Genomic DNA, 137,694 nt, shown 5'->3' with positions numbered 1-137,694 from the left:
AAGCTGAAGACATTTGAGAGTCAACAGATGCAAAAAAAAAAAAAGGAAATAAAGAAAAAAAGCTTTCTCAGAGCTTCCCTTTTCTGACTAAAAGCAGGACTTCCTGGGAAATAAGGCTGCCATAAATTCTTCCCCTAAAATACCTTTTCTCACCCCCTCCCTTTCTCCTACTAAATTAGCTAAGTCAGTCTTTAGCCATTCAATGAGCCAGTTACTTCCTTTGTGGGCTCCCATATGCACACAAAATAAACCTTTTTCTCCTAGTCACCTTTCTTTTGTCAGTTTAATTCACAGGTCTCAGTAAAGGAACATAAGAGGGTAGAGGAAAAGGTTTTTTCCCCTCCCTACCAGGCTCTGGTGCTAGGAGCTGGTCAGAAAAATGGTGAACAAGCAGATAGACTTAGAGAGTCGATATGTTCGTCAAATAATCTCACAAATATACACGGGGTTATAGCATCTTATTTAGGAGCTGTGTCCCTGAAGGCCTAACATACTTGAAAACTCAAATAATTCCAGGGCAGTGAGCCGCAGGAATACAAATTGAAGGCCAGGGTCACTCTTATTTGCCCTAATGTGCTTTTTAAATATTTTTTGACTCCATTCCTTCCTGACATTTAGAATTTCATTCACCAGTTCTGCGAACTGGCCTTCGGAGCACAGTACCAGCCAAGGTTTCCAGCCCTACCCTCAGCCTCAGCAGTACTACTGGAGAAAATCATTAGAGCTTCTAGAAAAATTTAAGGTATAATAACAAAGGGGAGGGGAAAAACAAGCTTTACCCTCCTCAGTCTGTGGCTGGGACGCTGGAAATTAAACTGACAAAGACAGATTAACAAGAGGAAAACAAGAATTTATTAACACATGCAGTACAAATACAGGCAGAGGAAACTCATTGCCGGGTAGCTCAAAGGGGCGGTTAGGACTTGGGCTTACCTAGTGTCTAACAAGAAAATAAATTTTAGAGAAGTGACAGGAAAAGGAAAAGGAGTTGAGGCTTCTGGGGTGGCCACCTGTGGGAAGGTGAGTACATGGGTGAGACTAATGGAAGGTAAGTGTTGTGTTGATAAGCTTTGTTTGTGTTGATTCTGATAAAAGTCTCCAGTATTAAGATCCCTTTGCCCTTCATGGTACGAAAGAGTGGAGAGTGGAGAGTTTGGTGTCTGCTGTTTCTCACTCATCTTCAACTTAAAATAATGCATATGCCAAAGTGGAATATTTTAGGGTGGCATGTTCTGATTCCCCACAAGTGCCATAACAACTACGCATACATAATGATCAAAAGCACTGTCAGCAATTCCACCGCAAATGCGCGGTCTCCTCGGGGTATTCCTATCTACCAGTTACTGAGAGGTTCCCCCAGGGCAAGAGTGGAAACACTACTAACAAGTCACTGGAAATGCAGCTCAAACTGTGTGGTCCTGACGGATTATTTTCTTTCTTTTTTTTTTTTAATTTGGGAGCTTTGCATTATTTCAAAGTTTGAACATAAAGAGAGATTTTACTAATATTTTTAGCCTGTGCTATTTTAAAATTGTAAAATTCAAATTTACATAAAACATATTCACACTGTAATTCCTATTGCAGTAAAATCTCTGAAGGAACTCTGATGAAGGTTGGGGTGAGGAGGGAGTTTCCCTGAGGAAACTGGGTTTGAGCTCAGATTGGAGTGGGAGGATGTCAGTAGTGAATTGGGCAGGAAGGTGGAGGGCTCAGAGGACCACTCCTGAGGCAGAGGGAACAATGTGCATCTGGGCAGCAGGATGGATGGCAGGAGACTTGGTACCCTGAGGATGTTAAAGAGGCTCATGGGACCTGAATGCAGTTAGCTGGGGAGCCAGGGGGACCTCGGATGAGCCCAGAGGGGAGGCAGGGTCCAGACCAAGGGTTCAGACAAGAGGTTGGTCTTGACCTTCTAATATAGAAAGAAACATCAGGAAAACTGATGAAAACTTTGAAATGGGAAAAAAAGATTCTGGGGTTATCTGATTTAGTAGGACCTGAGCTGCCTCTGAGGTATTGAAAACTCTCTTAAGTTTGGGATGGTAGATTTTATGTGTCAACTTGACAGGCCATGGAGCACCCAGATAGCTGGTTAAACATTATTTCTGGGTGTGTTTATGAAGGCATCTCCAGAAGAGGTTGGCATTTGAATCCGTAGACTGAGTAAAGCAGATTCCTTGCCAATGTGAGTGGGCCTTATCTAATCTACTGAGTGTCTGAAAAGAACAGAAAGTGGAGGACGGGTGAATTTGCTCTCTGCCTGACTGTTCAGCTGGGACATTGGTCATCTCCTGCCCTCAGACACTGGCATTCCTGGTTCTCAGATCTTTGGAGTCAAACTGGAACTTAGGCCATCGGTCCTTCAGTTCTCAGGGCTTCAGACTTGGACTGAACTACACCACCAGCTCTCCTGGGCCTCCGCCCTGCAGACAGAGGATCATGGGATTCTTCAGCCTCCATAACCACATGGGCCAATTTCTCATAATTAATTAACAAATAAATAAATAAATAACCTATTGGTTCTATTTCTGCCTAACACTGACTAATACAAAGTTGTAAGAAACTGACAGTAATATAAATGATTCTAGTCCGTAGAAATGTCGATGACCTTTGGCAAAAATGCAGTTGACTTTTGCCCTACAGATATTGACTAGTTTTGCATCTATTTGTAAAATTTTTAACACTCTTGATGGTACATAGATACGTGTCCCTTGAATTGTCCATTCAGTCTGTTGTAACGTCTTGCTGGTTCCCTCATTAATTAGTGAGTTAAATAAAATCTGGGACACATGTTTCTTTTAGATTTGTATGAGAGCCGTGATTTTAGAGCTTTTAAAAGGAGCCCTCTGCAGAATTTAAGTGAATGAGTGGCATGATCTCTATGGAATATTTTTTAAATATTAAAAGTAATAGGTTGAATCATGAAAGGGTTACCAAGTCCAGGCTCATACCACTCACCACACAACAGGCCAATAAATCAAGGGATGAGGTGTTGGGGCAAGAATAGCGACTTTATTCAGAAAGGCAGCAGACTGAGATGAAGGTGGACTAGCATCCCAAAGAACCATCTTCCCCGAGTTAGAACTCAGGCTGCTTTTGTACTAAAAGGGGGTGGGAGGTGGGGATGGTTGCTGCAGACTTCTTGAGAATCCTTTGTTCTTGCAGCTGTCCACATGGGTCTGGTCACAATGTTCCTATAAAGCTCCCACAAGACAAATGCTCTTCTCTGTTCTGCAATTTTTATCTCTATATGAATGGGAAAGGGTTATACCTTTAAAGGTCAGAGCCTTGAGAATGGACTACCCTATATATTTCAGGCTATAGGCAACATTCTTTTAGTGATTAACTTGTAACAAAAGCAATAGAATACAAAGGTTAAAGAAACATATCCAATACGCAGTCAGATACATTCTTCCTTGTTAGAAAAGTGCCCACATTTAACTGTTTTTCACTTACATAGACAGCAATTTCATATTAGGCTCAATCTACTATAAAGAAGAAAATAAAACCCATGTGAAAGTATCACCCCTAGATAAGCATTAGGAATTTTTAATGCATAGCTTCTGTTGTTTTCCTCATTATAAGTGATACATATTAACTATGGAAAAATTAGAAGATTCAGGTAAGCAGAAAAGGAGGAAAATTTTAAAAGATTCTCTTAAGCCCAACATGCAAAGACAAGCAGTTAGTAGCATGGCATATATCTGTTTAAAAAATATTCTTATTTTATCTACTGTTTAGGAACCAGATTTTATTTACTTAATATATTGTAAGCCTCTGCCCCCAGTCAGTAAACACTCACATTATTTTTAATGGCTAAGCAAAATTCCATCAAAGGAAGGTGCATCACTTATCTAAGCATATTCCTGCTGTTGGGTGTCACATGACTGGCACATTTTATCACAGTGGTGAACATCATCATGGCTGGATCAGAGCATAAACACCTAGTGATTTCCCTAGGATCAGGTCTGAAAAATGCAATTTTTACTACGGAGACAGTAAAAAGTTCAGTGACTGCTAGGGGTGGGAGGATAAATAGGCAGAGAAGAGAGTATATTTAGGTCAGTGAAAATACTATGCATGATACTGGTAGGGGAAATGCACGTCATTATACGTTTGCCAAAACCCATAGAATGTACACCACCAAGAGTGAACTCTAAAGTCAGCTATGGACTCTGAATGTTGTGATGTTTCAATGCAGATTCACCAGTTGCCACAAATGTTCCCCTGGTGAGGGATTGATAGCGGGGAGGCTCTACACAGAGGCTGGGGAGAGTGCTGGGCAGGGGATATACCCTCTGAATCTGCTGCTTAAGTCTGCTCTGAACCCAAAACTGCTCTAAAAGATAAAGTGGGTTTTTTTCTCTCTTTTTTTTTTTTTTTTTAATGCAATCCCTGGGTCAGAAGACATGCACATCTCAGGAAGTCTGAAACATTCCGGATTAGCAAGAGGCTCTCCAAGATAATTATATTGCCCCTAGCAGCTAATGTCCAATGCAATCAACACTATCAGCTATTTTAATTTTTGTCAATTTGAATGGCAAAACAAATACTTAAATAATTGTTGTTTTAATTACAAAAACAACAAAAGACCTCTTTATTACTTTGTTTGTTTATTTTGTGTATTCTCCCAGCCAGGACCTGTTGGCTGATCTTACTTGGATATCTACTCTCTCCATTTGTTGTCTTCTTCCCATTCCATGGACCACATTGGCTGTGTCTACCTGCTAGCAAAACTCTACCTTTGTGGTCTCCCTCTTCTGGATTTAGGAAACACGATGTGTTCACCTTTCTGTTCCCCGCAAGGCTTGATACAGTGCCAAGCCCAAAGGGTGCCCCACGCACAGCTACTGGCAAGGCCCAACATCCACGGCAGAGAGAGTAGGTAGAAGGAATCTGAGCCCTCGGGGACTCTGAAGAGCCGGACTGCCTCATACGTAGAGAAATAAATGTCTACCATGTTGAAACCACTGCTATTTTGGTCTCTATAGCAGCCAAACTTATACACCAACTAATACAAGAGGATTCATAGATAAAAGCTAGAGACCATAAGGAAAATTCAAGATTTACTGGCCAAGGTTTTGGTCCTAGATGGTTAGAAAGACCAATGATTTGCGGTCATAAATGGTGCAAGTTACTTAACCTTACCAGACTCAGTTTTTCTTCTGTAAAATAGTGATACTAATATCTAGCACATGGGCTTGCATTGGATTAAATTTGATATGTCTGTAAAGTGCCAGGCACATAATAGATGGCCAGCAATGGGCAAGTATCATTATAATTAAATATTTCAAAAAAAAAAGGAAAAAAGGAGTTTATGCATAAACTTAACTCTATTAGACACTAGTGTAACCTTCTTTACACAGCATAGGGGTTTCTTGGCCTGGGTTTCTAAAAAAGAAGATCCTGAGAAAAAAAGCATTTGTGAGCAGGTAGTTTATTTGGAAGGTGATTCCAGGGCAAAAGAGAGGAAATGAAAAGAACCAGCGTGTTAGTTTTCTAGGGCTGCTGTAACCACACACTGGGGGCTTGGAACAGTGGAAATCTATTCTCTCCCAGTTCTGGAGCCGGAAGTCTGAGATCAAGTTGTCGTCAGGGCGGTGCAACCACTGAAACCCATAGAAGAGACTCGATTCTTCCTCCTGGTTTCTGGTGTTTGCTGTCAATCCTTGGTGCTCCTGTGCTTGTGGCGGCATCACTCCAATCCCTGCCTCTGTTGTCACATGGCCTTCTCTCCCCACATCTTCATTTCATCTTCTGATAAAGACACCAGACATGTTAGGTTGGACCCACCCCAATCTAGTATGACTTGTCTTAACTTGATTACATCTGCAAAGACCCTATTTCCAAATAAAGCCACATTCACAGGTACCATAGGTTGAGCCTTAAGCATTCTTTTTGATGGGGACACAATTCCACAATTCAACCTGCAACAGGGAGATGGAGAAGGAGGAAGCCACAGTCTTTTCTTTTAACATCTTTATTGGAGTATAATTGCTTTACAATGGTGTGTTAGTTTCTGCTTTATAACAAAGTGAATCAGCTATACATATACATATGTCCCCATATCTCCTCCCTCTTGCGTCTCCCTCCCACCCTCCCTATCCCACCCCTCAGTGTGGTCACAAAGCACCGAGCTGATCTCCCTGTGCTATGTGGCTGCTTCCCACTAGCTATTTTACATTTGGTAGTGTATATATGTCCATGCCACTCTCTCATTCCATCCCAGCTTACCCTTCCCCCTCCCCGTGGCCTCAAGTTCACTCTCTACATTTCCATCTTTATTCCTGTCCTGCCCCTAAGTTCTTCAGAACAGTTTTTCTTTTGTTTTTTTTTGTTTTTTATTTTAGATTCCATATATATGTGTTAACATACGGTATTTGTTTTTCTCTTTCTGACTTACTTAACTCCGTATGACAGTCTCTAGGTCCATCCACCTCACTACAAATAACTCAATTTCATTTCTTTTTATGGCTGAGTAATATTCCATTGTATGTATGTGCCAAATCTCCTTTATCCATTCATCTTTTGATGGACACTTAGGTTGCTCCCCTGTCCTGGCTATTGTAAATAGAGCTGCAGTGAACATTGTGCTACATGACTATTTTTGCGTTATGGTTTTCTCAGGGTATATGTCCAGTAGTGGGATTCCTGGGTTATATGGTAGTTCTATTTTTAGTTTTTTAAGGAACCTCCATACTGTTCTACATATTGGCTGCATCAATTTGCATTCCCACCAACAGTACGAGAGGGTTCCCTTTTCTCCATACCCTCTCCAGCATTAATTGTAGATTTTTTGATGATGGCCATTCTGACTGGTGTGAGATGATACCTCATTGTAGTTTTGATTTGCATTTCTCTAATGATTAGTGATGTTGAACATCCTTTCATGTGTTTGTTGGCAATCTCCATATCTTTTTTGGAGAAATATCTATTTAGGTCTTCTGCCCATTTTTGGATTGGCTTCTTTGTTTTTTTGATATTGAGCTGCATGAGCTGCTTGTAAATTTTGGAGATTAATCCTTTGTCAGTTGCTTCATTTGCAAATATGTTCTCCCATTCTGAGGGCTGTCTTTTCATCTTGTTTATGGTTTCCTTTGCTGTGCAAAAGCTTTGAAGTTTCATTAGGTCCCATTTGTTAATTTTTGTTTCTATTTCCATTTCTCTAGGAGGTGGGTCAAAAAGGATCTTGCTGTGTTTATGTCATAGAGTATTCTGCCTAACTTTTCCTCTAACTATAAAACTTTTCAGTTTTATAGTGTCTGTCCTTACGTTTAGGTCTTTAATCCACTTTGAGTTTATATTTATGTATGGAGTTAGGGAGTGTTCTAATTTCATTCTTTCACATGTAGCTGTCCAGTTTTCCCAGCACCACTTGTGGAAGAGGCTATCTTTTCTCAATTGTATATTCTTACCTCCTTTATCAAAGATAAGGTGACCATATGTGTGTGGGTTTATCTCTGGGCTTTCTATCCTGTTCCATTGATCTATATTTCTGTTTTTGTGCCAGTACCATACTGTCTTGATTACTGTAGCTTTGTAGTATAGTCTGAAGTCTGGGAGCCTGATTCCTCCAGCTCTGTTTTTCTTTCTCAAGTTTGCTTTGGCTATTCGGGGTCTTTTGTGTTTCCATACAAATTGTGAAATTTTTTTGTTCTAGTTCTGTGAAAAATGCCATTGGTAGTTTGATATGGATTACATTGAATCTGCAGATTGCTGTGGGTAGTATAGTCATTTTCACATGTTGATTCTTCCAATCCAAGAACATAGTATATCTCTCCATCTGTTTGTATCATCTTTAATTTCTTTCATCAGTATCTTATAGTTTTCTGCATACAGGTCTTTTGTTTCTTTAAGTAGGTTTATTTCTAGGTATTTTATTTTTTTGTTGCAATGGTAAATGGGAGTGTTTCCTTAATTTCCCTTTCAGATTTTTCATCATTACTGTATAGGAATGCCAGAGATTTCTGTGCATTAATTTTGTATCCTGCTACTTTACCAAATTCATTGATTAGCTCTAGTAGTAGTCTGGTAGCATCTTTAGGATTCTCTATATGTAGTATCATGTCATCTGCAAACAGCGACAGCTTTACTTCTTCTTTTCCAATTTGGATTCCCTTTATTTCTTTTTCTTCTCTAATTGCTGTGACTAAAAGTTCCAAAACTATATTGAATAATAGTGCAGAGGGTGGACAACCTTGTCTTGTTCCTGATCTTAGAGGAAAAGGTTTTAGTTTTTCACCATTGAGAATGATGTTGGCTGTGGGTTTGTCATATATCGCCTTTATTATGTTGAGGTAAGTTCCTCTATGCCTACTTTCTGGAGGGCTTTTATCATAAATGGGTGTTGAACTTTGTCGTAAGCTTTTTCTGCATCTATTGAGATGGTCATGTGGTTTTTCTCCTTCAATTTGTTAATATGGTTTATCACATTAATTCATTTGCATATACTGAAGAATCCTTGCATTCCTAGGATAAACCCCACTTGATCATGGTGTATCACTCTTTTAATGTACTGTTGAATTCTGTTTGCTAGTATTTTGTTGAGGATTTTTGCATCTATGATCATCAGTGATATTGGCCTATAGTTTTCTTTCTTTGTGACATCTTTGTCTGGTTTTGGTATCAGGGTGATGGTGGCCTCATAGAGTGAGTTTGGGAGTGTTCCTCCCTCTGCTATATTTTGGAAGAGTCTGAGAAGGATAGGTTTTAGCTCTTCTCTAAATGTTTGATAGAATTCGCCTGTGAAGCCATCTGGTCCTGGGCTTCTGTTTGTTGGAAGATTTTTAATGACAATCTCAATTTCAGTGCCTGTGATAGGTCAGTTTATATTTTCTATTTCTTCCTGGTTCAGTCTTGGAAGGTTGTGCTTTTCTAAAAATTTGTCCATTTCTTCCAGATTCTCCGTTTCATTGGCATATAGTAGCTTGTAGTAATCTCTCATGATCCTTCATATTTCTTCAGTGTCAGTTGTTACTTCTCCTTTTCATTTCTAATTCTATTAATTTGAGTCTTCTCCCTTTTTTTCTTGATGAGTCTGGCTAATGGTTTATCAATTTTGTTTATCTTCTCAAAGAACCAGCTTTTAGTTTTATTGATCTTTGCTATTGTTTCCTTCATTTCTTTTTCATTTATTTCTGATCTGATCTTTATGATTTCTTTCCTTCTGCTAACTTTGGGGTTTTTTTGTTCTTCTTTCTCTAATTGCTTTAGGTGTAAGGTTAGGTTGTTTATTTGAGATGTTGCTTGTTTCTTGAGGTAGGATTGTAATGCTATAAACTTCCCTCTTAGAACTGCTTTTGCTGCGTCACATGGGTTTTGGGTCGTCGTGTTTTCATTGTCATTTTTTTCTAGGTATATTTTGATTTCCTCTTTGATTTCTTCAGTGATCTCATGGTTATTAAGTAGTGTATTGTTTAGCCTCCATGTGTTTGTATTTTTTACAGATTTTTTCCTGTAATTGATACCTAGTCTCATAGCATTGTGGTCGGAAAAGATACTTGATATGATTTCAATTTTCTTAAATTTGCCAAGGCTTGATTTGTGACCTAAGATATGATCTAGCCTGGAGAATGTTCCATGAGCACTTGAGAAGAATGTGTATTCTGTTGTTTTGGGATGGAATGTCCTATAAATATCAATTAAGCCCATCTTTCTTAATGTATAATTTAAAGCTGGTGTTTCCTTATTTAATTTCATTTGGGATGATCTGTCCATTGGTGAAAGTGGGGTGTTAAAGTCCCCCAATATGATTTTGTTACTGTCGATTTCCCCTTTTATGGCTGTTAGCATTTATCTTATGTATTGAGGTGCTCTTATGTTGGGTGCATAAATATTTACAATTGTTATATCTTCTTCTTGGATTGATCCCTTGATCATTATGTAGTGTCCTTCTTTTTCTCTTGTAATAGTCTTTATTTGAAAGTCTATTTTGTCTGATATGAGAATTGCTACTCCAGCTTTCTTTTGATTTCCATTTGCATGGAATATCTTTTTCCATCCCCTCACTTTCAGTCTGTATGTGTCCCTAGGTCTGAAGTGGGTCTCTTGTAGACAGCATATATATGGGTCTTGTTTTTGTATCCATTCAGTCAGTCTATGTCTTTTGGTGGGAGCATTTACTCCAGTTACATTTAAGGTAATTATTGATGTGTATGTTCCTATTCCCATTTTCTTAATTGTTTTGGGTTTGTTATTGTAGGTCTTTTCCTTCTTTTGCGTTTCCTGCCTAGAGAAGTTCCTTTAGCATTTGTTATAAAGCTGGTTTTGTGGTGCTGAAGTCTCTTAGCTTTTGCTTGTCTGTAAATGTTTTAATTTCTCTGTCAAATCTGAATGAGATCGTTGCTGGGTAAAGTAATCTTAGTAGTAGGTTTTTCCCTTTCATCACTTTAAATATGTCCTGCCACTCTGTTCTGGCTTGCAGAGTTTCTGCTGAAAGATCAGCTATTAACCTTATGGGGATTCCCTCATATGTTATTTGTTGTTTTTCCCTTGCTGCTTTTAATATTTTTCCTTTGTATTTAATTTTTGATAGTTTGATTAATATGTGTCTTGGTGTGTTTCTCTTTGCATTTACCCTGTATGGGACTCTCTGCACTTCCTGGACTTGAGTGACTATTTCCTTTCCCACATTAGGGAAGTTTTCAACTCTAATCTCTTCAAATATTTTCTCAGTCCCTTTCTTTTTCTCTTCTTCTGGACCCCTATAATTCAAATGTTGGTGTGTTTCATGTTGTCCCAGAGGTCTCTGAGACTGTCCTCAATTCTTTTCATTCTTTATTCTTTATTCTGTTCTGCAGTAGTTATTTCCATTATTTTATCTTCCAGGTCACTTATCCGTTCTTCTCCCTCAGTTATTTTGCTATTGATTCTTTCTAGAGAATTTTAAATTTCATTTATTGTGTTATTCATCATTGTTTGTTTGCTCTTTAGTTCTTCTAGGTCCTTGTTAAACGTTTCTTGTATTTTCTCCATTCTATTTCCAAGATTTTGGATCATATTTACTATCATTTTTCTGAATTCTTTTTCAGGTAGACTGCCTATTTCCTCTTCATTTGTTTGGTCTGGTGGGTTTTTACCTTGCTCCTTCATCTGCTGCGTGTTTCTCTGTCTTCTCATATTTCTTACCTTACTGTGTTTAGGGTCTCCTTTTCGCAGGCTGCAGGTTCGTAATTCCCGTTGTTTTTGGTGTCTGCCCCTAGTGTCTAAGGTTAGTTCAGTGGGTTGTGTAGGCTTCCTGGTGGGGGAAACTAGTGCCTGTGTTCTGGTTGATGAAGCTGGATCTTGTCTTTCTGGTGGGCAGGACCACGTCCGGTGGTGTGTTTTACAGTGTCTGTGACCTTATTATGATTTTAAGCAGCCTCTTTACTAATGGTTGGAGTTTGTGTTCCTGTCTTAGTAGTTGTTTGGCATAGGGTGTCCAGCACTGTAGCTTGCTGGTCGTTGAGTGGAGCTGGGTCTTAGCGTTGAGGTGGAGATCTCTGGGAGAGCTTTCACCTTTTGATATTACATGGCACTGGGAGATTTCTGGTGGACCAATGTCCTGAACTCGGCTCTCCCACCTCAGAGGCACAGGCCTGACACCCGGCTGGAGCACCAAGACCCTGTCAGCAACACGGCCAGGTACGCAGGGAGTTTCTTGCCTTTTGGGAAGTCTGAGGTCTTCTGCCAGTGTTCAGTAGGTGTTCTTGGAAGAAACAGTCTTATCAAGGAGACCACTGTGGATCATAGTACTCCATCACATTTGGACCTCCTGAGAAGTGTACACACTGCCTCCAGAACCATTCACCTAAGGACAGGAGGAGTGAGCACTTCCTGCCAGCCTCTGCCCCCGCAGGTAGAGTATCTTCTCCAAGGACATAACTCCCCACGTTGAGCTCCCCCAAGTCACAGCATCCAAGGAGCCCCGGAGTAGAAAGTAAAAACCTGAAAGACATGCTTAATGTAAGCCGTTATCAGCATGAAGTGACTTGAACACAGAGTAGGAATGCAGTCCTGGCCCCTGCTGAAATCAGAGGCCAGGCCAAGAGGACACGAGTCAGAGCATCACATGTCTGCTGGACACCCCTCGCACCTCTCAGATTGCTCTTTTTCTATGTTAATTCCACTCAATCTTCAAGTCTGTGACAAGCCACAATCTCTATAGATGACTCCATAGAGAAGGTGTGGGTGAGTAAGCAACCTGCAGCTAACCAGGGACCGTGATTGAAATGTGTCATCCCCACTCTTCCACCGCTTGCTCTCCATTTCCCTCATGCTCCATCAGCTCTTCCACTGGTCCAGGCTGCTTGCCTAAGTGCTGTCCAGTCATCGTTATCACCAGATGGGGGAGCACCAAGAGAAGCCCAGACAACCTCCAAGTCCCAGGCATCCTCCCCTGTTTCAGTTGCATGGCAGCAACCATAGCCCCAGTGGTAACCGAGGTTAATGATCCTAGCTGGAAGAGTATATTTTTTCTTTGCCTACTAGTCCATCCACAGGGGAGGCCCAAAAGATGGGGTGATGTCATATTCAGGTGCAATGGAATCTTTACTGTGAACCTGAGTGGAAGCCCCCAAACTCTAACCCCAGGAACCAGAATCTCTAATCCTATAGAATGTAATTTTTCTGGCAAAATCTACTGGGAGTGACAGTGAGGGCAGCTGATCCCACTTCCAAGATTTGCTTTCCAGACCTGCAGATTCTGACCATTAGAAGCCAAGCACCAGATGTTAGCTGCTGGTTCAGCATCACGTTGGCTATTGTTGCAGCACCATATGTTTGCCACCCCAGAGGACGTGTCCGACTCCAGGGGACATCAGCTCTGAGCTGGCACAGTTGCTGAGCCTTTAATGGCCTTTTTTTGTTGTTGATTTAGGCTGATTGCTTCCAGGCTATGTAGTACATGGTAGAGATAATGGATTACATGGTCATGTACTCATGACACACTTCTTTGTCCATAAAATGGGTCCTTGGTTTGAGCTGATGTCATGCAGATCCAATTTGATAAATCATTCATCCTGAGGCCCTCTGATGGTGGTGCTGGCAGGACAGGAGCAGGAAAGGCAAACTTATATTAGGAGCAGATGTCAATTCCAGTAAGGATAAATTCCTCCTGCTGTAACTGAAGGACTCTGATGTTATCAACTTGCTAACAAATGACTGGTGGCTTCCTTGACAAGTACATCCTTGTCAAGCAGCCTAGACCTCAGGTGTCAGGTGTCCTCCACGTGACAAGAAGCTCTGTGAGGTCAACCTGGCTTTGTCACTGGGCAGAGTAGTGCTTGTTGATGGATGAGTGGGCTTTAAAAATGTGCAAAATCTTTTAAAAGAAGTCATTAAATTGGAGGGCTTCTACTGGCACCCTGGCCCCAAGCCAGGAGTTCCCCTCTTAGGTACCATCGTGTTCACACACTGATACAGTTCACACACTAATGATTGTATGCAAAGCAAAATAAAAGTGGTCCTTGAAAGTGAACTTAGATTTTCAAAGACAAATAAATTATTTTTTTAAATGAATTCCAGAGCATGGGAAAGCATAAATTGCCTTTGGAACATCATCATCTAAGTTCTTCTATTCTATTTTTATGGCGGAATTCTCATTTTAGGCATGTCAAAATGGCTTGACACATCACAGGTGCACGTGTCTGGGAAACGATCACATCGCCTTTTTTTGGCAATCAGTGCTTGCACAGGGGCTCAGAGCTGCCTGGGAAATGATACTCCCTGGATGCTAACATGGGCTTTGGTAGTGGGATCTATCTTGCTCCTGAGGGTGAGAGTTAAATTGACTTTGACTTCCGATAATGTACATGGTCACCTTCTGCTGTGTCCTCACATAACAAAGAAAGAGAGAGAGCTCCCTGGTCTCTTCTTGTGAGGACACTAATCTCATCATGAAGATCCAATTGTCATGGCCTCATCTAACCCCAGTTATCTCCCACAAGGCCCATCTCCAAATACCATCACATTGCAGGTTAGGGCTTCAACATATAAATTTTGGAAGGGGGAGGGGGTGGAGACACAATTCAGTCCATAGCATCCAGTCTCTGATCTACGACCCTACTTCTTATAGGTCTCCACCAGAGGTCTCCATTCAATTTCTGAATTTCCAGTTAATTTTTTAAAATAATTCCAACCCACAGACTAAATGAGGGGGAAATCTCTCAAAGTCCATATCTATGGATAGAGGCCTTTCCTCATCATCTCTCCTACTCTAGCCCCCTTTCTTCACATTCCCCACCCCCCATCACTGGAGTTGAAGGCACACACATGCACCTGCACACACACTCATATGGTTAAAAATTAGTATAATGAGAGGGAGTTAGGAAGCAGACTGCATTCAGTGAAGGAAAATCACAACCCTCATGTCATTCTCATATCAATCTCACATCAATCATATCAATGTGAATTTCATATTAAACATTTCAATCTCATTTCATTCACATAGACTGATGGAATGTAAAGCATCAACCAGCCCCTGGGGCCTCCTTATCTGCACTCCCTCTGGGATCCTGCAGGTTACCTGAGCCCATGGTCTCTTACCATCTCGACCAATTTCACCCTCCATGGAGTCCAGAATTCCGAAACAGCAGCTGTCACCCGCAGCCAATATTCACTTCACATTTTACTTTAATTTGCACAATTACCTACTTTAGTCTCATCCTAAATCATAATATCCATGGAATTAAGGCCATGATTTTTTCTTGTAATGTTTTTTCCTGATTGACACTAAAATAAAAGTCATAATTATGAAAATTAAAATTGTGTTTGTGCTATCTAGAATCATCTAATGGACCACTTGTAGGAAAAATGGTCATCTGGCCCAAAGTCAGATTTTATATATTTAGTCCTTTTTTTACTCTAGAAGAGGAAACTTGTCTTCTTTTGGGTCTGTTAAAGTGTTTAAAACTTGGACTTGGGGTTCACATGTTGGGACTGTTAGAAGCTCTTTTATTGTAACCACAGCAGAGAAGAAAGAGGAACCATTTTCAAATGCCGAAAATCATTTGGGGGTTTCTATGTCAGGGGAACAAAGGGGCTTGATTTTACACAATGGAAGAAAAAATATCCTGGTTCCATTTTGAGTAAACGCAGTGACATTTGAAGTGATTAACACCACGTAGTATTTATGAGCTGTTACCATTTCCCATGTTTAATGACTGCAAAAATATCTAAAACATGTTTAAGCATGTTGGCACTTATACAAAAGCAGAGTTTTACATTCCAGATGGGTACAGCAGGATCTGCAATAAAGCCACCAGGCGAGGGAGTCATGATCTCTTGATTTGGAAGAGCAGAAAGTCACAACGGATCAATCAGGCACATTTAGCAGAAAACACAATACAGTCCACCTGAGTCTTACTGAGCACCTCGCCTCACTGCTAACTTGATGAGATGGCAAATTGTTCTTTATGACACATCCTTAGGTTGTAAATATCCCCTATGTGTCAGGATTAGTTGCAGCCACATATGCTTCAGATATATAGGAGAGAAACCCCAGAAAACAGGGGCTCATTCATGTAGGCATTTTCTCTTGCAGAAAAACGTCCAGAGGTAAAAGTCCTGGACCAGTTCCCGGAGTCCTTCCTTCTCTCTGCTCTGCAGCCTCAGCTGGTGGCTGGAGCAGGATAAAGGAAAGCTCCAGAGGATGCACTGACCAGCTGAGTCACCCAGTGGTAAGGCACCTTTCCAGGAGGTACACATAACACAGTGGCTAGAATTTAGTCAAATATCCACTGTACCTGCAAAGGAGGATGAGAAATGTACTCTTTTGGGCCCAAATAAAAGGACTTAGGATAAAGGTTTGAATAGAAATAGTTCCACTGACTTCTGTTATCAGTGTAGAGAGAAGAATTTATTACATTTTCTGAAGAAGCAAAGTACTCTTAGATCCAAGCAATTAGTTTCATAATTTCATGCCATCAAAAACCAATCTCTTTCTTAAAGTGAGTCTAAATTTCCTGATTTCATTTTTTTTAAAGGATGTGTATTATTCAGGGACCTGATTCTGACCCTAATGGGAATAAAATTAATATTTGAGTCTTGCTTAGTGAACGCAAACTACTTTTTGATCTGTAATCACATATAGTTCTAATAATGCCTCCGTGAGGTAGGTTCTGGGGAGCATGGTCCTTACCACTTACCTGCTATGTGGCCTTGTATAAGTGATGTCCCTTATCTGAACATATAGCTCCTTGTGGCGGGCAAACTCCAAGATGGTCTCAATAACTCCTCCCTCCTGGTATTCACGCCCTTGTGTAATGTCCCCCCTTTGAGTGTGAGGGTACCTTCTAACCAACAGATACGGCCAAAGTGATGGGGTGTCCCTTCTGTGGTTGCAAAAGGTGGTAACTTCCACCTTGCTAGCCAATGCTCTCCATTGCCTTCTCAGCAGGCACAGTTTGAGGAAGTAAGCAGTTGTGTTGGAGAGGTCCATGGCAAGGGACTGAGACTGTGGGAAGACTTCAGTCAACAGCCTGCAAGAAACTGAACGCTGCTGGCAACAACATGAGCTTGGAAGTGTATCCTTCCCCAGTCAAGCCATCAGATGAGATCTGAGTCCTAGCCAAACCTGATTGCAGTCTTGTGGAAACCCTAAATAAAACCACAAGCTAACTATCTGGACTCCTGACCCACAGCAACTAGGAAATAATAAGTATGTGTGGTTCTAAGCTATTTTGTGGTAATTTGCTACACAGAAAAAGCTAACAAATACATTTCTCATAAGTAAAATGAGAATAATTCACCTATAAGGAAAAATAAGGACAACAATACTATCTACCTCATACACCATCGTGAGCTCCAAATGAGATACTGCATATAAACTCCTTGGAGAATACCCCACACTTAGAAGGTGCTCATTTATAGTGTGGATGCTTTCAGTGATGTTGATTAATTCACATAATAAATAATACTGAGCTTTGACAGCAGTGAGCACAATAGAAATCTCTGCTTTGGGGAACCTCATACTCCAGAGGGGAAAACAGACAACTAATAAATGAACAGACAAATGTATGTTGTGTGGTGGTAAATGTTATAAAGACAAATAAGGTAGGGTACAAAAGATAAATAGTAACAAGGGATACAATTTTAGTTAACGGTTGCTATTGTTAAGTATATCAGTCAGGATAAGATAGGCTCTGTCATGGTACCAAATAATCCCCAAATCATGGTGGCTGCACACAGTCTAAGTTTATATCTCACTCAGGAGAATTCTGCTCATCTTGCTTCCTCAGACACCCAGGTTTGTGGAAGTTTCATCTTAAAAATTTTTCCTTCATTGAGACAGAAATGTGACAAATCCTGTGCTTGCTCTTAAAGTCCCCCACCCCCACCCCCTGCCACTACCTGCATAAGTAACAGGTTATTTCTGCTTATATTGCACTGTCCAAATCAAACCACATGGCAACATCTAACATCAAAGCGCTTGGAAGGAGGGAAACCCCCATGTAGTGAACGGCACTGCTAACGTCACACGGAGCTCAGCTGTGTCACTGTTTTTACACAGTCATCACCACAAGTCTCCTGTCCTTGCTCTAAGCACGAATGAGATGCCCCTCCTTCTCTCTGCCTTTGGCAGGGTCTCTTGCTATCTTCCTTTTCCATTTATAGTGTTTTCTAAAAGCACCCCTTTATAATTTGTCATACTGCAAAGTCCAACTCAGCATGTGTTTTTGTAAATAAAGTTTTATTAAAATATAGCCATGCTCATTTACTTACATATGGTCTATGGCTGTTGAAAGCAAGTCTAAGTAGTCATAGCAGGTATATGGACCACAAAGCCAAAAGTATTTATTATCTTCCTTTACAGAGAAAGTTTTCTGACCCCTGATCTACATCTATACTCAGAATTTTAAGAAATGAGCATGACCTTTCATTCAGTAATTCCCCTTTCTGAGGAAACAACAAGGAAGGTGCACATAGTTTATATAAAAGAAGGTATAGTAGGGTAGTATTTATGATAAATGACAGATGGATGCATGAATGCATAGATAGATAATAAATGGTTTTATGTGTCAACGTGGATAAGTCACAGTCCCCAACTATTCAATTAAATGCTAACCTAGGTGCTGCAGAGAAGGTATTTTGTAGATGTGATTAATGTCTATAATTGATTTGAAGTAAAAGAGATTATTGTAGATAATCTTGGTGGGCTTGATTCAATCAATTTAAAGGCTTTAAGAGCAGAACTGAGGCTTCTCAAAAGAAGAAATTCCACCTGTGGACTTCATCTTTAGCTTGTACTGAGTTCCAGCTGCACTTTCTGATGGTCTATACTGTGAATTTCAGACCTGCCTATCTGGATATACATATATCATCTCCTAGTGGTTCTGTTTCTCTGGTAGGACTCTCATTGATATAGATAGGTAAATAAATGGTATAATACTGTGATTTATAATAAGACATACATGTGTCTGCTCTTCATCCCCATTCCTAGCACAGAGTTCCTAAAACCCTTGGAACTTCCTAAGTGATAAGAGATAAAGATGGCTTTCTTATTCACAGAAGGCTTCCTTCAACCAAGGCTGCGTTTGTGAATGCAGTGATGTTTAGAAAGCCCCTAAGGATGGGGGGGCTTGTTGCCAGGGGAATCACCCTTGTGATTAGAGGGTTGGAACTTTCAGCTCCATGCCCTGCATCTACCTAGGGAGGGGAGAGGGCTGGAGGTTGAATTAATCACCAATGGCCAACGATTTAATCAATCGTGCCTATATAATGATGCCTCCATAAAAACCCAAAAGAATGGGTTCAGAGAGCTTCCAGGTCAATGAACAAGAATACATCCATTGCTAGGAGGGTGGTTCACCCCAGACTCCACAGAGGCAGCAGATCCTGTGCTTGGGACCCTTGCACAGCTCCCCCTATGTTTCTCTTCATCTGGCTGTTCATTCTGTCCTTTACTTTCCTTTGTAATAAACCAGTAATCTAGGAAGTAAACTGTTTTCCTGAGCTCTGAGAGCCACTCTACCAAATTGATCAAACCCAAGGAATGGGTCCATGGAAATCTTCCATGTATAGCAGTTGGTTGGAAGCACAGGTAACAATCTGGACTTGAGATTCGTGTCTGAAGTGGGGGGAAGTGGCAGTCTTATAGGAGGACCGCATTCTTAACATGTGGAATCTGATACTCTCTCCAGGTAGGTAGTGTCAGAATTGAATTAAATTGTAGGGCACCCAAGTGGTGTCACAGAATTGCTTGGCGGGGAGTAAACACACCTCCCCACATATCTGGCCACAGAAGTGTTCAGTGTGAATATTGAAAGTAGAGTAGAAACACAGCAGTGTTTTTCCTACCTCAATTAAATAACCTCGGGAGACCAGAAGGGGGAGCTCTCACACCATGCCATGATTGCAGAGCCCAACAGGAAGAAAAGGAGACTCCTCTCCTTTCCTGGAAAGGACTCAGCCAGTGCAACACCGCGGACTCTTTGTTTACTAGAGCCCTACCAACTTCCTTTACCCCTATATAAAAACGTTCTCCTTCCCTACCTGTGCAGGGAATTTGAAGGTAGCTCACCATGGTTGCAGACCCTAAATTGCAATTCTCTGCTGATCCCAAATAAACCCATCTTTGCTGCAGAAATATCTGGCAGTCTATTTGTTTTAGATCAACAGTACGTACATATATACATACGTACATACAACGGAAGCAACTGAACGAGAAATTTGTTAAATATAGTATGGTTGAGCACTGGTGGCGTGAACATAGCCTGAAGGGGTTAGTGCACCACGGATGGCCGGGAGGGAGTCTGGGGAAAAGTCTGGACCTGCCAAAGAGGCAAGAGACTTTTTCTTCCCTCTTTGTTTCCTGGTGCGCGAGGAGAGGGGATTCAGAGCGCTGCTTAAAGGAGCTCCAGAGACGGGCGCGAGCCGCGGCTAGAAGCGCGGACCCCAGAGACAGGCATGAGATGCTAAGGCTCCTGCTGCCACCACCAAGAAGCCTGTGTGCGAGCACAGGTCACTCTCCACACCTCCCTTCCGGGGAGCCTGTGCAGCCCGCCACGGCCAGGGTCCCGGGATCCAGGGACAACTTCCCCAGGAGAACGCACGTCGCGCCTCAGGCTGGTGCAACGTCACGCCGGCCTCTGCAGCCGCAGGCTCGCCCCGCACTCTGTACCCCTCCCTCCCCTCAGCCTGAGTGAGCCGGAGCCCCCGAATCAGCGGCTCCTTTAACCCCGTCCTGTCTGAGCAAAGAACAGACGCCCTCCTGCGACCTACATGCAGAGGTGGGGCCAAATCCAAAGCTGAACCCCGGGAGCTGTGCGAACAAAGAAGAGAAAGGGAAATCTCTCCCAGCAGCCTCAGGAGCAGTGGATTAAATCTCCACAATTAATTTGATGTACCCTGCAACTGTGGAATACCTGAATAGACAACGAATCATCCCAAATTGAGGAGGTGGACTTTGAGAGCAAGATTTATTATTTTTTCCCCTTTTCCTCTTCTTCTGAGTGTGTATGTGTATGCTTCTGTGAGAGATTTTGTCTGTATAGCTTTGCTTTCACCATTTGTCCTAGGGTTCTATCTGTCCGTGTTTTTTTTGTTTTGTTTTGTTTTACTTTTTAAAAAAATTTTTTCTTAATAATTTTTTTAATTTTAATAACTTTATTTTATTTTACTTTATTTTAATTTCTTTTATCTTCTTTCTTTCTTTCTTTCTTTCTACTTTTTCTCCCTTTTATTCTGAGCTGTGTGGATGAAAGGTTCTTGGTGCTACAGCCAGGAGTCAGTGCTGTGCCTCTGAGGTGGGAGAGCCAACTTCAGGACACTGGTCCACAAGAGACCTCCCAGCTCCACATAATATCAAATGGTGAAAATCTCCCAGAGATCTCCATCTCAACACCAAGACCCAGCTTCACTCAACGACCAGCAAGCTAAAGAGCTGGATATCCTATGCCAAACAACTAGCAAGACAGGAACACAGCCCCACTCATTAGCAGAGAAGCTGCCTAAAATCATAATAAGTCCACAGACACCCCAAAACACACCACCAGCCATGAACCTGCCCACCAGAAAGACAGAATCCAGCCTCACCCACCAGAACACAGGCACTAGTCCCCTCCACCAGGAAGCCTACACAACCCACTGAACCAACTTTAGCCACTGGGGCCAGACACCAAAAGCAATGGGAACTATGAACCTGCAGCCTGCGAAAAAGAGACCCTAAACACAGTAAGTTAAGCAAAATGAGAAGACAGAAAAACACACAGCAGATGAAGGAGCAAGATAAAAACCCACCAGACCTAACAAATTAAGGGGAAATGGGCAGTCTACCTGAAAAAGAATTCAGAATAATGATAGTAAAGATGATCCAAAATCTTGGAAATAGAATAGAGAAAATGCAAGAAACATTTAACAAGGACCTAGAAGAACTAAAGATGAAACAAGCAATGATGAACAACACAATAAATGAAATTTAAAATATTCTAGAAGGGATCAATAGCAGAATAACTGAGGCAGAACAGATAAATGACCTGGGAAATAAAATAGTGGAAATAACTGCTGCAGAGCAGAATAAAGAAAAAAGAATGATAAGAACTGAGGACAGTCTCAGAGGCCTCTGGGACAACAATAAATGCACAAATATTTGAATTATAGGGGTTCCAGAAGAAGAAGAGAAAAAGAAAGGGACTGAGAAAATATTTGAAGGGATTAGAGTTGAAAACTTCCCTTATATGGGAAAGGAAATAGTTAATCAAGTCAGGAAGCACAGAGAGTCCCATACAGGATAAATCCAAGGAGAAACATGCCAAGACACATATTAATCAAACTGTCAAAAATTAAATACAAAGAAAACATATTAAAAGCAGCAAGGGAAAAACAACAAATAACACACAAGGGAATCCCCATAAGGTTAACAGCTGATCTTTCAGCAGAAACTCTGCAAGCCAGAAGGGACTGGCAAGACATATTTAAAGTGATGAAGGAGAAAAACCTACAACCAAGATTACTCTACCCAGCAAGGATCTCATTCAGATTTGATGGAGAAATTAAAACATTTACAGACAAGCAAAAGCGGAGAGAGTTCAGTATCACCAAACCAGCTTTACAACAACTGCTAAAGGATCTTCTCTAGGCAAGAAACACAAGAGAAGGAAAAGACCTACAATAACAAACCCAAAACAATTAAGAAAACGGGAATAGGAACATACATATCGATAATTACCTTAAAGTAAATGGATTAAACACTCCCACCAAAAGACACAGACTGGCTGAATGGATACAAAAACAAACCCATATATATACTGTCTACAAGAGACCCACTTCAGACCAGAGACACATACAGACTGAAAGTGAGGGGATGGAAAAAGATATTCCATGCAAATGGAAACCAAAAGAAAGCTGGAGTAGCAATTCTCATATCAGACAAAACAGACTTTAAAATAAAGACTATAGAATAGAAAAAGAAGGACACTACATAATGATCAAGGGATCGATCCAAGAAGAAGATATAAAAATTGTAAATATTTATGCTCCCAACATAGGAGCACCTTAATACATAAGGCAAATACTAACAGCCATAAAAGGGGAAATCGACAGTAACACATTCATAGTAGGGGACTTTAACACCCCACTTTCACCAATGGGCAGATCATCCAAAATGAAAATAAATAAGGAAACACAAGACTTAAATGATACACTAAATAAGATGGACTTAATTGATATTTATAGGACATTCCATCCAAAATCAACAGAATACACATTTTTCTCAAGTGCTCATGGAACATTCTCCAGGATAGATCATATCTTGGGTCACAAATCAAGCCTTGGTAAATTTAAGAAAATTGTATCAAGTATCTTTTCCTACCACAATGCTATGAGACTAGATATCAATTACAGGAAAAGATCTGTAAAAAATACAAACACATGAAGGCTAAACAATACACTACTTGATAACGAAGTGATCACTGAAGAAATCAAAGAGGAAATCAAAAAATACCTAGAAACAAATGACAATGGAGACACGACAACCCAAAACCTATGGGATGCAGCAAAAGCTGTTCTAAGAGGGAAGTTTATAGCAATAAAATCCTACCTTAAGAAAGAGGAAACATCTCGAATAAACAACCTAACCTTCCACCTAAAGCAATTAGAGAAAGAAGAACAAAAAAAAACCCAAAGTTAGCAGAAGGAAAGAAATCATATAGATCAGATCAGAAATAAATGAAAAAGAAATGAAGGAAACAATAGCAAAGATCAATAAAACTAAAAGCTGGCTCTTTGAGAAGATAAACAAAATTGATAAACCATTAGCCAGAAACATCAAGAAAAAAAGGGAGAAGAATCAAATCATCAGAATTAGAAATGAAAAAGGAGAAGTAACAACTGACACTGCGGAAATACAAAAGATCATGAGAGATTACTAAAAGCAACTCTATGCCAAAAAAATGGACAACCTGGAGGAAATGGACAAATTCTTAGAAATGCACAACCTGCCAAGACTGAACCAGGAAGAAATAGAAAATATGAACAGACCAATCACAAGCACTGAAATTGAAACTGTGATTAAAAATCTTCCAAAAAACAAAAACCCAGGACCAGATGGCTTCACAGGCGAACTCTATCAAACATTTAGAGAAGAGCTAACATCTATCCTTCTCAAACTCTTCCAAAATATAACAGAGGGAGGAACACTCCCAAACTCATTCTACGATGCCACCATCACCCTGATACAAAAACCAGACCAGGATGTCACAAAGAAAGATAACTTACAGGCCAATATCACTGATGAACATAGATGCAAAAATCCTCGACAAAATACTAGCAAACCTAATCCAAAATGATCATACACCATGATCAAGTGGGGTTTATTCCAGGAATGCAAGGATTCTTCAATATACGCAAATCAATCAATGTGATACACCATATTAACAGATTGAAGGAGAAAAACCATATGGTCATCTCAATAGATGCAGAGAAAGCTTTCGAGAAAATTCAACACCCAATTACGATAAAAACCCTCCAGAAAGTAAGCATAGAGACAACTTTCCTCAACATAATAAAGGTCGTATATGACAAACCCACAGCCAACATCGTCCTCAATGGTGAAAAACTGAAAGCATTTCCACTAAGATCAGGAACAAAACAAGGTTGCCAACTCTCACCACTCTTATTCAACATAGTTTTGGAAATTTTAGCCACAGCAATCAGAGAAGAAAAGGAAATAAAAGGAATCCAAATCGGAAAAGAAGAAGTAGAGCTGTCACTGTTTGCAGATGACATGATACTATACATAGAGAATCCTAAGGATGCTACCAGAAAACTACTAGAGCTAATCAGTGAATTTGGTAAAGTAGCAGGATACAAAATTAATGCACAGAAATCTCTGGCATTCCTATACACTAATGATGAAAAATCTGAAAGTGAAATCAAGAAAACACTCCCATTTACCATTGCAACAAAAAAAATAAAATACCTAGGAATAAACCTACCTATGGAGACAAAAGACCTGTACGCAGAAAATTATAAGACACTGATGAAAGAAATTAAAGATGATACAAATAGATGGAGAGATATACCATGTTCTTGGACTGGAAGAATCAACATTGTGAAATTGACTCTACTACCCAAAGCAATCTACAGATTCAATGTAATCCATATCAAACTACCACTGGCATTTTTCACAGAACTAGAACAAAAAATTTCACAATGTGTATGGAAACACAAAAGACCCCGAATAGCCAAAGCAATCTTGAGAACGAAAAACGGAGCTGGAGGAATCAGGCTCCCTGACTTCAGACTATACTACAAAGCTACAGTAATCAAGACAGTATGATACTGGCACAAAAACAGAAAGATAGATCAATGGAACAGGATAGAAAGCCCAGAGATAAACCCACGCACATATGGTCACCTTATCTTTGATAAAGGAGGCAGGAATGTACAGTGGAGAAAGGACAGCCTCTTCAATAAGTGGTGCTGGGAAAACTAGACAGGTACATGTAAAAGTATGAGATTAGAACACTCCCTAACACCATACACAAAAATAAGCTCAAAATGGATTAAAGACCTAAATGTAAGGCCAGAAACTATCAAACTCTTAGAGGAAAACATAGGCAGAACGCTCTATGACATAAATCACAGCAAGATCCTTTTTGACCCACCTCCTAGAGAAATGGAAATAAAACCAAAAGTAAACAAATGGGACCTAATGAAACTTCAAAGCTTTTGCACAGCAAAGGAAACCATAAACAAGACGAAAAGACAACCCTCAGGATGGGAGAAAATATTTGCAAATGAAGCAACTGACAAAAGATTAATCTCCAAAATTTACAAGCAGCTCATGCAGCTCAATAACAAAAAAACAAACAACCCAATCCAAAAATGGGCAGTAGACCTAAATAGACATTTCTCCAAAGAAGATATACAGACTGCCAACAAACACATGAAAGAATGCTCAACATCATTAATCACTAGAGAAATGCAAATCAAAACTACAATGAGAGGGGCTTCCCTGGTGGCGCAGTGGTTGAGAGTCCGCCTGCTGATGCAGGGGACACGGGTTCGTGCCCCCGTCCGGGAAGATCCCACATGTCGCGGAGCGACTGGGCCCATGAGCCATGGCCGCTGAGCCTGCGCGTCCGGAGCCTGTGCTCTGCAATGGGAGAGGCCACAACAGTGAGAGGCCCATGTACCGCAAAAAAAAAAAAAAAAAAAACTACAATGAGATATCATCTCACACCAGTCAGAATGGCCATCATCAAAAAATCTAGAAACAATAAATGCTGGAGAGGGTGTGGAGAAAAGGGAAAACTCTTGCACTGCTGGTGGGAATGTGAATTGGTACAGCCACTATGGAGAACAGTATGGGGGTTCCTTAAAACATTACAAATAGAACTACCATATGACCCAGCAATCCCACTACTGGGCATATTCCCTGAGAAAACCATCATTCAAAAAGAGTCATGTACCAAAATATTCATTGCAGCTCTATTTACAATAGCCAGGAGATGGAAACAACCTAAGTGCCCATCATCGGATGAATGGATAAAGAAGATGTGGCACATATATACAATGGAATTTTACTCAGCCATTAAAAGAAACGAAATTGAGCTATTTGTAATGAGGTGGATGGACCTAGAGTCTGTCATACCGAGTGAAGTAAGTCAGAAAGAGAAAGACAAATACCATATGCTAACACATATATATGGAATTTAAGAAAAAAAAATGTCATGAAGAACCTAGGGGTAAGACAGGAATAAAGACACAGACCTACTAGAGAATGGACTTGAGGATATGGGGAGGGGGAAGGGTAAGCTGTGACAAAGTGAGAGAGTGGCATGGACATATATACACTACCAGACGTAAAATAGATAGCTAGTGGGAAGCAGCTGCATAGCACAGGGAGATCAGCTCGGTGCTTTGTGACAACCTGGAGGGGTGGGATAGGGAGGGGCAAGGGAGAGAGACACAAGAGGGAAGAGATATGGGAACATATGTATATGTATAACTGATTCACTTTGTTATAAAGCAGAAACTAACACACCATTGTAAAGAAATTATACTCCAATAAAGATATAAAAATATAAATAAATAAATAAAACCCTTAGAGGAAAGAAAATATAGTATGGTTATAATTTAACTGAAGAATGGGAAATCCTTTAATGGAATTCTATAAAATCGTTGAGAATCAAGTTGCAGAAGAATGTCATGTGACCATGTACACTCTATATTATTAAGTGATCAAAGAATGATAGAAAAAAATTTTGCAACATAATTGTAATTTTTTGTAAAATGTGTAAGTATGTGAGTGTTTACGGGTGTTTGTGTGTGTTAGAGAAATAGAGAGAGGCAGACCATCAATTGGGTGGCTTAAACAATAGACATTTATTTTTCACAGTTTTGGAGGTGGAAAGTCTGACCTGTTGTGGAGGTGTGGTGGGTGGAGGGATTGCCTCCCCTGGGCCCAGCGCTGTGTCGGGGGCAGTTTATACAGTCTCATTTAACCAGCCCTACAGTCCTGAGAGGCGGTATCATACACATTTTAGAGATTAAAACGGAGGCTCTAGATATTGCGTTGCCAAGAGCCATGCCATCGGTATGCCAGGAGCTCTGCTTCTGTCTCTGACACCAAAGTCTGCCCGTTCTTTTCCTGCTCTACTGAGTTGTCTTTTTATTAGGATATTTATGAGAAAGTTTATAAGGGGCTTTGCTCATCTAACCCCTCATTCAGAAAACTGCCCTTATCATGAAGGATGTCATTTCGGATGTCTGTCTCTACAGCGTACATTACTGCCTCTTGCAGTTCAATCCATCAGCCACTTTATACTAAGATTTCTCTCTGTTAGGGCAACTATTGTTGTTTGTTTTGTTTTGAAGCATCTTTTTTTAACAGATATAATTGACATATATTCGTTTCAGGTATATAACATAATGACTCAATATACGTATATATTATAAAACTATTACTACAATAAGCCTAGTTAACATCCATCACCTCACAGAGTTAACAAAAATTGTCCTTCTTGTGATGAGAACTCTTAAGATTTACCCTCTTAGCAACTTACAAATATGCAACATAGTACTATTAACTATAGTCCCCATGCTATAGTCCCCAGGACTTATTTATCTTATAGCTGAAATTTTGTACATTTTGACCCCCTTTCCCCATTGTACGCTTCCCCCAGCCCCACCTCAGACAACCACCAACCTCTTCTCTTTATCTATAGCTCAAGGGGGTTTTTTGTTTTGGTTTTTGGATTCCACATGGATTTTTTGTTGCTGTTGTTAAATAAACTTTTTATTTTAGAGTAGTTTTAGATCTACAGAAAAATCCCCAGGATAGTACAGGGAGTTCCCAGGTACCCCCTCCTCCAGCTTCCCTGCTTATTAACACCCTACAGGAGTAGGTACCCTTGTCACAATTAACAACTGAAGATTGATTTATTCTAATTAACTGAAGTCCATACTTCATTCAGATCTCCTGTTTTCCCTGAATTCTTTTTTTCCTTTCCTGAGCCCCACCCGGGATCCACCATGACACTCAGTCACCATGTCTCTTTGGGCCCCTCTTGGCTGTGACAGCTTCTCAGACTTTCTTTGTTTTTGATGACCTTGACAGTTGTGAGACCTACCGGACAGATACTCTGCAGAATGCCCTTCAGCTGCGATTTGTTTGATGTTCCTCATGTACCATACAGATGTAGGGTGTTAATTACAGGGGAAACTGAGTATGGCGTATATAGAAACCCTCTGGACTGTATTCAATTTTTCTGTAAATCTAAAACAATTCTAAAATTTAAAGTTCATTTTAAAAAGCCTAAGACAAGAGAATGGTCAGTTGAAAACTATATCATCAAGATACCATCTTCACAATGTCAAATGGCCGAAGATTGCGCTGTGATTATTAGTACAATGCTCAGCTCTGGGTGTTGGTGTGCTGGTGGGAACAATGCTTCCGTCGGCCTCACCGGCTCTCAAGGCCGGAGCACGCGAGGACTTACTGCGTGGCAGAAAAAAACACATTAATACCAAACCAGATGGGTAGTTCAGTGTAGTCTATATGCTATATTTGTAGGAAAATATTTTAGGGACTAATGACATTTATTGCGCAGCGCAGTATGCAGTGAGTCTGTGGGTATTATATACACAGGAGATGCATGTATATTTCCTGTCTGTTTCTTCTATCTCCCCGTATCAGTTAAGCTCATCAGTTAGCAGCCTGATCATGACCTGGAAGAGAATTAGGTCAGGCTGGCCCCCAGCCAAGCCAAACTGCAGGCAGGGAGAGCCTGGGGTCTCCTTCTGTGCCTACACTGGCCCAGGTGAAGTCTCGAAAAGGTGAAGTGACCTCAAGAATTTTGTCATTTACAGGTGGTCCCCATACCCATCCATTTACTCAACACATGTAGAGCACCTATGGCCTGTCAAGGCCTGTTTTTCGTGCAACAGGGACATAAAGCAAACATGGTTTCCTCCCTCATGGAGCTTACAGTCAGGTGGAGGAGAAAGGCATGCAATAAAAATAGATCTCACCAGTATAAGCCCGTGGTCTAACAGCGGTGAGGGGTGGAGAGTTACAGTTTGACCCTCCGCTGAGGTGTTTGTATCAGGGAAGGTCGGGAGGGAGGATGGTCAGGGAAGAGGATGTCCGGACCTGAATGATGCTTCCCCACTGGAAGAATCCCAGGCGTTGTGACAGGTACTAAGGGAAGATGTGTAGGCGGGAGGGGCATGTGGCCTTCCAATACCCCTCAGGTCACCCCCGCAGGCCTCGGCTCGTCTACCCACCCCACGGCTGGGCGGGGTCCCCATGAGCGTGTCCAGGGCCTCAGGGGGCTGTAGGTGCCTCGGCTCCCTGCGGACACAGCACTGGCTGATCCGACGGCACACACTGGGGGGCTGCCGATTGGCTTTGAACGTGCATTCATGCAACTTTGGTTCTGCTGTCAGTGTCAGAAATCCAAGGTGCATCATCTGAGCAAAAATGAGCGATTTATTATAAGGGCCCAGAGTGGCTCACAGACGGCATGGACAGAACCGGGTCTGAGCTTCAGGCCCAGTGGAGCCCGACACCTGTATCCCTTCCCGCTTCCCTTCCCCTCTCCTCCCCTTCCCCGTGTGTGGGTGAAGCTCAGCTCCTGCTGCTGCCCTTTCATCAAAAGCCACGGTCCATCGGCATTGCCCTCCAGCCCTGGAAAAAGACTGACTGTATCCTGCAGGTCTCACGTCCATAACTCCAGGTTGGAATGCTCATTGCTCCATCTTAGTTGGTGTCCAGCTCCAGGCCGGTCCACTGTGGCCCGATGAGCAAGGTCACAAGAGGAAATGGCACTCCACGTGGTCCATTGCAGGGCGGTGGGGCCGTGGGGGACCAAGCCAACGCTGTGTCCACTACCGCCAGCCTCCTATCCGCGGCAGGCTTGTCAGCCCACAGATGGAAGTCTCCTGTTCTCTGACTTACGTGGCTTCTGATTCTGCCCATCTCAGTGGTCCTCCAACTCTCCCCAGGGGCCCGCGGATGCTGCTGCTTTCCCCGGCCCAAGAGGACGTCATCTGCTCTGGGCACGATTTCGCCACTGGCCACACCTGGCCACTAGGTGGCGACAGACCTCCGCGTGCCGCACAGTCCCCTGGTCACCGCCTCCTCTGGGACACCAGACCCCCGAGTCCCACAGAGGGAACAGCCAGCAAGCCTGGAAGAGCGGGCCTGCCGCCCAGGCGGGAAGGTAACAGACCCCGTGGCTGCAGGGAAGGACTCAGGCAGGGAGCAGCCCCGGAGGCCAGAGCAGGAGCCCTCAGCTCGGGCTAGAGGGCGGCCTCCTTTGCGGTACTCTGACGCACCTCGTAGTGGACTCAGTATGGTCCTGAGGCCAAGATTCACTTATGGGGGAGAAGTCCCAGGGAATCGGATCCAAAGAAACCTGCCTCTGGGTAAATGGAGATAACGCAGTGTTTCTCTGTATCTAATATGAGGGGGACTCCATGGGTGAGGGCTGGGATTCTTGGACCACGTGCTGGATGTCATTAGGGATGACGGTGTTGACAGCATCACACAGACGGGGAGGCTGAGGGGCTGCCGGGGAGCGCACAGAGCTTCCAGAACTGGAATACGATGCTCGTTGGGCAGCAGGGCTCCAGAACTGGGGGCTGGGAGGCCACCAGAAAGCCAGGCCCGGGCTCCCGGCACTGTGGAGGCCTCAGGATCTCCCTCCCTCCCTCCTCTTCCCCTCCCCTTCCCTCCCCCTCCCTCGTCCCCTTTCTCCCTTCTCCCTCCCTCCCTTCTATCAGGGCCCTCCCAGCTCCAGGTTTCATCTCCTCCTCAGGGGACCACCAGAGACTAGTGTCTCAAGTCCATTCTCTAGGTTCCTGTGGGATGGACTCTGACCGTCAATCTTGCTCAGGTGTCCCCACTGCCACCTGCCGTCGTGGGCACACAGGGCTGGGCCACCAAGAACAGAAGTAGCTGCAAGGGCCTCATCAATTGTTGGAGGGTAGGTTTCCTAAGAAGGGTTCATGGATGAGAAGTTCCTCCCAACACACATTCTAGAAGTTGGTGACCCAGGCTTGGCCCTCCAGCCATGGCTGGGCTGCCCACCGACCTGGATCAGAGAAGCTGGCCCCTGCTGGAGGCCTTCGTGTGCCCCTCATAATGGTACCCTGCTGGGGAGTGAGCAGGGGCATTTCCTTTAAGAATTCTGCGTTCACAGCGCTGGACTCTGTACGTGACACTCCCACCCTCGCATCTGTGGCTTGGCACCCAAAGTTCCAAGCTGGCATCTCCGTTTGTCCACGTGGAAATCTTCTCCAATCCTCCGGCACCTTCCGGGGCCTGGGTCTAGTTCTTGCTATGGCCCAACAGCACTTTCTGCCCCCAAATTCTATGAAGGTCACTAAACTAAAACAAACTGTGGGGTTAATCATTATAGTCCATATCTTCATATACTACCCAGTCTGGACCTACATATATAACTGAAGAGGAAAGACAAATAACTCGGGATTCTGCCTCCCCACCCAGATGCGTCCTGCTTGGCCAGGAGTGGCTCGTGGTCACCAAAAGTAAGCCATGCAGTTAAGAGCCTGAGCTTCATTCTGAGCAACATTTGGTTTCAAATACCAGTTCATCCTCGCTGTCTACACTATCTTGAGTACGTTACTGCACCTCTCCAAGCTAGGGTTGCCAGATTTAGGGGAAAATCAACAGTAACAATAACAATAACAGACCGTCCAGCTAAATTTGAAATCTCAAATAAACAAAAAATAATATTTTAGTATAAATAGGCCTCCAATATTGCATGGGATATACTTATACTAAAAATTATTTGTTGCTTACCTGAATATCTGGACTTATACTAAAAAATGATTTGTTGATTGTCTGTAATTAAATGGACATCTTATATGTCATCTGGAAAATCTGCAAGCCCCATGCCTTCAACAGCAAAATGAGAATAATTGAACTTACCCTTCATGAGGTTACTATGTGGATTTTATTAAATAATGCATGTAAAGTAATGCCCAATATATTAAAATTATTATTCTTGTATCTAGCATAGGTTTGCCTTTGACAGTCTTAGTTTATGCCTGTTGCCCCTGGGAAATTATTAATAGTTTTCCTTTTTACATTCAAAACTGTCCCAGTTTGTATAAATTATATGTTCATCACAGGTACAGGGGCCAAATGTTTATACCACATTAAATCAGTGTTTGTTGGAATGTTTTCCTTCATTTCAACCACCAGATGGCACTGCAGGGTGATAAGCCGAATGAGAAAGATGTACATAAAATTTTACCTTAATAACATCCCTGGGTCCGTTCCCTGCCCACCCAGCACACGCGCGCACGCACACACACACATTTCATTTTATTCGGTGTTGTTGGGTGACTCAGTGATTCTCTGAATGCTCACCCTAAAGCTGGAACACAAAAAAAGAAAACTGTAAATAACACTACTCATAAAACTCATGAATGATTATCCTCCGGCCATATTTTGTTCTTGAATAGAATAAAGTAGTATTTCTAACTTTCATAATTCAGGCTAAAATTAGCCAGAACTTTCTTGGCATTCTACAAGAACATCTATTTTCTTATTTGCTTACAATGCATTGTTAGTATCTAGAACAGTACCAAGCATGATAAGTGCTCAATGGAGAATGAATGAATGAATGCCAGGGCTGATTGTTAAGAAGATAAATATATGGACCGCCATAATTTGGACTGAAACTTTCTGGAAGCTGGAGTGATGTGACCCAGTTGAAAACAGAAGCACATATTTATTTACATTTAGAGAGAGGGTTACGGTACCAGGGATTATCAGCTCTGTGTCTTAAGGGAGAATCAAATGCTCTTCTTGGAAAACAGAGGTCAACTAGAATAAAAAGCTAAAATTTTCCTCCGCTCGATTCTTTGCTTATTCTACCCTCAATAGGAAAATAAAGGGTTTTCTTTTCCCTTTATTGGAAAGGAAAGAAAGTCACATTCAAGAGAGATTTGAAGACCCAGCCTTCAGGTACCAGCATACACCAAGCAAGGAACTGGTCAGAGATAAAAATATTTTTCCAGGCCAGTGCACCAAGAAAAACATTAAATAATTTCTTTTTCAGTTCTATTAATAAATAAGACACACACACCCCAAAAGCACCTCAAAACATGTCTGTCAGCAAAACAGAAGAAAAGCAGCATTTCAAACACTGAGTCCTATTGGCCTTTTGAAATTTAACAAAAAGAAAATTTCACCTGAGAACCAAATATGTATATTGTTGGTACAAAATAAATTCATGATCATAATAAAACACTCCCACATCACAGGGATATCCACAAAAACCTCCCAGCAGCAGCTGAGAGACAGAAGACGTACATTTCTTTTTTTTATTGAAGTATAGTTGATTTACAATGTTGTATTAATCTCTGCTGTAGAGCAAAGTGACTCATATATATATTCTTTTTCATATTCTTTTGCATTATGGTTTGCCACAGGATATTGAATATAGTTCCCTGTGCTCTACAGTAGGACCTGTTGTTTATCCATTCCATATATACTAGTTTGCATCTGCTAATCCCCAAATCCCAATCCATCCCACCCCCACCTCTTGGCAACCACAAGTCTGTTCTCTATGTCTGTGAGTCTGTTTCTGTTTTGTAGATACGTTCATTTGTGTCGTATCTTAGATTCCACACATAAGTGATGTCGTATGGTGTTTGTCTTTCTCTTTCTGACTTACTTCACTTAGTATGATCATCTCTAGGTCCATCCGTGTTGCTGCAAATGGCATTATTTCATTCCTTTTAATGGCTGAGCAATAGTCCATTGTGTGTGTATATGTGTGTGTGTGTGTGTGTGTGTGTATACCACATCTTCTTTATCCATTTATCTGTCAATGGACATTTAAAAACATGGAACACTTCCCAAATTTGCATGTCATCCTTGCACAGGGTCCCCGATAATCTTCTCTGTATCATTACAATTTTAGTGTGTGTGCTGCCGAAGTGAGCATGGAAGACACACTTTCAACCGCAGTGTCAGCGTTGATGCTGTCCAGTCCCGACGATGCCTGAAGCACAGCTTTTACGAGAAAATGAATATCTAGGGTTATCATCAAGACAGAAAGTTCTTCATGAGAAAGGATTGTTTAGGGCTAATGACACCTTCCCCCACCTGAATCTGTCCTTTATAAGAAACCTTGCCTTACCCCATCCTCCCAGCTCTCAGCAATAACATTTCAACAAAACGATCTGGGGTCCAGATGAAAATGAACCCCATTGAAAGCCTACGTGGCAAATCCTGGAGGAAACAGGATGGGTTTCTTAGCCAACATGTCCATAGCTAGTGGTTATGAATGTGTGTCTGGGGACCAGACTGGGCTGCATCTTATCACATTCAAGGGTTTTGGCTGTAAACAGCATCTAACTCCGGGTCACAAGCAAAATTCAGGGGAAAGTTGGGCAGCTCAAGGAATAGATGGAGCTGAGAACAGTGTTTGGAAGCAGGACCAGATCCTGGGTGTCTACACAGCAGGACCTCTCAACCTCTCAGCCACTGATAGTTCAGGGCCCATCAGTGGGATGAATGTGCTCCCACCACCTTTTTCCATCTGGAGATGATTCCCCTCAAAATTCAAGTCCCAGAGAAAGTCTGCATGGCTGAGTTTGGGGCATGTGCCTACCCCTTGGCTGGAGCTGGCAGAACACCTTGACAGATGGACACCCCCAGGGCAACACACATCAGGGAGAAGTCCTTTTCCAAGAGGAGATGCGATGTTTTTAACAAGTAGGAATGGATGCTGTGTAGGCAAAATGTCCACAAATGCCCATTGTGCCGAATTGGAGGAACCACTTCCTCTCTCTCCCCAGAGGCCTGCCTGACCCCGGAGCAGACATTCCCAGCCTCTTGGAACCTCTGTGGCCAGGTCCACTATTCTGTCTGTGCCTCACACCTTGTTCCTGCAAGAAGAGGAGGGATTTAGGGAGAGAGGAGTGGGGACAGCTAGAGCCCTCCCGGCCCTGCCCCATCAGGACACGCTTGCAGATGCCCTGATCCAGGCACCCGCGTGCTCTACCTACCCCTGTCCTCCCTGTGGGAAGCTGGCCTGGTCGGGGCTCAGGCACACCTGGGGGCTCCTGAACTCTTTTCTGGGAAGTAGGTTCTGGGCTTTGTGACTTTCAGGATACAGGTGGACAGGCTCCTTTCTGAGACGGGCTGGGGACGTGTTGCCTGGCACACCTGAGCCTTCTCCAAAGCAGGCCTGTAGCAGATGCTGAGGGACACCCTCAGATGTCCCCCCGGCTTCCAGGAGTGTCACCTGCATGGCTCACACTTCACTGTGTCTCCAGGAATGGTCCCCAGCCAAAGCAAGCTTCCTTGCCCAAGGTTTCACTCCCCTCCCAAGGGCAACCTGTATCCAAAGGCCCACGGTGTGGGAAGACAACAGCCAGCCCAGCCCCAGGCCTCAGTTCGGAACACTGTAAAGGGCCGTCCCCTCTTCACAGAACCACGGGGCTGGCCGAGGTCTCTGTTACCATCACATTCCTGCTGCTCCGTTTCCTGCTTGACTCCCTGCCAGCACCCTGACAGCACCTCCCCACCCCAGTGAAGCTCCGCACACACGCCTCCATCTCTGTGTCCTGCTGAGGACAGTCTGGGCGATACTGGACCAAAGAAGCGGACTCTAAAATGGGAGTAGGTAGTTGGACCATCCACCCTCTGGATGGCCATGGACTTCAGGCTGATGATGGGCAACGATGGACAATTCCTGGAACAGTTCAATGTACTCAGATGGTTCAGCCCAAGTGCAATCATGACGCCCTCACAGACGATGGATGGGATAAAATCCCCTTGGAAGGGAGCACCAAGAGGTTCGGGATGGGGCAACATGAGGACTGTGGGCTCAGAGGCTGCGGCCGGGCACTGTCAGAGAGCTGGCAGAACACAGCGAAAGCCTGACGTGGCTCAGTCATCAACTCAAGGCAAAGGTGGATTGGGAGTTTGGGCCTAGCAGATGCAAGCTATTACATAGAGAATGGATCAACGACAAGGGCCTACTGTAGAGCACAGAGAGCTCTATTCAATATCCTGTGATAAAACATAATGGAAAAGAATATATATATGTATAGCTGAATCATTTTGCGGTACACCAGAAACTAACACAACGCTGTAAATCAACTATACTTGAATTTTTTTAAAAAGAGGAAATCAAAGACAAAGGTGAAAGCCATAGGACCTCCTTGGCCGTGTGTAGAGAGACTCATGGAGGGTTGAACCAGCTGAGGCTCCGGCCCAGGAATTAAGTGTAAGGATAACAAACCTGCAGGGGTGTTTGACTCCACCCCCGCAAGCCTGGTATAACAAAGTGAGGGCCCTGATGGGAAAGGACAGAGACTCAAACACTCCAGATGGCGACAGCTGAGTCAATACGCAAATCCTCAACCCTCTGGGTCTATATAAGTAGCCAACTCTTCTCTGATGAATGCATCTCCGCCCCAACCTTGCTTGACGACAGTGCAGAGGCCCCTGCCTTGTAAGAAAACATGCGTCCCCCACCCTTTCCCCAGGACCTACTCCAAACTCACCATCCCGCCAGCAACCTGGGTTTACTTGCAACATAACCCAGCCAGGGAAGGGTTGGGTCGGCCAGGGGAGAGAGGGGCTCTGCCCCACTGGAGCTGCAGGACCCAGCGGACATGCACCAGCCAGAGCTGGGGGAACATGTCGGGGGGCTTGTCCAGAGGAGTGACCATGCCACCTGTGTTCTTGGGAACCATCTGAAGACAATGGTTAGAAATCCTCAGGTGAGAAGCCACAAGCACTGTTGGGAAGCTAGGGGCTGGCTGACCACAGGATGCTGTGGCAGGACCAGGCTCCCTGATAGCAGTGGGAGGAGGGAATCCACAAAGTACAAAGGCCTGGGGGCAGCAGTTCCCCACCAGCAGCCACAAGGATGCGATTACTGTAATGGGAAGCATGACTGGAAGGGCAGCTGGAAGAGCTCACTCCTCAGAGAGCCCTGGACATGGAAACTAGGACAGAGTTCCGAGGAACAAGACAGAGGCAGCCAGTGGGGTATGGCCCCATCTCTACATTCAACCAAAATCAAGGATGGCTGGTGGGGATGCTGAGGGCAATAAGTCCCAACCCCTGCCCACTTTCTGTACCTGAGCCACTTCTCAGGGCTGAAGCCCATGGACTAAAGAAGACGCTGGATTCTCAGGAGGAAGGGCCCTCAGCACCACAGCAAATGCAACCGGTAATGATTCCCCAGTCGTTCCCCAAAGGGACCCACAGCCACTAACAGAAAGGAGACACACACAGTTTGAGGGCTGCTATACACGGTGGTTGACACTCAGGGATCTGAAGCACCACCAGGGTGCCCCTGTTGGAGTGGGGGCACATTGGGGCTGATAATAAGGCCAGACTTGGCCCAGGTCTGGCAGGTGCACAGACTCACCCAGTGGCCGTCTCCCCATTCTCCATGTATCAATATAACTGGAATGGACAGACTTGGTAGTTGGAAGAGCCCACATATGATGGGTTGAATTGTGTCCCCCAAAACTCACATTTTGAAGTCATAATCCCCAGTACCTCAGAATGTTCCCTGGTTAGGAAATGATGGTTGCACATGTAATCAGTTAAGGTCATTAGGACAGGCCCTAATCTAATATGACTGGTGTCCTTATAAAAAAGAGAAATTTGGACACAGAGACACACTTAGGGAGAACACCGTGGGAATATGGAAGCAGAAATTAGAGTGATGCTTCTGCAAGCCAAGGAAAGCCAAAGATTTCCACAGAACCACCAGAAGCTGAGAGGGAGGGGATAGATTCTCCCTCACATCCTCGGAAGGAACCAGCCCTGCCCACACCTTCATGATGGACTTCTGGCCTCCAGAGCTGTGAGAAAATCAATATCTGTTGTTTAAACTAACCCACTGGTGGTATTTTGTTGTGGTAGCCCTAGGACTCTGCTCTACCACGTATGGATTCCTTGGCCTAAGTGGTAAGAGCTATCACAGTGGGAAAGCCAGACAGAAACTCATGTAATTGGCTTCAGGACAAGAGACTAAATAAAAAACAATATTTCCCAGAGAAATGAAAGATCTTTAAATACCAGTGCAGGGGGTGAAGGCTTCTATCACCTCCTCTGTCTTGTTTACTAACTGGGCTCCTTCCAAGTCGTGGAGGTTCTGGAAGATAAACGTGAACTACTGCCAACTCAACCACACAGCAGCCTTGACAACAGCCATTGTGCCAGATGTGGTCTCTTTTCTAGAATCAATTCGCGTGGATGTGATATGCAGCCCTTGATTTGACGTATGCGTTATTTTTCATCTTTATCCGGGAAGAGGATTAGAAGCAGTTTACACATGAGATGGAGAACAGCATTTATTTATAGCTCTGCCCCAGGGTTGCATTAATTCTCCTTCCCCCTGTCATAATTTAATCCGAAAAGGCCTGGGCCATCTGGACTTTTCCCAGAACATCACGTTGGTCCACTCTATAGATGACATGGTAAGTAGACTGAATGAACAAAAGTGGCAAGTATGCTGGAGGTTTCTGAAAGATAGAAGTGCTCCAGAAGGTGGGAGAAATTGCTGTAAAAATTCAGGATATTCAGTAAATTTTTAAGAGCTTAATGGGCCGGGGCTTGCTGGGACATCCCCTCTAAAGTAAAGGATGAATTATTGCATTTTTATCTCCCACCTCTAAGAAGGAAGCACAGCTTGGTTCTCCGCTTTCTGGAAGTAACATATTTCAAACTTCAGAATATTACCGAACACATTTACATTTACTGTGTGGCATGGAAGGTGCCAGCTCTCAGGGACACTGAGAAAAGGAAAGGGCACCGCAGTAGGTCCAGGCTGTGGTGTAAGTGTGCCTGCTGCTTGGCCATGCAGCCTGGGAGACCCTGTGTGTCTGTGGTGGCCACTTAAGACAAACCCCATCAGGAGAATCACAATGTAGACCCCCAAGATTCTAGAGCAAGCCCATGCCAACTGCAGCAGAGAAATATACAGTATTTGAAAGGAAAAGCATTTGTCCTGCTGCTGGATCCTGATCGAGACTGATTACCTGACCATGAACACCAAGTGACCATGTAGCCATCACTGCCCATCTTGACCTACACACTCACAAGCAAATAATTCTTACAATGGAAGTGGAGCCTACAGATGAGGCACCAGCAGGGCCAGAAAGTAAGTTGCACCTGCAGGTGGCCTAGAGATCCATGTCATTTAGGACTGTTACACCAGTGGATCGAGACCTCTGGTGGAGACCTAGAAGAAGCAGGGTTGTAGATCAGAGACTGGATGCTATGGACTGAATTGTGTCTCCACCCCCTCCCCCTTCCAAAATTTATATGTTGAAGCCCTAACCTGCAATGTGATGGTATTTGGAGATGGGCCTTTGGGAGATAGCTGGGGTTAGATGAGGTCATGACAGTTGGATCTTCATGATGAGATTAGTGTCCTCACAGGAAGAGACCAGGGAGCACTCTCTCTTTCTTTGTTATGTGAGGACACAGCAGAAGGTGACCATGTACAAGCAAGAAAGAGAGCTCAGAACCCAACCATGCCTGCACCCTGATCTTGAACTTCCAGCCTTCAGAACTGTGAGAAATAGATGCCTGCTGCTTACGCTCCCTCCCTCCCCCAGGCTACGGTATTGCGTCTTATCAGCCCCAGCAGACAAAGACACTGGAGGCCCAGGGAAAAGGGATGTGGATGGGCTTTGGGGAGTGGGCAGGGGGCATACAGATGCCCATGTCCATGGCACTGTCCACTGAGGGCCTCTGTGCCTCTACAACCAGTCGGACAGGGTGACTGGTCTGGTGGTGTCCAATGGCCTCTGTCCTCAGTCACCCGTTGCGCCTGCAATGGCCCATGGGTGGAGTAGCCAAGATGGCAGGGGTGGAGGGAGGTTCTGCATGGCCCCTCACCAAGGCTGATCTAGCTCCCACCTCTGCTGAATGCCGGCTGCTGTTCACACCTGTGGCCACAGGATGAGGGCTGTACATTACTACCTGCTAAAGAGGAGATAATAGGCTAAGTTTTAGTTCATTGGTGAGTCAGCTTGCTACGTGGTACACCCTGAAAACAGACTATTGATTCACTACAGTCACTGAGTGCTCAGGGAGGGGGCCCTGAAAGTCATGGTGATGGAACTCCTCCCAATGGGAAGAGCTTCAAACCTCTGTCATCCATTTGGTGCAGAAGTGACTTGAGGTTAGAACATACATGGACTCGTGGGCAATGGTGAACTGCTTGGCTCACTGTTCAGTGGCTTGGAGGAAGGAAGTTTTGAAGGGACAAGGAGGTCTGTAGATGGTCCTGTGGGAATGAGCATTAGGTGTAAAGATCATTGTGTTCTATGTTAGCATCCACCAGAGAGTACTCACCATGCAACCAAGTAGATAAAATGGCTCAGCCAACTGAGGTCAGTCCTCTCATTCATTGACCACACCAGTGCTTACACAATGGATGCATGAATAGAATAGCCATGGTGGCAGGAAGGAGGCTATGCAAGAGCCCAGCAGCATGGGCTCCAACTCATCAAGGCTCATCTAGCTACTGCTATGGCTGAATGTCCAACCCTCAAACAATAGAGTGCCACCCTGAACTCTCAAAATGGTACCGTCATTCAGAGACCAACCAGCTGTCCTGGAAGGGAATGACTCACCTTGATAGGCATTAACTCATATGCCAATGTGTGTTTGCCTTTCCTGTCCACAGGGCTTCAGGCAGCACCACTAGCTGAAGGTTTACAGAATATTTGATCCACGAATATGGATCCCACGTAACATCTCATGGGCTCAGGGACTCACTTTACAGCAAAAAAGTTTGACAGTGGGCCAATGACCACAAAGTCACCGGTCCTATCACATACTGTACCACACCAAAGCTTCTGACCTGATAGCACAATGGAAGAATTCTTTGAAGACACAGGTAAAGCATCACCTTGGAGGTGGTACCCATCAAGGGTGGGCACTACCCTCCAGGATGTAGTAAGTCAACAACAAAACATGATCCTGCATCCCCAGTAGGTATTACATATAAGTGTGGAAATCAAGTGTGGAAGTAACATTGGCCCTACTTATCATCACTTCCAATGACTCACTTGGGGGATGATGCTTCCCATCATTGAAATTCTGGACTCCAATTCACGTATCCACTGATGGAGAGGAATTTTGCCCCAGGGTGATCATACCCAGGGTCTCACTGATACCTGCTTTCAGTGATTTAGATAATGAGATTTAGGACTTTTGATCTGATAAGACAGATGATAAGATTTTGGAGTTGAGTTGATGCTGTAATGATTTGAGAATCTGGGGGACTCTGGGACCGGCTGACTGTATTTTGCACGTAGGATGGGTACGAATCTTTGGGAGCCTGAGGCAGACTGTGGTAGACTGAACAGTGAATAGTCCCCCAAAGATGTCGATACTCTCAACCCCTGGCCGCCCAAGACAACCATTATTCTACTCTTGGTCATTGTAGGTGACTTTAGTCTTTTCTAAAATTCATATCAATGGAATCACACAGTATTAATGCTTTTGTGTCTGGTTCCCTTTTCTCAGCATCGTATTTTTGAGATTTATCCATGGTGCATGTATCTGTAGTCTGTTCTTTTTTTACTGTTGAGTACTGTTATGTTGTGTGAATATATCAACATTTATTTATCCATTTTCTTATTGGTGGACATTTGGGTTACTTCTAGTTTGGGCTACTCTAAATTAAAAACTACCATGAATATTCATGTCCAAGTCTTTGTATGGGCAGATAAATGCTATTTTTAAACTTGGGAAACTGAACAACAGAAGTGAATTAATTAGCAAGTGATCCACACTTAAGTTGGAATCACAGGGAAAGACTGTACATCTTGGACTTCCCTGGTGGTGCAGTGGTTAAGAATCTGCCTGCCAATGCAGGGGACACAGGTTCAAGCCCTGGTCTTGGAAGATCCCACATGCAGTGCAGCAACTAAGCCCACAAGCCATAACTACTGAAGCCTGCGTGCCTAGAGCCTGTGCTCCACAACAAAGAGAAGCCACCGCAGTGCGAAGCCTGCACACCGCAACGAAGAGTAGCCCTAGCTCACCGCAACTAGAGAAAGCCCGTGCGCAGCAAAGAAGACTCAAAGCAGCCAAAAATAAATAAATAAATATATATATGTGTGTGTGTGTGTGTATATATATATATATATATATATATATATATATATATATAAGACTGTACATATTGTTTACAGTTAAAAACTAATATAACGCATACAGGATATAATTAGTGGTTCTGTAACTATCCTTTGAAGTATACTCAAAGTTCTCATTTGCACAATTTGGGTGCAGTCACGTCAATCTGAATATTCTCAATTATAATAGAATAACATTTTTAAAAATCTTGCTTTTATGATTTCTAGGTGTATAAAATAACTAAATTATTTGCCTCCCAAGATGTTTCTAGGGAAAGACCCTGGGGTATTTATTTAAATAGTAATTATATTCTATTGTAATTTACCTTTGACGTTTAATCACTTAAACATTCTCCCTGGGATCTTGATTACACTGTTAATTTGCTTAGCAAACACTTGCTTCCAAGTATAACAGGAAACCTGAACTAAACAAATAGAGGTATAAATAATCCCTGGTTAATGAGACCCAATTAATGAAATTGTAACTTCAGGTGACATAATTGGGATCTCACCAGCTCAGCCCAAGAGGAAGGGCAAGTCGCTATAGTCTGAGTGAGTGGGTGTGGTTGGGGAAGGTGAGGACCCACGTAGGGGAGGCTCCCTCCCCAGCATCACTAACGGCCTTTGTCAATGCTGCGCGGCCAGCCTCTTTTAGTTCGGATACTTGCTAGTGGCAGAATCCTTTATGTGAACTTCAGCATAAGGAAATAGTATGTGAAATAACCAAAGGTAGAAATAATTCATAGCGATTTTGAACACATCAGATCAGCCTGGAATGCATGACTAAACATAACTGTCAGAAAAAACGGGTCTATTAAATTCCCTCCCCAGAGAAATTAGAGTGAAGATGGTGGGTTTCATAATCAGCATGACACAAAAGAAAGAAAATGGGAAGGTGGTGGAGCTCTTGACAAGACTTTTGGGGAATTCAGGGTAAAGGAAAGCCACTAGTCTAGGACCAAATCCACTCAGCCTCCCAGCCGTTCCCCTCGGGTTGGATCTAGTCATCAAAAGCCTTTTATCTGGAGAAATGTGTTTAAGGCTCACTCTTAAGACAATGAATTTTGCAAGAGCCCTGATGTTATCTTTGGGAGCACCGAGTTCCAGGGGTGTGCTGCAGGTGTGGCACTCAGGGCTCCCAGGGACCAGTTATGTGCATCTCTATTGGGAGCTTGAAATCACCTTGATGGTAGTACTTACACCATAGAAATGGGAAATGCACAAATGGAAATGCACAAATGGCATGGGGTCCCCCCACCCCTAAGCATTTACCAGCACACCACAGCCAGCGATGCTACGTGGCTGGTTGACCACTCCAGAGCCAGAGCACAGCTGATAGTAAGTTCTCAGAAATCACTTAGTAAGTGGAGGAGGCTTATAAGAGGTTAAAGGAAAAATGAACTGCAGAAAATAAATTACTTATTAATTACCTTATTGCTGTTGAATGTGCACACCCTGCGTTTAAAGCATTAGCTTAAAGCAGGAGAGTTGAAGAACCCTCTCTTTAATTAACCAGAAGCATGGGAGAGGAGGATTTTATGGAGATAAAGGGGAGCAGAATAAGCCACCCCCAGATATGATTGATTATTTTGAATTAAAGGTATTTGAGAAACAGCTGTTGCAAGAACACGCTGACCCTTCTCTGTGTCCCTGAAAGCAATTGATCAATCTCCAGGGTGAAAGGTGCCCTCCCTGTACCAGGAGAGTAGAAGGCATCCTTATCACCAGAGCCTGGGAATTCAGGGCCAAGCAGGCTGTGTAAACATACCTGGTTATTTTTTCACCCATTTGCTATGCCAAGCCTAAACCCCTTTGTCTTATCGATTCTTCACAAATTTATTTTCTTTGTCTAAAAGATATAAAAGCCTTCCTGCTTTGGTCACTTCTTTGAGTCTCATATTTTTATGGGACTCTCGTATATATGTATGTAATTAAATTTTCTCTTGTTACTTTGTGTTGTGCCAATTTCATTATTAAACCATCCAAAGAACCTAGAAGGGAAGAAAGGAATTTTTCCACCCCTACATTAGAGATATAAGGCGTGTGTGCGTGTGTGTGTGTGTGTGTGTGTGTGTGTGATAAACTTGACAAAGACTAGTTTAAAGAAGTAAAGAGTTTTATTTTTCTCATACAGTGTGAAGCTTAGTAGTAAACAGTCCAAGCCCGAGGCCACTACTCAAGGATGTCTGCAGTGAGAGTGCCTGACAACTAGCTTTTCTGAGCATAAGTGCTGACGTTAAGCTTTTGATCGCCAACAAATCCATCTCAAATAAACACATTGCCAACTACATAACGAGGTCAAGGGCCAGGCTGCCTCCCACCCATAAAGTTCTCCTTTTAGAAGGTTCTGGATGATAACTGACCACCGGACTGACCCTGTGTGTCCTTTCCTGTGCTTTAATTTCCACTCTTATGTTGTAAATTTGTCAGTAAAAAAATGAACCTGCAACACTAGACACCCCACCCTCAGTCCCAATAAAGGCAAAAACCCCAGATACATGCTCAGTCTCTCTTGCTCTCCCTCTCTACCTGCAACCTCACAGTATGGTCTTAAACCTGGCATGTACCCTCCAGAACCCAGAGTAATAAATCTGATTTTTGCAAAGTTCCCTAATCGTTGTTGCTGAGGTGCATCTTGCAATTATAATATGATCTGTCAGAGCCAGTCCAGCCTCAACATTGGCTCTGGTCAGGGAAATGTCTCTGAGGACTCACCAAAAGGTCCCAGGTGAACACCCCCAGGCATTCCTAGTGAATAGCATCATTATTAATAGGCTGAGACCAATCCAAAACAATGTCATCCTTGTGTCTTCTGGCTTCATCATAATTACCATGTGACTCTAAGTGTGAAAAAATGGCTGCTGCTCCTCCAGCTATTACATCTGCATTCCAGGTCGACAGAAGAGGGGAAGCACAAGAAAGGTCTCCCCCAGGGACTTCTGCCTGAACCAGAGTTCTGTAAAGAGCCACCCTAGCTACAAAGGAGCTTGCAAAATTAAATATTTTCATTTGATAGCCTCTAGAGTACAGAGCAGAGCAAGAAAAGGGCAAAAGTGTGTGGAGTGATTGTTCCAACACAGATTCAAATCCCACTGCCTCTGGAATTCAGATTCAGAATATATTATCTCATGAATTTTGCATTTACAGAGCATCCACTTTGAAGAATGTCTTTCTCAGCTGGGTTCGGAACCACAGAGCACAGAGAATGATTTGAGTGGCTATTTTTCAACTCTCCTTTGGATGGAATACTACTCACACCATCCTAGATGCAGAGGAGACCAGGTCACTTATTACCTGCAATGGAGGGGCTCCATCTCCTGGGATCTCTCGGCCTCATTGGAATAGAAAATCCTTACCTATATGGTACACAGGGCAGACTCTGTGTCTCCTGGGTATAAACAGTGTGCTGGGGGGAAGTGGAGAAGAAGCAGATGTGTTAACTGAAGGAAGGAAGGTTTCCAGAGGTATGGAGATCCAGCTGGGTGTTGAGAGAAGACAACTGTTACTGATCCCCAATGGGTGGGTGACCCCTTAATGGGTCCTTTGCCCAGAGCTGCAAATGCCAATCAAATGTCAGGTAGAGCAGAGCAGAAACTTGATTCGTTGATCAAAGAATGGAGAAAGGAGGGTTCATGCTCTAAAAGTACCTTCTCTCCAAAGGGAGGGGAGTAAAGGATTTGAAGGGGTAGGAGGCAGGCTCTAGGAAAGGGGCGGAGATTTCTGAGGGCAGCTGGGGGCAGCCAGGGCATGCGCAGTCTTCCAGGCTTCTTTGCACTCGGCGCAAATTGTGCCTAGCAGAGGGCAAGTCTCTCTAGCCCACCCCACCCCACCTCCTCCACCCCCTGTGGAGATCTTAGCATGGTGATGAAGCAAAGGGAACTTTTGGACACCTCCAGGTCTCATCTGTGCATCTGTGGTCAAGTCAGAGCCGGTTCAGGGCATAAACCACTGCATATCTCTTGAAGCACGACTGTAAAACATTCGACGAATATCGGGTGCTTTGAAATAAACACAGAGATAAATCAAGACCTGGATCCTTCAGGTCTCAGGGGCGGGTATGGGTGACACACCCTCAACAGGTACCAGGAAAATGCAGGCACATAGATGGATGGAACATACTCGGAAGTGCAGGGCACCGGTGGGTGGGGTAAGACAAGGTTAAAAAGTAGATAGGAGTTACTTAGGGCAGACTTTGAATGTCAGAGGTAGGATTTTAGGTTAGGATATCAAAAGGACAGCACATATGGATCAGAATAGTGAGGCCAGACATAGGCAAACCAGATAGGAGGCTGTCTCAATAGGGCAAAGAAAGATAGTGTCAGTGGGAGCAAGGGAAAACAGGACAGCAGTGAAGAGGAAGAGGCCAGATCTGGAGCTGAGGTTCTCCATCTGGGCTGCGTATCAGAGTCAGGAGGACTTCCAAAGTATAGATGCCCACGTTACACCCGCAGACCAGCTGAACCAGAACCTCGGGGTGAGAGCCAGGTATCTGTGCTTTAAAGCTCTCCAGGTGATTGCAGTGTTCACTAAGGATGAGAACCCCTCGTCCAGAGCTGAGGCAAGGGGCAAGCCATAGAGCTTGGTGACTCATTGGATAGGGGAGGCAGAGGAAGGAGCTGAAAATGCGCCCAGGGGTCAATTCCATGAACGTTGAGGAGGTGATGCCCTCAGACAAGGTCCTGAGGAAGGAGACAAGGCAGTGCAGGTCAGGATAGAGGGCCAGGTGGAGATGGATGCTGGGAAAAAGGCTGAGAAGTCCATCTCCTATCGGTCTGGTCTCCAGAAAGGACTGGCAACAGAGACCCTGCCGGGCAAGGAAGACCAGAAAACATCCCTTCCATCCTCCGTCCTGCAGGACCCGTTGATTTTGCACTTTAAGGAGGAGAAGACCCTCTCTGAAATATTGTCTTGGTGGCTCAGGTCTAAATAGATACCACTGTTTTGCACTGGAATTTTTTTAAATGGCATTTGGTGCCAGAACAGTGGCAAACCCAGTCCTGGATTCCTCCTCTGACCCAAGGCCCAGCTACCAGAGTAGTGCACACATTCCTGGAGGGTTAGACTTGGCTCTGATTTTCCTAGTTTATCTAAGTCATTTTGGAAATATGTACATATTTTGGCCTTTACGATTTCTGTACACCGTGAGGCACACTGGATCTTTGTTCCCTGACCGGGGATTGAACCCAAGTCCCCTGCAGTGGAAGCACAGAGTCTTAACCACTGGACCGCCAGGGAATTCCCTGCCCTTTTTTTTTTTATGTTTAGCAATACACTGAGTTACTTGGAAATCCTTCAAAGGACTTCAGTTTTGATTATAAAGCCCAAATTCCAATTACACACCTGTATCAAAGCTCCAAGGAGTCCAGAAAAAGAACTAATTCTATCACTTCCACTCAACTCTGACTCCACCCAACTTTCCTTTGCTTTTCCCTTGGCAAACTTCTGAGCAGTTCATGGGGAGCTTTTCCAAAGTGTCTACTGCCTTTGTTGTATTTTTTCCCTATTAGCATATTGGTATTATTTTAAATTTTTTATCCATGTCAGTCACGTGTAGAAAATTTCACAAGCTGTAAGTATAGAAATTGATGAATTCTTACAAAGTGATCACACCTGTGTAACCACCCAAGTCACACCAAAAACGAACGTTGTCAGCACCCCGGAGACCCCTCTCAGACCCCCCAAGTTACTGCTCCAACCCTTCTTCTCAGAGGTTACCACTGGCCAGACTTCCAACACCACTGATTAGTCTTGCCTGTCTGGGGACTTTTCGTAAATGCATTTTATTCTTTTGTGTTTGTGTAATTTTCATGCAAAATCACGTGTGTGAGATTCACCCACACTGTTGCATGTAGAGTTGGTTCATTCATTTTCTTTACCATGTAGGACCCCACTGTGCAAACACGTCACTATTGTCCATCACACCGTTTGGATTGTTTGGGGCTAGAATGGATAATGCTGCCATGAACTTATCTGTGCATGTCTTTCGTGAACATGTCGATTATCGAATCTTAATTGTGTTTCTTGTATTTAGGTTAAAAAGACAGCATTTTATTTGCAGACAGAGGGGCTGAGGGGAGGAACAAGTATTGGGGGAAGGAAAATAAGTAAAAGAGGAAAAAGAAAAAGGAAAACCTCAGTTTCCCACGCATTTCGCCTCTTTATTAACCTCACACACTTTATTACTCCTCACACTTGGGAGACAAGAGCCACGTTGTGGAGGGACTGAGTGGAAGAGAGTTGGGGACAGCAGGTGAGTAATCCCGGGGCCGTCCTGTTAACTGAAGGGGTTCGATGCCACGAAGTTGGTTGTTCCTCCAGGTCAGCATGGCACTACGTTTGGGATTTCTGAATACAGAGTGGCATTATTTTCTGTTCCCTCCAAGTTCTATTTAAAAATCCACATTGCTGGGCTTCCCTGGTGGCGCTGCGGCTGAGAGTCCGCCTGCCGATGCAGGGGACGCGGGTTCGTGCCCCGGTTCGGGAGGTTCCCACATGCCGCGTAGCAGCTGGGCCCGTGAGCCATGGCCGCTGAGCCTGCGCGTCCGGAGCCTGTGCTCCGCAACGGGAGAGGCCACAACAGTGAGAGGCCCGCGTACCGCAAAAAAAAAAAAAAAAAAAAAATCCACATTGCTGATTTTCTTCTCTTCCATTAATAACAGCTCATCTTGGATGATAAGAAAGCACATCTGGTCTTTGAATCTGAGGATGATGCCCATTAAAAACTATGAAAGAAACAGAGGAACAAAAGAATTGCACTCAAAGAAAATGGGTAGAAGTATGTTGACTTGCCCTACTTTATTTCAAACTGGTGTGAATTTTCTTTCCTCTGACCACACCCCTTTAAAAAAAATACAATTTAGTATAAAAGTGTCAGTTGGCAGCGGCAGAAACCCAATTCAGAATCATTGATGACAGAAGAGATACACCTTTCCTCCAGGTGGAAAGTTGCTCCGTGTGCACTTTTGTTTCTTTGCTTATTTTTTTATTTCTCTAGATAAATATTTCTATCTGTAGAATAATATAGAAATAACACACATATCTGTTTCTACAGGACTTGTGTGTCGTTGAGGGTGGCCTCAGGATGATAAGCTAACTATGGTTTATCACTTTAAAAGTTATACCTTTAGGGTTACAGAGGACCTACTCTTTTTCTCTCATCCACAAAGGGCTGGGAAGTCTATTGCCTTTGGTGCCAAATGGATCAGAAAGAGAAAACACAGAAGAAGAAAAGAAAATGAAAGGAGAGAAAAGAATCCACTGTGGACGGATGCTTCAGAGGCGTATGCTGTGGATACTCCCTTAGTCCACAACAAACTCATTGCTCAAGGTGCAGACAAAACCTTTGCAAAGCGCTAGCCTTGGGTTGCATTTTAAATATGCCCAAATCAATCCCAGCAGCTGACCAGACAAAATACATAATAAATAGATGATAGATAGGAAGATAGATCAATCAGTAGACAATGATATAGGGATAGATATAGATAGATGATAGCTAGATAGATAGATAGTAGATGGCAGATAGATAGACAGATAGAAGATGGATGATAGATAGATAGTAGATGATAGATAGATAGATAGATAGATGATAGATAGGTAGTAGATGATAGATGATAGATAGATAGAGAGATAGAGAGATAGATTGATTGATTGATGATAGAAATGATAGAGAGAGTGAGAGAGAGAGAGGAACAAGCCAAATGCAAACCTAGTAAAATTGTCACTGCTTCTCTCTCTCTACCCCTCACCACTGCCATTTATCCAAGATTCCATTCATGCCTGGCCCCCTCAAAAATTGTAAAGTTGTTTTACACCCTATCAGTTCCCTATTTAACTACAACTTACGTTAGATGACAGCCATTTTTGTGGGTAAAAAATGAACAATCTAATACTAGCAATTTTATATGGTTCTAGCTAATATTTATCTACTGGATTACACAATTCTTTCACACACATTATCTCACTTACTCTTCCCAGCATTTACTGAGTAGGGCCCCTATGATTGCAGACTCCTACTCACACCCTTGGGTCATCCCGTCCCCTTGAGTGTGGGCTGAACCTACATATTTTGCTTCTAACAAACAGAATACAACAGAAGTGGCAAGATGTCACTTCAGAGGTCAGGTTACAAAAGGCTGCAACTTCTGTCTTGCTCGGACATTCTCCCTGGCTCTTCTCACTCCCTTGCTCCGAGGAAGCCAGCTGCTGTGCTGTGAGCTGCCCTTTGGAGAGGCCCACAAGGCAAGGAAGTGAGGACACCCGTTGGCTGGCAGCTCTTGAGGAATTTGTGATGGTCAATTTTATGTGCCAACCTGGCCAGGCTACAATACCCAGCCATTAACTTAAACACACATCTTGGTGTTGCTGTGAAGATATTTTGTAGATGTGATTGACATCTAGAATCAGTTGACTTTTTGCAAAAGAGATTTTCCTAGATAATCTGGGTCTGATTCAATTCACTGAAAGCCCTTAAAAACAGAACCAAGGTTTCCCTGAGGATGTGGATTATAGCATCAGCTTCTGCCCAAAAGATTTCACCTGCCTTCCTCACAGCCTGCCGTATGGATTTCAGACTAACCTAGTCAGACCCCACAATTACATAAGCCAGGTCCTTGCAATATATAGATCTAGATAGATAGAGATGTGGGTGCAGGTGTGGATGTGAACATGGACTTGGACAAGGACATAGGCGTAGACACATCCTACTGGTTGTTTCCCTCTGGTGAAGCAATAACATATACAGACATGAATCCAGCCCTCAACCACTGAGTGAGCTTGGGCGTGGATCCACCCCCAATCAAGCCCTCAGATGAGACACAAACCACCACCTTGGCTGCAGCCTTATGAGAGACACTGAGCCAGAGACACTCAGCTAAGCTGTATCTGGATTCTTAGAGAAACTGTGAGATAATAAATGTTAGTGATATTGTGTTCCCAAGGGCACCTAGCTAAGAGGCCAGGAAGAAGGGGCAATTTTCTATTTTATGCAAAGGTAGTCTTATGGGATGGCAATAGCCCTGAGTTGAGGAAAAGGAAAGGGTGTTTATCTTCATCTTACTAATGAAAAATAAATTTCATGGAGACCTAGTCTCAGAGAGATTAAGCATCTTGCCCAAAGTCGAGAGCTAGAACTAAAAACAGGAGTCAAGTTCCAGTCTAGAGTTTTCTAGTAAGCCATTTGCCACCTGGATTGCTAGTCCTATATCCTTACTCTGCCCCATGGCGCCTACAACAGCCTCTTTGCTTTCTGACACAACAGGGTGAAAATCTTGCCCATTTTCTGCTTCAGACCATGAGTCAGTCTTTTTTTATTCCCCCCAAAAAAACCTCTGATTCCTTTCACAGGGAAGTTGTATTAGAAACCACAATCTGGATGTCATTGTTTCTTGGCCCTTTTGATGGACAGAACTAGGAAATACTTTTTAAGAGAAAAAAAATCATAAGACCATTCTGATATATCCCATTCAAATTTAATATTAGAAGGTTTTGATTTAACTTCTTTGATTTTATGCTGTATCTCTTTTATACTAGAAATCTTAATTTCTAATGACAGTCCAATAATTATGTATTTGTTTTACATTAATAACTTATAATAGTCTCATATTAGCAATATTAATATTACTACTGACAAGAAGAGTACTGAATGGAGTTTAAGAATTATTTGATCTGCTATTGATCCTTAGAAGAATTTTCCTAGAGATATGGATTCAAATCATTGTGTTGAAAGTCACACCAAGGAAGTATGTTTTCTGTGTGGTTCTTCTTTACCTTGATAGGGGTAGGGTCAATTGTTTTCAGTTTTTAGGAACTGCTTTTTATCTTACTTTTATTTCTTTTGTTAAACTATGTAAAACATGTGCATGGTTCCAAAATAAAACTATATACTAAATATATTCATGGAAATCTTCTACCTCGTGTCCTACACCGTTATCCTTGGATGACCACCACTATTAGTTTTGTGTATTCTTCTAGTCTTTCTTTTTGAAAACACAAGTAAATATGTATATCTACACAAGGAGTAGCATACCATAAACATCATTCTACACCTTGTGTTTCTCACCTGATGCCAAAACCTCGTCCTCTGTGCACTAGTGCTAAATCAAATCTCAGAGACAGAGTTTTGGGTGAAGTAGAAAAGAATAGCTTTATTGTTTTGCCAGGCAAAGGGGGACACAGTGGGCTCATGTCTCGCAAAACTGTGTGTCCCAACCTGGTGGAATTTGGTGAGGAGTTTCATAGCAATGGTTCAAGGGTGGGGTTGCTGATGAGGATCAGGGTGTGTGCAGGGCCTGCACTCCTTTAATCTGGCCTCAGGTGGTCTCCTGAGGAGCTCCTCAAGGTTATCAAACTGCGACCTTCTCTGGAATGAAGAATGCTAACATCTCCCATTTGTTGGGGGTTTCAGTTCTGGAGAAGAGCTCAAAGCTATTGTTCTGTGTATCCCTTGTGGTGGAACCAGGACCTGCCCCAAGGCTGCACTATTGTTTCTTGACTGTTCCTCCCCTGTCTCTGCATCCCCTTCCTTCCCTGATTAGCAACTGTTTGAATCTGCCCTTCAGGACTCAGGGAAGGTCATGGAGGCTGGAGTCTATTACCTACAAACAAGAAATGGGGGACACAGAAAAGCTTCCATGCCCAGGAGCCCCACAGGATCCTGTGTGGTTTCACACCTAACAATATATCCTAGAGAAGAACCTGTATCTGTATAAGAAAACTTCTCCATTCTTTTTCATGTCTTCAGAGTGATTTGTTATGTGGATGTACCCTGCTTCATGCAAGAGAGCCTTTTGAGGAACATCTTCTGTAATTCATAACTGATTCTCATCAGATAGGTCCAGGACAAATGAAGAGGAACTTCTCTCTCCACCCACCTCTCAGCACAGAGAATGAAACTAAACTTTAGCCAAGATGCCAAGTCTCTTGTTCATAACCAGTGAATCGTTGACCTCCCCTCCACACACACTTTTACCCAAATTGATTAAGAGAGAAAAGAAACGTCACTGCCCCACTGCCTTGCCTTTGGTGCATGCCATTTCTCCCTCCACGCAGGGTTCCTCTCCTCCTACACTGCTGAAAGGCCTCTTGCCAAGTGCCCAAGATGCCCCTGCTGCTTGACCTAGTTGACCAGACTCAGGTCATCTTCTCCATGAACTTCAGCCACATTCGTTCACTAGCCACATTCTCACTCCTTTTGCTCCCTCTCCTTGGGTTTTGGCACAAGACTCTGGTCTCCTCCCACCCCTCTGGACGTTCCTCTTTTCCTTCTTTCTTGCTCTGTCTGTTCCTCCGGGTTCTTAAACACACCCTCTTCTTATCTAATGACTGTTCTTGGTGATTTTCATTCATTCTTACTGCTTCTATTATGTTCTAGATTCCTAGATTTAGGTCTCCAGCCCAGATGTTTCTCCTGGGCTCTCAGACCTATACAACCAACTACCTCTCAGACAGCTCCACTTGGATGACCCCATCCATTACAAACTCTCTCTGTCCAAACTGATGAAATAAAATTTATCTGTTAAAACAGGACAAGAAAAAATTAAACATAAAATTCCCTCTGTGTCCATTTGGGCCTCCTCCCTCCCTAATGTGCAGCGGGCATCGGCATTACACATTAACCAGAGCTGCTCAAAGACAGGAGTGCCTGCTCGACAGAAAAGATCAATCTGTTTTCTTTTTTCTGACGTTAGCAACGTAACTTCTTAAACAATAGCATTCTTTCCCAGCTCTGTAGGGGGTGAGAATGACTTGCTGCTCGCTTTGTACATGCTTACCTGGACTATGAATCCTTGGGGAACTTTATGTGAAATATCAGTACATCATTTTGATGTACGATCCTTTGTCTCAAAAATGTAGCTGACTGGGCTTCCCTGGTGGCGCAGTGGTTGGGAGTCCGCCTGCCAATGCAGGGGACGCGGGTTCGTGCCCTGGTTCGGGAGGATCCCACATGCCGCGGAGCGGCTGGGCCCGTGATCCATGGCCGCTGAGCCTGCGCATACGGAGCCTGTGCTCCACGACGGGAGAGGCCACAGCAGTGAGAGGCCCGCGTACCGCCAAAAAAAAAAAATTGTAGCTGACTATGCCTTTGACTTCTATCAGGCAGAACAGTTCTCAGAGCTTCCTGAGAATCTGCTTCCTGAGTTAGCATCCTCAGTTTGGCTCCAATAAAACTCCCTCTTTTTCTTCTTGATACTTACTTGAATTTTCATCAACAAAACCTACATTCAATATCTTCTCTCCCAAATGCCAGTCCTCCTTTTGTGTTTTCTATCCCAGAAAATGGAACCACTATCTACCCAATTACCAGGCCTGAAACTCTTGGTATCATCCTGTTCTCTCCTTCTCTTACTCCCCATATTTAATTAATCACCAAGTCTGTACATCTCACTCCTTAAATATTTCCCTGCAATTATCCCCATGGCCTGGGTCATTTCCTCTTGCACAGATTACTATCATGGAACTCCTGTCTTCCAGTTTTACCTGCCTTTAACCCAACCTATACAGAAAAGCCAGAGCAAAATTTTGTTTATAGAAGTTTTTATAGAAGCTTTTTTAAATTCACAGCCTAGAGTTTATGTATTTGGCCCTTAGTTCTTCCATGTGATTTTTTTTAAATAAATCTATTTATTTATTTATTTATTATTGGCTGCATTGGGTCTTCGTTGCTGTGCGCGGGCTTTCTCTAGTTGCGGATGGCGGGGCTACTCTTCATTGCAGTGTGGGGGCTTCTCACTGCGGTGGCTTCTCTTTGTTGTGCAGCACGGGCTCTAGGCATGCGGGCTTCAGTAGTTGTGGCACGTGGGCTTCAGTAGTTGTGGCACATGGGCTTCAGTAGTTGTGGTATGTGGGCTCAGTAGTTGTGGCTTGCAGACTCTAGAGTGCGGGCTCAGTAGTTGTGGCACATGGGCTTAGTTGCTCCACGGCATATGGGATCTTCCCAGACTAGGGCTCGAACTCATGTCCCCTGCATTGGCAGGCGGATTCTTAACCACTGTGCCACCAGGGAAAGTCCCCTATATGATTTTTAAGGTCAGTTTGTTGACTTCTATTAAAAGCCTTGTTGGGATTTTTGCTGGAATTGCATTGAATGTACAGATGAATTTTAAAAGAAGTGACAACCTACAGCATTGGATTTTTCCAAACATGAATATGATATGTCTCTCCATTTATTTAATTCTTATTTTGTTCTTCAATGAAGATATATAATTTTCCTCACAAATTTCTTTCACATTTTGGTTAAATTAGTCTTAAATAGCTTACAGTTTTTGTTGCTGTTACTAAAGAAATTTTTGAAATTATCTTTTAAAACCTTTTTATTTTGAAATAATTATATATTCACAAGAAGTTGCAAAAATAACACAGAGAAGTAGTAGTATTACTTTTAAAGTGGTTGTTGTTAGTATGCTATTTGCTTATGTATATTGATCTTACATCCAGCAACCGTGATGAGTTATCTATGGTTTTACTAGTTTCTGAATATTATCTTCAGGTGTTCAGTCATATCATCTGCAAGAAGTAAACATTTTTTTCCATTCCAGTCCTTACATCTCTTTTTCTCTTGCTTTATTTTGCTTTTTACATTCTTCAATATAGCACTGAAGAGAAACAGTGAAAGCAAGCTTCCTTGTCTTGTTTCTTACTTTAGAGCAGAGTTTCTCAATCTCAGCACTATTGACTTCATAGGAGGGGTAGCAGCATCCCTGGCCTCTACCAGTAGATGCTGGATGCCATAGCACGGAGCCCTCACCCCCATCCACACCATACCCACTGCAGGTTGTGACAACCGAGAAGATCTCCAGACATTGCCAAATGTCCCTTGAGAGGCAATATTGCCTCTGTTCCAGTCGAGAAACACCACTTTAAAAGGTGTTCTCACATTTCACCATTAGGTTTGATTTTTGCTGTAACTTTTCTATATATACCAATTAGGGTTTAGGGTTACATACCTCAGAATCTGATTCAGGCTAAACTTATCACAAAAGGGACAACAAAAAAGAGATGGCAGGTTTCTAACAGAATCAATGAGAAGGCTGAAAAAAGCAGGCTTAGAGAATAGGCATGAACCAAGGAGGCTATGCAGGAACCCAGGGCCCAGGGAAATTTCCAGAAACAGCCTGGTGAGGGTACTGGCAGGATGCTTCTGCCCTTGCCACCAGGGACAGCCCCAAACCAGAGCTGCTTCTTTGTGAAACCCATTCCTTATCAAGGTCACTGGTAGAGCATCCAATCGGCTAGGTTTAAGTCACAGAGCAGCTGGGGGCGAGCAGGGACAGGATCAGACTTTGGGGCCTCTAGAATGGTAGATGGGGCTGGGCTGTCACTGACACTCACAGAAAAGTGGATTTCCCGAATGTAGGAAGGAGATTCAGATGCTGAGCAGACTAAAAATATACACGAATATTGAGAAGTAAAATATAATCGATATGGAATACAACTGCATTTATCAGGTTCAGGAAATATTTTCAAAGCCTAATTTGCTTTTTTTGTTTTTTCCTTTGGCTTGAGGATTAGTTTGATTTGTCAACTGAGCTAGGCTAGAGTCCCCAGTTATCCAATCAAACACTAATCAAGGTGTTGCAGTGCCAGTATCTTGTAAATGTGGTTAGGAAAGCAGGCTACTCGCCATTGAAGTAATCTCCAGTGGGATGAGGGTGGGCCTCATCCAATCAGTTGAAGGCCTCAAGAGTCTACTGAAGTTTCCTAGGGAAGAAGAAATTCTGCCTCAGGACTGCAACATCAGCTCTTGCATGAACGTCTCCAGCCTGCTGACCTGCCCTACAGATTTCAGATTTGCCAGCCCCTCAGTTACCTAAGCCAATTGCTTGCAATAAATGTATGTGTGTGTGTGTGTGTGTGTGTGTGTGTGTGTGTGTGTGTGTGTATGTATTCTGTCAATATATAGATTTGAGTAAAAATATATACTTTTTCTGTTTCTCTGGAGAACACTGACTGATAACAAACGGTGTTTCATTTTATTAAATGTTTTATTTGCATTTAATAAGAGAATCTTCTTTTTTCTCCTTGGGGCAGAGACAGCTAGTTTTCCCCTATTATCTGTTCTCTTTTTCTTCCATAGTAGTAAAATTTCAGGGGACACGTGGCCACTCAATACTTTCCTCAAATCCCTTGAAGCTAGATGTGTCCGTGTGACTAAGTTCTGGCTGCTGAGTTGTGATTTGAAGTATGTGCAGTTGCCATGTCTTTGTCTTGCCCTTGAAGTCACCCGGGAAGAGCAGGGGATGGATAGGAAGGCATGCCCGTTTCTCCCATTTCTTCCTTCCTACTGCCTGGGATATATCATGACGGCAGCTGGAGCAGCCATCTGGACCAGAAGATGGAAGCCATGTGTTGAAGGGGGCAAGGCAATGACTGAGTGTAAGTCACTATTGACCATGAGTCACCACACCAGCTTTAGACCATCTGTGCAGAGTTTTGTGTAAGACACAAAATTTTGTCTTGTTAAAATTGCTGTTATTTTAGATCTCTCTGCTCCAGGAGCCAAACTTACACCCTAATACATCCTGTTAATGTAAATTACACCGACTTTCGAATCTTAAACAATATTGTCATTTTGTTTGTTTGTTTGTTTTGCGGTACGCAGGCCTCTCACTGTTGTGGCTTCTCCCGTTGCGGAGCACAGGCTCCGGACGCGCACGCTCAGCGGCCATGGCTCACGGGCCCAGCCGCTCCGCGGCACGTGGGATCCTCCCGGACCGGGGCACGAACCCGTGTCCCCTGCATCGGCAGGCGGACTCTCAACCACTGCGCCACCAGGGAAGCCCCTGTCATATTTTTTAATGTACTACAGCATTCCATTTGGTAGTGGATTATTTCTGGTTTTTACATCTATTTTCTTTTTAACTTGGCTTGAGTATGAGCTTTCTATCGCTGTGTAGCAAATTGCCTCACGCTATTTATTCTCTCACAGCTCTGCAGGCGGGAAGTCTGGGTATGCTGGAGAGGGCTCCACTAAGGACCTCACACTGTCACAAAGTGTCAGTCAGGCTGGATCCTTATTTGAAAGTTTGGGGGAAGAATCCACTTCCAAGTTCATCCAGGTTGTTGGAACATTCTGTTCCTCGAATCTGTAGGACTGAAGTCCCACTTCTGTGCTGGTTGTCAGCTGAAGATGTGCACATTCCCTGACAATGGCCACCCCCATCCTTAAGCCAGCAACAGCATGTTGCAGTCTCAATTTTGGCATCACTGTGACTTCTTTCTGCCACTAGCCAGGAGAAACGCTCTGCTTTTAAAGGGCTCGTGTGATTAGAATAGACTCACCCAGATAATCTCCCTTTTCATTAACTCAAAGCCAACTGATTGGTAACCTTACTTACATCTGCAAAAATCCCTTTTTCCATGTAATGTAATGTAATCATGGCTGTGATGTCTCATCATATTCACAGTCCTTGAGATCAGGGTGGGAGATCTCAGGGGACCGTTTTAGAATTATGTCCCACCACATGCTGAGAAGCCATTCATTATCTGGTTCCAAATTATCTAGTCTTGTCTTGTCAGCTCAGGCTGCCATAACAAATACCATAGACTGGGTGGCTTAAAGAACAGAAATTTATTTCTCACAGTTCTGGAGGCTCAAAGTCTAAGACCAAGGCACCAGAAGACTCGGTTCCTGGTGAGACATCTCTTCCTGGTTTTCAGACAAATGTCTTCTTGGCCTTCTTGCTGTATCCTCACACAGAGGAGAGAGAAATTCTCTCTCTCATGTCTCTTCTTATAAGGGCACTAATCCCATCATGAGGACTCCATCCTCACAGTCTAATCACTTCCCAAGGATCCCACCTCCAAATACCATCACACTGGGGATTAGGGCTTCCACATATGAATTTGAGGGGGACACAGACATTGAGTCCATAGCATGTCTTATCCCTTGGTCCTGCCCCTATGGACTTGGCTTCTGCTTACTGAGCAGTATTTCCTTCCCCAACTCACCATTTTGTCCCTGAAGCCCTCCTGCGCCTCCCATGAGGCTGAGTCTTACACAGGTCTCAGGTTAGAGTTCACTTTTTCTGGAGAGCTTTCCTGGTCCCTCAAGAATACGTTAGATCCTTCTCTGTGTGCGCCCATCGCACCCAGCATGAAACTTACCAACACAGCCCTTATCACACTGCACTGTGAATGCCTGTCAACAAACCATTTCCTTTAATAGAAAATGAATTCCATGAGGGCAGGAGACCCGGCCCACAGAAAGTGTTCAACAAAAATTTGATGAATAAATGCATAGCAATTGGCTGTCAGTAAACTGTTGGAAAGCTAAGCACATAATTGCTTTATGATGTATACCTCTGGCTCTAAATTTGAATTCGAGGCTTTACTTCCATGCAGTTGGAGTTAGAACTCCAGGGCCAATTTCTAGATGTGCACCTTTGCTATGAACTAAATGTTTTTGTCCCCCTCCCTCCTCATGATGGGATTAAGAGACACCAGAGATATGAGCTTGCTTGCTCTCCTCCAAGTAAGGAAAATGAGGAAACACACCTCACCAGAAACCAGACTGTTGGCACCTTGATCTCGGACTTCTAGCCCCCAGATCTGTGAGAAATAAATTTCTGTTCTTTAAGCCACCCTGTCTGTGGTATTTTTGTTACAGAAGGCTGAGCTGACTCAGACAGACTTGGGCAAATTCTTTAAACTTTCCGAGTCTCTGAGTCGGATGGTTTTAACTTTGAGATCTTTGCTTACACTTTGCAAGATCAAATGCAGAATGGTGTATGTGTATATATATATATGTGCATATATATATATATATACACATAAATATGTATATATATACATATTTATGTGTATATATATATATATAAAATATCTTAAGTGCTATGATTTAATGTAGCATTCAAAATCCAAAAGGAGCTAAAATTACAGAGAAATGAATAAATGACCTTGTTTCTGGTGTTTTCTCCTGTAGATAAGTCCGATCTAACTTAGCTTCATCGTCTCTGCAATAAGGAGGTTGGACCCGTGGGTCTCCAAGGCCCCTCTCCTGTCTGATACTCTGGGTTTCTTACCTGAGATGAGCAGGCATCACTAAAAGCATTACCGCTAAAAGCACTAATTAAAAGACTGCCTTAATATAGACGCAGTCAGGTTCTCACGACTGAACAGGAATCTAACTGTTGAGTTCCAATCTTCATCTCTACTGATGAAGGACAGTGTCCCCCAGAAACCTTCAGGGCCACAGTGCTGTTCAAATAACAAGAGGATAAACAGAAGCATTGGTCAGCCCAGAGTCAGGATTGGCTGCAGGTGCATGATGGGAAGAATATTTTGTCATGGTTCATAGACATTGGCCATATGGCACGAACATGCAGAGCAGAACCACCTAGAACTCTAAAGACAGTACCAGTGGGCTTCCCTGGTGGCGCAGTGGTTGAGAGTCTGCCTGCCGATGCAGGGGACACGGGTTCGTGCCCCGGTCTGGGAAGATCCCACATGCCGCGGAGCAGCTGGGCCCGTGAGCCATGGCCGCTGAGCGTGCGCGTCCAGAGCCTGTGCTCCGCAATGGGAGAGGCCACAACAGTGAGAGGCCCGCGTACCACAAAAAAAAAAAAAAAAAAAAGACAGTACCAGATCTGTTATCTTTGTGGTTTCCTACCTAAGTGACTCTTTTCTAGACCTACCTTATAGCTCTGCGTCATGAGATAGTACACCTGAATAAGGATTTCATCAGTCATAGGACACTCCTGAGTTCAGTCGCTATTCCATGTGGGCAGAGGAACTCACCAGGCCAACGTGAAGGGAATTGTTGATGTCACAGTTTATTTCTCCTTTGGCTTCTTAATCATCTAACACAGGTCACTTTGTCTGTTGTAAGGTGGGGATAATTCTAGTGGCTATTCAAATAGGAATTAAATGAAATAATGTACATAAATCAATTGCTAATACCTAGTAAATGCTTATTGTTAGCTGACCATTGAAGCTATTTAGGACTAGTGGACTCATGGGCAGAAAAGGTAGACAGCTACTTAAGAAGTATGTTTCAAGAAGCATGAGAAAGGGACTTCCCTGGTTGTCCAGTGGGTAAGACTCCACGCTCCCAATACAGGTGGCCCAGGTTTGATCCCTGGCTGGGGAACTAGATTCTGCAAGGATACGCCGCAACTAAAGAAGCCCACATGCCACAACTAAAGATCCTGCAGGAGTGACTGATGGGAGATCAGGAAGATGGCGGAAAAGTAAGACGTGTAGATCACCTTCCTTCCCACAGATACACCAGAAATACACCTACACATGGAACAACTCCTACAGAACACCTACTGAACGCTGACAGAAGACCTCAGACCTCCCAATAAGGCGAGAAACTCCCCACATACCTGGGTAGGGCAAAAGAAAAAAGAAAAAAAGAGACAAAAGAATAGGGATGGGACCTGCACCAGTAGGAGGGAGCTGTGAAGGAGGAAAGGTTTCCACACACTAGGAGCCCCTTCGCAGGCGGAGACTGCGGGTGGCAGAGGGGGGGAAGCTTCGGAGCTGCGGAGGAGAGCACAGCAACAGAGGTGCGGAGGGCAAAGCGGAGAGATTCCCGCACAGAGGATCGGTGCCGACTGGCACTCACCAGCCCGAGACGCTTGTCTGCTCAGGTGGGCGGGGCTGGGAGCTGAGGCTCGGGCTTCGGTCGGAGCGCAGGGAGAGGACTGGGGCTGGCGGCGGAAACACAGCCTGCAGGGGGCTAGTGCACGACGGCTAGCCAGGAGGCAGTCCAGGGAAAAGTCTGGACCTGCCGAAGAGCCAAGAGACTTTTTCTTCCCTCTTTGTTTCCTGGTGCGGGAGGGGAGGGGATTAAGAGCGCCGCTTAAAGGAGCTCCAGAGACGGGCGCGAGCTGCGGCTAACAGTGCGGACACCAGAGACGGGCATGAGACACTAAGGCTGCTGCTGCCGCCACCAAGAAGCCTGTGTGTGAGCACAGGTCACTATACACAGCCCCCTTCCAGGGAGCCTGTGCAGCCTGCCACTGCCAGGGCCCCGGGATCCAGGGACAACTTCCCCAGGAGAACGCATGGTGCGCCTCAGGCTGGTGCAACATCCCGCCGGCTTCTGCCCCACAGGCTCGCCCAGCATCTGCACCCCTCCCTCCCCACGGCCTGAGGGAGCCAGAGCCCCCGAATCAGCTGCTCCTTTAACCCCGTCCTCTCTGAGGGAAGAACAGACGCCCTCAGGCGACCTACACACAGAGGCGGGGCCAAATCCAAGCTGAGCCCCGGGAGCTGTGCGAACAAAGAAGAGAAAGGAAAATCTCTCCCAGCAGCCTCAGGAGCAGCGGATTAAATCTCCACAATCAACTTGATGTACCCTGCATCTGTGGAATACATGAATAGACAACAAATCAGCCCAAATTGAGGAGGTGGACTTTGAGAGCAAGATTTAAGATTTTTTCCCCTTTTCCTCTTTTTGTGAGTGTGTATGTGTATGCTTCTGTGTGAGATTTTGTCTGTATAGCTTTGCTGTCACCATTTGTCCTAGGGTTCTATCCGTCCATTTTTTTGTTTTGTTGTTTTGTTTTGTTTTTGTTTTTTTCTTTTTAAAAAGCTTTTTCTTAATAATTGTTTTTTATTTTAATAACTTTATTTTATTTTATCCTCTTTCCTCTTTCTTTCTTTCTTTTCTTTCTTCCTTCCCTCCCTCCTTCCTTCCATCCTTCCTTCCTTCCTTCCTTTCCTTCTTCCTTCCTTTCTTTCTTTCTTTCTTTCTTTCTTTCTTTCTTTCTTTCTTTCTTTCTTTCTTTCTACTTTTTCTCCCTTTTATTCTGAGCCATGTGGATGAAAGCCTCTTGGTGCTGCAGCCAGGAGTCAGTGCTATGCATCAGAGGTGGGAGAGCCAACTTCAGGACACTGGTCCACAAGAGACCTCCCAGCTCCACATAATATCAAATGGCGAAAATCTCCCAGAGATCTACATCTCAACACCAGCACCCAGCTTCACTCAACAACCAGCAAGCTACAGTGTTGGACACCCTCTCCCAAACAACTAGCAAGACAGGAACACAACCCCACCCATTAGCAGAGAGGCTGCCTAAAATCATAATAAGGCCACAGACACCTCAAAACACACCACCAGATGTAGACCTGCCCACCAGAAAGACAAGATCCAGCCTCATCCACCAAACACAGGCACTAGTCCCCTCCATCAGGAAGACTACACAACCCACTGAACCAACTTTAGCCACTGGGGACAGACACCAAAAACAATGGGAACTACGAAACTTCAGCCTGCAAAAAGGACACCCCAAACACAGTAAGATAAGCAAAATGAGAAGACAGAAAAACACACAGCAGATGAAGGAGCAAGAAAAAACCCCACCAGACCTAACAAATGAAGAGGAAATAGGCAGTCTACCAGAAAAAGAATTCAGAATAATGATAGTAAAGATGATCCAAAATCTTGGAAATAGAATAGAGAAAATGCAAGAAACATTTAACAAGGACCTAGAAGAACTAAAGATAAAACAAGCAATGATGAACAACACAATAAATGAAATTAAAAATACTCTAGATGGGATCAATAGCAGAATAACTGAGGCAGAAGAATGGATAAGTGACCTAGAAGATAAAATAGTGGAAATAACTACTGCAGAGCAGAATAAAGAAAAAAGAATGAAAAGAATTGAGGACAGTCTCAGAGACCTCTGGGACAACATTAAACGCACAAACATTCGAGTTATAGGGGTCCCAGAAGAAGAAGAGAAAAAGAAAGGGACTGAGAAAATATTTGAAGAGATTAGAGTTGAAAACTTCCCTAATATGGGAAAGGAAATAGTTAATCAAGTCCACGAAGCACAGAGAGTCCCATACAGGATAAATCCTAGGAGAAACACACCAAGACACATATTAATCAAACTTTCAAAAATTAAATACAAAGAAAACATATTAAAAGCAGCAAGGGAAAAACAACAAATAACACACAAGGGAATCCCCATAAGGTTAACAGCTGATCTTTCAGCAGAAACTCTGCAAGCCAGAAGGGACTGGCAAGACATATTTAAAGTGATGAAGGAGAAAAACCTACAACCAAGATTACTCTACCCAGCAAGGATCTCATTCAAATTTGATGGAGAAATTAAAAATTTTACAGACAAGCAAAAGCGGAGAGAGTTCAGCACCACCAAACCAACTTTACAACAAATGCTAAAGGACATTCTCTAGCCAAGAAACACAAGAGAAGGAAAAGACCTACAATAACAAACCCAAAACAATTAAGAAAACGGGAATAGGAACATACATATCGATAATTACCTTAAATGTAAATGGATTAAATGCTCCCACCAAAAGACACAGACTAGCTGAATGGATATAAAAACAAGGCCCATATATATGCTGTCTACAAGAGCCCCACTTCAGACATAGAGACACATACAGACTGAAAGTGAGGGGATGGAAAAAGATATTCCATGCAAATGGAAACCAAAAGAAAGCTGGAGTAGCAATTCTCATATCAGACAAAATAGACATTAAAATAAAGACTATTAGAGGAGACAAAGAAGGACACTACATAATCATCAAGGGATCGATCCAAGAAGAAGATGTAACAATTGTAAATATTTATGCTCCCAACATAGAAGCACTTCAATACATAAGTCAAATACTAACAGCCATAAAAGGGGAAATCGACAGTAACACATTCATAGTAGGGGACTTTAACACACCACTTTCACCAATGGGCAGATCATCCAAAATGAAAATAAATAAGGAAACACAAGCCTTAAATGATACATTAAACAAGATGGACTTAATTGATATTTATAGGAAATTCCATCCAAAACCAACAGAATATACACATTTTTCTCAAGTGCTCATGGAACATTCTCCAGGATAGATCATATCTTGGGTCACAAATCAAGCCTTGGTAAATTTAAGAAAATTGAAATTTTATCAAGTATCTTTTCCGACCACAATGCTATGAGACTAGATATCAATTACAGGAAAATATCTGTAAAAAATACAAACACATGGAGGCTAAACAGTACACTACTTGATAACGAAGTGATCACTGAAGAAATCAAAGAGGAAGTCAAAAAATACCTAGAAACAAATAACAATGGAGACACGATGACCCAAAACCTATGGGATGCAGCAAAAGCAGTTCTAAGTGGGAAGTTTATAGCAATACAATCCTACCTTAAGAAACAGGAAACATCTCCAATAAACAACCTAACCTTGCACCTAAAGCAATTAGAGAAAGAAGAACAAAAAACCCCAAAATTAGCAGAAGGAAAGAAAACATGAAGATCAGATAAAAAATAAATGAAAAAGAAATGAAGGAAACAATAGCAAAGATCAATAAAACTAAAAGCTGGTTCTTTGAGAAGATAAACAAAATTGATAAACCATTAGCCAGACTCATCAAGAAAAAAAGGGAGAAGAATCAAATCCATAGAATTAGAAATGAAAAAGAGAAGTAACAACTGGCACTGCAGAAATACAAAGGATCATGAGAGATTACTACAAGCAACTCTATGCCAATAAAATGGACAACCTGGAAGAAATGGACAAATTCTTAGAAAAGCACAACCTACCAAGACTGAATCAGGAAGAAATAGAAAATATGAACAAACCAATCACAAGCACTGAAATTGAAAGTGTGATTAAAAATCTTCCAACAAACAAAAGCCCAGGACCAGATGGCTTCACAGCCAAATGCTATCAAAAATTTAGAGAAGAGCTAACAAGTATCCTTCTCAAACTCTTCCAAAATGTAGCAGAGGGAGAAAAACTCCCAAACTCATTCTACGATGCCACCATCACCCTGATACCAAAACCAGACCAGGATGTCACAAAGAAAGAAAACTACAGGCCAATATCACTGATGAACATAGATACAAAAATCCTCAACAAAATACTAGCAAACAGAATCCAACAGCACATTAAAAGGATCATACACCATGATCAAGTGGGATTTATTCCAGGAATGCAAGGATTCTTCAATATATGCAAATTAATCAACGTGATACACCATATTAACAAATTGAATAAAAAAAATATGATCATCTCAATAGACGCAGAGAAAGCTTTTGAAAAAATTCAACACCCATATATGATAAAAACCCTGCAGAATGTAGGCATAGAGGAAACTTTCCTCAACATAATAAAGGCCATATATAAAAAACCCACAGCCAACATCGTCCTCAATGGTGAAAAACTGAAAGCATTTCCACTAAGATCAGGAACAAAACAAGGTTGCCCACTCTCACCACTCTTATTCAACATAGTTTTGGAAGTTTTAGCCACAGCAATCAGAGAAGAAAAGGAAATAAAAGGAATCCAAATCGGAAAAGAAGAAGTAAGGCTGTCACTGTTTGCAGATGACATGATACTATACATAGAGAATCCTAAGGATGCTACCAGGAAACTACTAGAGCTAATCAGTGAATTTGGTAAAGTAGCAGGATACAAAATTGATGCACAGAAATCTCTGGCATTCCTATACACTAATGATGAAAAATCTGAAAGTGAAATCAAGAAAACACTCCCATTTACCACTTCAACAAAAAGAATAAAATATCTAGGAATAAACCTACCTAAGGAGACAAAAGACCTGTACGCAGAAAATTATAAGACACTGATGAAAGAAATTAAAGATGATACAAATAGATGGAGAGATATACCATGTTCTTGAACTGGAAGAATCAACATTGTGAAAATGACTCTACTACCCACAGCAATCTACAGATTCAATGCAATCCCTATCAAACTACCACTGGCATTTTTCACAGAACTAGAACAAAAAATTTCAAAATGTGTATGGAAACACAAAAGACCCCGAATAGCCAAAGCACTCTTGAGAACAAAAAACGGAGCTGGAAGAATCAGGCTCCCTGACTTCAGACTAAACTACAAAGCTAGAGTAATCAAGACAGTATGGTACTGGCACAACAACAGAAATATAGATCAATGGAACAGGATAGAAAGCCCAGAGATAAACCCACGCACATATGGTCACCTTATCTTTGATAAAGGAGGCAGGAATGTACAGTGGAGAAAGGACAGCCTCTTCAATAAGTGCTGCTGGGAAAACTGGACAGATACATGTAAAAGTATGAGATTAGATCACTCCCTAACACCATACACAAAAAATAAGCTCAGAATAGATTAAAAACCTAAATGTAAGGCCAGAAACTATCAAACTGTTAGAGGAAAACATAGGCAGAACGCTCTATGACATAAATCACAGCAAGATCCTTTTTGACCCACCTGTTAGAGAAATGCGAATAAAAACAAAAATAAACAAATGAGACCTAATGAAACTTCAAAGCTTTTGCACAGCAAAGGAAACCATAAACAATACCAAAAGACAACCCTAAGAATGGGAGAAAATATTTGCAAATGAAGCAACTGACAAAGGATTAATCTCCAAAATTTACAAGCAGCTCATGCAGCTCAATAACAAAAAAACAAACAACCTAATTCAAAAATGGGCAGAAAAGCTAAATAGACATTTCTCCAAGGAAGATATACAGACTGCCAACAAACACATGAAAGAATACTCAACATCATTAATCATTAGAGAAATGCAAATCAAAACTACAATGAGATATCATCTCACACCAGTCCGAGTGGCCATCATCAAAAAATCTAGAAACAATAAATGCTGGAGAGGGTGTGGAGAAAATGGAACACTCTTGCACTGCTGGTGAGAATGTGAATTGGTACAGCCACTATGGAGAACAGTAAGGAGGTTTCTTAAAAAACTACAAATAGAACTACCATATGGCCCAGCAATCCCACTCCTGGGCATATACCCTGAGAAAACCATAATTCAAAAAAGAGTCATGTACCAAAATGTTCATTGCAGCTCTATTTACAATAGCCAGGAGATGGAAACAACCTAAGTGCCCATCTCGGATGAATGGATAAAGAAGATGTGGCACATATATACAATGGAATATTACTCAGCCATAAAAAGAAATGAAATTGAGCTATTTGTAATGAGGTGGATAGACCTAGAGTCTGTCATACAGAGTGAAGTAAGTCAGAAAGAGAAAGACAAGTACCGTATGCTAACACATATATATGGAATTTAAGAAAAAAAAGTGTCACGAAGAACCTAGGGGTAAGACAGGAATAAAGACACAGACCTACTAGAGAACGGACTTGAGGATATGGAGAGGGGGAAGGGTGAGCTGTGACAAAGCGAGAGAATGGCATGGACATATATACACTACCAAACGTAAGGTAGATAGCTAGTGTGATGCAGCTGCATAGCACAGGGAGATCATCTCGGTGCTTTGTGACCGCCTGGAGGGGTGGGATAGGGAGGGTGGGAGGGAGGGAGACGCAAGAGGGAAGAGATATGGGAACATATGTATATGTATAACTGATTCACTTTGTTATAAAGCAGAAACTAACACACCATTTTAAAGCAATTATACCCCAATAAAGATGTTAAAAAAAAAATAGATCCTGCATGCTGCAACTAAGACCTGGCACAGACTAAATAAATAAATAAATAAACTTTTTTTTGAAAAAAGAGTATGAGAAAGAGAGAATCTCCTCCCAGAGACAGACACACACCCACCACTTTGTCATGTCTCCATTACATCTTTATTCCTCTTGTTTCGGCACATTGCCTAACAATCTTCAGGGTAAACAACCTCTATTATTTGGTCTAGGTAGCATTTTTGCCTTAGGACAAAGTATCCCTGGCTCTAATCCATGTGGTTCTGCTGAGACTGTATCAGTCACTACCTATGACCCCTCAAGGCTGCAGGGTCCCGAGAATGAGCCACAACTCAGGTGTGGCCCATCAGATCTCCTCCCCCGCCCCCAACCCCACCATTGGCAACATGGATTGACCCAAGGTATGGGCCTGTGACACAAGCAGACCAGTCAGAGAGTTTTGAAGGTATGGAACCACAAAAGCTGGGAAAGATGCTCTCTCCCTGTGCAGACTGCAGCCCCCATGGTCCATGGCCTCTGTCACTGGCAGAGAACTTGATTCAATAGGAGAAGATAAGGTTATCTGCTCTTTGGAGGTAGGGTCTTTAAGGTAAAATGAGGTCATCAGGGTGGGTCCTAATCCAATAGGATACAAAGGAGAGAACACATAAGGACACAGGGAGAAGACAGTTGTCTACAAGCCAAGAGGCCTCAGAAGAACCAACCCTGCCAACATCTTGATCTAGGTCTTTCAGCTTCCAGAACTGAAAGCAAATGCATTTCTGTAGTTTAAGCCTCCTGGTCTGTGGTATTTTATTATGGCAGCTGGAGCAGACTAATACACATGGAAAGAGGTCATTTGACTCCAAGCGAGAGTCAATGGTGAGGAAGAGAAGAGGTCTGAAGTTTCAGCCCTGGAGTGCTCCAAATACTGGCTGGCAAGGCTGGGGAGTGAACGTGGAATCAGCAAAGGAGACCAGGAAGGAGAGGCCAAGAGGTGAGGTGAGAGGAAATACAGCAGAGCATGTGGTCTTGGAAGACAGGGGAGGGGAGCCCAAGGGAGCAGGGAGGGAGCCCAAAGGAGCAGGGTGGGCTCAGCCGTGTCAGATGGGGCCAAGGGCTCCAGCAAGACATTGGTGTTGGTCAGGTGGAGGGCACTGGTGCGTCCAACAGAACTGTCAGTGCAGTGGCCAGGTGAGGAGAAAACGGGAGCTGAGGATGGGTGGCGGATGGCTGTTCTTTGGAGATGTTATAATCTTAAAAAATAGAGGAAGGGAACAGTACTGGAAAAAGGAGGGAAGTCTAGAGGGCTGTCTTTGAGTGGAAAGTGAGAGCAGGTTTGTGTGTCATGGGAATGTTCTAGAAGGGAGGGGTGACTGGAGCTGCAGATGGGGGAAAGAGACAATAGTTGGAGTGGAGTCTGTGAGGGGAACGGCAGGTGAGGCAGGTCAGGCCATTTATGGGACCAGGGACAAGACCACTTCATCACTGGAGGGAGGGAAAGGTCCCACACTTTTGAACCCAAGCAGGACCCTGTGGTGCTCCTGGGCATGGGAGTCTTTCTGTCCAGCCTCCATTACCTTCCCTGAGTTCCAAAGGGCAGGTTCAAACAGTTGCTCATCAGGGAAGGGACAGAGACAAGAGAGGAGCAGGCAAGAAACAGTAGTACACCCTTGGGGCAGGTCCTGGTTCCACCACAAGGGATACACGTAAAAAATAGCTTTGAGCTCTTTACAGAACTAAAACCCCCAACAAATGGAAGATGTAGCATTCTTCATTCCAGATTAAAGGAACCAGCGAAGCTCTTCATGAAGACCACCTGAGGCCAGATTAAAGGAGCGCAGGCCCTGCACACACCCTGATTCTTATCAGCACCCCTGTCCTTGAACCATTGCTATAAAACTCCTCACCAAATACTCCCAGGTTGGGACACACAGTTTTTCAGGGCACAAGCCCACTGTGTCCCCCTTTGCCTGGCAAAGCAATAAAGGTATTCTTTTCTACTTCACCCCAAACTCTCCAAGATTCAATTCGGCACCAGTGCACAGAGGCCAAGTTTTCAGCATCACTTTGAAGATGTCCCCTTCTCTGCCCATCTCCAGGCATCCACACCCCCTGACACACAGCCCTGCACCCCCTGCCTGATCCCTCCAACTTCTTTTTTTAATTAATTAATTAATTTATTTATTTATTTATGGCTGTGTTGGGTCTTCGTTTCTGTGCGAGGGCTTTCTCTAGTTGCGGCGAGAGGGGGCCACTCTTCATCGCGGTGCGCGGGCCTCTCACTGTCACGGCCTCTCTTGTTGCGGAGCACAAGCTCCAGACGCGCAGGCTCAGTAGTTGTGACTCACGGGTCTAGTTGCTCTGCGGCATGTGGGATCTTCCCGGGCCAGGGCCCAAACCCATGTCCCCTGCATTGGCAGGCAGATTCTCAACCACTGCGCCACCAGGGAAGCCCCCTCCAACTTCTGTTTTGTGTTTATGATGGGCTGGGAATGCCACCTGCAGGAAGCATGGATGGACAGTGACCTGCAGTTCTGCGGTACCACAGGAATCATGGCAAATACATGCTCAAGGCAAAGAAAAACACATCTGTTTCAATCATTTTATTTCCATTTAAATGAACTTTGAAAGATCAAGGATCCAAGCTATACCTCAGAGATGAGTTACCAGGAAGATTCTAAAGGTACAATCATATCAATTCACAAGGCTTGATTTCTTAAACTTAAATGGTAGCTTTTAAAGACTATAAATATACCTGAGAGAAAGAAAATTCCAAAGGATGGCTGCCTCATAACACCCTGGGCTCATGATTCCCAACAGGATACCTCACCTCCTGTCACTCGCCCAGGCACTGCACCCGAAAGACTCTGCAAGAGTTACAGCTCCATTTCTTTGCTTCCAAACTCCAAACGAAACAAGAAATCTCCATCTCTTACAAAGATAAGCGTGTCGAGGTTGTTCAGCATATTTTTCTAAACATATAAAATCAAAGTCGAATTTTTAAAATATTTTCCCCAAACAAAATAAATATAAAAAACATCAATATCGGGGGAAAAAGGAAGATTGTCCAGTTTAAATATTACATTGCTGACTTTGCAGGAAGAACGCAAGTTTATTGCATCATCGACAACTGAGAACGAACCAAGTTAAGTGCACTCTGCTATCATAATAATTTAACTTTTATTAAAGATAAATACCATTCTTAATACATCATAAATACATATGCCTACTCCCAAAATATGATGACCTAAGAGTCTAGTAAATTCCCCTAAAATACAGGGAGACAACATTTTCAGGTATCATTCAGTAGTATAGAGTTTTATTTTTATTTCTTGTCTTTTAGGACAAGCAAAATTTGACCACAAAGGGTCCTCGGTTGGCATTAAGTAATTTCCAGTCACGCTGGATTTTTCTTGATGTCTTATTTGACCAGCTGGAACATAAATCAATCCCCACCCACCCCCGGCATCTGATATATTCCAAAGCAGAATTTAACTAAGAGTATCACTACTTCTTTGGTTTGTCTCTATTTGAGGACTTGAAGACCTTGCATTAACTCCCCCGGAATGTGTGTGGCAGGAGCTCTGGGCCAGGCCGGGTAAACGCCACCCTGGTGACCTTAACTCTGCCTGCACTGGGCACGGGTTTCTTCAACCAGAGCACAGAGGTAGTGGGACAAAGAGACAAGGTGAAACATTATGACACCAAAAGCTACATTTGGCTATGGAATTCATTTTTCTACTTATATTTAAGGTTGATTATGTCTGATAAGAGAAGAATTGGGGTTTTTTATTTAATTAAAAGCTAGTTTTTTGGTCTGTCCCTATTCCATCCGGCAGGCAGTAGGACATACCCCGCTTCCTTGTCCCCTGGGCTCACCCAGGCTTCACGGCTCTTTGTCCCACATGGGGGGCGGGGAGCTTCACCACTCAGTGTCCAATCTGAGAGCAAAGGGCTTTTCCTCAGAGTCATATTTGAAAAGCAGGAAAATAGAGGAACTCATGCTTCTAAGTTCCCACAAGCTACAAATCCTTCCATCAAATTCAAAACAGAGAATGGAAGCATATTTCACCTCCCAGACACCTCCTTGAGAGCTTATCTCTAATACACCTCAGCCCAAGTTCACATACAGATTTCTGGATCATGTAGAACCAAACAGACATAAAAGTGAGTGGCAACAACAATCTAGAAAAGAGGCTTCAGGGATGGGTGCTTGAAGGGGCCTGCGGTTCCCTTTATCTTCTACTCCACCCCACCATTCTGCTTGAACACCTAACCCAACAACTAGTTTATTAAGCATCTCCTCCCCACCAGGCAGGGGACTGGACAGAGGGAAGAGAAGCCTGGGAGAATCTGACAATCACTTGGGAAATTGCTAAAATGTCAGTCCTGATATGACAAATGTCAAAAATGAATTCTTAAAAAAATGAGAAAACAAATACTTCCAAACGGGAGATGTGGAGAAGAGGTAAACATCCCGTCTATTTTTAAAATAAGGAGGCACAGCAGCTGTTGTGTACAAGCAGGCTTGTTAATTATTTAATCTCCTGTAGAGCCATAGACGCTCAGCCTGGAGAGCCCAGGAGAAGTACCCAGACCCGGCCTTTTCCCTTTAGCTGGTGTATCAGGGCTCCGTGGGTGGAGCAGACCACTCTAAATAGTAGTGTGGGCACAGTCCTTGCTTCTAAGAAATGCATCCAAATTCAAGAGGCTGTTTGATCTCTTTCACTTTCTTTCACTTTTTCTAAGTATCCTGCCTGAAAGGTGGAGCTCAGGAAAATCTCTGACCCAGGCGACTGCAGACCATTCCTGCAGCCCGGGTTTCCACCACACCAAGCACGGCATGTGGCACATACTTGCTGTGTAATAGGTGACAAGGGACACCTCTCAGACTCCATACCGTCACGGCCAGCGCTGAGAACACTGGGGGCACCTGGTCCTCACATCCCACGTGGGCAAACATCACCTCGCTCTACTTATTGCCCTTCACAGACTTGGCGAGGGCAGATAACATACAAAAACCGGCTGCCACTGAGCATGGAGCCTCTATTTAGAGCCTCAGATCACACCTTTACACACACGTACACACACACACGCACACATGCATGCATGCTGATAGAAGCCAATGCCTGGAGTGTTGAACCCACACTCTTTGGAGAGACAGCTTGTTTTGCAAGGGCTTCAGGTAAAGAGAGGTGAAAAGTGGGCTGGACTGGCCTGGAGGGGTTCGTGTTCTGAAGCCAGACACTTGTTCAAGCCTTCAGATGCAGACTTAAGTGAACTCAAGATGGGGCTGGCCAGGACAGGACAGGTTGGACGACCCAGCTACACAGGAGATTCCTGGGACACCATAGATGACAAAGGGCCAAGTCCCAGAAGGTCACATAGGACAGGGAAGGAGCAGACAGAGATGCTGTCAACACTTGGAAAAGAAGTGGTGGCACGTGGAACAAAGACAAGATGGCAGACCCCTTGGGCAGTTGGGCGGGGCCAGTCCTGAGCTTCCCATGAGACTCAGGCGGCTTTGCCGGTCCTTAAGCACCGTGGGAGGGCTCACCAACCATGCCCTGGTGAAGGGGGAGGTATTGAAGGCTAAGGGGGCGGTTGGTCTCTGCCACATCTGAGCCTCCCTGGCAGGTCAGTAAGCCACTCTGAACCTCAGCTCAAAACCAGGGTGTTGTTTATAATAAGAATAGCTACTGTGAGGAACCGAGGGCACAGCAGGTATGGAAGAGGTTTATGATGTCTGTCAACTGAGAAGGCACTAAACAAACGCTTCTTCTTTCAGTTGTCCAGAGAACAGACACCCCTTCATCTTCTTGACACTGTGTGTTTACCCAGCTAACGCTCTGTTTGCAGAACAGATGGCTGGCCATGAACCTGAGCTTGACTCTCATTCCTGGCGTCTTGTAAAAAGCACTGAGCATATTTTCCCAAGGGGTGAATAAATAGAAGAATGAATGGCTGACATGAGCTTTCTGATGCTGGTTACTGATCTTGGAGATGCCGCTAATTGAAGGACTTAGCAAAGTCACTCCATTTTCCTGAGTCTTGGTTCTCTCATCTGGAAAAAGAAGGCTGTTTTTTAAACTGCATATAATCTCTATGGCACCTCCGGCTCCATCTGTTTTTTACCTGTTCAGGTTGTCGTACCTTCTGAATTAACTGAGTCTAGAAACACTGTACTCTGCGATGTTGAAGAATGCAATGGATAGAAGAACTTCTTCAAGAGTGCCAGGGAAGATTAAAAGGAGAGAAAGAAACAAGAGCTGAAACAAAGTCTTAAAGACTCACCCTGAAGATCTCTTGACTTGCCCACGGATCACTATAAAATGCACCAAAATTCACAGCCCGAACACTGACCATCATCAAAAGCACCCAGATTACTGAGCAATTTACACACAATGCCTCAACTAACACAATAACCCTGTGAGTTGGGAACTACTATTGTCCCATTTTTCAGTTGAAAATAAATGAGGTAATGGTAAATGGGAGTGTTTTCTTGATTTCACTTTCAGATTTTTCATCATTAGTGTACAGGAATGCCAGAGATTTCTGTGCATTAATTTTGTATCCTGCTACTTTACCAAATTCGTTGATTAGCTCTAGTAGTTTTCTGGTAGCATCTTTAGGATTCTCTATGTATAGTATCATGTCATCTGCAAACAGTGACAGCCTTACTTCTTCTTTTCCGATTTGGATTCCTTTTATTTCCTTTTCTTATCTGATTGCTGTGGCTAAAACTTCCAAAACTATGTTGAATAAGAGTGGTGAGAGCGGGCAACCTTGCCTTGTTCCTGATCTTAGTGGAAATGCTTTCAGTTTTTCACCATTGAGAACGATGTTGGCTGTGGGTTTTTTATATATGGCCTTTATTATGTTGAGGAAATTTCACTCTATGCCTACATTCTGCAGGACTTTTATCATAAATGGGTGTTGAATTTTATCGAAAACTTTCTCTGCATCTCTTGAGATGATCATATGGTTTTTCACCTTCAATTTGTTAATATGGTGTACCACGTTGATTGATTTGCATATATTGAAGAATCCTTGCATTCCTGGAATAAACCCCACTTGATCATGGTGTATGATCCTTTTAATGTGCTGTTGGATTCTGTTTGCTAGTATTTTGTTGAGGATTTTTGTATCTATGTTCATCAGTGATATTGGCCTGTAGTTATGCAGAAAATTATAAGACACTGATGAAAGAAATTAAAGATGATACAAATAGATGGAGAGATATACCATGTTCTTGGATTGGAAGAATCAACATTGAGAAAATGACTCTACTACCCAAAGCAATCTACAGATTCAATGCAATCGCTATCAAACTACCACTGGCATTTTTCACAGAACTAGAACAAAAAATTTCAGAATGTGTATGGAAACACAAAAGACCCCGAATAGCCAAAGCAATCTTGAGAACAAAAAACTGGAGCTGGAGGAATCAGGCTCCGTGACTTCAGACTATACTACAAAGCTACAGTAATCAAGATGGTATGGTACTGGCACAAAAACAGAAAGATCAATGGAACAGGATAGAAAGCTCAGAGAAAAACCCACGCACATATGGTCACCTTATCTTTGATAAAGGAGGCAGGAATGTACAGTGGAGAAAGGACAGCCTCTTCAATAAGTGGTGCTGGGAAAACTAGACAGGTACATGTAAAAGTATGAGATTAGATCACTCCCTAACACCATACACAAAAATAAGCTCAAAATGGATTAACGACCTAAATGTAAGGCCAGAAACTATCAAACTCTTAGAGGAAAATAGAGGCAGTACACTCTATGACATAAATCACAGCAAGATCCTTTTTGACCCACCTCCTAGAGAAATGGAAATAAAACCAAAAATAAACAAATGGGACCTAATGAAACTTCAAAGCTTTTGCACAGCAAAGGAAACCATAAACAATACCAAAAGACAACCCTAAGAATGGGAGAAAATATTTGCAAATGAAGCAACTGACAAAGGATTAATCTCCAAAATTTACAAGCAGCTCATGCAGCTCAATAACAAAAAAACAAACAACTCAATCAAGAAATGGGCAGAAGACCTAAATAGACATTTCTCCAAAGAAGATATACAGATTGCCAACAAACACATGAAAGAGTGCTCAACATCATTAATCATTAGAGAAATGCAAATCAAAACTGCAATGAGATATCATCTCACACCAGTCAGAATGGCCATCATCAAAAAATCTAGAAACAATAAATGCTGAAGAGGGTGTGGAGAAAAGGGAACACTCTTGCACTGCTGGTGGGGATGTAAATTGGTACAGCCACTATGGAGAACAGTATGGAGGTTCCTTAAAAAACTACAAATAGAACTACCATATGACCCAGCAATTCCACTCTTGGGCATATACCCTGAGAAAACCATAATTCAAAAAGAGTCATGTACCACAATGTTCATTGCAGCTCTATTTACAATAGCCAGGAGATGGAAACAACCTAAGTGTCCATCATCGGATGAATGGATAAAGAAGATGTGGCACATATATACAATGGAATATTACTCAGCCATAAAAAGAAACGAAATTGAGCTATTTGTAATGAGGTAGATGGACCTAGAGTCTGTCATACAGAGTGAAGTAAGTCAGAAAGAGAAAGACAAATACCGTATGCTAACACATATATATGGAATTTAAGGGAAAAAAAATCTCATGAAGAACCTAGGGGTAAGACAGGAATAAAGACACAGACCTACTGGAGAATGGACTTGAGGATATGGGGAGGCGAAGGGTAAGCTGTGACAAAGCGAGAGAGTGGCATGGACATATATACACTACCAAACGTAAAATAGATAGCTAGTGGGAAGGAGCCGCATAGCACAGGGAGATCAGCTCAGTGCTTTGTGACCACCTAGAGGGGTGGGACAGGGAGGGTGGGCGGGAGGGAGAAGCAAGAGGGAAGAGATATGGGAACATATGTATATGTATAACTGATTCAATTTGTTGTAAAGCAGAAACTAACACACCATTGTAGAGCAATTATACTCCAATAAAGGTGTAAAATAAATAAATAAATGAGGTAAAGATAAGTAACTTGCTTATGGAGTGAGGGAGGGAAGTAAAATTCAAACCCAGGCAGCCCAACCCCAGAGCCACCACTTTGAAGAGGATCAAAAAACTCACATGAAAATTAATTCAGTTTGTCTTAAAAGTACATTTTAGCACTTCATGCCAGCATGTGGAGATCACTGGAGCAGTGCTGGGGTGCCCAGAAGTAGCTGGCATCACCAGTATGACTTCTGAAACAGCTCCTGGCTCATGGACAGGAGGACAGAATTCCCCCAGGGCAATCACTCAGCTTCCCTGGGTCTCTGAGTTTCCTAATCAGATCCACGTTTTTTAAAAAAATTACTCTGTTTGCAGCAATATGGATGGACCTAGAGATTATTATACTAAGTGAAGTAAGTCAGACAGAAAAAAATCAAATAGCATACGATATCGCTTATATGTGGAATCTTAAAAAAATGATACAAATGAACTTATTTATAAAACAGAAATAGACTCACAGATATAGAAGATAAACTTATGGTTGCCAAAGGGGAAAAGTGGGAGAGGAGGGATAAATTAGGAGTTTGGGATTAGCAGATATACACCATTATAAATAAAACAGTTGAACAACAAGGACCTACTGTATAGCACTGGGAACTATATTCAATATCTTATAATAACCTATAATGGAAAAGAACCTGAAAAGGAATAGATTTATATACATGTATGTATAACTGAATCACTTTGCTGTACACCTGAAACTAACACAACATTGTAAATCAACTATACTTCAATAATTTTTTTAAATTATTCTGGGTGTAAAGTAGAGGAGAGGTTGGAAGGCAACATGATCAGATCTGAGACCAGTTAAAAACATGTTGCCTGAGACCAGCTGATCCAAGATGGTGCCCTGGACTGAGGCTGCAACGATGGATGTGGAGAGAAGAGGCCAAATCCATGGGAATCGGCAACCATCAGGTATGGCAGGGCCACAGCAAGGCAGAGGAAAGTCGAAGAACTGAATAGGCAGATGGACAGTGACAACATTTCCTGCAACCCGAAACACTGGGGGAAGACAGGGCTGGGGTCGCAAGGGTGAAGATGTGGTTTCGATGTGCCTTTTAGATGCACCTGGGAGGGGTGTCCAAGAGCAGACGCTAGTCGGGAACTCAAGGAAAGGAGGTCTAACAGGTTTTGTTTGTTTGGATTTTTCCTCCCTCCCTTTTTACACAGAGTGCGATGTGGCTACAATGGTGTGTTTTAAGACAAATAGGAATTAGGTACATAAGATACAAAAAGGCAGTACAGCACCATGGGTGTAGCATCAGGCTGAGGGTCAGCATCCCTCTGAGTGCTGACCTGAAGCTCAAATTCTGCAAATCTTGGTTTTCACACATAAACTAAAGGGATGGGACCAGAGCTCTAAAACCTCTTGAAGTTTGGAAGCACAGCAATTGTACCTTCACCTGAAACTATCTTTTTACCTTTTATTGCAGTTGTCATCATCTTTAGAAATGAGGTCTATTTCGTAACAATGTGTTTTATTGTTGTCCTTCTCCTGAGACTAAAAGTTGCATACGGTTGAGGAAAAGATCCAAAATTTTATAATCATGAAAACAGAAGGAGGTTGTAGATGAGATAAGATTGGCCATGGCAGGGGCCGGGGGTGGAGAGGACTGGGGGACAGGCACCCTGAGGACATTATAGGATTCTGTCTACTTCTCAATGTGGGAGGTTTTCCATTCTAGAAAAAGGGGGATGTGAGGTCAAGAAGCACTGTCATACAGCATTTCTAGGTTTTCAGGTCCCAGTTTTCAGTAAAAACAGGATTTCAGCATCCCATTTACTGATTGATACTGGAACCATACGTTGGACCCATAGTGTTGGCTACATGTCAGAAATCCTTCACATTTTAGTCGAGGTTCATCACTTCCCCTCTAAAACTACCTTCCATAAAGGTCATCTCACATCCAATCGACAAATATTTCTTGAGCATCTACTATGTACGAGGAACTGTGCTAAGAATTTGAGGTTCATCAGTGGAGAAAACAAAGACGCATTCCTGCACGAAGCTTTTGCTCAAGTGGGCTGAACTATAAACATTAACAAAATAGCCACACGATAATAAATAGATATAGTATACTCTGTTAGAAATTGAACAGTGCAATGGAAACGATATAATAAGGCAAGGGGACAGGGGGTGGGTTGAGTTGCAATTCCAAAGAAAGTAATCAGGATGAGCCTCATTAAGAAGGGGATATATGGCCAAAGACGTGAAGGAAGCAAAGGAATGGGCCATGAGACTGTCTAAGGAAAGGGCGAGCCTGGCAGAGGGATCAGCCTGTGCAAAGGCCCTGAGGAAGATGGATGGTGCCTGGATGTTCGAAGAAGAGCAAGGAGGCTTGTGCTGCTGGAATAGTATCTCCTTTCAGGGAGGCCAGAGTGAGTGAGGGGAGGGTAGGAAGGGATGAGGTTAGAGAATAACAGAGGCAGACAATGATATTAAAGATGTGGCTTTTCTCAGAGATGGGACATCACTGGAGGGTGTGGAGCAGAGACGTAAGATGCTCTGGTCCATATTTTTAAAGGAGTAGTCTGGATGCTGCCTAGGAACAGACCAAGGGGGTGCAGCGATGGAGGTGGAGAGACGAGGTAGAAGCTACTGCCGGAACGCACGTGCGAGGTGACGGGGGCTTGGACAGGGTGGCAATAGCACAGTGAGGGGCAGTGATTTGGCTTCTGGGTATAAAATGATGGTCTCTCTCCTGACATACCGGCTGAGAGAGAGAGGAGTCACAGATGGCTCCGAAGTGTTTGACTTGAGCCACCAAAGAATGGAAGGGCCATTACCTGAGGTAGTGAAGGCTGCAGGTGGTGTGGGTTAGGAGTGGAGGGAGGGGTTCATCCTGACTTCAGTCTCGGACTTGCTCACTATGGGATGTTAAGCAGACAGTGGGACATGTGAGACTGAAAAGTGAGAGAGGATTCCGGGCTGGAGATAAACGGGCGTCCTCAACACGAGAGAGGATATTTTAAACCGTGGGGCTGGATGAGACCACCAGAGTACAACCAGGGAAGAAAGGAGGCCAAGGCAGAGCGAGGAGATGGAACAAGCAAAGAAGCGACCCGCGAGGAGGAGAACCCAAAGCGTCCAGCGTCCTGGAAGCGGGCAAGACCCGCAGTGCAGGCGGCACGATGAGGACAGAGACCAGACCTTGGATCCTGCATCTCGGGTCATCAATGACGTTGGAAAGAACCATCTGGTGGAGTCAGGCACCAGAGTCTGATGAGAGGGGATTTCAGATAGAAAGGGAGACAAATATGGAAAACGCTCTTGTGGGGCTGAACAGCAAAGGGAGAGGTGGGGCAGTGAAGGGAAAGGGTTTTATGATGGTTTGGAAGATGGGAAATGACAGCACATCTGGGCACGTGTGGGCTGAGCCGGCAGAGGGGAGATGGATGGTGAGAGTGAGAGTGAGGCCTAGGCAGGGGTCTTGCTCTTGCTGAGGTAAGAAGAGCTGGGAATCAAGCCCAAAAGTGGAGAGGCTGGCTCTGTGAGAGCCCAGCAGAGAGGAGGATTCGGGGTTCAGATCCTGGAGGGTGGGTGTGCGTGATGCGGAGAGACTGATGACGGGTCAGATGTGCAACCTGAGCAGCCAAGGCAGTGGGCACCTGCATCCCTCTGCACACTGACCGTATCCCTGGGGCCCGCTGACCGCCTAGGGGCCGCAGCGCTGAGTGTACCCAGCACGCATCGTGCCCCCAAGAGCTTGGGTTCACATTCTATTTTTGCTGCTTTTCAGCTATATAAGCTTGAACTAGCTGTTCATGCTCTGTCTCTGCCTCAGTTTCCTCATCTGTAAAGCAAGGAAATGGGTAGTCACCTCCCCACTGGAGTGGTTGTGCGCATCTAAGGAATAAGCTTGAACTAGCTGTTCATGCTCTGTCTCTGCCTCGGTTTCCTCATCTGTAAAGCAAGGAAGTGGGTAGTCACCTCCCCACTGGAGTGGTTGTGTGCATCTAAGGAGGTAATACTTTTAAAGCCCTTATCTCAGGGCCTAGCAAAGAGCCTTTGCCATCAGCATCATTCGTCCCTGGATGCCTGTGAGTGAAGCCACTGCATCGCCAGCCGGGCTCCTCTCCGATCCCATTATGAAACTCGCTTTGGGTGTTATTGGAAAAGCATCGCTTCGCCTCCTAATTCACAGTTTCTTACTCTCACCCAGGCAAGACGGCATCATGGAATACAGCTCTGGCTGGAACCCGCATTCCACAACAAACAAGCTGTGAAGTCTCGGGCAAAGTCTTGGGCAAGCCTCTGGGTCTCTTCGAGCTTTATTTTCATCCTACGTAAAGGCAGGACCGAATGAGCTCCATGGTCCCTTCAAGGTCTATAGTCACGAAACATTTTTTTTCCCTCGAGAAGAAAAGGTCTTGACTACATAAAGAAATAGAGTCGGCGAGGGGTGCAGGGGGCCGAATGTGTTTTGCAGAAAGTCCTTTAAGAACACAGAGAGGCTCTCGGTGGAGCTGAGCCTGTGCTCATGGACTCCTACGGCCGAGGGCTTCCGGGTGGATGCTGAGAAGACCAGATCCTGAGTCAGCCACACTCACCCACCCAGCCCGGTGGCCACCTGGACACACACACGAGACAAGGGCTGGTTCTGTGATTCTAAGCACAGAACCAGCCCTACTGCCAGACAAACTCCTTCACCCTCAAAGCCCACCGTTGAGAGGCAGCCCATCCTACAGGACCGAGGGACCCACCCTGGCAAAATCTGGGCTTCAGAAAAACAAGTTCAGTCCCTGATTTCCCACCTGAGGAGGTGGCTTCTCTGAACGTGACCCAGCACGTTCAGAGCAGCCAGGATAAGAAAACACATCTGCAAGAAGCAGCCCCATCCAGATACGAGAAACACTGTGCAAAATAAGATGCCAGTTTGCAATTTAACACGGCCATGACCATTTTGCAGCGAACATCTCTTTCTGAGTTCAGGTAAGAGGTTCGCCCAGCTTTTGTAAGTTTCACAGCCACGCGAGGTCTCGGCTTTGCAGGCTGCTAACATCCAGTTCCGTAAAGTAGAAAGTAAGAACCACTCATCTCGATGATCGGAGCAAAATAGCTTTGCGTGTCATGTGACAGTGACTGAACGGGCAAAGACCCTGGCAAAAAAAAAAAAAAAGTGCTTCATTGCCACCCAACCCTGCAGAACAGGCTCTTCCAAACCACCAGAAGAATATTGAAGGTTTAACTCCACACCACAAAACTCAGCTGTTCCTTGGCCATCCGAGAAGTTCAAAGAAGCTGAGCTAGGATCAGATTTAGGAAACGGACCCAGGAAGACGCTCCCTTGACCAGGACTCAGTTCAGTGCTCAGAGTTCCAGGGGGTTCTTAAGAGTGTCTTGAGTTAAATCCACCCAAATTCCCAGAAGAGCTCCCAGCATCCTTCACAGACGAAGCCTTGCATCCAACTGCCTTCTCGTTTGCACTTGGAGACCTGACGTGCAGACCAAGGGCACGTGGAGCTGACAGGCGGGGTTGCCGCAGATGGCTGGGAGGAAATGCCATGCTCTCGGAGTCGCGCGTTCAGCAGAGTGGGCAGCGAGTCTCTACAGTGGGCCAAGCTTCACAGCGATTTCTGAGCCAAATCTTGAAAGGCTGATTGCTGTCTCGAGCTGGGTGTCTCTGGGGGGCTGAGCTGCAGCCACTGTGGAGGTGTCTTCTGGCACGTGCTTTGCAGTGAGTTGAGGGCCAAGCTGCTAACACGGTCTCAGGCCAGCCAGACCCACTGCAGTGAACAAAGGGAGCTGGGGGCGCATTGGTTCACCCCAGTCTCTGCACTAAAAGGCACAGGAATGGGATTGGAGGAGGAGGGGACTCGAGCAAGGGACTGACAGATGCCAGCAGCAAGGCTTCCCTCGGAGCCTCCCGCACCACCGTCCTCTCCCAAGAGGCAGCACGCAGGGGTGTACTGAGAGGTGGGCGCTCATCCCTGCTCCAGTGTCTGCTGGCTGTAATCCTTGGGACAGGCCCGCATGCTTCTCTAAGCTGCTGTTTCCTTGTGTGTGAGATGGGGTGCTAACACCCACCACTCCGTACGGATGCTGACCCCTGACATGAGAAAATGCAGGCATACATCACTTAGTGCAACAGGGTAGGTACTCAAGACAGAGTATTTGTGATGGCTCGGGGCACCACATGGGGATTCGTCCGCGGTGGCGTTCAGGTTTAGACTGGGAAGCCTTCAGGATATCACCCTCACCCTTCGGCCTCTTCCTTCCTTCCTCCCTCCCTACCCCAGGAGTCTCAGCCGTGCCATCCAAGATCTTTCAAAAACCATCACCGTGGGCTGTCTGCTGTGTGTCCAGATGTTCCGCTGGGCTCCCTTCAGATATCTGGACACTCTTCCTCCAGGGAATTTTCCAGAGCCTGCCAATACAGCAGGATATTGTGAGGCTTGATGTGATGGCAGGCCACGATCTTCTTGTAACGGCATATGGTGAAGGGTAACCCATTGGGGAAGAAAGTCTGCTTGGAGTGAAGCTCCTCCAGTGTGATTTGCAGTTTTTCCAGGCAGAGCCCCACAAAGACATCTTCCAGTTTAATGAATGGGACACTTTCAGCCACGTTGTACACCTGGCCCGCCACATCGCTGGAGAAAACATAGCCAACACCGGAGCAAAAGGGCGGGTACTGGTCCCACGGATATTCGAATTTACTAACAAACCACTTATTATACCTTTTCCTGATTGGGTATTCGTTTAGCTTTAAGTAGCCGGTGAAAAACCGAGCTGTTCTGTTTTTCTTCAGGAGCAGCTCAGTCAGGTAGTAGACGTTGACAAACATGTCAGAGTCTGTTTTCATCACGAAAGATGCCTGCGGACAAAAGCGGTAGATCCACTCCATACCCATCATGGTCTTTAGAGTCAGATTGGAATAAACATCCACGAAGTCCTTCTGGATAATATCGTGATACTGCTGGCTCTCCTGGGACACGGCCCTCGACATGCCTTTACTGGCGGTGGTTCCCAGGAGGAAGAATGTTTTTATTCGTTTTCCCCTCACGATCTTTTCTCTCCCCCACGTGCTCCGGATGACCGAGCGGGCAAACATCTGCTCGTGGGATGAAGTAACCAGCAGGACAAGGAAGGGGGGGTCCTGCCTGCAGTCTATATCTGGGAGCTGAAGGAAGCTCCCACCTTCGTTCTTGAAAACCAATGGTTCGCCTTTAAAAGGACTCAGACCATCCAGGCTAAAATACAGACAAAGGGCTCCCAGGACCACCAGGGAAATATAAATCCATCTCATCTTCACAAAAGACATCTGAAAGGAACAAAGTCAAATGGTTAGACCTCAAAAGCAGGAGTGCCTGTTTGGCTTTACCCTGGGAGGCTGAGATGGGGGACAAGACCCACGTTTCATGGCTCAGGTTTTAGAAACTCTGGAATCTTGTTGCAGACAGAAGTGGAGAACCATGGTTCCACACAGAGGCAGAGACGGCTGCCAGCATCTCTCACCCCCTAGCGGAAGATGAGGCTCAGGCAGCCCTTCACCGATGGGAGCCTCACATTCCTTACCCAGAAGGATATGGAAACACAGGGCTCACTAGGTCCGTCCTTCCGGTTCTGCCCTTCTCTGACTCCATCACGACATCTGGCTAGAGAACCTGCAAGGCCAGACCTACATGTACAGGCCACTGGCATTCTTCTCTGATTGATTTAAGTACCACTTCATCACTCCCAGAAAGAAGCAAGACCAGTCTTCAGATGTGCACAACTACCTCGGAATTCCGTCTCTGCTAGCAGTGGCCGTTTTTTGTTTTGTTTTGTTCTGTTTTTAGCTTACTGTTTAAATCTCCTGGTTCTTTTATCTTTTGCTCACCTCTCTTTTATTCTCCACAAATTCAGGATTATCCATGTCCGTGTTATAACATTAAGAAAGCAAATAACTCACTCTTTTCCTGGGTAAGATGAACCTCTGGGTTGAAAGCTAAGCCAAAGGGTAGATTCCAAGAGCTGTCAGCATATGACATTCAGCACGATCAGGTTCTGGGCTTGGTTTGTTTGCCAAAACAATGATTCTCTTCCTTGGGACGCCCTATAAGGGCAAACCAAAAAGAATAGTGTCATTAAAAGCACTCATGCCTCACCGGCAGCTCTTCACCTTTTGCTGTACTGAAGCATTTGCTGTAGTGCCGATGCACCACCCACCCGCAAGACATTAATCCCCAGCCTCACTTTTCTCATCTGTAAAATGGGCCCAGTCAGGACAAATCCCAACACATGGTTCCCCTGTTGACAATAATAACAGCAAGCAAATATCCAGGAATCTTTTTAGCCTAATGGGTTAGGACAGCAGCCAGAAATTTTTAAGGAGACACGACGGACATGTAAGCCAGTGACAGTCACGTAACAGAGTCCATGGGGGATGCTTAAAGAACCTAACACAGGGAGGAAACCAACCCATCAATTCTCAACTCAGTGTCCACGTTTTCAGAATGTTATGCTGGATAAGAGGACATGGCGGTGGGCTTCCCTGGTGGCGCAGTGGTTGAGAGTCCGCCTGCCGATGCAGGGCACACGGGTTTGTGCCCCGGTCCGTGAAGATCCCACATGCCGCAGAGCGGCTGGGCCCGTGAGCCATGGCCGCTGAGCCTGCGCGTCCGGAGCCTGTGCTCCACAACAGGAGAGGTCACAACAGTGAGAGGCCCGCGTACAGCAAAGGAAAAAAAAAAAAAAAAAAAGAGGACATAGGGGTTAGCAAGAAACCCACAAAGTGAAATGTAGAAAGGGTTGGTTGTTTTGATAGCCAAAGAGGACTTGAAATTTCATTCAGTAAAAATCTGTTCCAAGTACATTCTTCATAAAAGAAATGGAACAATGATGGAGCTCTCCAGAACTAGCCCACTCTCTGGAGGCCAACTCGGTCCAGCTGCTGTTCTTCTGGGTCCCCCATGGAGCTCCTGACCAGCTGCAGCCCTCACTGACTTCACAGAAATCACCACAGGACACAAAAGGACTTTGAGAACGTGGCTGAGCCTGCAGGAGGCTGAGAAGTCTACAACCCTTTCTTTGTGAGGTTATGTACTTGCAGGGCTAGGATGTGTAGTCGATTTGGGAGGGGGGGAAGGTGTAAGGGAAACGAAATTGCATTTTCTCCCGCAGTATACTCTAGAAAGAAACATGAAAACCAGTGCAGGGGAAAAGACGCTATTTCTCGATTTTGCTTCCTTTCGCAGATAAGTTTGCTCTTCCTCTGTGGTTGCCTCAGCAGCAAACCTTGGTTTTCATTCCACCTCCTGTGCCCTTTCCCGGGATCCTTCGCCTGCATCTCAGTCCCCAGGAAGGGACGCTCAGCTCACTCACAGCACTGGCGTTCAGACGGCAGAGCGAGCACCACGCTCCATGGCCCGACTGGCCAACACTCCCTGGGTCGTTCGTTTTCACGTGCAATTGGAAGAAACTTCCTGCCTACAGTGCAGTGACCAAGAAACACACTCTGGGGACCTCCCTGGTGGCGCAGTGGTTAAGAATCCGCCTGCCAATGCAGGGCACACGGGTTCGAGCCCTGGTCTGGGAAGATCCCACATGCCGCAGAGCAACTAAGCCGGTGCACCACAACTACTGAGCCTGCGCTCTAGAGCCCGCGCTCCACAACAAGAGAAGCCACCGCAATAAGAAGCCTGCCCACCGCAACAAAGAGTAGCCCCCACTTGCCACAACTAGAGAAAGCCCACACGCAGTAACGAGGACCTAACGCAGCCAAAAATAAATAAATAAAATAAGTAAATTTATTTAAAAAAAAAAAAAAAAAGGAAACACACTCTCCAGAAGTTATACCTCACACTCCCATTTACATCTGCATCTCTGATCGAGCATATGGTGTGTCACCAGGACCAGGAATCCAACCTTCCATCAAAGGACCAGAGGCTACAGGGCCTGGAGACAAAGGCATTGGAAGTCCACACCCCAAGGCCTGGAAAGCCAAAGGGACAGTCTGGAAAGTTAAGTTCAAGTGGGCTGGTGGGGAAGACCTCCTGGATCTGAAGGGAAAGACCTGGAATGAACAGCAATGGTCCACTCTGAGGCCAGAGAGAGTGTCCGGGGCCAAGGCACACAGCCAAGAGGCCCATGGCCTCAAGGGAGAGAGAACTGGTGAGGTGCCCAGCCCATTGGATGGGCCAGGTGAAGGATGTGGTACTCGAGCTTGTTCTTGAAGGGCAGGTGCGCTGTGACAGGTGGCAGCAGAGGTGGGAATTCCAGAGCCAGGGACTCACAGAGGGTGGTGGGCAGTTCAGAGGGCTGGGATCCACCTTCAGGACATCTGCTCCAGAGCTATCCTCACACATCTGAGAAGACTGCTGCCAACCCACGGGCCACCGGAGAGCAGAATGGCATCGCAGGGTATGCACAATGAATGGATGACATGCAGCCTGAGAAACCCAGAGGCTCTCAAACTCAGTAGGTGGAAGAATCTCCCAGGAGGCTGCTTAAAAATGCAATTTCAAAGGTTCCATCCCTTAAAAAGAATGAAATAATGCCATTTGCAGCACATGGATGGACCTAGAGATCATCATACTAAGCGAAATAAGTCAGAAAGAAAAAGGCAAATACCATGTGATATCACTTCTATGTGGACTGGAAAATATGACACAAACGAACTTATCTACAAAACAGAAACAGACTCACAGACGTAGAGAACAGACTTGTGGTTGCCAAAGGGAAGGGGGTATAGAGGAAGGATGGATTGGGAGTTTGGGATTAGTAGATGCAAACTGTTATAATATAAAGACTGGAAAAAACAACTAGGTCCTACTGTAGAGCACAAGGAACTAGATTCAATATCCTGTGATAAACCATAATGGAAAAGAATATGAAAAAGAACGTATATATGTGTAAACTGAATCATGTTGCTGTACAGTAGAAATTAACACAACACTGTAAATCAACTATATTTCAATAAAATAAATTATTTTACAAAAGGGTGTCATCCCACACAGACTCAGGTAAGGCAGGTCTGGAGCCCAGGAATCTGTGTTTTCATATGTCCCAGGTGACTACTCTAGGCTGGTTCCTTTGAAAACACCAGTGGGCAGCACTCGGGTAAAGCAGTCTGGAATAAGCTTCCCTACAACTGCCCCAGACCTACGCTGGGCCGCAGCTCTCAGCTCCCACCTGGTGCCCAGCCCCTGCCCACTGGAGGAGACCTGGGTGTCAGCCTCCAAGGCAGTGGGAACAATGCAGCTCTTGCAGTGCAATGGCCGTGCGTCAACTTGCCTAGGCCATGAGGTGCCTAGACATTTGGTCAAACACTATGCTGGGTGTGTCTGTGAGGGTGTTTTTTGGATGAGATGAAAATTTGAATAAGGCGGCTGAATAAAGCAGATTGCCCTCCCTAGTGCGGGTGGGCTGCACCCAATCAGTTGAAGGCCTGAAGAGAAGAAAAAGGCTGACCTTCCCCCAAGTGAGGGGAACTCCTCCTGCCTGACTGCTTGGACTGGTACTTCATGGTTTTCCCTGCTTTCAGACTCCAGCTAAACATCAGTTCTTCCTGAGGCTCGAGCTGTTAGACTAGAACCACACTCTTGGCCCTCCTGGGTGTCCAGCAGGCTGACTGCAGATCTTGGAGCTTCTCATCCTCCATCACCATGTGACCCAGCTCCTTAAAATAAACCTCAACTTATCAAGCATCTCCTGTTGGTTCTGTTATGTGGTGAGTGCACCCCACCCCACCCCTGCGTCTTGGGAACAGCCTGTCAGTGATGCTTCCAGGGCAGCGTTTATGGTGGAGGGGGCAAAGAGATTTTTCTGGAAGCATAAGGGAGAGGAGCAAAAGATGAGGAAGACATCAGGAGTACACACCCCATCACAGGTTTCTCACAGGACAATGAGTAAATGGAGGGGAGTGAGGCACAGAACAATCATGTCCTGCAATTCTGTTTGCACCCAGATGACTCCCCCAGGCTGTCTGGTAGCCTGGGCAACCAGATATCTTATACAAAAGCTGAGGGTGTCTATCTAATCTTTTAACAAAGTTCAGCAGTTTCCTTTACTATACACATAAGCTGATGTGCAGTTAACTATGTAAGAAAACTGGCATTACAATAGAAAAATAGGTTAATGGAGCAGAAGAGAGAGCCCAGAAAGAAACCCACACATATGATAAATGCAACACAATTTCGTGGGGAAAGAGTGATCTTTCAATCAAGAGTCCTGGGTCCAGGCTTCCCTGGTGGCGCAGTGGTTGAGAGTCCGCCTGCCGATGCGGGGGATATGGGTTTGTGCCCCGGTCCAAGAAGATCCCACATGCCATGGAGTGGCTGGGCCCATGAGCCATGGCCGCTGAGCCTGCGCGTCCAGAGCCTGTGCTCCACAACGGGAGAGAAAAAGAGTCCTGGGTCTAAATGCTGGAGAGGGTGAGGAGAAAAGGGAATCTTCATGCCCTGTTGGCAGGAGTGTAAATGGATACAGCCACTATGGAGAACAGTATGGAGGTTCCTTAAAAAACTAAAAATAGAACTACCATACGACCCAGCAATCCCACTACTGGGCATACACCATGAGAAAACCATCAAAAAGAGTCATGTACCACAATGTTCATTGCATCACTATTTACAATATCCGGGACATGGAAGCAACCTGAGTGTCCATCGACAGATGAATGGATAAAGAAGATGTGGCACATGAATACAATGGAATATTACTCAGCCATAAAAAGAAATGAAATTGAGTTATTTGTAGTGAGGTGGATGGACCTAGAGTCTGTCATACAGAGAGAAGTAAGTCAGAAAGAGAAAAACAAATACCGTATGCTAACACGTATACATGGAATCCAAAAAAAGAAAAAGAAAAAATGGTTCTCATGAACCTAGGGGCAGGACAGGAATAAAGAGGCAGACGTAGAGGACGGACTTGAGGACATGGGAAGGGGGAAGGGTAAGCTGGAACGATGTGAGAGAGTGGCATGGACATATATACACTACCAAACGTAAAACAGATAGCTAGTGGGAAGCAGCTGCATTGCACGGGAAGATCAGCTCGGTGTTTTGTGACCACCTAGATGGGTGGGATAGGGAGGGTGGGAGGGAGACGCAAGAGGGAGGGGATATGGGGACATATGTATACATATAGCTGATTCACTTTGTTATATAGCAGAAACTAACACAACACTGTAAAGCAATTACACTCCAATAAAGATGTTAAAAAAAAAAAAAAGAGTCCTGGGTCTATTTGATATCCACATGGGTAAGAAGTAGCTGACCCCTACCTTACACCATACACAAGTCAAATCCAGGTGGATTGCAATATCTAAAGGTGAAAGGTACAACAATAAAGCTTCTGGAAGAAAAGTTTTCTGATCTTGGACTGGGTGATTTTTTTTTAAAACAGGATACAAAACACACCATAAAAGAAAAGGATGATAAATGGAACTTCAAAGCTTCTATAGTGAAGGAGTTTTTGAGAGTACAAATGGAAGTGTCTGTTGATTTTAATTGGGAAGTAAAATTTATAAATGAGAAATATGTGATGCCACCAGAACCCGATAATGACTAAAAGATGTTAGACTTGTGTGTCCTTAATGAGGGTGTCAAATGAGTGTCCTTGGAGGAGGATATCATTAATGTAATGTCATACTGTGTCCTAGAGAAAGGTGGATGCAGTGAAGGTCTTGTCTGAAAAGATCAGGATGGCAAAGCTGCTGGGGTGCCCCATGAGAAACATGGAAAACATGTCCCTTGGGAAGTGGAGCAACTCAGCTGAGAGGCTGTTGAAATTGACACTGAACAGACATGTCCACCATATCCATAAGAGCAAAATGCTAGCCAGTTGTGGACTGAATAATATCAATAATTTTAATAATATTGGGTATTGGATATTGGGCCCTAATCGACGGAAGCACAGCATTAAGATTGTAGGAATTCCCCATATGGGAAAAGAATCTGAAAAAGAATATATATATATATATATGCATATACATATAAGTTATACATTTACGTGTATAACTGAATCACTTTGCTGTACACCAGAAATCACAACATTGTAAATCAACTACATTCCAATATAAAATTTTTGAATTTTAATTTTAAAAATAAAAATTTAAAAATAAAAAGTTAAGAGCGCTCTCCTTAGTGCTTTATTTCACTTTTATATTATGAATGCAAAAATACTGGTAAGAAAACCGTTACGAGTTTTTTAAATGCAACTGTATCTATACAAAAATTGTGTTTTAACACGGAATGTATTTTGGTTAACTTGAAAGAAATACTGGTTTGTTTCATGAAAAAAAAAAAAAAGATTGTAGGAATCTACCATGAGGCGCCCTTTATTTTTTCCAGATTCCAGAACAAGGAAAATTGAGCTGTCAAACGGAGAAACAGTGGGGATAATCACACTTTATTCGTTAGATTTCATATACTTAATAAGGCCCTGTATTAACGTACATGGAGCCATGTTAACTATTTTAACTGGGTGTTTATGGGATTCCATTTTACTGAGCCAGTTTGTAAGTGTCAAAAAAAGTCCTTTTATTTTAATTCATTATTTATTGTGTCAGACCATCTATGTCCAATTTGGAATATTTCAAAGCAATGGGTGCTGTGATGACGGGTAATTTAGGCAAGACAACAGAGTATACCCATTTCTCCTCCATTTGATATTTAGTTACTTTTTTAAGATTATAGGGGTACAATGTTTCAATTCAGTGGGATCCTCAGATATAACTATAATTTGAGGCACAGTACTAAGTCCATGAAGTTTTGTTAATTAGTGCATTTTAGCAAATGTTAAAGATAATTTGAGAAACTCTGTGGTACAAGCACAAAAGCCAATAGGAGCCTTTTTTATTTTTTGTCACAATTTTTTTTAGTATGCAAATTTTGGGTTTTTAACTGGATCAAATTATGGAACTTGGTTTTAATTTAGTTACATAATTATATATTCTTTAGTATCTATGTATATGAAATCTTTGTCTTAATTTAGTTATATAATCATATATAATCATTTTCTTGAACTATATTAATAATTAAATATTTAATAGTAAAAATAATAAAATGCTTATATCAATATTTATTAGTATTAAATATTTTAATCAAATATTTGTTTTAGCAGTTACACAACGTGTTATATATTTATATTAAAACATTCTATGTATCCATAATTTATTTAATGCCCTCTCCAGTTTCTCCCTCTGTATCTAGGAGTGTGTTTTGAAATCATTAGGTAATCTAGGGCTCTAGTAATGTTGGTTAGACCTGCCATGTACTCAGGAAAAAAAAATTCAGTTTCCCTTTTTTTTTCTCTTGGTCTTGTAGCCTCCTAAAGCTGTACTGGGGTGGGAGTTGTTTGTTTTTTGCTTGAGACTTTAGCCACCCAAAGTCTAATCATCAGTTTCTCTCTCAGGTCAATAAGAGGAAGGGGGCTTCCCTGGTGGCGCAGTGGTTGAGAGTCCGCCTGCTGATGCAGGGGACGCGGGTTCGTGCCCCGGTCCGGGAGGATCCCATATGCCGCGGAGCGGCTGGGCCCCTGGGCCATGGCCGCTGGGCCTGCGCATCCGGAGCCTGTGCTCCGCGACGGGAGAGGCCACGGCGGTGAGGGGCCTGCATACCGCAAAAAAAAATCATAATAAGAGGAAGGAAGGGAAACCCCAGTGTCTGCAGGGACCTCTCCTGGAGAAAACCCTTTCCTCTTCTATTTTTTCCTTAAGCAAAATTTTTGAGAATGGTTGGTCGGCTGGTATCTCTAAGCAGCTTAATTTTTCTTTTTTTTTCTTTTGTATCTCCTGTCCATCCCCAACTGTTGTTTGTTTGCTTTTATCCTTTTGGATGTTTTCCTGATAAGCCCTTGATGGCCTCTGCTGTGCACAGGGCCTCCCTTGGCCAGGTGTCCCAGTCAAGCTCAGAGCGGCTGTGGTCTACACTCAGGAGAGCCGCGGGCAGCATCCTGATTTTGTGATTATTTGGTTTCAGGAAGAGACTGAGCAGGTCAGTAGGCAGCCACACCTAAAAGTGCCTGAGGACGTGGAGTGGGACATTTGTGATCGAAGCTGAGCTAAGCAACCTCCCCAGGGGCTTTAGGGGAGTGGGATCAAGTGCTCCTTGCTTGGTTTTTTTTTTTTTTTTTTTAACATCTTTGTTAGAGTATAATTGCTTTACAATGGTGTGTTAGTTTCTGCTTTATAACAAAGTGAATCAGTTATACATATACATATGTTCCCATATCTCTTCCCTCTTGCGTCTCCATCCACCTCATTACAAATAGCTCAATTTCGTTTCTTTTTATGGCTGAGTAATATTCCATTGTATATATGTGCCACATCTTCTTTATCCATTCATCCGATGATGGACACTTAGGTTGTTTCCATCTCCGGGCTATTGTAAATAGAGCTGCAATGAACATTGTGGTACATGACTCTTTTTGAATTATGGTTTTCTCAGGGTACATGCCCAGTAGTGGGATTGCTGGGTCATACGGTAGTTCCATTTGTAGTTTTTTAAGGAACCTCCATACTGTTCTCCATAGTGGCTGTACCAATTCACATTCCCAACAGCAGTTCAAGAGTGTTCCCTTTTCTCCACACCCTCTCCAGCATTTATTGTTTCTAGATTTTTTGATGATGGCCATTCTGACTGGTGTGAGATGATATCTCATCGCAGTTTTGATTTGCATTTCTCTAATGATTAATGCTGTTGAGCATTCTTTCATGTGTTTGTTGGCAGTCTGTATATCTTCTTTGGAGAAATGTCTATTTAGGTCTTCTGCCCATTTTTGGATTGGGTTGTTTGTTTTTTTGTTATTGAGCTGCATGAGCTGCTTGTAAATTTTGGAGATTAATCCTTTGTCAGTTGCTTCATTTGCAAATATTTTCTCCCACTCTGAGGGTTGTCTTTTATTATTTTTGACTAAGCATTGAGCCACAGGTATCTAAGGATGGGATGGGGACAGCAGCTGAGTAAGCGACCACAAACAGACCTGCCTTTGAAACATGATACTTTTAGGTCCCTCGTTTTCCATGAGGATGGTGACCTGCCCTGTGATGGACAGAAGACCCCTACAGATGATGGGGACTAAGGCCAGGACCCTTCAAGACAGGACAGGGTGAACACTTTAGGATTGGCTAGTTTGAATAATTTTGGTGGGCCTTGGGCTACAGGGGTGCCCTTAGCTGCCTGGTGCCTGGCCCTGGGATGACTGAAGCACAGGAATATTCTCCTGGGGCCCCAGGGCCACGGAGAGGAAGTGGGGCTCCAGATGGGTTCATTTACATGTTAAAGACAAGCTCCTGGCTGGGCACTTTGTGATCTCTAGGAACTGACAGCTCTTCTCCCCAGCCAGAAAGGTTTTTTTTTAACGTCAAAACATCATAATATACAGAAAATTAAAAATAGGATTAATACAACCCCAGGAAATAAAGTCTGGGATTTGCTTTTTCTATAAACTCTAAAGCACTGATGGTTGCTTTGACACACCAGTTGGCCAGATATGAAAGGCAGGCTCCTTCATCAAGTATGAGGTTGCTATGATGATGCTTCAGTATTTCATTAATTGCCAAATCAGTACCCACTCCGTTTTCCATTTAAATCAGCTTAAGATGCTGCAGAGCAGATTAAAAAAAAAAAAAAGTCCTCTTTTGTTAACTTCAGGCAGCGTGCTGGGATGGAAAGATCCGGGAATTTGGAAACAAAAGATCTTGTTCACATCTGGCTGGATCACAACAGTTTGCAATTTGACCCAGGGTATTTAAATACTCCACACCTGTGTCTATGTCTCCAACTGGGGAGAATCATGCCTGCCTGGTGATAATTACTCCTGTCATGACTTTTTGGGGGCTCAGGGCAGGTCGCTCCAAAATATGCCTCAATGGCATATGGGTTATCTTGAATTACGGTTACTTAAGAAACAGCCAATGCACGAGGGACACTCTGACCCTCCTTTCTGTCTCTCTGAAATCAGAAAAATAAATCTCCCATGTGAAAGATGCACCCCCTGCATCTAGAGGTAGAAGAACACCTTTATCTCCAGAGATGGGGAATCCAGGGCTGAGAAACCTATATAAACAGATCTTGTCACTTCTTTATTACCCCAGCCCAAATTCCGCTTATATTCTTCCCTAACAGAGCACCCCAAACCTAAGTTTCTTTATCTTGTCAATTCCCCACAAATTTATAGGCTCAAAGGTTTAAAAGCTGCCTGCTTTTCAGCCACTTCTCAAGTCCCATTTCTATGAGATCTCCTTCCGTACACAAAAGGTAAAATTTGTTTCTTTTTCTCCTGTTCATCTGTCTTGTGTCAGTTTTATTATGAGTCCAGCCACAAGAACTCAAGAAGGGTGGGGGGGGAATTTTCACCCTCCTGACAACTTCTAATCAAAGTGTGCCCTTTGGCAGGTTGCGGGGCACCCCATAGTGTCACCTCAGTTCGCCCCTTCAAGTCCACCTTGCCAGAGGGATTCTGTCACACACAAGCAGAGGGCGCCCTGCCCCCGGGATGACCCCAGCCTGGAGAAGCGTGGGAAGAGTGGTCCAGATTTGCCCTGAGAGCCTCCCTCCTGGCTGGCTGCTTGCAACACAGGCCACATCCACAGAGGGTTCAAGGGCACCGGAGAGAAAACGCAGCCGGGTGGGTTCAGAGGACAGTGGGCTCTTGGACAGCCAGCGAGAGGAACAGAACTGGGTCTCCTACAGTTCTCTGTGTAAGTAAGTTCTTCCCGAAGGCAGCAGGAGCCACAAACCCTCCACAAACATTTTTATATCATGGAACCTTTCACCACAGTTCATAAAATAAATGATACAGGATTTCAAAGGAAATCAATGATGTTGAAATAAATGTATCAAAATACTTTTAAAAGTGTACCAAAGTAATATTCTACGCTGCTGAACAAAACCCAAGCCTTTCAAACTTAGTCACTGAAAGAAAATACGGCATGAATCCAAACCACAGATTATCTTATAGAAATGGAGACATGAGAAGACACACAGCTTCGAACCCTGGAGCAATGAATGTGTTTCTACCCGGTTTGTGAGGGAAAGAAGTTCCGCAGCTTGGAGGGGACTTGGACTCCCCTTGGAGTCCCACAGCTGTCTGTAGGGTGGAATCTCCTCATACACACAACACTATCAATTGGCAAAAACTAGAACTCCCTGCTCTGTATAAATGCTGGTGAGGGTAACCTGCACTGCTGTTGTGGGTCAGAGCAACAGTCTGCTGGATTTCAGGCATCAGGTGGACGCTCTCTTTGGGCTATCATGTTAACAACATCGAAATACATCAATTTCTTTAAAAATAGTTTTATAAGAAAAAAACTCTTCTATGCTGGAATGCCCTTTATTATTGTATCTGCTAATGATTTGTAGCTGCATGTCTAATAACTATCTTCATTTTGAAGGCAGCATGAGCTCCGCCCGTATTTGGAAGGGTCCACAGCTACTACTGTGCTGTGCAAATGCCGATGAGCTCTTTCGGAGGCGAAGTCGCGGGCTCCACTGCTGAGCGGGTCGGTGCCTGTTAGGGGCTGACCTGTGGCCCCCACCCTGCAAAACGCCTCTGTTGGAGCCCTAATCCCCAGAGCCTCAGAACGTGACCTGATTTGGAGAGTCTTTACCAAGTTACAATGAGGTCTATTAGAGCGGGCCCTCGTCCACTTATGACTGGGGTCCTTATTAAAGGGGGAAATTTGCACACAGTTAAGCACACAGGAAGAACACCATGTGAAGATGAAGACAGAGATTAGGGTGATGCTTGTAGAAGCCAAGGAACGTCAAGGATTGCCAGCCAACCAGCAGAAGCTGGGGGCAAGGCCTGGGACAGACTCTCCCTCACAGCCCTCAGAAGGAACCAATTCTGCCCATACCTTGACCTCCAACTTCCAGCCTCCAGAGCTGTGAGAAGATAAGTACCTGTTGTCTCTCTGCGGTCACACCACCCCATCTCCTCTGGTCCTAAGCCCTGGGTTTGAGGTTCTTTGTTACCACCGCCCTAGGAAACTAATACCATGCCATGTTCATGATGGAAGGAAGTGCTAAATTTCAGTGAAAGGTTCATGAAAATAAGAATGTAATTTTTGTCCCATCCAAGGTGTCAGACCCACTTTATTAGTCCTATTCTGGTGCTCAGGGTCTTCCGTCACCACTGGTGGACAGGGGCTCTCACACCTGAGCTGAGGGATGGTCACACTTCAAAACTAATGATGGCAGTGATTCCAGGAGGCGAAAGACGGCACCGTGGGTATCTGAGGCGCTGGGTGAGGTCATCTCCACATTTCTGGTCCCTCTAAGAAGGTTACGGTAGTTGTTTTTATCTGACCTTCCCTCGAGGGCCTGAGAGTCAGGGCTGGGGTGAAGTGGAGTGGAAACTTCGCACATTTTTACCACTTTTCTCAGTAAAACATATTTTTCCATTTTATGAAAAAGAACAGTGACGGTGGCTGACCATTTTTAAAAATTTTTCTGCTTAACCAAAGAAACCATCAACTCTACTTCAGCCCCTCTCCCATTTAAAAAATGTTTGAGACCATCTGTTCTGGCTCCCTGCGGCAGCTCAGGGGAGGCTGCCCCTCCCCCGGAGGCATCCTTGGACTGTGGCCACGCACCCCAGCTGCCTTTGACACTGGGTCATCGCCGAGCCAGTGGCTGGAGTCTGCACACAGAGGTGTATAGAGGGCGCCGAGGGCCTCCTCTTTGGCGAGAAGGGAATTTGAACGTCCCAACCCCACCACGAATGGTTTCTTTCTGTGCCTTTCACATCACCTCATGAGCTCAACCAAGAACCATGAACAAAAATTCCATTTACCGTTCAGCTCTCATGCTGCCGGCGGCTGTAGGAAATTATATTGGTGAAGCGTCCCCACCGACGTGGCCTCGGGGGCATTCCCATTGGAAGAGCTTTCAGTGTAGCCCCTTGCTGTTGGGAGGGAGCGAGCCCTGCGCCCTCATCCCAGACACTTTCACTGCCTCAGAAAACCTCTTCCGAGCACCTCCTCTGTACCCAGCAGGGGTCCGGGGGCTCCGGGTTCCAGGATGAAGAAGGCAAACTTTTGAGGGGCTCACAGCCCACAGGATGAGCAGAGCAGTTAAGTACGACACAACACAACAAGGAGGTCTGCGGACCTGACAGACCCTCTCCCTGACCAAATTTGTCAGGCTCTTCTGAATCCACTTCTCAACGAGGCCTCAACCTTGGACTCCCACGTAATCTCTGTGTCACCCAATTGCAGCAAGAATCCTGCTAAGTGGGTTTAGCCAGAATCTCCCATCCTCAATATCTGGTCAAATTCCTTATCCCCCCAGGCTTGGGGCCCACCGTCAGCAAGAATCCTGTCAAGTTCAGTTTAGCCAGAATCCCCCCGACCCCTGATGCTTCCTCTCAGTAATTTCCTACCCACGGATCCCACACCCTGCTCCTTGGCTATAAATCCCCACTTGTCCGGGCCGTACTCCGAGCTGAGCCCAGCTCTGTACTGAGGTCTCATTTCTCCTATGGCGATAGTTCTGCAATAAAATGTGTTCTTCCTCCTTTATCTGCTGTCCGGCTCTGGCTTTGCTTTGACAGCACAGAGGAGAGAACAGAAGTCCTACCTGAGGGTGTTCAGGATTGCTGCTCTGGGGAGGCCCATGGGTCCCAGAAACAGGGCAACATGCCAAGGGAAAGCTTGGAAGTGAGGCTGGGGGCCAGCACGGCCTTGAGAAGCACGTGAGGAGTTTGGCTTTTCTGAGGACATCAGGGGGTCGGCTTCTCTAGGCTTTACGGACTGCTGAGTCTGGGGTCCCCATCCACTTACTTTGAACATGACAGCCCCAACCACATCAAGTGACTGAGAAAACAGAGCCCAGAGATTCATACCAACGATGCCTGGTCTCAGAATCAATAAATGTTTAGGTTTAGGAAGGCATTTTAGGGGTTGGCACTTTAGGCAGGTCAGGCTGCCGTAACAAAACACCATAGTCAAAGGAGGCTTAAACCACGGACATTTATTTTCTCACAGTTCTGGTGGCTGGAAGTCTGAGATCAGGCTGCCAGCAGGGCTGGGTTCCAGTGAGAGCTCTCTTCCTGGCTTGCCATGGCCGATGTCTCCATGTGTCCTCACGTGGCACAGTGAGGAAAGAGGGAGGGATGAGAGAGAGAGAGGAGAGAGAGAGGCAAAGAGAATGCACTAAAACTAAACCTAGTTACCTTCCAAAGGCCCCAGCTCCAAACACTATCACACACATGTGAACTTGGCAGGGACACAATTCAGTCCATACCAGGGACCATCTCGCAGCGTTTACTATCTGAAAGGTACTGCTGGTCCCAGGGGGTCTCCTTAGATTTCCCTCAATTATATGAACTATTATCCAGAGGAAAGCATCGCTCTTTTCCAGGCTATCAGTTGTGCTTTCCACTGGGAAGCTCCATTTCTGGACCTTCTGTCTCTTTTTCTCTCCCAGCTGTGGAAAAGATCACCCCACCGGGCCTTGTGACTGGAATCTGACAGTGAGACAGAGACGTGTGTTTGCACGGGTCCATACTCCATTCAGGCTCTGTCCCCTCACTCTGCAATCTACCCACTGCTGAAGACTTCTTTATTTCAAAAATAATAATAATAATAATAATGCCTTTACTTGCGGCTCCCAATCCTTAAGAAACCAAGGATTTTGGTATTTTGAACCTAGGGCCCAACTCAAGGTATTTTGAACCTATTTCTGTTAAGACTCTGAAGCATTCTTTTCTGAACAGCCCAAATAACAATGAACAATTTTCATTTTATTGAACAGTTTTATCCACAGTGTTAAAAAGAACCAAAAAATGGTGTCCATAGATTTAAGAAAGCCAATCTACAATGGGTTTTTAAAGACGATAAGCTTCTGATGACTTCAATAAGCTAAGAATAAGGACCCTTCTTCTGACCAAAAATGAAACAAAACAAATTAATAACATACCAAAAAAGGATACAGCAGAACATATCCTTGCTCATTCTTCTGTGCAATAACCAGGCTAGAAAAATCTGAAATTTTTGGAAAAACTCTTTGACTGCCTGAGTCTGGTGAAAGAAAGTATTCTTGAGCCCCACATGAAACACTCTGAAAACAAATACAAGAGATTTTTCTCAAAGAACATCTTCTCCCCAATTATTCTGGACTCCTGCGGCCTGAATGGGAGAGTCACAGAATCTAGAATGCTGGAAGAGGGTCTCAATCAGAAATTCGAGAGTGATAGGGATTCAGCGTGCAAACCACAGGCATGGGGGGGAGAAGGAAGAAAAATCACTGAAACAAGGGAGTGTGATCATTCTGGAAACACAGCCTGCCCAGATTTCGACTTACATGAAGCACCCTCAACAGGAGGCCATGGCAACAGTAGGCAGGATTCAGGTTGGACTGCACTGAACTCTTCATGGCTTGAAATTTCAATTCTTGACAAATAAGTTCAGTGGATCTTTAAGATGACCGTCCACTCACCCACCGAGCTCCTTATAAAACAGCTCACATCCTGCATTCTCTGTTACAGTTGACCTCTCCCTGCCTCTCCTCTCAGGCCACGCTTGCTCCCTTTCAGATCCTTCCCTCCTGTGCAAATGACCTTCCTTGTGTGAGTTTCCAAAGCCTCTGCCACACCCCCGCCCACCCCACTCTGCTCTACCTTACCCTTCAGGGCCCATTCTCCAGCAGCGGTGTTCTCTCCTTTACTTCCGCCACCCACTGCATGGTATTTTATCAGTTTCATGAATGGGATTTTATCATTTCTTTGTGCAGACTTTGGACTACTGCCCACCTTTCTCACTGGCTGATCACTCCAGAAGGACAGAGTAGGGACCATCTTCCATATTTTCCGTCATTGTAGCATCTGCTGACTCACAGTATTTGACTCAAAGAAACCCAAAGGAAAGATCTGAATGAATAGAGAAGCCACCCAAGTCTCCAAAGGCCAAATTATCCTTCTTTGCAACTTGGATAACAGTTCCTTACATGAAAACAAACACTTGGTTCATATGGCGTCTCCTGAGGATTAAACTGTTTACAAAATTTTTCAGTGCATTAAGTATTTTTGCTTTATGAACATTGCATAGGACTTCAATAATATCTCAGAAGAAATAGAACCTGGCCTATTTCAATGGAAGAGGAAGAAGCCATATCAAGAGTTTCACCCCCTGCTGTTCACACTGAGGAGGCTGGTGGGTTACTAGAGGCAACGTGTGGACTGTTTTTAGGAGCATTCAGAAACCTAAGTCAGGCTGCTTCAGCAGGAGGGGGATAAAAGGCTGTGCAAGAAGAAAGACGGGGAACGAAGGGCACACACAGGGCACAGCTCTGCCTGTTGGTGCCAGGAGGTAGACAGGATGGTTAAGAGGATGGAAGACAGCCTTCTTTCAAAACCCTGAAGACTCCACACAAAAGCTGCTAGAACTGATAAACAAATTCAGCAAGGCAGCAGGATACAAGATTAATGCACAGAAATCCATTGCATTTCTTTACACCGACAATGAAATATCAGAAACGGAATGCAAAAAAAAACACCTTTTAAAATCGCAACCCCCAAAATAAAATACTTAGGAATAAACCTCACCAAGGAGGTGAGAACTATAAAACTTTAATGAAGGAAGTTGAAGATGATTCAAAGAAATGGAAAGATATCGCATGCTCTTGGATTGGAAGAATTAATACTGTTGAAATGCCCATTCTACCCAAAGCAATCTACGGATTTAATGCGATCTCTATCAAATTACCACGACCTTTTTCACAGAACTAAAACAAATAATCCTAAAATTCATATGGAACCATAAAAGACCCAGAATTGCCAAAGCAATCCTGAAGAGAAAGAACAAAGCAGGAGGCATAACCATTCCAGGCTTCAGACAATACTACAAAGCTACAGTAATCAAATCAGCATGGTACTGGCACAAAAACAGACATGTAGATCAATGGAACAGAACAGACAGCCCAGAAATAAACCCACACACCTACAGTCAATTAATCTTCCACAAAGGAGGCAAGAACATACAATGGGAAAAAGACAGTCCCTTCAGCAAGTGTTAGGAAAGCTAAACAGCAGCATGTAAATCAATTAAGTTAGAACACACCCTCTCACCATACACAAAAATAAACTCAAAATGGCTTAAGGACTTAAACATAAGACATGACACTGTAAAACTCCTAAAAGAGCACATAGACAAAACATTCTCTGACATAAATCATGCCAATGTTTTCTTAGGTCAGTCTCCCAAGGCAATAGAAATAAAAATGAAAATAAACAAATGGGACCTAATCAAACTTACAAGCTTTTGCACAGCAAATGAAACCATAAAGAAAACAAAAAGACAACCTACAGAATGCCAGAAAATATTTGCAAACGATGCGACCGACGAGGGCTTGATTTCAAATATACAAAGAGCTCACATAACTCTACAACAAAAAAACAAACAACCCAATCGAAAAATGGGCAGAAGACCTAAAGAGACATTTCTCAAAAGAAGAAATACAGATGGCCAATAGGCACATAAAAGATGCTCAACATAGCTAATTATTGGAGAAATGTGAATCAAAACTGCAATGAGGTATCACCTCATGCTGGTCAGAATGACCATCATTAAAAAGTCTACAAATAACAAGTGCTGGAGAGGGTGTGGAGAAAGGGGAACCCTCCTACACTGTTGGTGGGAATGTAAGTTGGTGCAGCCACTGTGGAAAACAGTACAGAGGTTCCTTAGAAAACTAAAACTAGAATTACCATATGATCCAGCAATCCCACTCCTAGGCATATATCCAGACAAAACTACAATTCAAAACAATACACGCACCCCTATGTTCATTGCATCACTATTTACAATAGCCAAGACAATAACCAAACATCCTAAATGTCCATGACAGATGAATGGACAAAGAAGATGTGGTACATACATACAATGGAATATTACTCAGCCATAAAAAAGAATGAAATAAAGTCATCTGCAGCAACATGGATGCAACTAGAGATATCATACTAAGTGCAGTCAGAAAGAGAAAGAAAAATACCATATGCTATCACTTATATGTGGAATCTAAAATATGACACAAATGAACCTATGAAACAGAAACAATATCAGGGACATAGAGAATAGACTGGTGGTTGCCAAGGGGGAGGGGGCTGGGAGAGGGAAGGATTGGGAGTTTGGGATTAGCAGATGCAAACTGGTACACATAGAATGGATAAACAACAAGGTCCTACTGTACAGCACAGGGAACTATATTCAATATCTTGTGATAAACCGTAATGGAAAAGAATATGAAAAATAATATATATATGTATAACTGAATCACTTGGCTATACGGCAGAAATTACCACAACATTGTAAATCAACTATACTTCAGTTTAAAAACAGAGAGAGAGAAAGATAGTCTTTGTTCAGAAAATCATGCACACACAGTAATAAACCATGGCTGTCCAGACACAAAATGCAAAAACCTACGTGACCTGTCACACAGCAGAGTGACTCTTTCAGGAGCAGATACACCTCTGGCGGAACTGCCTCTTGACTCGCACCTGCGCCCTCCACGACACACGCAGATCGCCCTCAACCCACAACTTCTTCTCATTGTGGGATGACTTCTCACCACGGATTTCATCACTCACAGCTCCCTCTCAATCCTGACAGCAGACAATCACAGAAATCTACAAGCAGACGGGTGAAAAGCTGAAGCCAAACATCAACAGTCTCATCCACATAGGCAGGTCCCTTCTTGAGCTGCCCACGGTAACTGCGATTATCATCATCTGTCTTCTGCTGGAATGTCCTTTGAACTGTGGGCTATTTCAGGCTCTTGACTTCATTGCAGGAGGTGTGGTAGAACCATCTGATTTCACAGTGGATGTTCTTGTAACAAGTGGGTGATTTCTACCTCAGTGTGATGAATGCTTACTTATGCCTGTCATTTTTTCCTATATAGTAATCACATAGCTTCCTCTAGCCTGTCATTACTTCCTGATTGTCTTTAAGAAAGTGGGCGGATTCTACTGAGGACATATGACTAGGAAAGGAGCTTTGTTTTTCTAGTAGAAGTAGAGGAAACCTCGTGACTTCTGCCTGTTGGGTTCAAGATCACTTGGCCTGGCCTGAAGCAGATCCCTGTGCCCAGGGTCTGGACAAAATGGTGAGGCCGTGACACTCGGCCAAAAGACTCACTGATGGGGGAGGGTTTAGACCCCTTTTTTGATTCAAATACTGACCTACACAGTTGCCAAGAGACTTCCCTCAAACTCCCAAGACTGTTCAACCCAAACTTTCATTTACAAAGACCAGCCATGAAGAGTAAAACATAGACGTTTGAGGAGAATTAGCAACTGGGAGGAAGGATTGGGCAAACATTTCTGTAGTCTTCTTAAGAAAGCAGATTTCCACATGACACCCTAATAACAAGTTTCACAACTGCCACATGTGTATAAATATTGTGCCGGTTACAAACATTCCTACCCAGATCCTAGTGCAGGCAATATTCCATGGCAATATTCTGTTAACCTTCTTGTATTTCTAGTTTTATGAAGTGCAGAAGCAAAGAAATTGAATGCCATTGCACATAACCATTCACTAATTTAAACTTGACCTTTCCCTACATTTCTGAACTTGGGATCACCTCACCACAGTGGCAACAGGTGCTGCTGAGTCACACATACTTTTTAGGATTCCCTTATTACCAAAGGGGCAAGGTGTAAGACAGCTAGTCACGGCAAACCCTCATGGTCCTCCTGTGATGGACGGAGCCACCTGTCTACATCCACCTCCCCATTTAGATAAATAATGACATCCACTCCCCTGTTCCCAGACCTAAATCCTCAGCCTCTTAATAGAAGAATTCAATAGCCACTTCCCTCTGGGAATCTTTGGGTTAAGAAAAAAATTAGCAAAGGAATGATGGGATATTATATCTGCCCTGCTACAGCCCCAGGAGCCCTAGGAACCCTGAGGCCTAGAACAATGGGAACGAAATGGTAGGCAAGGCACAAATATTTATTGAATAAGTAATCTGGGTAAAGTCTATGAGCATAAAACAAAAGGCACTTTTCCCTGCATCATTAAGCCCCATCGCTCGGCTCATTCAGTAGTAAATGTCCATGTTCTGGGATCCAGGCTTCTGGCCTGGGGGTACTGTGAATTTTTTCTTCATCAGTTCCAATGACAATACATATTAATAATGAGCAATGTGGGACTTCCCTGATGGGCCAGTGGTTAAGACTTTACCTTCCAATGCAGGGGGTGTGGGTTTGATCCCTGATTAGGGAGCTAAGATCCCACATGCCTCATGGCCAAAACACCAAAACGTAAAACAGAAGCAAAATTGTAACAAAAAAGACTTAAAAGTCTTTAAAAATGGTCCACATCACATAAAAAAAAAACCTTTAACAATAATAATAATAATGAGCAATGCAAACGGTATTGTTTTTTCCTCTTAAGATGACAGCCACGGCCTACATGAATCTCTGCTGTAAGTATGATTGCAAAACAAAAATTCACTCCAAAAAAATGTTTAAAGGACCTTATCTCAATAACCTAACATCTTCTGGTCAGCCTTTTATTTTCTTTCCCTTCCAAATCAAGCTTCTGGAATAAATAGTCTGTACTCACCACTTTATACAGCCTTATCCCCCAATTAATTAACTTTCAACACACTGCTATCTGCCTCTACCCCCATTGCTTACCTGAAAGCACTCTACCAAAGGTCACCAATAGCCTGCTTTGGGTCAAGAAAGGATTAACGGAGGCATACCAATAGTCTGTTCCTCCTCCACACTTCTGCCAAGAATGCTGTCTTTACCAGCTTGTTCCTTGCAAAGAATTAGGGTCACAGATGAGCGAAGAATTGAGAAATACTGGAAAAGGCAGAGAGTTACTAGTAGAACAGAACAGAATCAACATGGAAGATAAGAGGTGCTGGGGTGAAAGAAAGAGCTAGTGAGGGCTGGATTGGAGAGATGTTGGAGAATTTACAGGACGGGGACCGGGTAACTTGGAAGGTGGCAGATTACAGGGAAAGAGCAGGGAGAATTTAAGATGTTGTTGGGCATTATGAATGGAATCGCCTTTGGCGTCCTTTGAAAGATTTCAGCAGAGATTCTACTTGCCTTTTGGATATCAAACGGCTGATATTTTCATATATATCAGATGAGACTGTAAAAGATATAACGTCAAGACTGAGCCACAAGGCACATGAGCTCTACGCAGGCTTCATCTTCCATGACCTGCTGGAGATGTTGGGTGTTTCTTCTCATAACAGCCACAGTCCTTGGCTTCTACGCTGTGCTCATCTGCTTCTCCTCTGATCACTCTGATTTTTCACTCTGACTCTCCTTTGTTGGCTCTGCTACTCATCTTGCCCCTAAAATTCAGGTGTGCTGCTGACCCTCTCTTGTTACTTGACATGGTCTCCCTTATCCACCCCACCTCCCCCAGTTATACACAAAATCATCCCCTAATCCATACTGTCTTGCCTCACTTTTTGCCTATCTCCAAATCCAAATGCCAAATGGACCTCCCATAGACATCTCAAATTCCACTCCTCTTTTCAGGCTGAAGGGCCTTAGAATCCACTCACAAGCGCCAAACTCAAGCCCATTTTGACTGTTTCATCTCACAAACTCTGGACTTAACCACCTCCACTGCAGCCCCTATGCTGTCAATCAGAACTTTTCAAAACCACAAGTCCAGTAGTGTCATTCCAGTGCTTAAAACTTTCCAGTGACCATGGACTATTACTCAGCCTTTAAAAAAGAATGAAATAATGCCATTTGCAGCAACATGGATGGACCTGCAGATGATCATACTGAGTGAAGTAAGTCCGACAGAGAAAGACAAATATCATAGGATATCACTTATATGTAGAATCTAAAAAAATAACACAGATGAACTTATTTACAAAACAGAAACAGACTCACAAGCACAGAAAACAAACTTTCAGTTACCAAAGCGGAAATGGAGGTGGGGGAGGGATAAATTAAGAGTATGGGATTAACAGATACAAACTGCTATATATAAAGTAGACAAACAACAAGGATTTACTGTAGAGCACAGGGAACTATATTCAATATCTTGTAATAACCTATAATGGAAAAGAATGAAAAAGAATATATATACATATATAATATATAAGTGAATATATATATACATATATATAAGTGAATCACGTTTGCTGTACACCTGAAACAAACAGAATACTGTAAATCAACTGTACTGCAATTAAAACAAAACCTTTGCAGTGGCAACCATCACCTCCACAGTGCAGCCTACACTCCTGCCACAAGATGGCTTAAAGTCCCATGAGTGCACTGTTTTGTTTCAGACCTCCATTCTGCTCTCTCTGGCCAGAATGCCCATGGTCTACCAAGTGATCTTTTAATCCTTTCAGATCCGGCTCAAACTTTGCCCTTTGAGTGAAGTTTTCCTGTCATCTCCACCACAATTCCTTGTACACACCTTTACCACAGCACCACCGGATTATAGTTATTTGTTGCTACATTATTTGTTTATACTATACTGTAAGTGGCTTGTGACAGGAAATATTTTATTAGTATTTATTTAAACCTCAACACCTCATAACGTACTTTTCACGTAGCAGATGCTCAGTAAACATTCACTGGCTGCGTAAATAAATATTTACTGTTATGGGTTGAATTTTGTTCCCCCCAAGTCCGTATACTGAAGTCCTAACCCTCAGGACCTCAGAATGTGACCTTATTTGGAAATAGGGACATTGCAGATGTAACTTGTTAAGATGAGGTCATACCGGAATAGGGTGGTCCCTCATCCAATATGACTGGGGTCCTTAGAAAACAGAGAGATTTGGACACAGATGCACACACACACACAGAGCACCATGTGAAGATGAAGACAGAGATCAGGGTAATGCTTCTACGAGCTGAGGAACATCAAAAATTGTTATCAAACCACCAGAAGCTGAGGATAAACCTGGAGCAGATTCTCCTTCACAGGACTCAGAGCCAGCCCTGCTGACACCTTGATCTCGGACTTCCAGCCTCCAAGGCTGTGAGACAGTAAATTTCTGTTGTTTAAGCCACTTGCTCTGTGGTCCCTTGTTATGTCAGCCCTAGAACACTTATATATTTACTAAGTGAATAAATGAATAAAATTACTCAAAGCAGTTATTGCCGGAATATCTGCAACGCATCTTGTGCGAGCTGTGCTAGGCAGCAAACACAATACGGTACTAGGTGGAATTCCTCCCACAAGCCACATTGCATTTAGATCTGTCAGGACATGCTTCCTCCTCTCTCTATGAATATTCTGAAAGGAAAAATGTTTTTTCCGTAATTTTCCGTAATTCTTCCCCACTTGATTTTTATTTCTGTTTAAAGAAAACTCTAAAGGCAGGAACTCCTACAAAAGACTAGACAGATGGTTACAACATTCAAGAGTCAAAAAGAGCTGGGGGCTATTTCCATTCAGCTGCGTCCCATCCTTCCTTAGTTTTTTCTGCCTCATCTTACCTCTCCAGAACCACCCTCTCTCCTCTGGCCACCTCTAGGTCATCATAGCTTTTCAATGAATCTATGGAAACCACCTTTCCTGAAATGGAAAAAGAAAATACTAACATGCAAACATCATCTCCTGGTCAAATGCCAGTCACCTCCTTGTGTATTTCACTGTTTCTCACTTGAAAACCCAGCACAGACACCATGAATCAGTGGAAGAAGCAGAAACATGTGAGAAAGACATTTCACTGACCTAAGTCACCAATTCCCAAGTAGTCCTGAATGAGTCACTGCCCTGGGACTTGGGGGGAATGTGGCTAAAATTGCCAGAGGGAATTAACAGAACCAAGACCCACATGCTCAGGAAATTTCCCCTCGGACACGGGTTTCTTATGGATTCTGCTTCCAGCTCACTCACATTCACTTCGCTCCAAATCTGGCTGGAAGCACACAGCTTTCATTAACGATAACGTTGGCAAGAAAACTAGAGATTTTAATGTGAAACGATTCACAGTGAAAATATGACACTTTTGAAAAGCTCATTAAAATTGTTAAACATTGACGGATTTGTTAGCTACTCCTACGGTTCCACTTAACAACAGCTCTTCGTTTTTACAGAGTGCTGGCTGTTACAGAACAGGCTGGGACCATTTTCCTATAAAAAACAAAGCTAGAAATGTGCCCTAAGTATTTTATTGAGAATATATAGTTTATTTTAATAATAAAAGAAACACAGCATATCAGTTGGAGAAATGAGAACTCAAATTTAGACTAAAATAAGTGAGTTATAAGCACTGTTTTCAAATGCTGGTAATTTTCATTTTAAGCCAGCATTCCCATTATTATAACTACATGTACTTCTGAACAGCAGTATAACTGTATACCGATTTAACAGGGAAACAACAGGCCATCATCCCAGCAATAAACCAATAAAACCAGGAATTAACATTAAGTTTAACAAGATCATCAAATCCTAACCACTTAGAAATAAAGAAAATTAACTATGAGGTGAAAAGGAGATATTAAAAGTGTAATAACAGTTTAATTATAAAACAAAACAAAGGATAACACTAGTTGATTCCTTAGAATGTGTTCAAAGTTGCTTTCAGAGGCAAATGCATAGCCTTAAGTATTTCCATTATTAAAGAAAAGGACTAAGCTCTCATAGAATTTAGAAAACAAATGAAAATTATAGAAAAGAGTTAGAATAATAAAAACTAGAAGCAGGATTGAATTAATTCACACATTAAAACAAGATATTATTGATAAATACACACACATCCTCTCTTTGAAATGGACTAAGCTGTAGCATATCCAATAAATATAGGAAGAGGGGGCAGGAAAAAATAAAATGAGAAATGGAAAATGGGAAATGACACATACTGAAGACAGTCAAGATGTTAAGAGTTCTGTGTTTGGAATCCAAGGAAATGGGTTAAATCTTAAGTCAGTCACTTGCTAGTTATGAGACTCTGGGCATATTTACCGTCTTAAGACTAACTGATTCACTTTGTTACAAAGCAGAAAGTAACACACCATTGTAAAGCAATTATACTCCAATAAAGATGTTAAAAAAAAAAACATGCTGGAAAACACTAAAAAAACAAGAAAGAAAGAAAATCAATTGGCCACAGAGGGTTGAATATATTTCTGGAATCTCAAAAAAAAAAAAGACTATTGTCTCTATAAGTGAGAAATGGAAAAAGTCTAAAATGGTAAGATAATACTAACTACCTTCTAAAGTTTTTGTGAAAGTCAATTAAGTACCTCACATTATCCAGTAACTAGTAAGCACCAGCTACATTCTAAATCACTCCTAAGACTTCCATGACGTTAGTTTGTTTGATTCATAAAGCCCCACCATCCCTTCTTACATCTACTCAGGATATAATCACTTAATGTGGTCCTATTAGGTCCACTGGCAGGGTGACACTTGTGATTTCATCTTCAAAATAACGCAATTCATAGAAATAGGTGAAAGGTCAAATTCTTCCAGGTTTGTGGTGGAACTGACATGGCTGTGTATGAGCTGGTGAGGGGGCAGCTGACATGGAGTGATCTGACAAGGGTCAAAATGTCCTCCCCAAAATATGTCCATACAGCACAGTTTCATGCTACAAGAAGCCTCCTACTAAAAGGTAGAGAGGTAACCTAGTGAGAATCTGTCTGCACAAAGGCGGACAATGAAATGACGACAGCAAGACAATGTCTAGGAAGAGAATGATGAGGAGCAAAGAACAGAATTTAGGAAACAAGAGTCAGGAGGGGAACAAATGGAGGTGAAAAGGGACCAACTGGACACGTAAGAGAAAAACCAGATTACAGGCATCCCTCGGTATCCACGGGGATTGGCTCCAGGACCCCTGTGGACACCAAAATCCAAGGATGCTAAAGTCTCTTATAAAATGACGTAGTATTTGCACATAACCTACGCACATCCTCCTGTATACTTTAACTCATCTCTTGATTACCTTTTTTAAAATTTATTTACTTTATTTATTTATTTTTGGCTGCGTTGGGTCTTCGCTGCTGTGCGCGGGCTTTCTCTAGCTGTGGCGAGCGGGGGCTACTCTTCCTTGCGGTGCACAGGCTTCTCATTGCAGTGGCTTCTCATGTTGCAGAACATGAGCTCTAGGCATGCAGGCTTCAGTAGTTGTGACATGCGGGCTCCAGCAGTTGTGAAACGCGGGCTCAGTAGTTGTGGCTTGAGGGCTCCAGAGCACAGGCTCAGTAGTTGTGGTGCATGGGCTTAGTTGTTCCATGGCATGTGGGATCTTCCCAGACCAGGGATCGAACCCGTGTCCCCTGCATTGGCAGGCAGATTCCTAACCACTGCACCACCAGGGAAGTCCCTAGATGACTTTTAATACCTAATACAATGTAAGTACTATGTCAATGCTCGTAAATACAGTGTAAATGCTATGTAAACAGTTGCAGGTGCGAGGTTTCTATAATTTCTTTTCCTGAATATTTTCTGTGGTTGCTTAAATTCGAGGATGCAGAACCCACGGATATAGAAGGCCAAATGTAACATTCCAATAGTGTCTAAAAACTAACACTTCCTATGTGCCAACTACTGTGTCTAAGCAGGTTTTATGTGATGACTCATTCAGTGCTCACCACACATCTCCGAGGTGGGTGCTAATGTTCTCCTTCACTGAGAGGAATCCCACAGAATGACGTCACTAGAGTGAGTTCACAGTCAAAGCTAGCATCTACAGCCAGGCAAAGGTCCACAGTCCTAAACCCCCTCCCCTCCCCTCACTCCCCTCCCCTCACAGAGAAGTGTCCCAGGGACCAAAGGAGCTTCAAGGAGGAAGAGGTCATCATCAGTGTCAATCCGACAAAAAAACTGTGGAGCCAGAAGCTCCTGGGCTCCCAAAATGCAGCTTCAGTGGAGGAACTGTGGCTAAAATCAGAGAGCAGATGACAATCCTTAGGAAGAAAAAGAAGGCAATGGGGGCCGTTGGCTTAAATAAAACTCTCTGTCCAAGGAACCAACAGCTAAAGAGACAAGAGTCCACAACATGGGATGTGGGAAGGGGAGGGAAGGAGCGGATCTGTTGGGTCAAGTCTGAGAACAGGACAAACTAGGACAGCAATAAATAATAACCAATGGGGAACTATGATGGAGAGAGAAAAGCAAAAAAGAAGTAAATGCAAGTCAATATCTTTCCCATAAGTTCATGACAGTGAGAGTATCTTATCTGTTAACAAGTAAGGGTTCATCAATAACAAAAAACAAACACCCATATTTAAAAATGGGCAAAAGACCTGAATAGACCTTTCTCCAGAGAAGACATTCAGATGGCAAATACACTCATGAAAAGATGCTCAACATCACTAATCATTAGAGAAATGTACATCAAAACCACAATGAGGGGACTTCCCTGATGGTCCAGTGGTTAAGACTCCATGCTTCCACTGCAGGGGGCATGGGTTGGATCCCTGGTCAAGGAACTAAGATCCCACATGCAAATAACAAAACGAGATACTAGTTCACACCCACTGGGAAGGCTATTACAAAAACACAACTTTTTAAAAATTAACCAGTGCTGGCAAGTATGTGAAGACATTGGAACCCAACCTGTGCACTGCTGGTGGAACTATAAAGTGGCACGGCACTGTAAAAAACAGTATGGCAATTCCCAAAATAAGAAACCCTAGACATACCATATGATCCAGTAATTCTCCTTCTGAGTATAAACCCACGAGAAATGAAAGCAGGGACTTGAACAAATATTTGTACACCCACGTTCACAGCAGCATTATTCACAGTAGCCAAAATGTGGAAACAACAGCCCATTGATGGATGAATGGATAAACAAAATGTGGCGTATTCATACAATGGAATAGTATTCAGCCTTGAAAAGGAAGAAATTCTGACACACTACAACGTGGATGAACCTCGAAGACATGATGCTAAGTGAAACAAGACAGTCACAGGAGGACAAATACAGATGGTCAAACCCATAGAGACAGAAGGTAGAATGGTAGTTGTTAAGGGCTGGGGGCTCTGGGGAGAAATGACTGATAACGGGTACAGGGTTTCCTTTTGGGATGATGAAAATGTTCGGCAACTAGATAGTAGGGATGGTTGCAAACCACTGTGGATGTACTAAATATCGTGGAATTGTGGCTAACGTGGTCAATTTAATTTACGTATATTTTACACAAATTTATAAAAAAGAGGTTGAGGGTCAATGAATTGTAAACTCTGTGCAAAAAAATATATGATGTGGATATTATACTCCAATAAAACTATTAAATAGAAAAAGGAAAGAATCAAGGGTTGAAGGGAAGCCAAGATGAGAGTGAGTGGCAACACGGAGTCCTTTCTGTCAGTGTGGGGGAGGTTTGCCCACACTGCCCCACCGTGCCCACGTAGGTGCCCACACATACGTCAAGCAGACTGTGTGTGTGTTGGGGGCAGAGGGGTGAGGGTGGGAGACAGGCGGAACTACAAGTTGGGGAACCACTGTATTAAACAAAATTAAACAGGCTTCTTTAATGCACGACTTTTGGGAAACTTTACAAAGACCACGTGCAGAGTGAACCTCAAGAGAAGATTCACAGGCAGAGCTGCCCAAATTTCTCTGATCTTCGAACAGTGTGAAACCTATCCCACAGACTAATGAAGACGTTGAACAAACAAAGAACAGACTGACTGCGTGGGGTAGCAGCCCAGATGGGGTGGGGCAGCAAGACAGCAAAAGCCATCAGCCCCACGAATCTGAATAACCAACCACATGCAAAATGCCTTTCTAACCTCAGAAGTCCTTTTCTCTAACCATTCAAATCGCCCACATGGTGGTTGGCATCATAGGTTTTCATTAGCCTGAAAAAGCTCCTCCGTTTCACCTGATGGAAAAACAAGTACAAACTACAGGTGATCCAAGAAGGAGTTTCAATTAGACAGGTGTGAGGAGCACGTTAGAAGTCAGCAAAACAAGAACCAGGAAAAGTGGGCATGCGATACTGGATGTAAGTGCTATGCCCTAAGTCTAAAATGGGACGTGTAGATCCGTCAAAGCGTAACACAGGGGAAATTGCATATTTGCATGCAGTTTAGTTATCTTTCTTATAAATGATGTTCTCGCATGGGAAGCAACTGGTAAACTGACTCTCAGAGCAGAAGCAAAAACGAGATATACAAGAGAATGTGTACAGGGAGAAAAACTTCAATTTTGGGATAACGAATCTTACTTGCACTTTTTTGAGGGGTAAACTGATTAGTTAATAACTAGCAAGGAGGGAAACTGGGCATTTTGTCCTTGAGAAAGCCAAATAAGGGTATCCAAAAAATCCAGTTTCAGGATTCTCCAGAAAACTTTGAGAGTTAACTGTGGAGCATTCATGACAGGTTGTATCTATGGAATGTTGACCACCATTCTTCCATCTACACCTACACCTTAATAAGGCCATCTCTCCACCATTTATTTGCCTCATTCAAATTTCTCAGTTCCTTAATTCATGTCCAATTATAGTGGGTACCTCTTTCTTTCTAAAGATTCCAATCACCTGGGCATGGTGCCAGACCTCATACAAAATAGGAATATTGAACACCCACTCTGACTGAAACCTAGTGGGGCCCTGTGGGGCTCCCAGGCATGGAGGCCTTTTTTGTCCCGTGTTTCTTGTAGGCAAGACTCCAGCCTCCATGGCCTGCCCTGAGTTCCAAAGGGCAGATTCGAACAGCTGCTAATCAAGGAAGGAACAGCCGGGAAACCACCCGAAGCAAGATTAAAGGGACCAGAGAAGCTCATCCAGATTAGGAGACCGACCACCCGAGACCCTGCTCACATCCTCATCCTGTCAGCAACCCCACCCTTGAACCGTTGCCATAAAACTCCTCGCCAAACTCCCCTGGGTTGGGACACATAGTTTTCGTGGGCAGGAGCCCACTGTGTCCCCCTTTGCCTCGCAAAGCAAGAAAGCTATTTTTTTCTACTTCACCCAAAACGCTGTCTCCGAGATTCAATTCGGCACCAGCGTACAGAGAGGCTGAGCTTTCAGCATCATGACCCACTGCTGATGGGTTGAATAATATTAGCAATTATTGATATTATTGCTTAAATGTGTAATAGGGTACCGAGACATTGCTTTCTCTACTTTGTCCACACTGAAATGAAACAATAAGTTCAAATGGGCCAAAATTATACAAGCAACACTCAAATGAAGGGACACAACTCTTGGCATACTCCTTGAAAGTGCTGGTCCAGGAAAAGCACTGGAAACACCAGAACTTTACATGCACAGGTGAATGGGCAGATGAAAGTGGGAAAAGGTGAGGAACTGAAATTCATAAAAGTCTTCCTTGTTGCACTTCCCAAGCTGGAGAAAAGTGAACAGAGGTGGTAGGTAGGAAACCTGAGGGAAGTGATCCTCTAGAGCAGCGGTCCCCAACCTTTTTGGCACCAGGGACCATTTTGATGGAAGACAATTTTTCCAAGGACCGGGGTTGGGGGGGGTGGTTTGGGGATGATTCAAGCACATTACATTTATTGTGCACTTTATTTCTATTATTATTACATCAGCTCCACCTCAGATCATCAGGCATTAGATCCTGGGGGATGGGGACCCCTGCTCTAGAGTAAAATGAGGGTTAAACCTCCAGGCTTGCCTTCCCAGTTTCCATAGAGAAAGGCAGACCCTTACTGAAAGGAGAATCATTATCTCCCCTCAGAGATAACTCTCAACAACAACCAGAACTTATCAGAAAGACAAAGGAGATGTTGCAAACAGATTAAAAGGATCAGCTTAATCTGAAAAGAGTTCCTGAAGAAAAGAATTGAGGGAATAGCAGAGAAGAAATACCAGAAGAAATACCAGCTGAAACTTTTTCAGAATGAAGATATGAGTTCTGAAATCAAAACGGCACCGGCACCGTAAGTACCCAGCATGATAAATAAAGATAAATCCACACCTCAACACATCATGGGGGCACTGTGGAACATGGAGGATAAGGAGAAAGTCTCAAAAGCTATCAGAAAGAAAGGCAAATTGTCCACAAAAGCCACACAACTAGACTGACAGAAATTTCTCATGACGGAAGATAATGGAGTGTTATCTTCAAAATGCTGGAAGGAAATTATTGCCAATCTAAAATGTTATACCCAGTTAAACTAACATGCAAATGTAAAGCCATAATTAAGACATTTTCAAGCACACAAATAGTATGAAAGTTTACCACCCATGTAGTATCACTAAAACAATTATTAATGGATGCACTTCAGCAAGATGTCCAAACCCAGACCTACATCCTGGGATATGGGACACAACAATGGCAGAGAAATTGACCAAATTTGTGATTAATAAATTAAGTTGTGTGAATAAATTAATTAATTTTAATTAATTTATGTCCATATAAAGAAATACTATTTCATGTTTAAAAAGTTAAAACCAAACTCTAGAAACAGTTACAAAATAAGGGAGAGAGGGCTTCCCCGGTGGCACAGTGGTTGAGAGTTCACCTGCCGATGCAGGGGACACAGGTTCGTGCCCCGGTCTGGGAAGATCACACATGCCGCGGAGCGGCTAGGCCCGTGAGCCATGGCCGCTGAGCCTGCGCGTCCGGAGCCTGTGCTCCGCAATGGGAGAGGCCACAACAGTGAGAGGCCTGCGTACCGCAAAAAATAAAAATAAATTTAAAAATAAGGGAAAGAGGTTGTTTGATAATTAAAGTGTGTTAAGGTCCTTGTCATGGTAGGGAAAATGATAGAAATACTGAAAAACTTTAAGTTATATATGGTTAAAATGCATGACTCAAAATTAAGGATAATCACTAAAATAATGCAAATACAGTCTGTAGTTTGCAAATCAGCAAAGGGCTAATATAGAAACATAGAAAACTTTATCAATTCAACAGGAGACAAAAAATGAAGAAAAGAGAACTAAAGAAAAATGGGGACTTCCCTGGTGGCACAGTGGCTGGGAGTCCACCTGCCAATACAGGGGACATGGGTTGGATCCCTGGTCTGAGAAGATCCCACATGCTGCGGAGCAGCTAGGCCTGTGCACCACAAGTACTGAGCCTGCGCTCTAGAGCTCGCAAGCCACAGCTACTACTGAGCCCGCACGCCACAACTACTGAAGCCCGCGGGCCCTAGATCCCATGTGCTGCAACTACTGAGCCCACGCACTGCAACTACTAAAGCCCACATGCCTAGAGCCCATGGTTCGCAACAAGAGAAGCCACCTCAATGAGAAGCCTGTGCACCGCAACAAAGAATAGCGCCTACTCGCCACAACTAGAGAAAGCCCATGTGCAGCAACAAAGACCCAACGCAGCCAAAAATAAAATAAGATTTTATTTTAATCTATAAAAAAAAAGAAAACACTTTGGTAAAGAGAACACTCATGAGAAAATAGAATTCAATCCAAGTACCTCAGAAATCATACTTATTATAAGTGGATTAAACTCATTTATAAACAGAATTTATCAGATTGGGAGAAAAAGTCCATCTATATGCAGGTTCAAATAACACACCCGAAGTAAAGGTACAAAAATAGGTGGGACGGATACCTGCAGTACTAAGCAGTGAGGTGGGCTGGGGGAGATCCCTAGTGCAGCTATTTGAGACAAAGGAGGATTCAAGCCAAAAGTAGCAACTCAACACAGCAGTTCACCATTTAATCTTATAATACAGATCCTTGATATACCTGGAAGCCTTTCACAACACAGCCTCAAAACATACAACACAAAAAAAGACAGTATTACAAGTATAAATTGTGTACTTGGATACAGTATATCCAAGTATTACAAGGATAAATTGTATGTGTACACATTCCTCTCAGAAAGTATAAGACAAGCAAACCAAAAAACAGTAATAATAGTGACTTAATAAAGAAAACTAATGAACTTCATTTAATATATATGTAGAGAAATAAAGAATAAACACTTTTTTTAATTACACGTGTACCATTTTTAGAACCTAAAAATCAACATAGGGGCTTCCCTGGTGGCACAGTGGTTGAGAGTCCGCCTGCTGATGCAGAGGACACGGGTTCGTGCCCCGGTCCGGGAAGATCCCACATGCCGTGGAGCAGCTGGGCCCGTGAGCCATGGCCGCTGAGTCTGTGCGTCCGGAGCCTGTGCTCCGCAACAGGAGAGGCCACAACAGTGAGAGGCCCGCATACCACACACAAAAAAAAAAAAAAACAACAACATAAAAACATAATGGAGAAAAACGTATGTTTTGAAACTTTTAAATTTATATATGAAATAATTTATGGCTGGGACTTCCCTGGTGGTCCAGTGGTAAAGAATTCGCCTTCCAAAGCAGGGGATGTGGGTTCGATCCCTGGTCAGGGAACTAAGATCCCACATGCCACGGGGCAACTAAGCCCACATGCCACAACTACTGAGATTGCATGCCTCAACCAGAGAGCCTGTGTGCCACAAACTACAGAGCCCACGTGCCCTGGAGCCTGTGAACCACAACTAGAGAGAGAAAACCTGTACGCCACAACTAGCGAGAAGCCCGCGCGCTAAAACAAAGAGCCCGTGTGCCACAACTAAGACCCAACATGGCCAAAAATAAATAAATAATCAAATAAATCAAAATAATAATAATAATTTATGGCTTAAAGAGGAATTCACAACGGATATTTTAAACCAAATAACAATGAAAGAACAACATATTGAAACCTCTGGAATGCAACTAAAAATCACTTAAGAATAAATTTACAGATAGAAAAAGAAGGATTTAAAATAAGTTACACATGTAATTCAAGAAGCTAGTGAAAAGACAATAAACATTAAAAAGGCAAAAACGATGGGGAAATGATATGAGTAGCAATGAATGAAATAGAGAATAAAACAGAGGAGATACCTACATATTCAAAAACTGTTTATTAGAAACACCAATAAAATAAAGTTCTAGCAAGATTTAACCAGAAAAGAGGCACAAATGAATCATATTAAAAATTAAAAAGGTCCATAACCATAAAGAAATAAACATTTTAAATCATAATGGAATATTATGAACAACCTTTATGCAATAAATTTCAACTTAGATGAAATCATATTGTAAAAAAATCACAAATAACAAGGTTCACTGAAGAAGAAATAGAACCTGAATAAACAAACAGTAATTAAAGATATTGTACCTTACCCCACCCTAAAAGACAACAATTCAAAAAGATTTAGATTTAAACATACAAAATTTAAAGGAACAAAATACTGATAAAAATCTTTCTTTTATACAAGCTGTTTTAGAGAAACAGAAATAAAAATTTCAACTTCAGAGAGCAAAAGTAAAAGAAAAGAAAATTATGAACAATATCTCCTTCAGACATAAATGGTAAAGTTCCTAAATAATATATCAGGTTTCTATTAATATACTATGTCAGTAAATTAAATGAAGGAAAAAAATACATGATTATCTCTAGGGATGCAACCAAAAGAACGGAATCAATAAAATTCAGCACTAATTCATGATAGAGAAGGGTATTCATCAAACCCCAATCATAAACGTCATACTTAATAGTGAAAATTAAGAGACTTCCCTTCAATGTCAAGATCAAGACAAGAATGTCTATTATCACTGCTTTTATCAAACATTGTACTCAAGGCCCCAGCCAATGCAATAAGACCAGAAAAAGAAATGAGACATAAGAATTGGAAGAAATGAAACTATGCTATTCTTATTTACAGAAAATACTGTTATCAAACCAAATAGTCTAGATTATGCCACATTAACAAACAATCCCAAAATCTCAGATCTAAATACTGTAAACATTTATTTTCACATAAGCAAAGTCCATTGCTGATCCAGGCTACTTTTGAAGGCAGCTATCCTTCATATGTTGATTTATCATTTTATGCTATTTTTCTTATGACATGTTCATATCAATATGTGCTTACACAAGCAGAGAATAGAGAGCTGGAAAATCAAGCAGCTGCAATTAAATCTCTTAGCATTCACCACTTCAGCTCCCATTTCACTGACCAAAAAAAGTCATGTGACTGTGCCAAACTTCAAAAGTTTAGAGAAGTAAAACCCTCTCACATGCTAGGAAAACACAAACAACCAAAATATCTAATACAATTTTCTATATAAAATATTCTAGAGAATCTACATATAAACTACTATAACCAATAAGAAAACATATCCAATTTATCAAACATCGGTGTTACTATTGTTAAAAATGCATAACTTCAATCTAGTCCTAAGAAAATGTCAGGCAAATCCAAACGGAGGAACATTCTACAAGATAACTGCCCTGGACTCTTCCAAAATATCAAGTTTGTGAAAGACAAAGAAAGACTGAGGAACTACTACAGATTGAAGGTGATAAGGCGACATAACAACCAAATGCAAAATGGGGCTTTTGGTGGGATCCTGGACCAGAAAAATGACATCAGCAAGAAAAAGGGCAAAATTCAAATAAGGTCTGAAGATTAATTAAGAGTACTGTGTCAATGTTAATTTTCTGATCTCAATAACTGAACTATTAGTGTTAACATCTTACATAACCATGTAAAGGGGAAGCTGAGTGAAAGGTTTACAGGCACTCTCTGTACAATCTTTGCAACATTTCTGTAAGTCTAGAATTGTTTCAAAATGAATACTTTTTAAAGCAGCACAAAAATGAACAAAAATCTCGTTCACAAGGGCATCAAAAACTAGAAGAAAGGTATCAAGGACTAAATCTAACTACAGATGTGCAAGACTGCTATATTTTAAAATGTTATTAAGGAACATTCAATGAACAATGCAACAGATAGCAATATAATAAATAACAAATATAACAAAAGGACATAAACTATGTATAGACATACGATGTTCATAGGTAGAAAGATGCAATATCATAAATATGATTCCATTTCTCCCCATAGCTATAAGATCTAGAAAAGTGGCTTAAAAGAACAAGGTGGGGAAACTTTACAACTAATCTTTAAAACTAATCAATAAATTAGAAATAGTAAGAAACGGCATAGACAAAGCTGAAAACTTACATAGTAATGCCCAGGAATGGCTTCAAATAATTACAGAGTCAGAAGTTAAATATAAGGCGTAGGAACCAAAACTGAGACATCAAATTAAATACTGTGGCCCTAACATTAGTCATTTTATTCCAACAATTCTGCTGTTGCTCAAAATAGTCTGGGCACATTTTGGGTGCAATTGCTTTTAAAACCAAGGTGCTTTTTTTTTTAATTCAATAAAAGAAAACCAGTTTTGTTACTTCATTTTCATTCTTGATCCAAAGCAATTTTTTTTTTTTTTTTTTTGCGGTACACAGGCCTCTCACTGTTGTGGCCTCTCCCATTGCAGAGCACAGGCTCCGGATGCGCAGGCTCAGCGGCCATGGCTCACGGGCCCAGCCGCTCCGTGGCATGTGGGATCTTCCCGGACCGGGGCACGAACCCGTGTCCCCTGCATTGGCAGGCGGACTCTCAACCACTGCGCCACCAGGGAAGCCCACGAAACAATTTTATACAACATGGTTTTAAGTGCGTGGCACATAAAAGGCAAATAATAGTAATAGCTATAAGTCCTATGGTACATATTACATAATGGCACTGTTGTAAAACTCTATAGATATGGAACCATCTAATCTCATAACCAGCCCCCAATGAAATAAATACCATTATGACCTCTGATTTCAATTGAGGAAACTGATGCAGAGAGAAATTAAGTAACTTGCCCAAGGTCACAGAACAAGTACCTGACAGAGCTGGCATATGAACCCAGGCATTTGGGTCCAGCGTCCAAACTCTTCATCCCTCCATGAATGCATGAATAGATGGCCAGCTACTTCCTTTACCCAACTTGGTCTCACACAACTTCTGGCTCTTTTTCTTCTATTGAGGCTATGGGAAAACATTCAAAGTTAGATATAAAAATTCTGGTTGCTGTGTTCTTTCAAATGAGTCTCATTCCACCATATCCATATCCCATAATTCTGGTTTGCAAGGAAGGCCACGTTCATTGTCAAAATCTCTACAAATCACTCGCCCCCCCCCCACTTCACCTTGTCGCTTCAGACACAGGTTCACTCCCTTCGTAAACAAAGAAAAGTCTTGCCAAAACCCACAGGAGACCAGCCACAAAAAACTCAAAGGAGCCTGGCCCTCAGGCCAAGGGCAAAGGAGAAAAGTCTGGAATTAGGAGGGCTGGAAGTAGCCCCTACCCATTCGAGGGGCTTTCCTGGGGGTGGGGAGGTGCAGCAGAGGAGGTCAACAGCACCAGGGCCAAGCTGAGTTTCTCGGCCATCGGAACCAGGACCCAGGACGAGGATCTAGTTCTGGCAGAGAATCAAGTAAAAATTTGATCAGAGGCTGGGTCAAATAGACAAGCATCCTGAGAAGGCAAAGGACTCCCCTGGGACACCAGTGCCTGGCTCGGAGCCCAAGTCCATGTCCAGGCAGGAGGCAATGGAGACCCTGACACCCTTCCAGAATTGGTCTGAACTGACCTGAGTCTGCGCTTGTCTTCTGCCTGAAGCTGGGCAGGCAGGACGGAGGAAGGAGGGCTGCGCGCTGGTGCCCTGATGAAAGGATGAACTTTGCCACCCACACGAGGAAGTCTGTCCAGGCATGTAGCCTCTCATAAAAACAGACATTAATCGTGGTCCTGGTTTATTCAAAGCACCTACTTAGAAATCATACAGAAGAAAGGGTACCAGTGTCTGGAAGAATCTTCACAAAGACAGCACTGTCCTTGTCAATTTTTTGAGGTGACAACTTAGTGAAATATCTTTACACTCCAAGTTGCATATGCAGGAGTTAAATGTCAGTGGACCTCATATTGAAATCCTCTCTGCACATATCAGAGCTTAATTATTTTTTAAGTTTACCTAACAAAGGAACTATATAAGATGAACTGACTTGAAAAGAGAAAGAAAACATGAAAGGACAGAGGAAACAGGTCTTAATAGATGTGCAACCATTCCTTAAAAGGAAGATATACGTAGACAGACAGATAGATAGATAGATAGGGTGTTTTTTTTACTATGTTAAAAAAAACCTTGTTTCTCTTGTAATAAGAACTTATTTCTCTTCTAACTGGACTCTGTACATTTTAAGCCCCTTGACCCACTTTGCCTATCGCCCACCCCACCTCCACCCCTCAATTCCCCACCCCCGGCCTCCGGCAACCACCAATCTGATCTCTATGAGCTCAGTTTTTTGTTTGGTTTTGTTTTAGATTCCACATATGAGTGAGATCATACGGTATTTGTCTTTGTCTGACTTACTTCACCAAAAGGAAGATATTAAATGCTCTCTCTTTGAAACAATTTGCCTATTACTTGTAGCTGTTTCAGAGGAAACACCATAAAAGATGGCCATCTGCCAGACTAGACAACTTAACTGAAATATTTTAGTACATGTAAGGATGGGCAGAATCAGCGTGCACTTAGCCACAAATGTGGTTCTAGGGATTTCCTGTCTATAAGACACTCCACACAGCTGCCATGTCCCACCCCCCAGCGCTCGCTGGAATATGACACTCCCCAGATCTCTATCTTCCTTAAATTCTACTCCTCCATTTCAAGAAGCGGGGGCAGAAATAGTAAATGAGGGAGACAAGGGGATGGGAGGTGATATTAATATTTACAAAGGGTAAAAACATAACAAAGATTTTTTTTTCAGTTTGTCATGCTAATACAAAGGAAGAGTGAAAAATAACTTCACAATATCTGATTACTGCTGATTTGGAAAGGGTTTTGGAAGCTGTATTTATCCCCAACAGGTCAGAAACCTAAAGAAACCAACAAAAAAGTGAAACAGAAACAGGATTTTTTCTTTTTTAAGTTAGATGCAATATTTACCACACATACACACACACACACACACACACACACACACACACACGACTGGCACAGATATTGCAAAAATGTTGATTATAAAATCTCACCGCACTTAGAAATGATCTAAAGAGACTCCCTTTCTCATCTCTTCCACAAAGTCAAAACCCTACTAGCACTTGGTGAAAAGATGTCTTTTCATCATATTGTCTGTCAGTCCCTGCACGACGCCCACGCTCTGCAGGAGCTGTCTGTGCAGACTGCTAAGGAGCTGACATTTTTTTTTTTTAGATCAGTTATTCATTTTAACTGTGAGACATTTCTATCCAATGTTAATTCCCTAATCTTCTGTTTGCACTGTGTCCACCCAATAACCCAACTTCCTGGGTGTGTGATGTGAGTAGGGATAACCCTTCAGAAATATATTGTTATCAACAGCAAGAAATAAACAAATCAGGGCTTCCCTGGTGGCGCAGTGGTTGGGAGTCCATCTGCCGATGCAGGGGACACGGGTTCGTGCCCCGGTCTGGGAAGATCCCACATGCCGCGGAGCGGCTGGGCCCGTGAGCCATGGCCGCTGAGCCTGCGCGTCCGGAGCCTGTGCTCCGCAACGGGAGAGGCCACAACAGTGAGAGGCCCGCGAACCGCAAAAAAAAAAAAAAAAAGAAATAAACAAATCATCCAATGGGCAAAAGATGTGAACATTTTTTCCTAAGAAGACATATGGCCAACAGGTATGTGAAAACATGCTCAACGTCAGTAATCATCAGGGACTCATCAGGGAAATGCGAATCAAAACCACAGTGAGATATCACCTCACACCTGTTAGGTTGTCTATTATCAACAGAACAAGAGATAACAAATGCTGGCAAGGATGTGGAGGAAAATGAGCCCCTGTGCCCTGTTCATGGGAATATATATAGGTGCAGCCACTATGGAAAAGAGTATGTAGGTTCCTCAAGAAATCAGAACTACCACAGGAGCCAGCAATCCCATCTCTGAGTATAAAACCTAAAGGAAATAAAAACATCATCTCAGAGAGCTGTCTAGTCCCATGCTCCCTGCGGCATTATTCACTATAGCCAAGGTACAAACACAACCTAAGTGTGGACAGATGAACAGATAAAGAAAACATGGGGGGACTTCCCTGGCGGTCCAGTGGTTAAGACTTTGCCTTCCAGTGCAGGGTGTGCAGGTTCCATCCATAGTGTGGGAGCTAATATCTCACATGCCTCGTGGCCAAAAAACCAAAACATAAAACAGAAGCAATATTATAACAATTCAATAAAGACTTTAAAAATGGTCCACATCAAAAAAAAAAATCTTCAAAAACGAAAAGAAAATGTGATACACACATAGGAATGATGGAATGGAATGTTTTCAGCCTTAAAAAAGAAAAAATCCTGCCCTTTGTAACAACATGGATAACCCTGAAGGGCATTATGCTAAGTGAAGTAACCCATAGGGAGAAAGACAAATGCTGCAAATACTGCATGGTATCGCTTACACGGGAAGCTTAATTTTTTTTTTTTTAAGTGGAAATCATAGAGAGTAAAAGAGTGGTTGCCAGGCGCTAGAGCGTGAGGGAAATAGAGCTCCTGAGGATCTACTGCACAGCAAGGTGTCTATAGCTGGTGACACTGTATCGGATAACTGAAATTTGCTAAGCGGTTAGAACATAAACGCTCTCAACAACAAAGGTAAATTTTTTAAATGAATACACTGTTGGACCAACTTGGATCACATCTAGTCTGTAACCACTGCCTTAATGTGCAAAGAAGAAAGAAAGAGGTCAAACCCAAGCCCGCCGTAGGCGCTCCTCGGAAGTGCGCTGGAGGGGAAATCCGCCCGGCCCCGGCCGCCGCCCCCAGCTCCCCCGGCCCCGCCCGCGCTCCCCGCGCGCCCGCTCGGCCCTGCCGGCCCTCACCGTGCGCCCAGCACTCCCCGCGCGGAGCCGGTGCAGCCGCGGGAGCTCAGAGCCGCATTGCAGCCGTCCGCGGAGCAGCGGGTCGAGGCCCAGCGCGGCTGTCCCCTCCGCTAGGCATTTAGGAGGTGGGAGGAGCGGCGCGCCGTGCGCACGGGAAATTTGATAGGTGAGGAGGCGGGGGGGGGAGGGGCGGGGACGCAGGGCGCTGCTGCTGCGGCTGCTGCTGGGGGGGGGGTGGCCGCCCTCCCCCTCCCCCTCCCCCCCGAGTCCCCGCCAGCGCCCCGCGCGGGGCTCCGGTAAGTGGCGGGACCCCCGCGCCGAGCGCCAGGGGAGGCGGCAGGCACGCTCTGACTCGTTCCTCTTTGGTCGCCCCCAGGGGAAGAACATCTTTCACGGAGCACCAGACATTCACGACGGTGGAGTTTGCTCCGATGCCCCTCAGGCCGGGGCTTTGCGTTTACCGTCCTGCCCTCCCTGGAGACGATCCCAAAGTTAACTTCGAAAACGCTCTCCGTGCGGGGAGAAGCCCCGCGGTCCAGCACTTCCTAAACCCCAGAGGCCTCCAGAAAGAAGTCCCTCCCCCCGCCTTTCAGAAAAGAGATGCTATTTTCATAGCAAACAACTTGGTTATGAGCAGAGTCAAGGTCAGACGACGGAATGGGGAGTTAGGGGGGCTCTTAAAACCTTAGGACGGCCGAGCGAAGCAGGCTGTATCCCCATTCCCACTTCACAGATGAGGAAACAGGCGCGGGAAAGTTAAGGGGCGTGCAGCGGCTGAGGGGATGAGCAGCGAGATGGATGAGAAGATGCCGGTGGGCACCCAGCTCCCTCTGGCAGGGAAAAAATCGCTGGCTAGAGATTCATGTGCGAAAATATACATGTACGCTTGTTAAGAGCTGGGGACACGTCATGGATCATCTCATTCATCTCAACCCTGGCCGCACATTAAAATTGCCTGGGAAAGTTTTAAAATTCCAAACGTTCAGGCCCTACCCCAGGCCAAAGGAACTGACTTCTTTTCCTTAATCTCATATCTGCAGTAACGTCAGAACAATGCCAGGCCTTCTTTTGCCACGGTTAGCATGTGATCCTTCTTGCGCAAAGATGAAGTGAGCTCTTCTCGGGGGGAGGACGAAGACCCCCCGATACTTGGTGAGCTACAGCGCCAGAGCCTGAAAGGTGCAGAACCCTTGCTGAGCTGGAGAGAAAGGAAGTCACAGACACCCGCCCCCGCCCCGAGATCCAGTGGGCGGAGCTGAGCTGAGGGTGGCTGGCGAATGCCCCGTGAAGAGGCTGATGAGACAGGAGTCAGCGCTGAGAGCAGGGTGGCGTGGCGTGAACACCAGCCTCACTCGGTTGATGCAGCTCGTTTCCTGCGGTAACCAAATGAGCCTCGCAGCTGAGCGCTGATGGTCTGGCGCAGCCAGGCGGATGCAGCTTCCACAGCCTTTAGGTGAGGCGGCCAGAGCCCAGGGGTGAGTGAGGAAATGCCTGGCCTCCCCAGGCATCCCCGTCCTCTCCCTCCCCCAAGCCCCTCTCAGTCTCCCGCTCCGTGTCTTGTGCCTCCTCTGTCCAGCGTTGGTACCAAGCCACGCCTGTCACACACACACACCTCAGCTCACCTCAGCTCAGAGGGCTCTAGGCCTCGCTTCTGGTATCCCGAGGGGCTGTGACACAGGGCAGATGTTTTTTAATCGAGGAGAGCAAGGTGGGTCCAAGACCTAGAGAAAAGGGTCTGGGGAGGATGGGACTGAGTGGCGGAAGGCCAGTGTCCCCTGAGACTGCAATGATGAAAAGCCATCCAGGCAGAGGGAAGGCTGAGACACGAATTTGCCTGCCCGTGGCTCAGTACTACCGTGTGGTGACACGGGTCAGTGTGCGCGAATCACGTAGCTCTGGTTACACATGTCGGGAAAATGAAAGCACCATCCCTGGAGCAGAGCTCACTGAGGTTGGCTGGTGTTTGCTAAGCTCCGGGAGGACCCGGATAGTGGCTGCTCTGTCCCCTTCACCGCGGGGTGGGTCTCACCTGTGAGTCACGCACAGCACTCCCCTTGAGGAAAGGATTTTGCAGAAGCAGAGGCAGCTCTGCCCCATGTCCCCCACCTCCACCCCACACCCTCTCCGCAGCAGGGGACCCATGACTGCCAGTCGTAGGCTGCTGAGACCCAAAACAAGGGTTCCCAACCTCAGCACCGTGGACATTTGGGATCAGAGTTGTGAGGACTGTCCCGTGTGTTGCAGGATGTCTAGCAGGAACCCTGGCCTCTCCCAACTAGATGCCAGGCGTGCGCATGTGCACACACATGGTTGTCTCCAGACGTTGCCACGTGTCCCAAAGGGAGCGAAGTCGGCCCTGATGAAGAAGCACTGCTCTAATAAGAAGGAAGGGGACCCAGTGCCCCACAAATACTGCAGAACACGTATTTATCAGTGATGGCCCCATGGAAAGGGGCTGTTTCTCGGATTGGAAGCCTTCACTACAGAACGGGGCCCCTAGCCAAAGTCCACTTCGTCCGGTCACAGCATCCTTCCTGTGCTCCTTGAACAGGCCGAGCTCATCCCATGGCAGGGTCTGGGCACCTCCTCTTCCCTCTGTCCGGAGTGCTCCTCTGCCGAATATCCATGGGAAGGCCACCTCATCCCCGGCAGAGACTCGGCCTGGCATGCAGTGGACGCTTGGACCGTACTTATTGGATAGACAAGTGGGAGGATGGACAGGGGCCAGAGATGTGCACAGGGGCTGGAGGGCGTGGAGAAAGCTCCGTTTACGCTGTTGGCTTGGGTCTGGGCATTATGGGAAGCAGGGGGCAATCCTTTCCCTCCTTGGTGATCACAGCGGGTGGAGGTAGTGCCTACTTCTCACTCATCTCAGACAGGGGACAGCTGCCCCAAGCGGGAAGTCCTGCACTTCCGATAAAGAACCCGGTGGAACCAGCACCGTGACTCACACAGTCCTGGGGACCCGCATGGAAATTTACAGAACAGACCAGAGTTTCTTTGAGGCCTGGAAAACGGTGCTCCTGGGGCATCCACTACACTAATGAGAGTGATTGTGCCGGGGGAGGTGTTTCAGGCCAGCAGCAGTTTTCTGAAGCGTTAAGCAAAGCTCTCAGGGAGCAAGGTGAAGGGTTGTGGGAATTGATATCCCGAGCTCTGAGGAAGTGGCTGAAATTGGCTCGGGATCTGGTGTATGTGCTGGCTGTGTGAGGCCTCAGTGAGGAGATCCTGGCTACAGCCAGGTTGGCCCATGTGGTCCTACAAGGCTGTGGCCAGTCACACCCTACATACTGGGATATTAGGGCCGCCCCTCATTCTTATAAGTAGATGGGACCCCACCTTCCCAGACAATGAAGGGATTCACGCTCCGAGTGAGTCCAGAAATGGCAGTCTACCCCAGTCTAAAGAGGGTCGGGTTAGGCAGAAGGGCTGAGTTCCGATGACCCCGGCCACCTCCGAACAGATAGAGCCCTTCAGCCCTTAGGCCACAGCCGGAGTGTAGTAAACAGTGTATAAACGCGCATCAGTAAGTTTTGTATTTTGTACTTTCATGTAAGTATTTTGCTTTATTTTGGGATTTTTTTCATCATAATGCAATTTTATGGCACATGAAAAACCCAAGGACTCAGAAAAAGACCCCTGACTTTCAGCTGCTGGCGTGGTCATTTGTACTTACTCCTCAGCACAGTGAACACCATCCACGCAGGGACACGCTCCCCTTGACGTCTCCAGTGAGCGCTGGAGCATCTAAACCTAACCCAGAGAACTCCCTGGTGGTCCAGCGGCTAACCAAGCAGAGCAAGTCCTAAGCTTTCACTGCCAAGAGCTCAGGTTCGACCCCTGGTCGGGGAACTAAGACCCCACAAGCCACACAGCATGGCCAAAAACATAATAAATATATAAATAAATAAATAAACCTAACTGGATTCTAAAGTCTAAAAATAAGTGTTCACCTTGCCTCTTTTTTTCTTTAAAGCATTTTAATTTTTTTTTTTTAATTTTTGGCTGCATTGGGTCTTCGTTGTTGCGTCTTCGTTGCTGCGCGCGGGCTTTCTCTAGTGGCGAGCGGGGGCTACTCTTAGTTGCGGTGCGCGGGCTTCTCATTGCGGTGGCTTCTCTTGTTGCGGAGCACGGGCTCTAGGCGCATGGGCTTCAGTAGTTGTGGCACGTGGGCTCAGTAGTTGTGGCTCGTGGGCTCTAGAGAGCAGGCTCAGTCGTTGTGGCGCACGGGCTTAGTTGCTCCACGGCATGTGGGATCTTCCCGGACCAGAGCTCGAACCCGTGTCCCCTGCATTGGCAGGCGGATTCTTAACCACTGCCACCAGAGCAGTCCCGCCTTGCATCTTAAGGATAGAAGTTCCAAGCCAGGGAGGTGACAGAGAGGTGGGGCCAGTCATCCTGGTTCTGCAAGCTTCTGGCTCTGGGCGTTGGGTCCTCCAGCTCCCTCATTTGAACAGTGGACATCAGGACGGAGGGTTATGTGGAAGACAGCCACCAACCCTTGTCTCAGCATTGCCTGCAGGAGCATTGGCGACCCTCTCAAGAAACCCATTCTTCAGAGGTATGCACCATCCTTGTCAGAGAAGCTATCTACCTTCTCTTTTTTGAGGTGTTGAAATCAACTCCACGCTCAGAGATTCTTTTACGATTGAGGAGACTTTCACGTGCCCTGAGCTCTGTTAACAGCTCCTAGAGAGGCATTGAAGAGAGTCACGGGGACCATTTGCAAGAGAGGACATTCATTTCAAGCATATAAACTCTGGAGCGTTGGCTTCATATATTAATCATCTTTTGAAGAGGGCACAAAAAAAGGTAAAAGTCATCATCTTTCTCCTTCAGGGAGCCCCCCTGGCAGAAGAGGGACCAGCTTGTCAGTAACTGTCCATTTCAGGAGTTGGATCTGGACGTGAATGAAGTTTAACAGAACGTGGTGGGAGAACAAGGAAGGGCCGCTCAGTTCTAAGTGGGGGACGAAGGAGGACTTGTATCCAGAATATATAAAGAACATTCAGAACTCAATAGGAAGAAAACAAATGCCTAAACTTAAATATGTACAAAAGACTTGAACAGTCTCCTCACTGAAGAAGATATACAGGTAGCAAGTAAGCTCATAACCGTTACCCAGCATCAGTCACCATTTAGAATCAAGACTTCATCATTGTTTTCCATCCTTTTTTAGCACTAGAAACTCTCCTTGCAAATGCAATGTGTGTGGGCCTCCAATACCCCAAAACGAGCTAGGTCAGAGTTGTTCTGTAGGAGGTTAGCGGGACCCCCCAGCCCACTCAACAGCTCTCTTCCATCGTCCCAGGGATACCATCTTACACCCCTAGGACTTTGCCCAACCGCTTCAGCATCTCTAGACCTGAGCACAGGGACGTTTCCTTCCGGTTCTAACCATCATGTAGGTTAAGGGGGAGAAGTACAGAGCAGGGAGGAGGCTAAGGAAGTCAGGGCACTGGCCACTTGTTTCCGAAGCTGTATGCTGGGGCCCTCGCCCTCGACTCTGGCCTCTCAGACATTTCCTTCCCTTTAGCCCACAGGTGGGTGTGCCAGGGCAGGGCGAGGAAATCAAATATTAATCAGCCGTGACTTCTTGCCTGCTCCCTTCCCCGAGGTGGAATCAAGATAAAAGCAAAAGCTACAGTGCAGTTTGGAGGGCCTCTTACTTTGTCCGAACTCTCCTACTTTCAAAGCACCGTGTCTGTAAACCGTTTCATTCAAGCTTCCCATATTCCACCCCTCTACCCCTTCCACCCCTGGTGGACTGCGTGGGAGGCTTTAAAATTTTTCAGATGAAACTGACCCAGTGGTGACTGAGATCACGGGCTCCAAAGCCACGTACCAGCCCTGTGCCCTTTGTCACCGCCGTGACCTGTGCCCATAAGGGAGGTGCAGGAAAAGTGGTGGGGAGGGGTTAGTTTTTTGCAGTTTTTTACTTCATACATCTTTGTTCCTTAAAGCATTCGTGGGTTTTTTTAACGTCTTTATTGGAGTATAATTGCTTTACAATGGTGTGTTAGTTTCTGCTTTATAACAAAGTGAAACAGCTATACGTATACATATATCCCCATATCCCCTCCCTCTTGTGTCTCCCTCCCACCCTCCCTATCCCACCCCTCTAGATGGTCACAAAGCACCGAGCTGATCTCCCTGTGCTATGCAGATGCTTCCCACTACCTGTCTATTGTACATTTGGTAGTGTATATATGTCCATGCCACTCTCTCACTTCATCCCAGCTTACCCTTCCCCCTCCCCGTGTCCTCACGTCCATTCCCTACATCTGCATCTTTATTCCTGTCCTGCCCCTAGGTTCTTCAGAACCATTTTCTTTTTTTTTTTAGATCCTATATATGTGGTAGCATATGGTATTTGTTTTTCTCTTTCTGACTTACTTCACTCTGTATGACAGACTCTAGGTCCATCCACCTTGCTACAAATAACTCAATTTCATTTCTTTTTATGGCTGAGTAATATTCCATTGTATATATGTGCCACATCTTTATCCATTCATCTGTCGTAGGACACTTAGGTTACTTCCATGTCCTGGCTATTGTAAACAGAGCTGCAATGAACATTGTGGTACATGACTCTTTTTCAATTATGGTTTTCTCAGAGTATATGCCCAGTAGTGGGCTTGCTGGGTCGTATGGTAGTTCTATTTTTAGTTTTTTAAGGAACCTCCATATTCTTCTCCATAGTGGCTGTATGAATTTACATTCCCAACAACAGTGCAAGAGGGTTCCCTTTTCTCCACACCCTCTCCAGCATTTACTGTTTGTAGATTTTTTGATGGTGGCCATTGGACTGGTGTGAGGTGATACCTCATTGTAGTTTTGATTTGCATTTCTCTGATGATTAGTGATGTTGAGCATCCTTTCATGTGTTTGTTGGCAATCTGTATATCTTCTTTGGACAAATATCTATCTAGGTCTTCCGCCCATTTTTGGATTGGGTTGTTTGCTTTTTTAATATTGAGTTGCATGAGCTGCTTGTAAATTTTGGAGATTAATGCTTTGTCAGTTGCTTCATTTGCAAATACTTTCTCCCATTCTGAGGGTTGTCTTTTCATCTTGTTTATGGTTTCCTTTGCTGTGCAAAAGCTTTTAACTTTCATTAGGTCCCATTTGTTTATTTTTGTTTTTATTTCCACTTCTCTAGGAGGTGAGTCAAAAAGGATCTTGCTGTGATTTAGGTCATAGAGGTTCTGCCTATGTCTTCCTCTAAGAGTTTTATAGTGTCTGGCCTTACATTTAGGTCTTTAATCCGTTTTGAGTTTATTTTTCTATATGGTGTTAGGGAGTGTTCTAATTTCATTCTTTCACATGTACCTGTCCAGTTTTCCCAGCACCACTTATTGAAGAGGTTGTCTTTCCTCCATTGTATATTCTTGCCTCCTTTATGAAAGATAAGGTGACCATCTGCATGGGTTTATTTCTGGGCTTTCTATCCTGTTCCATTGACCTATCTTTCTGTTTTTGTGCTAGTACCATACTGTCTTGATTACTGTAGCTTTGTAGTATAGTCTGAAGTCTGGGAGCCTGATTCCTCCAGCTATGTTTTTCTTTCTCAAGATAGCTTTGGCTATTCGGGGTCTCGTGTGTTTCCATGCAAATTGTGAAATATTTTGTTATAGTTCTGTGAAAAATGCCATTGGTAGTTTGATGGGGATTGCATTGAATCTGTAGATTGCTTTGAGTAGTATAGTCATTTTTGCAACGTTGATTCTTCCAATCCAAGAACATGGTATATCTCTCCAACTGTTTGTATCATTTTTAATTTCTTTCATCAGTGTCTTATAGTTTTCTGCATACATGTCTTTTGTCTCCTTAGGTAGGTTTATTCCTAGGTATTTTATTCTTTTTGTTGCAATGGTAAATGGGAGTGTTTCTTTAATTTCCCTTTCAGATTTTTCATCATTATTGTATAGGAATGCAAGAGATTTCTGTGCATTAATTTTGTATCCTGCTGCTTACCAAATTCATTGATTAGCTCTAGTAGTTTTCTGGTAGCATCTTTAGGATTCTCTATGAAAGTATCATGTCATCTGCAAACAGTGACAGTCTTACTTCTTCTTATTCAATTTAGATTCCTTTTATATATTTTTATTCTCTGATTGCTGTGGCTAAAACTTCCAAAACTATATTGAATAATAGTGGTGAAAGTGGACAACCTTATCTTGTTTCTGATCTTAGAGGAAATGGTTTCAGTTTTTCACCATTGAGAACGATGTTGCCTGTGGGTTTGTCATATATGGCCTTTATTGTGTTGAGGTAAGTTCCTCTATGCCTACTTTCTTGAGGATTTTTTATCATAAATAGGTGTTGAATTTTGTCAAAAGCTTTTTCTGCATCTACTGAGACGATCATGTGGTTTTTCTCCTTCAATATGTTAACATGGTTTATCACATTGATTGATTTGTGTATATTGAAGAATCCTTTCATTCCTGGGATAAACCACACTTGATCATGGTGTATGATCCTTTTAATGTGCTGTTGGATTCTGTTTGCTAGTATTTTGTTGAGGATTTTTGCATCTATGTTCATCAGTGATATTGGCCTGTAGTTTTCTTTCTTTGTGACATCCTGGTCTGGTTTTGGTATCAGGGTGATGGTGGCCTCATAGAATGAGTTTGGGAGTGTTCCTCCCTCTGTTATATTTTGGAAGAGTTTGAGAAGGATAGGTGTTAGCTCTTCTCTAAATGTTTGATAGAATTCACCTGTGAAGCCATCTGGTCCTGGGCTTCTGTTTGTTGGAAGATTTTTAATCACAGTCTCAAATTCAGTACTTGTGATTGGTCTGTTTATATTTTCTACTTCTTCCTGGTTCAGTCTCGGAAGGTTGTGCTTTTCTAAGCATTTGCCCATTTCTTCCAGGTTGTCCATTTTATTGGCATGTAGTTGCTTGTAGTAATCTCTCATGATCCTTTGTATTTCTGCAGTGTCAGTTGTTACTTCTTCTTTTTCATTTCTTATTCTGTTGGTTTGAGTCTTCTCCCTTTTTTTCTTGATGAGTCTGGCTAATGGTTTATCAATTTTGTTTATCTTCTCAAATAACCAACTTTTAGTTTTATTGATCTTTGCTATTGTTTCCTTCATTTCTTTTTCATTTATTTCTGATCTGATCTTTATGATTTCTTTCCTTCTGCTAACTTTGGGGTGTTTTTGTTCTTCTTTCTCTAAATACTTTTGGTGTAAGGTTAGGTTGTTTATTTGAGATGTTTCTTGTTTCTTGAGGTAGGATTGTATTGCTATAAACTTCCCTCTTAGAACTGTTTTTGCTGTGTCCCATAGGTTTTGGGTCATCGTGTTTTCATTGTCATTTGTCTCTAGGTATTTTTTGATTTCCTCTTTGATTTCTTCAGTGATCTCTTGGTTAGTATTGTTTAGCCTCCATGTATTTGTATTTTTTACAGAGTTTTTCCTGTAACTGATATCTAGTCTCATAGCGTTGTGGTTGGAAAAGGTACTTATACGATTTCAATTTTCTTAAATTTACCAAGGCTTGATTTGTGACCCAAGATATGATCTATCCTGGAGAATGTTCCATGAGCACTTGAGAAGAAAGTGTATTCTGTTGGTTTTGGATGGAATGTCCTATAAATATCAATTAAACCTGTCTTGTCTAATGTATCATTTAAAGCTTGTGTTTCCTTATTTAATTTCATTTGGGATGATCTGCCCATTGGTGAAAGTGGGGTGTTAAAGTCCCCTACTATGATTGTGTTACTGTTGATTTCCCCTTTTATGCCTGTTAGCATTTGCCTTATGTATTGGGGTGCTGCTATACTGTATGCTTAAATATTTACAATTGTTATATTTTCTTCTTGGATCAATCCCTTGGTCATTATGTAGTGTCCTTCTTTGTCTCTTGTAATAGTCTTTATTTGAAAGTCTATTTTGTCTGATATGAGAATTGCTACTCCAGCTTTCTTTTGATTTCCATTTGCATGGAATATCTTTTTCCATCCCCTCACTTTCAGTTTGTATGTGTCCCTAGGTCTGAAGTGGGTCTCTTGTAGACAGCATATATACGGTTCCTGTTTTTGTAGACATTCAGCCAGTCTATGTCTTTTGGTGGGAGCACTTAATCCATTTACATTTGAGGTAGTTATCGATATGTATGTTCCTATTCCCATTTTCTTAATTGTTTTGGGTTTGTTATTGTAGGTCTTTTCCTTCTCTTGTGTTTCCTGCCTAGAGAAGTTCCTTTAGCATTTGTTGTAAAGCTGGTTTGGTGGTGCTGAATTCTCTTAGCTTTTGCTTGTCTGTAAACGTTTTAATTTCTCTGTCAAATCTGAATGAGATCCTTGCTGGGTTGAGTAATCTTGGTTGTAGGTTGTTCCCTTTCATCACTTTAAATATGTCCTGCCACTCCCTTCTGGCTTGCAGAGTTTCTGCTGAAATTTCAGCTGTTAACCTTATGGGGATTCCTTTGTATGTTATTTGTTGTTTTTCCCTTGCTGCTTTTAATATTTTTCCTTTGTATTTAATTTTTGATAGTTTGATTAATATGTGTCTTGGTGTGTTCCTCCTTGGATTTATCCTGTATGGGACTCTCTGTGCTTCCTGGACTTGAGTGACTATTTCTTTTCCCACATTAGGGAAGTTTTCAACTATAATCTCTTCAGATATTTTCTCAGTCCCTTTCTTTTTCTCTTCTTCTTCTGGGACCCCTATAATTCGAATGTTGGTGCGTTTAATGTTGTCCCAGAGGTCTCTGAGACTGTCCTCAATTCTTTTCATTCTTTTTTCTTTAATCTGCTCTGCAGTAGTTATTTCCACTATTTTATCTTCCAGGTCACTTATCCTTTCTTCTGCCTCAGGCTTTTGATCAAGAGGCTCTTGATTCCTTCCAGAGAATTTTTAATTTCATTTATTGTGTTGTTCATCATTGTTTGTTTGCTCTTTAGTTCTTCTAGGTCCTTGTTAAACATTTCTTGTATTTTCTCCATTCTATTTCCAAGATTTTGGATCGTCTTTACTATCACTACTCTGAATTCTTTGTCAGGTAGACTGCCTATTTTCTCTTCACTTGTTTGGTCTGGTGGGTTTTTACGTTGCTCCTTCATCTGCTACGTGTTTCTCCGTCTTCTCTTGTTGCTTACCTTACTGTGTTTGGGGTCTCCTTTTCTCAGGCTGCAGGTTCATAGTTCCCGTTGTTTTTGGTGTCTGCCCCCAGTGGCTAAGGTTGGTTCAGTGGGTTGTGTAGGCTTCCTGGTGGAGGGGACTGGTGCCTGTGTTCTGGTGGATGAAGCTGGATCTTGTCTTTGTGGTGGGCAGGACCATGTCCAGTGGGTTGTTTTGGGGTGTCTGTGACCTTAATATGATTTTAGGCAGCCTCTCTGCTAATGGGTGGGGTTGTGTTCCTGTCTTGCTAGTTGTTTGGCATGCGGCGTCCAGCACTGGAGCTTGCTGGTCATTGAGTGCAGCTGGGTCTTAGCGTTGAGATGGAGATGGCTGGGAGAGCTTTCTCTGTTTGATATTACATGGAGCCAGGAGGTCTCCGGTGGACCAATGTCCTGAACTCAGCTCTCCCACCTCAGAGGCACAGGCCTGACACCGGCCAGAGCACCAAGACCCTGTCAGCCACTTGGCTCAGA

General features: G+C 43.7%; 1 protein-coding gene, 1 long non-coding RNA gene and 2 other non-coding genes across 5 annotated transcripts; 1 reads left to right on the top strand and 3 right to left on the bottom strand.

Moving 5' to 3' along the window:
* Positions 1–33,801: 33,801 nt before the first annotated feature.
* Positions 33,802–33,908, bottom strand: LOC117199327 (U6 spliceosomal RNA). Its single transcript, XR_004480555.1, has one exon. It is a non-coding gene; the product is annotated as a U6 spliceosomal RNA (small nuclear RNA).
* Positions 33,909–48,238: 14,330 nt separating this feature from the next.
* On the bottom strand, positions 48,239–126,189 carry LOC101281946 (uncharacterized). Its single transcript, XR_004480482.2, has 3 exons — positions 126,092–126,189; positions 122,083–122,227; positions 48,239–48,812 (listed from the first exon to the last, which is right to left on the bottom strand). It is a non-coding gene; the product is annotated as an uncharacterized LOC101281946 (transcript).
* Positions 77,388–85,575, bottom strand: B3GALT5 (beta-1,3-galactosyltransferase 5). Its single transcript, XM_049709690.1, has 2 exons — positions 85,436–85,575; positions 77,388–84,805 (listed from the first exon to the last, which is right to left on the bottom strand). The coding sequence occupies exon 2, from the start codon at positions 84,803–84,805 to the stop codon at positions 83,870–83,872; it is 936 nt and encodes a 311-aa protein (XP_049565647.1). The 5' UTR covers positions 85,436–85,575; the 3' UTR covers positions 77,388–83,869.
* LOC117199285 (uncharacterized) lies at positions 126,119–130,012 on the top strand. Of its 2 annotated transcripts, XR_004480484.2 has the most exons (3): positions 126,122–126,257; positions 126,468–127,469; positions 128,336–130,012. It is a non-coding gene; the product is annotated as an uncharacterized LOC117199285 (long non-coding RNA). The 2 variants fall into 2 exon arrangements; XR_004480483.2 differs by having other exon boundaries at positions 126,119–126,257; positions 126,468–130,012.
* Positions 130,013–137,694: the final 7,682 nt, after the last annotated feature.

Source organism: Orcinus orca, chromosome 5 (genome assembly GCF_937001465.1).
Source record: "Orcinus orca chromosome 5, mOrcOrc1.1, whole genome shotgun sequence".
Lineage (NCBI taxonomy): Eukaryota > Metazoa > Chordata > Mammalia > Artiodactyla > Delphinidae > Orcinus > Orcinus orca.
This window is presented reverse-complemented; position numbering and strand designations above follow the sequence as displayed.

Coding starts and splice junctions, on each gene's coding strand:
- B3GALT5 (XM_049709690.1), bottom strand. CDS start 84,805: ATGTCTTTTGTGAAGATGAGATGGATTTATATTTCCCTGGTGGTCCTG.